Source organism: Cryptomeria japonica, chromosome 3, assembly GCF_030272615.1.
Source record: "Cryptomeria japonica chromosome 3, Sugi_1.0, whole genome shotgun sequence".
Taxonomy (NCBI): domain Eukaryota; kingdom Viridiplantae; phylum Streptophyta; class Pinopsida; order Cupressales; family Cupressaceae; genus Cryptomeria; species Cryptomeria japonica.
Window position 1 is genome coordinate 662,634,881 of NC_081407.1, and position 144,179 is coordinate 662,779,059.

At 36.0% G+C, this 144,179-nt stretch overlaps 2 protein-coding genes and 1 non-coding gene across 3 annotated transcripts; 1 reads left to right on the forward strand and 2 right to left on the reverse strand.

Annotated features, from left to right (window-relative positions):
- Window positions 1–21,170: 21,170 nt before the first annotated feature.
- Window positions 21,171–76,440, forward strand: LOC131068409 (probable ethanolamine kinase). Its single transcript, XM_058003596.2, has 11 exons — window positions 21,171–21,841; window positions 21,952–22,043; window positions 44,228–44,334; window positions 45,816–45,921; window positions 46,009–46,131; window positions 46,384–46,475; window positions 62,312–62,396; window positions 72,720–72,825; window positions 73,010–73,076; window positions 75,833–75,925; window positions 76,036–76,440. The coding sequence occupies exons 1-11, from the start codon at window positions 21,711–21,713 to the stop codon at window positions 76,156–76,158; spliced, it is 1,125 nt and encodes a 374-aa protein (XP_057859579.1). The 5' UTR covers window positions 21,171–21,710; the 3' UTR covers window positions 76,159–76,440.
- Window positions 71,335–71,406, reverse strand: TRNAT-AGU (transfer RNA threonine (anticodon AGU)). The gene has a single exon. It is a non-coding gene; the product is annotated as a tRNA-Thr (tRNA).
- A 55,887-nt stretch (window positions 76,441–132,327) lies between the features above and the next one.
- Window positions 132,328–132,861, reverse strand: LOC131874312 (uncharacterized). The gene has a single exon (XM_059217624.1). It carries the CDS (start codon window positions 132,859–132,861, stop codon window positions 132,328–132,330), a length of 534 nt encoding a protein of 177 aa, XP_059073607.1.
- Window positions 132,862–144,179: the final 11,318 nt, after the last annotated feature.

The window sequence follows — 144,179 nt, forward strand, 5'->3', positions numbered from 1 at the left end:
AATTGGAGGACTATGGAGTAAAGGATATGGATGGGGAGTAGAGGTAATGAATGCATTGTAGAAGGATGGGGATTGGGATGTAGATGGGGGGGAGATGGAGGTATACATATTGGGTTAGAGGAGTATGTGGATGAGGGATAATATGGAGATATGGATGGGGAATAAGATGGATTTCCCTTGTTGAAGGTAGAGGAAGGATAGGAGATATGGTATAGATTGGGATTGGGTGTAATGTGTTGAGATGGGATGGATGAAGGTATGATAGGCGAGTGGGAGATTATGGGATTAACTTGGTAGGCAGGTTCGTGAATTTTCGTGAGCATCTTCTCATACCAAGCTTTGAAATTATGGGTAGTCATGTTGAGAGTGAAGGATTAGATTGAAATTGGATGGATATGTTTTGGAGGGGAAAGATTATGAAGATGATGTTAAATGAAGATGAGGATTAAGACTTGGCTTGGAATGATGATGGATTAGGACTTGGCTTGGAATGACGATGGATTAGATTTGAATAGATTTTGATTGGATTTTGATTTGGATTGGAATTGATTTGATTGGATTGATCCTTGGATTAGGACTTGATTGGATTGGTCATTGGGTTAGTACTTGATTTGATTGGATTGGTTGATTGATTGAATGGATTGGATTGAATTGGATTAGATTGGATTGAATTGGATTGGTTGATTAGATTGGATTGAATTGGATTGAATTGGATTAGATTGGATTGAATTGGATTAGATTAGGTTGGATTTGATTGGATTGGATTGGATTGGATTGAATTGGATTGGATTAGGTTGGATTTGATTTGATTTGATTTGATTGGATTGGATTGGATTGAATTGGATTGGATTAGGTTGGATTAGGTTGGATTAGGTTGGATTTGATTTAATTTGATTGGATTGGATTGGATAACCGGATTAGGAAGATGGATGGATTTGATTGATTGGAATTTTGGAGATTTGATTGGATTAGAGAAATAATGAACATTAGTTGAGGAAGGATGATTATTTGAATGAATGAAAGTGGATTGGGGATTGGAGAATTTCTTGGATAGATAAAAATGGATTAAAGATTTGATGATAAGGAGATGGAATTTGGAAAGAGGGAGGATTGATTGGTTGTGGGGGATGGACTTGGCAAGAGATGTCAAGTAAAGACAACACAATGGTCAAAAGAAGTTAGACTCAAAAGACATTCATGCTCCTTCACAACATATCCTATGGCGAGAAAAGACAATAGTCAATGGATCCCAATTGGTTTCCCAACTACACTTACTCAGAGCAGACACTTAGATGCTTGACCCCACTGGCTCCCCTCCACGACACTCACTTCTCTGGGGCAGCCAAGCATCAATTCCCATGAAAACTCCTCATCGTGAACTTTGTGTCTCTACTAAGGGTCGTAAAAATATGGGCGGCTTTGGAGGTCCGACCTCCTGCACCAATGACTAGAAGGTTTTTTGGCCACCATGCACAAGGTGTTTAGTATGGCTTCCCATTAGGAGCTACCCTTCGAAGTTGCGCAAGCGCAATTGAGGCCTATAGCCCAACAAAGCACCAAGAACTTAGTAGTCACGCAAGCGTGATTGAGATCTATAGGATCCTACTAAGCACCCAATGTGAGAGTGAACTCTCATATAGCCCCAACCATTGACCCTTTCATAGTCAATGGCCTATTTATTATAGTAAGTTGGGAACCCCAGGTCCGGGTGTACTCAATTGGGTCGTTCCCCTCTTACCTTCTCAAAGAGGAAGTTGGGAGGGTAGGCCCACTAAGGGTAAGCATGCAATTAAACAAGAAAAGGTTCGAGGGTCGGGATTTCTGATTGTCTATATAGACAAGAGCATACTCTCCTACCTCTACACTTTCCTCAAAACAAAAAGCAAGAGTTATTTTACCCCTAATTAAGATCTAGGTGCCTAGAATAAAATGATTAAGAAAAACACACCGTTTGGTCGGATTTCCTTAGACAACCTACAAAAAAGTGGATTAGTAGTTTGAAAATGAAGTCTTCAACAAGCGTCCTTGCGAAAGACAACAAAAATGATAAAAATATTATTTTATTTTTATTTTGTGGGAATGAGTAGAAAAACAAGAATAAAAACTTTTCTACTAATGACAAATGTGGATTTGGAGGAAACTTTAATGGGTAAATGGGGTTTGACTAGCTTTTTGCCACTTTCCAAGGGATAGTCAAGCATAAAATGGAGATTTTGGAGGAGAGGTGAAGGAATGGAAAAATTTGTCCAAGAGGGACAAAGAAGCAAAAGTTGGAGATAGAAAATATGGGAAAATTTAGAGGTGATTGGATAAAACTGGAAGGAGTTATGGCAAACCCTAAAAATAGAGGAATGTGGGGATTTTGGGCTTCAAAAAGTGGAATTTGAGATAAGGTCCTCAAGGAAGGAAATGTGCAAAATGGAATTGTGGGGGATCTAGTGGAGTTTGGAGGAAGACAAAATTAAGATAAAGAAGATATAACTAAAATCCGACCTCAATATATTGTGGGAGAATGAACATAAGAGAAATCCAACCTCCAAAGCACTGAAACAGATGTATAATGATTAATCAGATACAATATCAAGAGTAAAGCTTCACAAGAGATCACAACTTTGAAGCTGGAGGAATTCCTTCAGCATAATCCTGTATAAAAATGAGCATAATATCTCCATCCTATGCCCTCAATATAGCGGCCAAGGACATGCAAGAAACCATGAATGATTGGTCTACATTTAAATCATATTCTTTCTTCTCCACAAAGATAATGTAACTCCCAATTGAGTGGCTTGACTTTTGAGACTAAGTGGGGTCAAAGTAACTCCCAAGTGCTACAGCTCCATGCAGATGTAGTTATTAACACTCACACTCTAACACATTATAAATAACTAGTTGAAGATGCTAGGTATAATCTACCTAGTAATTCCCTACTCAATGACTTCTTACAATTGTCATAAAAGTTTAAAACCAATAAAGTATGAGAGAGTTTCAACTATGGAATCTCAAGAATCCATCCAAGTTTGATGCCCTTTTTCATTTGGGCACATTATTTGCATTATTATACAAATATTAAATAGTTAGGATAAACCTAAAACTTGCAAGCTATACAATAACATATAGTCCCCTGGTCCTAACAAATTTCTATGATCTCTTATAGTCCCCTGGTCCTAACAAATTTCTATGATCTCTTGTGCTTTGTAAGAAGATGGTCATTTCCATCTTATTAGTTGACTTAGACAAAATTTCTATGATCTTGTGTTCTAGCAAGGAATACCCACTACAACTTAGACACCTTATTCTATTAATTAATTTACTCTTAATTGAGGTAATTACAACCTATCTATCAGCTATTGCTAAGCTACCAACCACACACACAATGCTATGCATTAGAGCAGTAGACTGCTTGTTTCTTTTTTGTCAAAAGGGGACATTGCAAGTCCTCCTTCACCAAATTTGCTTGTGCATAAGTCTGGGTGGTCTAAGAGGTCGGTCAACTCCCAAGGGGCATGCGCTCAAGGCAAACCTTTCCGTTGCACCAAGAGTTTAGTCCATACATAGTTCCTCAACTTTTTTTCTTGAGTGTCAATAATGAAAGGCAACTAAGATTAATATAAGTTTTCTTTTCTTGTCAACAACTCAACAACATGTTCCTTTGTCATTAAAAACCCAATTGCTTGCATTGAAGTCTCCTTAAATTTGTCCAAAGGCCACTGTAGGATTAAGGCTTCTCCCACACTCGTAAATGATATTTGTTTGAAGTATTGTAGTTGTTATTGAAACATCAGCCTCAACCTTGTTGCCACACCATAATTGAGATACTCTGTAACATTTGAATAAGGAACCCAATCTGTCTAGGAGAAACTGTTTGGACTTCTTGTCTTCAAATAAGTCTCAAATGGGTGAAGCCCCTCAACTAACATGTTACAAGCATTTCTAACTACTTCATAAATTTCCTAAGATGGGGTGCGTTCTAGCTATAATTTCTCCATGTTTCTAAGTTGATATTGTTTGTCTAGACAAATATCAATCCTCTCATGTAGGTATATGCAGACAAGTTAGTCTTGATTATTTTTTCTTCGATTTTCTCGCTAGCAATGTGGTGTACCCCATCAATAAATAGTCAGATTGAACTTGAACCTAGATGCTCAAAATCAAGGTGGGCATCTTGGATTTAACCATTCCTTAAGCAACAATTTTGTACTTGCACGAGTATGGACTTCGTCAATCAACAAGTTGCATATTTGTATATAGATCAAGCAAGAGATTAATCTTGCGGTCACGCTGATTTGCAAACAGTCGCGCTAATGCGCAAGCGGTCGCGCTAATAGACATATTATTAAAACTAAATAGAGCAGATAATAGAAAATGAAAAATTGCAGTCGTGCTGACTATCAGGCGCTTGCATCAAAACAACTATAGCTAGCGCCTAGAAATTCAAATTTTAAATTTTCACAAAAATGCTCGCGTTAATCACAGAGCGGTCACGCTAAAGCAGAAATAGAAGGGAAATAGAAATGAGAAGATAGAAGAAGATAGAAGATGAAGAATGAATGAGGAGATACAAAAAATTTCTGGGCGGACGCGTTGAAGTCAAGGCGGTCGCGCTAAAGCACAGTGGCGCCCAAAAAAAATTGAAATTTCTTGCAGTCGCGCGGAAGCTGAGGTAGTAGCGCTGATTAACAGGCAGTCATGCTGATTCATAGGCGCTTGCGCTCGCGCTGATACGTGAACCTGCGAAAAACCTTCACAAACAAAACTAAATTTTTTTGTTAAATTCGGGACTTTGAAATTAATCCACTGATGAGTGCAGTAATGTTTTCAAAGGAAGATTTGATGGGGATATCAGATTAAGTGGTCCGTTTTTTCAACATTTTAGTTTTCCATTGCCCCCCTAACTTTTATTGCCGAAGAATTTGTTGGTTTGGTGTGAGGAGTGTCTTATTAGATGATTGGCCTCTAATCCCTTAATGATGCTTATATAAAGTGGGGACATTATTTGTCTTTGAGCTTGCCACAATAGCATGTGATTCAACTTCCAACTTTCAACTTTCAATTAAAGGTCTCAGAAGTCCTTAGAGGCTGTAGCAAAAAAGAAGTAGCCTTTGTCTTCCTCCATGGAAACTGATAGTGAATGTCTAATTTTATGTGGACAATCTTCCTACTTTCGAGCTTTAGACAAACAAGGTGGAAGATGAAATCAAGAAATTGTCAAAGCTTGTGTTACTATATGGCTTTGAAGTTCAATACCTTTGGTTGCTAGGAATTGGAAAGTCTAAGTAAATTTGAGCCAAGGCTACATCTAAGAGGTTATTATGTACCCATTTGTGATAGTGAAAAAGATTGTAACAAAATTTCCCACGGAAGCTCATGGTTCTACTTTGGATGTCCCTTTTGCAGGAATTTTGGTGAAAGTGTTGAGAAATCTAGATTCTTGTTAGGAGAGTCTCGAAAGAAAAAATATGCAACAATTGCCTACTTAATCCTACAAAGAGACTGTTGGAAGTTTTCAGATCTAGCCAAATTTCAATAGTATTGTGTTTAACAAATGCAAAAAGTATAGAAGATAGGGAGGAGGGGAATAGAAGCAACCATAAAAGACAACGACCTCAATATATTATGGGAGAACCTTCATAAGAGAAAAATACAACCTCCAAAGCATTGAAACAAATTTATAAGGATTAATCAGATACAATATCAAGAGTAAAGCTTCACAAGAGATCACCACTCTGAACTTGGAGGAATTCCTTCAGCATAATCTTGTATAAAAATGAGCATAATATTTCAATCCTATGCCCTCAATATAGAGGCCAAGGAGACGCAAGAAACCATGAATGATTGGTCCACATTTAACTCATATTCTTTCTTCTCCACAAAGATAATGTAACTCCCAATTGAGTGGCTTGACATTTGAGACTAAGTGGGGTCAAAGTAACTCCCAAGTGCTCCATATAGATGTAGTTATTAACGCTCACACTCTAACACACATTATAAATAACTAGTTGAAGATGCTAGTTATAATCTACCTAGTAATTCCCTACTCAATGACTTCTTACAATTGTCATAAAAGTTTAAAACCAATAAAGTATGAGAGAGTTTCAACTATGGAATCTCAAGAATCCATCCAAGTTTGATGCCCTTTTTCATTTTTGCACATTCTTTGCATTATTATACAAATATTAAATAGTTGGGATAAACCTAAAACTTGCAAGCTATACAATAACATATAGTCCCCTGGTCCTAAAAAAATTCTATGATCTCTCGTGCTTTGTAAGAAGATGGCCATTTCCATCTTTTTAGTTAACTTAGATAAAATTTCTATGATATCGTGTTCTAGCAAGGAATGCCAACTCCGACTCAGACACCTTATTCTATTAATTAATTTACTCTTAATTCAAGTAATTACAACCTATCTATCAGCTATTGCTAAGCCACCAGCCACACAGACAATGCTATGGATTAGAGCAGTAGACTACTTGTTTCTTTTTTGTCAAAAGGGGATTTACAAGTCATCCTTCACCAAATTTGCTTGTGCATAAGTTTGGGTGGTCTAAGAGGACGATCAACTCCCAATGGGCATGCACTCAAGGAAAACCTTTCCGTTACACCAAGAGTTCAGTCCATACATAGTTACTCAACTTTTTTTCTTGTGTGTCAATAATGAATGGCAACTAAGATTAATATAAGTTTTCTTTTCTTGTGAACAACTCAACAACATGTTCCTTTGGCATTAAAAACCCAACTGCTTGCACTAAAGTCTCCTTAAATCTACCCAAAGGCCACTATAGGATTTAGGCTTTTCCCACACTCGTAAATGATATTTGTTTGAACTATTGTAGTTGCTCTTGAAATGTCAACCTCAACCTTGCTATTGCACCATAATTGAGACACTCTGTAACATTTGAATAAGGAACCCAATAAATTTGTGCATAAAGACCCACTAATTGGACTTGAGCTTGAAAAATCAAGTCTGTCTAGGAGAAACCATTTGGACTTCTTGTCTTCAAATAAGTCTCAAATGGGTGAAGCCCTTCAACTAACATGTTACAAGAATTTCTAACTACTTCATAACTTTCCTAAGATGGGGTGTGTTGCAGCTGTAATTTCTCCATGTTTCTAAGTTGATACTGTTTGTCTAGACAAATATCAATCCTCTTATGTAGGTATATGTAGACAAGTTAGTCTTGATTATTTTTTCTTCGATTTTCTCACTAGCAATGTGATGTACCCGATCAATAAATAGTCAGATTGAACTTGAACCTAGATGCTCAAAATCAAGGTGGGCATCTTGGATTTAACCATTTCTTAAGCAGCAATTTTGTACTTGCATGAGTATGGACTTCGTCAATCAACAAGCTACATATTTGTATGTAGATCAAGCAAGAGATTAATCCTACGGTCGCGCTGATTTGTAGACAGTCGCGCTAATGCACGAGCGGTCGCGCTAAGAGACAGATTATTAAAACTAAACAGAGCAGATAATAGAAAATGAAAAATTGTAGTTGTGTTGATTATCAGGCGCTCGTGTCAAAGCAACTACTCTTAGTGCCTAAAAATTCAAATTTAAAATTTTCACAAAAACGCTCATGGTAATCGCAAAGCGGTCGCGCTGAAGTAGAAACAAAAGAGAAATAGAAATGAGAAGATAGAAGAAGATAGAAGATGAAGAATGAATGAGAAGATAGAAGAATTTTATGGGCAGACGCGCTAAAGCACAGTGGCGCCCAAAAAAATTTGAAATTTCCTGTGGTTGCGGCGAAGCCGAGGTAGTCGCGCTGATTAATAGGCGATTGCGTTGATTCAGAGGCGCTAATGCTGAAGCGCGTGTGCTCGCGTTGATACGTGAACCTGCAAAAAAACTTCACAAAAAAAACTCAATTTTTTTGTTAAATTTGGGACTTTGAAATTAATCCATTGATGAGTGCAATAATATTTTCAAAGGAAGATTTGATGGGGATATCAGATTAAGTGCTCCGTTTCTTGAACATTTTTGTTTTCCATTGCCCCCTAGTTTTTATTGCCAAAGAATTTGTTAGTTTGGTGTGAGGAGTGTCTTATTAGATGATTGGCCTCTAATCCCTTAATGATGCTTATATAAAGTGGGGACATTATTTGTCTTTGAGCTCGCCGCAATAGCATGTGATTCAACTTTCAATTAAAGGTCTTAGAAGTCCTTAGAGGCTGCAGCAAAAAAGAAGCAACCTTTGTCTTCCTCCATGGAAACTGATAGTGAATGTCTAGTTTTATGTGGACAATCTTTCTACTTTGGAGTTTTAGACAGACAAGGTGGAAGATGAAATCAAGAAATTGTCAAAGCTTGTGCTATTATATGGCTTTGAAGTTGAATGCCTTTGGTTGCTAGGAATTGGAAAGTCTAAGTAAATTTGAGCCAAGGCTACATCTAAGAGGTTATTATGTACCCATTTGTGTTAGTGAAGAGGATTGTAACAGAATTTCCCACGGAAGCTCATGTTTCTACTTTGAATGTCCCTTTTGCAGGAATTTTGGTGAAAGTGCTAAGAAATCTAGATTCTTGTTAGGAGAGTCTTGAAAGAAAAAATATGCAACAATTGCCTACTTAATCCTACAAAGAGACTATTGGAAGTTTTCAGATCTAGCTAAATTTCAACAGTATTCTGTTTAAGAAATGCAATAAGTATGAAAGATAGGGAGGAGGGGAATAGAAGCAACCATAAAAGACAACTACCTCAATATATTATTGGAGAACCTTCATAAGAGAAAAATCCAACCTCCAAAGCATTGAAACAAATGTATCATGATTAATCAGATACAATATCAAGAGTAAAGCTTCACAAGAGATCACCACTCTGAACCCAGAGGAATTCCTTAAGCATAATCCTGTATAAAAATGAGCATAATATCTCCATCCTATGCCCTCAATATATGGGCCAAGGAGACGTAAGAACCCATGAATGATTGGTCCACATTTAACTCATATTCTTTCTTCTCCACAAAGATAATGTAACTCCCAATCGAGTGGCTTGACTTTTGAGACTAAGTGGGGTCAAAGTAACTCCCAAGTGCTCCATGTAGATGTAGTTATTAACGCTCACACTCTAACACACATTATAAATAACTAGTTGAAGATGCTAGTTATAATCTACCTAGTAATTCCCTACTCAATGACTTCTTACAATTGTCATAAAAGTTTAAAACCAATAAAGTATGAGAGAGTTTCAACTATGGAATCTCAAGAATCCATCCAAGTTTCATGCCCTTTTTTATTTGGGCACATTATTTTCATTATTATACAAATATTAAATAGTTAGGATAAACCTAAAACTTGCAAGCTATACAATAACATATAGTCCCCTGGTCCTAACAAATTTCTATGATCTCTTGTGCTTTGTAAGAAGATGGCCATTTCCATCTTATTAATTAACTTAGACAAAATTTCTATGATCTCGTGTTGTAGCAAGGAATGCCCACTCTAACTCAGACACCTTATTCTATTAATTAATTTACTCTTAATTGAGGTAATTACAGCCTATCTATCAGTTATTGCTAAGGTACCAGCCACACACACAATACTATGGATTAGAGGAGTAGACTACTTGTTTCTTTTTTGTCAAAAGGGGACATTACAAGTCCTTCTTCACCAAATTTGCTTGTGCATAAGTTTGGGTGGTCTAAGAGGTCGGTCAACTCCCAAGGGGCATGAACTCAAGGCAAACCTTTCCATTACACCAAGAGTTCAGTCCATACATAGTTCCTCAACTTTTTTTCTTGTGTATCAATAGTGAATGGCAACTAAGATTAATATTTTTCTTTTCTTGTGAACAACTCAACAACATGTTCCTTTGGCATTAAAAACCCAACTGCTTGCACTGAAGTCTCCTTAAATCTGTCCAAAGGCCACTGTAGGATTTAGGCTTCTCCCACACTCGTAAATGATATTTGTTTGAAGTATTGTAGTTGCTCTTGAAACGTTAGCCTCAACCTTGATGCTGCATCATAATTGAGATACTTTGTAACATTTGAATAAGAAACCTAATAAATTTGTGCATAAAGACCCACTAATTGGACTTGAGCTTGAAAAATCAAGTTTGTCTAGGAGAAACCGTTTGGACTTCTTGTCTTCAAATAAGTCTCAAATGGGTGAAGCCCCTCAACTAACATGTTACAAGCATTTCCGACTACTTCATTACTTTGCTAAGATGGGGTGCATTACAGCTGTAATTTCTCCATGTTTCTAAGTTGATAATGTTTGTCTAGACAAATATCAATCCTCTCATGTAGGTAAATGCAGACAAGTTAGTCTTGATTATTTTTTCTTCGATTTTCTCACTAGCAATGTGGTGTACCCCATCAATAAATAGTCAGATTGAACTTGAACCTAGATGCTCAAAATCAAGGTGGGCATCTTGGATTTAACCATTCCTTAAGCAACAATTTTGTACTTGCACGAGTATGGACTTCATCAATCAACAAGCTGCATATTTGCATGTAGATCAAGTAAGAGGTTAATCATGTGGTCGCACTGATTTGTAGATAGTCACGCTAATGCGCGAGTGGTCGCGCTAACAGATAGATTACTAAAACTAAACAAAACAGATAATGGAAAATGAAAAATTGTAGTCACGCTGATTATCAGGCGCTCGCGTTGATGTGCGGGCGCTCGCATCAAAATAACTACAGTTAGCGTCTAAAAATTCAAATTTAAATTTTTCACAAAAAATGCTCACGTTAATCGCATAGCGGTCGCGTTGAAGTAGGTATAAAAGAGATAGAAATGAGAAGATAGAAGAAGATTGAATGTGGAGATAGACGAATTTTCTGGGCGGACGTGCTGAAGCACAGTGGCGCCCATTTTTTTAAAAATTTCCTGTGGTCGTGTAGAAGTCGAGGTGGTCGCGCTGATTAATAGGAAATCGCACTTATTCAGAGGCGCTCGCGTTGATACGTGAACCTGCAAAAAACCTCCACCCAAAAAACTCAATTTTTTTGTCCCATCGGGCATGCCAAAATGAAGAGGGGAAAATGTAGCATGGTGGATTCAAGTGGTTAATGCACAAACAAAACACTAAAAGATATTTAAACATGAAACATGCATAAAACCACATAAAAACTTGAATATAATGCTTATACCTTGCTATTTTTACCTCTCCCTCAGATTGAGCTTGATGAAGTGAAGACGCCCCTTGATGATGCTCCACTTGATGTGCTCCTTTGATTGCTTGATGTGGAATGCTCTCCAAATGCTCAACAAGATAGATTGATGGATTATTGGATTGGATTTGATTGATGGATTATAAATTTGATAGGTTTGAGGGAGGATTAGAAGAAGATGAGAGAAGAAATAGGCAGCATGACAATGCATGAGAAGTGGATGTCATTTGTGAGGAGAATAAGCTCCAATTTATAGATTGGAGGAGGCCAATGGAGGGCCAAGATTGATTTGATCATGAAGGGTTGAGATTGATTTGAGATAGAAGACATGGATCAAAGGTGCCTTGGGAAAATAAACAGGAATATAAAATTCCTTTGGAAAAAGGGGGGAGAAATTTGAATTTCAAACTTGAGGAATTAAAAATTCTAAAATAAGGATGCATTGAGGGATTCAAAGAAATTTGAATTTCTTTGAGAGACTCAATGTTGATGTGACACGAGTGGAAATTAAAAATTGAGGGATAATGATAAGCATGATTATGAAAGATTCTAGAAGAATTAATTAGGCTAAGTGGGATTAGGAAAAGTGATTTGTAGGAATCACATGACTAGGTTAATTAATTAGAATTAATTAACTGAGTGGGTTTAGAGGAAATAATTATTGGAGGGGACTTTAAAGGAATAGGGGAATAAATAATTTATTTTATAAATTAATTATTGGACAATAGTGACATGATTAATTAAATTAGATTTAATTGATTCTGAGAGGAATAAGGATAACACAAGTAAATTAATTAATTATGTTGATAGCCTTAAATTAATTAAATATTAATTTTAGGTGTCTATAATACCTTTAATATTTTATTGTTTCTCCTAACTAATCATCATGTTATAAAGGGACCCACTATTGCTAATTGAGTAAAGGGCCGATAAAAAAATTGTGTAATTGCCTTCTATCAATCAAACAATGAGTCTTATTGCCTTCAACTTGTAGAAGTCCAACTGGTGTTAATAAACGATTGTTTCTATTTTCCATGACATTATGAAGTCTTACTTTGTAAGATAATTTCATCATAGGAAATGGATGTTAGATTGAGGGCATGACAATAGCCTAGCATAGTGCATGCACAATCAAGAGACTTAAATTACATTTTGGTGAAGTGCTTCAATATTTTTTTTTTTTTACTTTTTTAATATTTTTACATTTTTATTATTTCTTTGTTTTTGGATTCCAATGTGTATGATGTTTTATTGCATCAATGTTTCAAATCACACTCCATGATCCACCATCAATATGAAAGAGCTATTTCTACATTTGACTCAACATTTTCTACTAGTGTATTCACATCCAATTTAGTGTGCATGTGCAATTTGAGTGGTGTTTTTGCATTTAGAATAAAATTTGGACTCTATCAAATGGCATATGTACACTTCTAGTGGTACATACACTCCGTATAATAGCATACCTCCATTATATTTATCATTTTCTTATGTTTTATGTTTTCCCATAAAACACATCACTTATAAGGATCATTTTGGTCTTTTAATGTCATTTTTACTAACCCTAAATTATTATACATTCATTAGTAGAAGACAATTCATTATAAGACAAATAACATTTGTTGTAGGTTATTTTGGTCAAGGCGTAATATTGAGACACATTTTGGTTGCCTTCATTGACTTTGTCTAAAGGAAAATTAACTTTTTTTTGTGATTGAGAGCTTAAAGAGTGTGTATGCTGTTGAAACCCCAAAATTTCAATTCTTAGTATCCCTGACATGTCAATCATCACCAAGCTTTTGTATTTAGGATGATAAAAGGTTGAAGCTACATAAGTTTTCTTTTACCTTGTGCCTCGGTCTTACATGAGAATTCTTGATAGACCTAAGAGAAATCAACAAAATAACCTTCACTAGTCAATATTTCATGTGTGCATCGGAATAGCTATATCGATTTTATAAATCGGTGTTAAAACTAATGTCGAGATAGTATTACCAAACATGAGGTCTTGATTACCCATTAGGATAATTAATAAAGGCGGAACAATGATTCTTAGTGATCCTGATGGAACAAAACTATCTCGATATCACTATTTTGGCATTATAACTATACCGAACAAGGTGTATGGAGGTCTATCAGAGTGACCACCAAGAGTGGATTAGCAATATTTCATAATAACGATAGAGTAAGTTATCCCGATAAAAGAAAATATAAAAATATATTGTGCAAGGCTCATCGGAATAACTTATGAAGTCAAAATAGCACATCAACAGGGTTCCAATCAACAAAACTATCTCAATGATAAATAGATAGAATAATGTAGGGAGAACTATCCCGATTGTGAACTTATGATTGAAGAAGTCAATGTCAAAAAAACCTACGGCGATAAGAGGAAAATGGAAGGAATCCTTATCGATATAACCAATGAGATCGGGATAACGAATCACCTATGATTTGATAGCATAACTTATTCCAAAAATAGGCATATGGATGGTCATCGGAACAGTTACTCTGATGGTGTGCCTTTGGCTAGAATACTTTTATCGGGATAACTCATAGTAAATTCAAAGACAGAGCTTTCATCGGGATGACTTGAGAAGTCAGAAGAACAATTTTTTGATATGTCGATAATGAAAGTGACACCGAGAGGCATCATCCAAGATGTGTTCAGTATAGGTAACCTGAAGATCAAAATCAAATTGATGGTTACCTATCGGTATAACCCATGCTGAAATGGCATGAAAATGAGATAGTTATAGAAAGTGCCATATTTATCTGCAGTGGCTAAAACTGTCAGAGAGACACCAAACTTAGAAACATCAAGAGAAGGTGTTAAGTCAATGTCATGCGTCAGAGCAATTCAAATTTCAAAAAGATTGCCCCATTGATTTACATACTGAAACATTTATTGTTGCACAAACGACATTCTCTAAGAAACACAATCCATGAAGATTTCGCACCAGAATTGCAAACATAGAGAAACAACATTAGAGTGGGCATAAAGGGATACTAAGGGCAACAAATAAGTATCCTAAGAAATTCCCTTGTAATTTCCTCAAGAAATTCATTGAATTGCATGTGAAATGGAGAGTTCTAGCGGTTCTAGGAAGAGGCAAAAAGGAGAAATAAGCAAGGAAAAAGGGAAAAAATAGAAAATTGAGGAGACTAGTGTAGAAACCCAGATAGAAGAGAGAAGATTGAATCATGATCTATTAGACCAATTGCCTGGTTCCACCCCTAAACCCAAGAGGTCTGCAGAATGGAAGTTGGAAGACAAATATGGTGATGTAGGAGATTTATACACAACCATCAGAGGCTATGAATTATTCATGTTCCACTACCGTAGGCGTGAAGAACCTGAGATAATTTGCAACCCGTGGAAATTGAACCTGGGAAAACTAGTTGTCCCAAATGTTTATGTTAATGTGGACCTCCTAAAATTGTTAGCACAAAATTATGATTCCAAGAAGAGGGCAATCTACGACCGAGATGGAAAGCCTTGTTTCTTTATATCTAGAGAGGCAATCTCTGAAGTTTTTGACTTGCCTGGGATTTATGACTATCCCATTGTCCTTGAGAATCTGTCTGAAGAATATCAAAGGTTAGATACCACATATGTAGGATGGAGATTTCCCTTTCACTTGCTTAATCCTGATGCACCATTAGAAATAGGGGAAGGTCTTGCATTTCATGTAAATTTGTTCAAAAAATATTTCAAGTATACACACTACTCGCTTGGTCAGGTTTTTAGGGTTAAACACTCCAGATTTCATGAGGATAGAATCCATGATCATTACATCAGACATTCAGTCCTTAAAAGCCAGAGAATTTGATTAGACTACATTTTTGGAGAATTCATTATTAATGGGAAAGAAGGGCAAGAGCTCACATGGAGCAAATTGGTCCAATATGATATGAAGTTGGGTGCTCCAAGGAAGAACTTTGATCCTGAAGGATATATCCATTCGGCTAGAAAGAAACATAAACTTGGTGATTATGAGCATATCCCATATATGAGGGATGATTTGATCAGAAACATGGATGAAAAGGAGGCCGAATTAGCCATTGATAACCATAACAAGGAGATGGAACAAAAGGCAAGGGAGAGGTAGACTATCGATGTATCATCCTCAGATGATGAAGAGTCATCAGAAGGGGATGAGGTTTCATTTGAGCAATTCTTCAAAATGCTAATTGAAGAGCAAGTGTCACTTGTTAGGGATTCTGATGAAGAAGTCCCAATAGAAGAAGATCCAAGACAATTGGCTTGAAAGGATTTCATATCTGATGATAATTTTATAAAGTCTCCCGAATTCATGTCCTTTTTGTATATAGTAAAAGGAAAATCAATTAGAGAAAGTGTTGGAGAGGTGGATACCTCTAATGAAAAACAATTATCAGCTACACTGGAAAATGAAATAGAATGGGAAATGGGCCAAATGACTCCTGAAAGAGGGATAAAGGGTAAAAGCACAAAATTGTGTCATGTTTCAGGCTAACTTATCAGCACAAGTGAATTTAAGTAATTCTAACTAAAAAATAATTTTAGTCAAACATATGGTCTATATAGATTCATTATAGCTAAGTTATATATGGGCCACAACTTTTCCAATTGGAAGTGTCTACTAAATGTATATTTTATACTACTTTTGGTCTAATTACCCAAAAAAAAAAAAATTAGATGTTTCAACAACTCCTACTCTTATAAATAATATTTTTTTTGAAATGTAAAATACCCTTTTATAGATCTATAAGTGAATTTTCCAAAATATAAATCTTTTAATATTTTAATTAGTTTTTATGTTTTATATTTTATTTTTATTGAAAGTAGGTCATGAACACTAAAATATAAGGTTGATTATCTTGTCAAGGAAAAATACTAAAATTTATTAAAAAAATTTGAAAAAAATATGATGCAGTACAAAAAAGAATCTATGTCGAGATGATATAATTCTTTTATGATTTGGATAAATAATTAAGAAAAAATATGGTGGGAATTGGAAACAGTTATATTTCGTCACACAACTTTTCAAATTTAATGAAAAATATATATTTATAAAAAATAGTAAACAATATATCCATGCACTAAAGTTTCAAGTTATCAATATACAAAAAAAAATTCAAGAAAAAAAGTAAATTTTACTAAATAAAGTGTGGTGGCTTGTATAACTTCAATTTCAACATTTTTTCAGCAACTAAATTATAGTGTTTACTTTATAAAAATCTATATTCAAATAATTTTTTAAATTTTTGTCAAAATTACAAACTTAAAATAGACATAAGAATATAAATTTGATTAGTCTACATCATTTCAAAATTCAAAACATATATTTCACTTTCTATTGATTTAATTTAAAAAGTTGAATCAACATTGGCCATTTCCTTTATAAAAGTGTGACACAATTTTGTACTTTTACCCTAAACCTACTTGAAGATGCAGGTATCCTGATCTTTCTAGAATGGGATATGAGTTCAACTTTAGTATTTGATAGTTTCCTTCATGATATTGATGCAAAACATAAGTTATCTCCAGAAGGTGTGACCCAAGTATACATGGGATCATTGTACAAGCCTGAGAAGCAATCTATGTTAATTGGTCATTGTATCCTCTAAACAAGAAACCCATAGTAATTGATACACAAAAGGCCTTTGGACATATCATGACTTTGAATGTTGGTGAAACAGACCCCATAGTTACAACTGATTTGGGAGTGAACATTGCTAAATTAAATAAAGCTCAGATTCAATTATTGTTGAGAGAGAACAAGTCTGGTAAACTTGAAAATATCAGGCTAAATAAAGAAATTGATCATCTAAAGGAAATGTTGAAACAAAAGGAGCCACATAGACTGTTAATGCAATGAGAGAGTTCATAGCCTCAAACCAAGGTTGGTAAGTCAAGGGAAATCAAAAGTGAAACCATGTCAGTGATTATCCAAAAAAGGTTTACCAACTTGATGACATGGATGGACAAATATTGGGATGTAGACATTAAGAATCAAACTATTATTGAGGAACATGAAAGACTGAATGAATGATTGCATGAGAGATTCAAAGAGATATAGGGCAGAGATGAAGCAGATCCTGAAGCCATGCATAATTGTGAAGGACTGATGAAAGTCCATAAAGAGTATTTGGAAACACTGAGATCTGAGGGTGTTGATTTCCGTAGTGATGGATCAAATGGCATCCCACCCCTACTTGATCAAGATGGAGATCAAAAGGAGAAGGTGGATTGGATATGAGAATGCCAACAGGTACTCAAGGATGCACTACAGGCTGCCAATAATGAAGATGCTGATGGGGTGGCAAAACACATTGAAAGCATGGTGCTAATGGAGGTGGAGGCTCAAGACATCATCCATGATTGTGACACTCGATATAATGAGAAATACTTGGCACATTTAACTAGTGTCCATTTATGTTTAACTAGATGATTAGTTTTCTTTAAGTATTTAGTTTATTTTCAAAAGACTTCTTTCAAGGGGTGTAACCCTTTGATATGTTATAATTTACTCAATGTAATCATTTGCAAAGCATTCAAAAGTTTAGGAAGTTTTTCAAAAAGTTTAAGTTTCAAGCAATTTGATGTTTGAAGAACAAGATTTTATTTCAAAGTAATACAAAGAAATCAATTTCCTTATTTGCAAATTGTGATGTGGAATCTTTCATTTTTGAATAAGTTCTCTGTTATAATTATCTATGGTTGATAATTACTACTCTAAGTCACCATGTAAAGAAATCGTGTGTTGTTACATAGTTGGAGCATCAAGATACATTTGAGAATCATTTTGCCTGTTGTATCTTGTTTAATTGGTCTTTCATAAGGAAAGTTAAACTCAATTAAACTAATTGTGAAGAACACCATACAGTTATATAGCATTGGAGGTTGGGTAGTCGACAGATCCATCCAAAGGAGGATTTAAAAATTGTCTTTCAGATTTATACATAGGATTTACAAGTGAACGATTCTATTGCCCAAAAGAAATAAGGCACTGGTTAAGTTGCACAAAAAATTCAATTCAAGATCAATCAAATCATTTTCAATTTTATTCTTATGCTAGTAGGAGATATAAGTAGGACTCAGAATAGAAACAGTTAAAGGAACTATAGTAGGAATTGGATTAAAAAAGAAGAATTAATCATTTAAAGAAGATAATTAATAAAGTAGAATAAAACTGAATAATCAGAATAATAAAATAATCTATCCCAGAGGTATATGCCATTTTGGGATAACACTAGAAGTAGAAGATACAGTGTGAAATCTGCTATAAAAAGCACCAAGTAAGAAAGTAAATTGGTGAGTAGGTACACCCACCTAGGTTCTACAAAGCCTAAAGTGAGGGAGTTAGCAACCTTGAAAGGTTCACTCTATTAGTTGGCCAAATCAATTGGAAGATTTGATCATTGAGAAAGACATACTCATAAAATTTTCCAATTTGTTGATTTGAGCACTAACATATGCTCTCCCTTAACACTACAAGGTGACACCAAGAACCAAAAAATCTCCTTGTACTCATTTTCCTTCACAACTCATATTTCATTTTCTAAAGGTAATTGAACTTACTTTCTTTGCTTGCATGAATTAGAAATGCACATGCTACATAGTAATATTGAGAATTAAAAACATTCCTTTATCACTTACATGTTTTCTCAAAAGGTAAACTTGTGTATGCTCTTTTCTTGTGCAAAAAAACTAAAAAATGGATGATCCTTTTGCTTTAGGTTTTTAAAGTAATCTTAGCTTGTAAATAATCACCAAGTGGTGAGTTGAACCTTGATGTTTTAATGCCATATAAATTAAGGAGATAATCAAAAGGCCCTCCTTAAGGGCATAATTATCATTTTGGGTTAACCTTGCAAGAAAGTTTATAGATTGCAAGTGACAAGGGAGAGTGGGTTACCCTCTCATACTAGGTTATTAGACATACACCTCACTTTTTGGAATCATACATTACACACCTTTGAGTAAATTAAGGATATCCTTAGAATGCCTTGTACAAGTTGTTGGGACTCAAATCTATAATGCCATTTTTGCTTGAGTCCCTTTTATTTTGTATGTCTTAGTCATATTTTTCTCATTATTTATAATTAATATAAGAAATCCTTAATAGGTTACTAAGTGTCAAAGAGGCAAACAAACAAAAAAATCTAAATTTGGATTCTTTTAGATAATGTTTTCCTTTGTTTTCAATGTCCTTGTCAAATTTCAGTTTTTCAAGTTGTTCATACCTATATACCTTCCCTTTTGATCTCGATAACCCAAAATCTCTCTCATCATTAGTTAAACAAACAAATCAAGTTTAGTCAACTAATTAATCATTTGCAAATTCCCCACCAAATTTTAAATAAAATAATCAGAGGTCAACTTTGCACAAGGCTCCATAATCTTACATATGGCCCAAAATAATTATATTCAACCTCCACCCTTCATCAAGATTTGATCGAATCCCCTCCCTTCATGCCTCCTCAATCTTTGCCCTAATCAAGCACCCAATCACATAATGTCGCTTGTCATCTTCTCATTCTTTTTTACATGAGAATCAACCATAGCCCTCCTCCTCTATCTTTGTCCCAATCACATACAACAATCACTCAATGTCACTTGTCATCTTCTCATTCTATCCTACATTAGAATCAACCCGCTCCTCCATCTCATAAAATCTAATATAGTCCATCCATCCAACCTATCTAAAACCTATAAATTAAACCGTCCCTAAGTCATTTTCAAGAAAGAAGATTGGATGCAAAAAGTTTATGTTGAAAAATCAAGCACCCATGCTCTAGTTCAACAATCAACCATAAGTTGTAGCACATCATGAAGGTCATTAAAGGTTCGTATGGTAAGGGGTTTATTTCTTTTTTTAATTATTTACATTCCTTTTTCTCTAGTACGAGGTGCATACATGATTTAGGGCAGGATTTATATTTTATGCTTATTTCTTGTTGTTTTACCCTATATTTTATTTTTCATAACTAAAACAAAATTGTGCAAGAAAAATAGCTTCCTTATTCTCTTCCTTGATATTGTGCCTCCTTTGAAGCATATTTGGTTGACAAAATTGGAATGAAATAATGCATTACAAATTAATTAGTTATAAAAATGGTATTGAAAAATACATAAAAGGTAATGAAAAACTTAGAGTTGAAGTTAGTCTCTATGTTATGAATGTTGTTTTTGTCTTTGCTTTGTGAAAGTATTACCAACAAAGTAGTATATTTTCACCACTCACTAGTAATCGATTTGACTTCTCAATGAATCAAATTTTTATATTACACAATAAAAATAAATTTATACATCAATTAAAAATAGAAAAAAAAAAAAATAAAAAAATTAAAGAATAATTTTCCAAATTTACAAACAATATTAATAAAAAATTAAACAAATAATTATTTATTTATAAATGATTAAAAAATATTTTAATCTTGTGCTATAATAAATACTAATATAATTATAAATTAAACTCTTTAATTCAACAAATTACACACAATTTCAATACATTTATATAAATAATAATAAAAATTCAAATCAATTTTTTGACTAAAAAATTTACAATTTGATAAAAATAATATTAATATCAATTGACTATGTCTAAAGCCAAAAGTCCAACCAAATATCTAAATCAAAATTTTCACATTTATAAATATTCAAATAAAAATTTTAATTAAAAAATTCACAATTTAATAAAAATAATAATATCAATTGAATATGTCTAAAGCTAAAAGTCCAACCAAATATCTAAATCAAAATTTTCACATTTATATAAATGATAATAAAAATTCAAATAAAAATTTAATTAAAAATTCACAATTTAATAAAAATAATAATAATATCAATTAAATATGTCTAAAGCCAAAGGTCCAACCAAATATCTAAATCAAAATTTCCTACAATGATAATATCCTACAATGAGTCAAACTTTCTAATTTTGAATAAAATGCACACAGTGACGTCAAAACTATCTAATTTTACACGAAATAATTCACAATTTCGTGTAAAACAACATCAATCAGCTAAAGTCCAACCAAAATCTCCATCGAAGTTTCCCAGAGATATGGCCTACACGAAAACGCTAGTTAGCGTGGACGGAGTAATTTTGAAGTTAGGTTTTTAAATTTTAAATGATTTTTAAATAATTGAAGGCCACGTACCAGTGAAGAACAATCAAGATTCTTCCCGTACTAAAAAAACAGTGGAGATTGGGAGGCTTGGTCTGCGCTTGTGTGGAAGTTATTCATATATTTGTTGTGCTCCCCTCCTAGAAGTGGGTATCTGGATTTCAGGGGATTAGTACTTCAGTGTTAATCATTTTCTTTGCTGGGTTATTGAGAGAAGTGAGAAGAAAGGGCGCCGTGGATTGGTTGGTCACCGGCCTTTGGTCAATGCCCTGCAAATTTGGGTCACTTACAATTATAAGATCTGGCAAAATCTCCGCACATCCAGAGGCTCTTCTAGTTGTTGGGCATGTTTGATCTTGAACATTTAGTCTGCATTTTCTTTGTCATTGCCAGTGGGCGAGCACACTTTCTGCATTAAGTGCGTGCCCGTTGTAAGATAGTTAGAGAAACTTCAAAGCAATTTGAGAATGGGTGCCTGTAAGCTGGGAGCGGAGAAGAAGATTGTAGAACAGGAGAGCAATGGAGATTTAGGGGTGCCCTCCTGCTCAATGTCCATTGACATAAACCTGCCTACCTCGGAAAAGGAAGCCCAAGTCAGGTTTGTAGCAATTGTCTTGTCTCCGCTTAAATACACTAACCATTAAGGCAACTCGAAAAGCGCGTCTGTAATTACCCCTGCTGATTATTTGCCATTTTTAATGGATGCAGAGATGTGTGTAGAACTCTGATCAAGAGATGGAATTGCTTGCCTGATAGCCACTTCAAGGTTGAGACAGTGTCTGGTGGGATTACAAATCTTTGTAAGTGAAACTTCATTGTTTGGAATTGGACTATTATCATCGTTTTGCATACGGTCTTCTTGGCCAATCAGTGGTGCATACTTAATTTATTTTTTTCCTCGGTAAATTAGTAAGAGTCGCAAGAAAAAAATGTTATCAAGCTTAGAGTAGCATTCAGCTTATAAGCCGTGATTTGGCAGCACCTACTCTGTCAAGATTCACACACAGCTTTGTTGCCTCTATTATGATGGCCAGCGTGTAGTTTGGGGTTAGAGATATTTACATAGTACTTATATAGAAGACACTTTATTCCTGATATCTTATTCCATGTTTGATGGATGTCATATTCCTATTTTTCTTTATCCCAGGCCATCATCATAACAAATAATTATTAAGAAATGAGAGGCAGTCTCAAAAAAAACTGTTTTATCTGTCTTCCTTGTACTTGCATACATAAATGTTGAAGAAACGCAAACCCAAGTGTGTTAAAAGATATATATCTTCATGAATTTTATTATTAGCTTGATGACATACACTATATCTAAGTGCATAGGATGTATGGAGATCTTTGTAATATCTTTATGTCAAGGTGTAGAATATGGTTGTCACCGAGGTCATCGTAGACAAGTGCATCCGATGTTTATTAAATATTTCTTTCGTGTTATGGATCCACTAACTCATGGCTCCAACCCCCATTAAATAAGGTGGAGACCAATTTTTTTGATGTCATATATTACCTTCAGGAATTGACTTTGAAATTAATCCACTGATAAGTGCAGTAATGTTTTCAAAGGAAGATTTGATGGGGATATCAGATTAAGTGCTCCGTTTCTTGAACATTTTAGTTTTCCGTTGCCCCCTAGTTTTTATATCCGAAGAATTTTGTTGGTTTGGTGTGAGGAGTGTCTTATTAGATGATTGGCCTCTAATCCCTTAATGATGCTTATATAAAGTGGGGACATTATTTGACTTTGAGCTCGCCACAATAGCATGTGATTCAACTTTCAACTTTCAACTTTCAATTAAAGGTCTCAGAAGTCCTTAGAGGCTGCAGCAAAAAAGAAGCAGCCTTTGTCTTCCTCCATGGAAACTGATAGTGAATGTCTAGTTTTATGTGGACAATCTTCCTACTTTGGAGTTTTAGACAGACAAGGTGGAAGATGAAATCAAGAAATTGTCAAAGCTTGTGCTACCATATGGCTTTGAAGTTGAATGCCTTTGGTTGCTAGGAATTGGAAAGTCTAAGTAAATTTGAGCCAAGGCTACATCTAAGAGGTTATTATGTACCCATTTGTGTTAGTGAAGAGGATTGTAACAGAATTTCCCACGGAAGCTCATGTTTCTACTTTGAATGTCCCTTTTGCAGGAATTTTGGTGAAAGTGCTAAGAAATCTAGATTCTTGTTAGGAGAGTCTTGAAAGAAAAAATATGCAACAATTGCCTACTTAATCCTACAAAGAGACTGTTAGAAGTTTTCAGATCTAGCTAAATTTCAACAGTATTCTGTTTAACGAATGCAACAAGTATAGAAGACAGGGAGGAGGGGAATAGAAGCAACCATAAAAGAGAGCGACATCAATATATTGTGGGAGAACCTTCATAAGAGAAAAATCCAACCTCCAAAGCACTGAAACAAATGTATAATGATTAATCAGATACAATATCGAGAGTAAAGCTTCACAAGAGATCACCACTCTGAACCTGGAGGAATTCCTTCAGCATAATCCTGTATAAAAATGAGCATAATATCTCCATCCTATGCCCTCGATATAGAGGCCAAGGAGACGCATGAAACCATGAATGATTGGTCCACATTTAACTCATATTCTTTCTTCTCCACAAAGATAGTGTAACTCCCCATTGAGTGGCCTGACTTTTGAGACTGAGTGGGGTCAAAGTAACTCCCAAGTGCTCCATGTAGATGTAGTTATTAACGCTCACACTCTAACACACATTATAAATAACTAGTTGAAGATGCTAGTTATAATCTACCTAGTAATTCCCTACTCAATGACTTCTTACAATTGTCATAAAAGTTTAAAACCAATAAAGTATGAGAGAGTTTCAACTATGGAATCTCAAGAATCCATCCAAGTTTGATGCCCTTTTTCATTTGGGCACATTATTTTCATTATTATACAAATATTAAATAGTTAGGATAAACCTAAAACTTGCAAGCTATACAATAACATCTAGTCCCCTGGTCCTAACAAATTTCTATGATCTCTTGTGCTTTGTAAGAAGATGGCCATTTCCATCTTTTTAGTTAACTTAGACAAAATTTCTATGATCTCGTGTTCTAGCAAGGAATGCCCACTCCAACTCAGACACCTTATTCTATTAATTAATTTACTCTTAATTGAGGTAATTACAACCTATCTATCAGCTATTGCTAAGCTACCAGCCACACACACAATGCTATGGATTAGAGGAGTAGACTTCTTGTTCCTTTTTTGTCAAAAGGGGACATTACAAGTCCTCCTTCACCAAATTTGCTTGTGCATAAGTCTGGGTGGTCTAAGAGGTCGGTCAACTCCCAAGGGGCATGCACTCAAGGCAAACCTTTCCGTTACACCAAGAGTTCAGTCCATACATAGTTCCTCAACTTTTTTTCTTGTGTGTCAATAATGAATGGCAACTAAGATTAATATAAGTTTTCTTTTCTTGTCAACAACTCAACAACATGTTCCTTTGTCATTAAAAACCCAACTGCTTGCACTGAAGTCTCCTTAAATCTGTCCAAAGGTTACTGCAGGATTTAGGCTTCTCCCACTCGTAAATTATATTTGTTTGAAGTATTGTAGTTGCTCTTGAAACGCCAGCCTCAACCTTGCTGCTGCACCGTAATTGAGATACTCTGTAACATTTGAATAAGGAAACCAATAAATTTGTGCATAAAGACCCACTAATTGGACTTGAGCTTGAAAAATCAAGTCTGTCTAGGAGAAACCGTTTGGACTTCTTGTCTTCAAATAAGTCTCAAATGGGTGAAGCCCCTCAACTAACATGTTACAAGCATTTCTAACTACTTCATAACTTTCCTAAGATGGGGTGCGTTGCAGCTGTAATTTCTCCATGTTTCTAAGTTGATACTGTTTGTCTAGACAAATATCAATCCTCTCATGTAGGTATATGCAGACAAGTTAGTCTTGATTATTTTTTCTTCGATTTTCTCTATAGCAATGTGGTGTACCCCATCAATAAATAGTCAGATTGAACTTGAACCTAGATGCTCAAAATCAAGGTGGGCATCTTGGATTTAACCATTCCTTAAGCAGCAATTTTGTACTTGCACAAGTATGGACTTCGTCATTCAACAAGCTGCATATTTGTATGTAGACCAAGCAAGAGATAAATAGGGTTTTGGAGTTTATTGGTAGCTATTGCACATGCCGTTGCAATCAATTGTGTTATATTTTTTTTGTAATGACCCTTATTATTTATAGCTTATTTATGATCACCTACATTATTTAGATTTTTTAATTAATAGTGGAAGCTCTTGTGTTTTAATCATAGATATTATCATATTCAACATTTATATGTTACCATTATTAATCCACAAATTCTAAATTTACAGTTATATAAATTCACAATTTATAATTATATTTTAATTTTCCAAAGTATATGTTTATAATTATACTATTTACTGATTATATGTTTTATCCACAACTATATTATTATTTGATAAACAATTATCATATTATTCTATATTCTATATTAATATTAATATTGATATTGATATTATATTATTATAATAATTGTTATTATATGATTACATAATTATATGCTCATTTTTAATTAGTCATATTATATTATTTATTGTGGCTGACCCGAGTGGGCAGCCACACCCCTTTCCCATGACTCTTTGGGAAGACGTAACCCCCAGCCTTCCTTCAATAGGATGGGGCTCTTTAAAAGGGGGAAATAATAAAGGAAAAGGGAGACGGAAAGAAAGGAGGAGAAAAAAAAGAGTATCGGGTGTGGAAGACAGAGAATCGTGGGAAGGAAATAATGTGTGTCGGGGAGATATTTGGTGGATAAAATAAAAAATAAGTGTGCTGAATGTAAAATTATTCAGTCAGCAACATAGCAGTATAAGATAAAGGAAGTGTAGAGTGGATTGAAAATCATGTAAGAGTGTTGTGTAAAATAAGAAATATTATCAATTATCGATTTCTAGATTTGAATTGCTCTAGTAGAAAAGAACTTTCCAATATGGAAACACATATTTCAATTATACAAATCAGAGAAGGTTTCATGGATGTTGCATATTCATAAGGATTCTAATCAGAGAAAGCAACCAGATTGAGGACATTTGCCTCTACTACATAAAAGCGGATATATACTTAATTATTTTGCATGAATTTTAGAGTCATAACAGCAGGAACAGCAAACCACCATATAGTTAGATGTGTAAGAAATTAATGACATTATTCAGGAGAAGCAAGCAGATCTTCTTTTAGATCAATATCATTTTCTTAGGCCTACAAACTAGACCTCTTATCAGAAATTCATGAAGATGTATTAATCCTTAGTTCTCTAATAATTTATTATTCATTTGATTGTTCATTTGTTGAATACATTGCAGTTTAGTTGATATATTTGAGTGTTCCTAAAAGGGGACATTACATTAACTTGGTGCCATAAGCACCTCCAACATGTGCTAGATTTATGTTCATCTTATGTTGTGGTTTGTTCAAGACTCATACAACACATTGCACCTGTAAAGGGTTCTAAGTTGATGAATAAATAGTCACACAACCCTCCTCACCAAGTATATATAAGGATCTTTATGTTTCTAGGTGAAGATGGTATTGGTGACTTACACTAAACCTCTCCTTCAACAGTAACTTCATCATATTTGAATGAATTATATACATTTCAATTCTAGAATTCAAATGCTTTGTTGTCAAAAAATGAGTTGGATTTTATAGCATCTTCAATTGTGATTAAAGACTTCACTACATTTGTATAAATAATATACACAAGCTTTGCAGTTGCATTTGCAATGGGCTTTGGTTGTGTTACAACCACCCCAACTTGTCCATAGAACTAAATCCATTATGATGCAAAAACTAGCTCATAATCACTAACAAGATTATTGAGCAATTTGTAATAATTGTATCGGCAGAGAGAAAAGTGACGACTCCTTTCATGGAAAGAGTATCTCCTTGATAGTTCTATTGGGACTTGTTGACGTGTTTTTTATGACAGCGCCTAACACAGAATAAAGTTTTCCAACGGTCACTTCACTCTCTCTTGATCAAAGTACGATTGTTTGCTAAGATTGCAGTGAGTTTAGACGATCGACTCCAAGGTTCCTATCCGCAATGGATGTGACTTAGTTAGCTTGATGTGATAGGCTGGTAATCCAAGGGGACTTACGTTTGGATCGTTCTTTCACTTCTTTGCTGTGGCTGGAATTTCATCATCGGATATAGCAATTCTGTGACGCTTCCGCTTCAGATGAACTAAACTGAAAATAAAGGGGAAAGGGTTAGAAGGATCTAAATCTACTCCTAAGGGCAATGATACCAATAGATAATGCTTTAGTGGACAAATTCCAAATACGCCAAGCTCTACTTTGCTAAGTTTAACTACAACTCCGCAAGAACCGGTACAATCTTCTAAGGATGTTGAAGGATTTTCACATTGAGAAAGTGCATTTGAATACCCAACATTGCACAATCCAAACGACTATTTACAATCGAACTTAGCACAAATCTGGTGGCTTAGGCTAACTTTACACTGCAACTTATAATCAACAGATGCAAAAAGTATGAACCATGGAAATTCATTAAACACCATTACATTCTCTATTGAAATCAAAGCACTATACTACTTCTACTCTAAGTGAGGAAGGTGAAACCATGCAAGTTTTGAAAAATAACTAAGTGGACACCATTAGAGAACAATGTTTCACTGTTATTATCTCAAAACCTGTTGCAACAATTTCATACAAATCTCCCCCTCTTTGTAAATGAGGGGGGTTCACCCCTTTATATAGGCTTCATGCAAAACCCTAATTAGGGTTTTCCCTTAAAGATTCCCCACACATGATGCAACAAGTTGGGAACCAACAATAAATGCCCATTGTGCCAATATACAATTAATTACATTCCTGCCAAAAATGGCACCCATAAAGCATTAATTAACCATTACATTCAAAAAGTGCCCACTATGCAATGAATGCACCTTCATGCAAAAGATTGCCCCATTGTGCAATAAAGATTCCTCCATGCAAAATTGCTCACGCTGCCATAAATGTCCATCATCCCCCCATGTGATGACTACATGAATTAGCCATAATGCCTTAAATGTGACGACTGCATGCAAAAAAAAATGCTCCATTAATTCATCATGCGCTGACCTGACTTTCCCTTGGTGAGAAACCCCAGGAGAGAGAAAACCCCTGGAGAGAGAAAACTTTATCCGGGAAGCATTTTCTTGAAGTTCCGAATTTTCCTTGTTCTAGAGGAGATTTTTCTTCAATTTTCAACATTGCCTATTTTTTAGGAATTTTTCCAATTTGAGCTTCGGGGTCTAGGAGAGAAAATTCTCTCACGAATCCAAATCTGAATTTTTTTGAAATTTGTATGAATTTTGATGCCTGAAAATAGATTTTTCAAAAAATTTTCTAGGGGGAATTTTTTTTTCTTAGTTCATCCTTGACCTTCAATTTCTATGCCTTTGAATTTTTTCATCTTCAATTGACCTTGAGCGTGGAATTCATCATGTGGAGGAAATTTCACTTTTTCTTTTATTTTCCTTGACTTCCCTTATCAAGCACTCCATGCCAGACTTGGGTGCTATTTGACCATCATGGAGGAATTTTTCATTTTCACACTTTTCCATGGCACCTTGGAATTGGCGCCCTTTCTTGACCTTGGGTGCTATTTGCACTAGGTGGAGGAAATTCAACTTTTTTGGATTTCCCATGGCATCTTCAATTTGGTGCCACTCTACACACTTGGGCGCTAAATAAGCATAGTGAAGGAAAGAATGGTGTGGAGGAATTTTTGTCCACACCCCCTTTCTAGCGCCCTTCTTCCTCCTTGGGCACCAAAACACCTTAGTGATGGAATTTTCACTTTTTTTAACTTTCCTTGGCATCCACATCCTAGCACCCACACTTGCATTTGGGCACCAAAAACACATGAGCAAGGAATTTGGGGGGTGGAGGAAATTCCTCCATCACCCCACTTTAGTGCCCTTCTTTTGGATTGAGCGCCATTTCCTCATTTCTAGGGAATTATGGATTTTTCCCTTTGGTTGCCTCTCAAGCTTAATCAAAATGTTGCTCAATTGCCAGATTGGGATGTCATGTGTGAAATTGAAGTGCTTTGTCATGCTAGACTTAGAAGATTTTTCAAGTTTTCCACTTCTGGGATGGGCTTCCATACCTAGCCATTTTTCTGATCAGTGGCTTGCCTTTTCAAACTTTCCAGATTTAGACAACTCTTTAGGAATGTTCAATCTTCAGTGTCTGCCTATGAAGAGCCTGCTAAAATAGACTTTCCCAAAATAGTAAGTGTTTCAAAGTGTTAGGATTAGGGCAAAACAGGCCAGGAAAGCACTTACTAAAAATAGAAACTGCTATAAATAGTAAGTTTGATTTTTGGCAAAATTAGACCAATCCGGGAGGCAGTGAAATCCCTAAAAAATAGGAACTTTCTAAAAAATAGAAAGTTGCTTAGAATTCGCTCAAATTTCATGTGTAGGTTCCATAAAGGGTCTTGATTCCAGTACAACGTTCGGTTTTTCCAAAACCCTAAAGGAAAGGCCTCAAATCCAAGTTTGAAGGATTAAACCCTGAAACGGACAAAATAAGCTCCAGACCTAGCCAAATTTGCTCAAATGAGCTATAGACTTGATCAAATTGTCTCCTAAACACTTGCAAACTGGGCGGACTGACGAGACTGCTGTGAAAAGACCCAACAAACAAAAGCCAAAAGACCGAGAGGGCCTAAAAAGTAGGGTGGTCCCCATTTGCAATTGGGCATTGTGTGAAAACGTCACAACAGGACTTACTTTGTTGGTGCTGATTTGTGCTCAAGTCCCAACTCCTTTGTGCGTTTAGGCTTCATTTTGCCCATCACATATAACTGATCTAAGAATTGTTTTTATGGGTCTCCATTTGTCATATTTACCTAACTATTGTTCTTCATCACCCCCATGTGTCTATCATGTTTTAGGAGTTGCAAAGGTCCCAACAAATTTTAAGTGTGGAGGTTTTATGTTTAAATTACTAAGGAGAGTGCTTTGTGTTAGAGTTTCCCATCTTGGCATATCTTTTTTCCAACTACTTTGCCTTGTTCCCTTTTCCTATTGGGATTATAGAGTTTTTTAGTTGTTCCCTTTTCCTATCGGGATTATATAGTTTTCCTTCCAAACATCCCTTCTCTCCAACCCTCACTCTTTTCCTTACCTTTGTTGAGTTGTTGGACTTTATTTTATCGGCATTCTTTTCATCCAACCCCTAATTCCCCGATCCTTTATACTAAGTTACCTTTTGGAATCGAGTTCTCAAGTATCCCTTCACCTGAATACTTTTCCCTTGGTTTTCCCAATCACTGACTTTTGACATTTCCTTCAATATACTTTATTGGAATGAGTGTCACAAGAATACATCTTAAGTGGTATAAGGTATGAAGTTCCCAATCCTTGATCCTTGGCATTTTCCACTATTTTATCTTATTGGTATCAGGTTCAGACATATCATTATTTGGTTGTCTAGGAAGGGATACTCCTGACTCTCGATCCTTGGTGTTTCATGCTATTCATCTTATTAGATTCCTAAGTTAGAACTAATTCTTATTTGCATGTCTTGTTGGGTGAATTCCTTGGTAACCTTGATCCTCGACTCTTGATAATTTCCTTCCATTATCTTTTTAGAGTTAGAGATGTGGGGGTATCCTGAACTATTTGCTTTGAGGATGTATGCCATACTCCCAATCCTCAAACTTTGTCAAGTGGTATGTTTTTGAGGTATTCTTGAACGTTGAAACCCAAAACTTTGAAACTCTCACATTTTGCATTATTCACGCCCACCTACCTCCTTGCACGTCCCAAGTCATAATTAATGACTAGATTTGATGTCGTAACTACTTAAAGGGAATTTTCTCACTTATAAGCAATTGGTCATCTCAATGAAGTAAATTCACTTGCAACTGAAACAACAAAGATAGGAATGCAATAATGCATTGGTTGTGTTTTTGATGTGAATGATTTGCATGCAAGCTCTAGGCTGCCATTTCAATGGACTTCAAGGGATCTTGGCTTGTTTTACGCACAACATTGATGACATCCGATCCTTAGTCGATTTCTAGAAGGATTCATCAACCAAACATAGTGCTATATATTTAATGTTGGTCATTTCTTCATTTCCATGCAACTGCAATGTTGAGCAAGTTCTAGGGTTTCAATCCTTGCTTGTGCAGTCACCATTAAAGAATCTCATCTTGCAAATCACGAAGAGGTAGCAATCTTGTAGCAAATATTTGTAACTAAATGTTTCCCTTGCTAGTTGTGGATCTTTAGAAAGATTTGCAAGCGATGAAATGTGACAGGCTCTTATTAGCTTAAGGTTTTCTATCACTACATTTGCTGGTGTGAAGTAATAAGAATTTGATGAGTGTTGTAACACTTTAATGCATTGCAGATAGTGGTCTTTTCTTTGTTGTGTTTGGGTTTTTGGAAGTTTGGAATGGGATTGTTAAATATGTTTAGTTGCTAATATTATATATCTTTTGTCATTTCTCTGTGTTGTGTTTTTTGGTTGGTTGTGACTTTGTAACCCAATATAAGGCACCGGTCCTAAAGTGTTGACCCTTCATGCACCAATAAAATGAACAAAATCATTAACAAATATAGGAAGTAGTTTTATGCATTGCATGATCCGGTATTATATCCAAGGAAGACTTTGAAGCAACCCATAGCAGTTTTATCCTTAGAGGATCATGTCTTACACATCTGTATGAGCTTAATAGAGGTTGTAGCAGTAGGTTAGTCTCTGATCTAGTGACTAAATTTGTGCTCAAAGCATACATTTGGATATTGCTATGATTTATTTATGTTGTATATTTTTAGTTGTGATTAAATCTTGTTAAATATTACCTTTATGAACACCTCCTAGGTCTATTTGGGCCCAAAGTGAAGGAGATATTATCCACTCTTAGCAATTGGCTTGTCATTGCTTGCACTTTGTTGATGAACTGGTCTATCCACCTTCAAGAATGACATCCCTGGCCTTGAAGTGGACTGATCTCTCTAGAAGTGTGAGCAGCGACTTTGGGACCCAACAAATTCCACTTACTATTGTGGAAAGAACAAAAACTGCATGCAATCTATCCCCAAGTTTCAAATCATCATGTACTCTACTTCCTTTGTGAGGTTTGCTTGATTTGTTAAATTTTGGCATGGCTGTGACACTGGATACTTTGATGGGTCTCTCAGATCAAAATTGGCAAACCTTGATGAAATTGGTCAGATTTCCTTCTTAATTGCTGAACAAAGTCGGGCAGGAAGGGAAATTAAAGGCCATAAAGAGAGGATAGCTTTGTAGAAAAATGCATTCACTAATAAGGAGTAAGGACTGAGATTTTGAATGGCCGAAAGAAGGATCAGATAGTAGTTCTGTCTGCAGAAGCATTAAACATTCTTCCAAAACCTTAAGATCTTGATAGGATTTTTCTGTAAGCTTCTTTTCTACTTGTTCTGTGCATTGTGGGAATGTCTTGATGCCTTCTTAATGATGATCATCCGAATAGCATCCGAATAGCATGAGCATTCACTCTTTTCAAAGCAACCTTCTGCCTGAAAAATGAGAATTAATAGGTATTGCTGGAATATGTATCCTTGCTATCACCTTCCCATGCATGTCCATGGCAAAGAAATGCTAAAAGATTAATAAATTTAGGGAATCCATTGTGGTAAGCAGAACATAGTTGCATTCTTGTGTCAGCAGCTATCAGAATGGTTGCAATGTCTGAAACAAAATCTGAATATTCATGTGCCATTATCAAGTTTTCATCAACACTTGCACTATTGCATACTTGAGGAGAAGCAACAAATGCAAGGTGCTGCCACATGGGCCCATAGCTAGAGAAAAAGTCTCCATGTGCCTTCAACCAGCCCTGTTTTGTGCTTGAATTTTTTTGTTTTGGAATGTATTTTGATTTGTTTTTGCAATGTTTTCAAATGACAAATATATTGCAGATAAATAGGAAATATTGCAACACTTCCAATTCAGGAAAAATAGATAATACTCGGAAATTACACAGCTGAATATTCTAGATTTTATTTCTGATCTGGAAATTCAATTTTTTTAAAAAATAACAGCAACCTTGTTCATAAAAATGCACTACATCTCTAACTCCCACATACCCAGAAAATACAACACTGGTTCTGCTTGAGCTGCTCACAGAAATCACCGAAATATCACTCCAAAGTGAAAGCTAACCCTCACAATCTGCTCCAAAGGGTATGCTAAAGGTATGCAAGGAAGTGTAGGTTCAAAACGCCCCAAAATAGCAATTATAAACTCCTTAAAGACACCCAAGTGGAAGGTTTATGGTCAACTCTAGAAATGTATGATCAGCTTGGATGAAGAAAAACCAAACAATAAACAATTAAATCTTCTCTCAATCTCCTCCTACTTCGGCCTTCACAAAACTGGTTGTCAATACCTCTGCAAACTGAAATGAAATTCTCCACAAATAAGCACAACTATGTCTCCTCTATGAAAACACCAAGAAATTCTCCAGATAGTGTCTTTCAACATCTAAAATAATGTAATGTTTCTTTAATGGTCATCTTAGTTGCTTTAGGAAGTTTCCTTTTTTGTCTTCAGTTCATGATTGTTTCATTTAGAAACATCGTCTTTGTAAATCTATTTAAGGAGCCTTCATCTTCTTTGTTTAATACATCGATTTACCATAACATGGTATTGGAGTGGGCCGATGGGGTTTTTCAAAATTTGGCGAATTTTTTAATAAAAAATTTGTAGCCTCTTCTTATTTGAAATTTTTCTAGAAATTGTTTTTCGATTTTTTTATAAAAATAAAAATCGTTGGAGGTTTGTTTGAAATCGTTGGATCTTTTATTTTGTTCGTGGGTTTTTCGTGCTTGTGAATGCTGTCGATTTCATGGGTGTTTGTGCATCTGTGTTTGAGAGCAAAATCCCTGTGAACCCGTGTGTTTTCGTGGATTTTTTGTAGGTTTAGGCTTGGTTGAAGACGCGCAGTTGCATTTTTTCTCTCTGCAATGATCTTTTTTCTTTTTTGTTTTCGTGGGCCTTTTTTGCTTATTCATGGGCCTTTTTTGCTTATTCATGAGCCCTTTTAGTTTGTGCGGGGGTCGTTTTGCCCATGGACGAAGGGTTGAGCCCGCATTTTCGTTTCCTGCCATGACAAGAGGTTTTCTGCATCTGTATACTTGCGGCTTGGGTTAAACGCAATTTTGTTTTGTGTTTCTGGTCTTTCTATGAAGGGTTTCACGTTTTTTCTCCCGCATGCGACTGCATTTTTCTGCGTGCGATTTCTGAGGCATTTTCCTTCCGCGAGACCTTCTGGTTTGTACGTGTTTGATTGCCTTGGGGACTTTTTTTCTTTTTCGAGAGGGTTTTTATAATTTTTTTCCTCGAAAATCATTGTATGGGTCTTATAATTTTTTCTCCTCAAAAAAATTATTGAATGTGTTTTCTAATTTTTGTCCATAAAAATATAGTGTTGATTTTTCTAATTTTTTCTCCATAAAAAATTAGTTGTGTTTTTTTTGTAATTTTTTTCCTAAAAAAGAAAATTATTCTGGGTTTTTTATAATTTTTTCCGTAAAAATTATCTGTTGGGTTTTCATAATTTTTCCTCAAAAATTATTTGATGTATGGGTTTTTATAATTTTTCCTCAAAAATTATCTGTATAGGTTTTCTAATTTTTTCCTCAAAAAATTACTGATGGGTTTTTTCAATTTTCTCCTAAATAATAGTGTCTGGTTTTGATCGAATTTTCTTCTCACAAATCGTGTTTGGTTTTGATTGATTTTTCACCTTAAAAATCATGTCTGTTTTTTTCGATTTTCTCCTAAAAAATTGTGTCTAGGTTTTGTGTGATTTTCTCCCAAAAATAATATTTTTTCTTGTAAAGAGGGTTTTGCTTCATTTTTTCCACAAAAAATCATGGTTTCTTGCAGTTGTTTTGGATCGCACCTAGAGTTGCTAGGGCAACGGTCTGCACAAGGGTTTGTGGATTTTTTCCACAAAATTGTGGCTGTTTTTTCGAAGCAATTCGGGTTTGGCAATTTTCTCCTCTAAATTGTGGTTTCAGTTTGAGAAGCTATTCTCGGTATCTCTAGCTACAGGGAGGGACAATTTTGTTTCTCAACATCAGGTTGGACGAATCTCAGTTTGTTTTGGTTATATTGGTCATTTCCAGAAGTTTTGTAGAATCGGGGAGGGTCTCAGCATATGGCTCATTTTGCAAAGCGTTCTGAAGAGAAGGGGGCAGCTTTCTCTAAGCATTCGGGACCAAAAGGGGGCAACCTTCTATGCATTTGTGATCAAAAGACCTGCAGATTATGTCTTCTGTACGGTAGTTAGAATGATGACCATTAAGGGAGGGTATTAAAATAATGTAATGTTTCTTTAATGGTCATCTTAGTTGCTTTAGGAAGTTTCCTTTTCTGTCTTTAGTTCACGATTGTTTCATTTAGAAACATCATCTTTGTAAATCTATTTAAGCAGCCTTCGTCTCCTTTGTTTAATACATCGATTTACCATAACATCAACTACGTAGAGAATGTTGCCTGCAAGGGTTTCCGTTCTTACAAACCAAGATAACAATCTATCTAGAAGAAATAACAGTATCCAATATCAAGACTCAACATTTTTGGATGAATTCCCAAAATGCCTTTCAATACTTTACCCAAGAGGTTTGAACCTCTTCTCCAAGCACAATTTATTAAATAAAAGTCTTCTTTTAATTCTCCAATGTCCCATTAAAAATAGAGGGCCCATATATGTAAAATAAGTCATTTTTACTTTATAATCGGTCCCCTTTGTTGAACACACCACAAGACTGAGAGGGGGGGGGTGAATAGTCTTGAGCAAATCCTTAAACTTTCTTTAATTAAAAACACATATCTATTTTTTTTAACCAACTAAGCACCAATGAAAGATGAAACACCAAATACCAAACACATGAACACTAGATATTTATGTGGAATACCCAATATGGGAAAACCCACGTGGGAATCAAACTCACTATATGAATAATTGAATACAATGTTTGAGGCACAAGGCCAAGGAAGCTTATTACTCCTGATTTAGACTTGTAGGCTAGGGTAAGATACAAAGGACTTGCAAGTCGAGATGCACGATTTTAGGGCAAGATACATATCTACACAAGCTGCCAAAAGGACTCACTATCTTCTGACAAGTACAAAGGAATGATGAATTGAAATGAACAGATCTCCTGATCATGAAATAGTCCTTGAACTTCTGATTCAAGTGACCAATATCATAGCAAACACAACTCACACATTCATTGCCTCAAAACTCTGTTACACTGAAGAATATGATCATCATGGCTCATCACAAACTAATATCTGCACTTCTTTCCACATAGGCTTCCAGAATACTCTCTATCAATCCACACTCCAATTCACACATCTGCACATCTATTTTTATCACTTTATTCACAAACCTCTCAACTAGGTTGGCCACAAATAGAATAAACATAATTTCTACACAGTCGGTCACCATGAGCAATTGCGCTAAATGTGGTCCACTCCAGGAGATAAAGAGGACCCAAATACATCACAACATGTCTTCCTAAGTCGATTCCAACGAACCACACACAACAACACATCCTCCAAAGTTGGCATCAAATGAAATGTGTAGATAAACAATAAAGCGCGTTAACCAGTCAACCCAAAAACATTATCCAATGCAAATTACTTAATGTGGGTCTTCACACGCCATGGTAAAACCCATAACAATACCATAACTCAACTTCCAAAGCATATATCGGAACCAAAAGAGTATGATCCAAATGGATGAACCGAGTCAGCCATAAACCAACACAAATGATAATGCTAAATAGAAGAACAATGTAACTTCACTTACAAAGCAAACCAATACATGGATATTGAATTGGAACACTGCATGGACAATATGAACATGTCCTCCAAGCTGCAACACTTTAAGCAACACAACGGAGCATTCTCTAGACCAGTCTTGACAAACAACCTCGTTGTTAGCAAACTGCAACAACTAACTTCAACAATTGAACTACTGAGGACTTGAAAACATAATAGCGCAACATCCACAAAACATAGTCAAAAACTCCAGAATCACAAACCATCATCTTCAAAAGCAGAGGAATGTGGAGCATTCTCCCATAACGACTTTAAATACTCTTTCCTACATATTTTAGCTTCCACTACTATCACCTTTCGGAAACACCACATACTCACTCAATATCATCACTAGACATCATAACAACGTCTTAGCACCCATTTCTGGACCTTTACACTTACATGTCAGGCAACAATCCACACATATTAGGTTGACATCAATGACAACACTGACCCATTGTTAACACCCTTATAGTCCTTTATTAAATAAATTAAAATAATGATAAAGTAAATAATAACTCATTGTTGTTTTATTTAAAACCACATGACTATAAAAAATTGAGATAGTCATCAAAATTGAACCCACCGACTTAAAATAGTAATACTACCAATTGGCCTAGTTGGTGCTCGAAATTGACTTACTAAAAATAGTAAGTATTGAAAGAGTAACCCAAAATCACTTTAGAATAAGGCATATACTATTCATAATTTCGCTGGGAGCTCAACTAACTGTCAAATACTATTAAACTGTTCCCAAGGTTCTCAAACCCTAACTCAATAGCCTATGGGAACCAATTGCATAAGCTAAAGGTCTACCAACTCAACTGGTTAGGAAGGGGACATTATAGTTTGCTCTTCACAAAATTGCTCATCCTTAATCAATTTTCAGCTTTGGATGTTGCAAAATCTATTCATTCTCCCACGTGGCATCCTCTACTGGCAAGTTCTTTCATTGGACCAAAAATTCTCTAATAACCCTTTTCTGAAGAGTTTGCTCTCTGGTATCAATGATGGCCTTTGGAATCAATATTAACTTCCCCTCCTCATCCACCATTGGCAACTTAGATGAGGGAATCACATTATGCTCAAGTGTCGTCTTGAGTCTAGATACATGAAACACATTGTGAACTCTATTGCTAGTTGGCAACTCAAGCCCATAGACAACCTCTCCTATCCATTGAGACACTTTGAATGGACCATAAAATCTGGGTTTGAGCTTCTTTGCTCCACTATTCTTAAGAGTAGATTGTCTGTATGGCTTCATTCTCAGATAAACCATGTCCCCTACCTCAAAACTGCGCTTTATCTGAGTGATCATCACACAATTTCTGCTAATCCTATGCCTGTTGCAAGTTTTCTTTCAGTGGCTTCATGATGTCCTAACTCTCTTGCAGTAAGTCCTTTGCCTTGGGCACTCTTCTATCCCAAACAATAGATCCATGAAGTTGGGGGCCTCATATCCATATAAAACCATGAATGGTGACATCTTGATAGACATGTGATGAGTAGTATTATAGTAATACTCATCAAGGTGTAGACATTTGATCCAAGCTCTCTGCTGCCCAGAAACAGTTCCTGAGATACCTCTCCACCCATTTGTTCACTATCTGTGTTTGTTCATTTGTCTATGGGTGGTAGTTAGTGCTAGGATTGAGCTTAGTTCCACTCAATTTGAAGAGCTCTTGCCAAAAGATACTTATGAACTTGCTGTCCCTATCACTAGCAATATTTTGGGGCATCCCTCGCAACTTGAAAATCTCTTTGAAAAATAAGTCAGCTACCTATGCCGTTGTATAAGTCGCTGAAATGGCAAAGAAATGTGGAAATTTGGTCAACTTGTCAACCACCACATCTATACAATCTTTACCCTACACCTTAAGTAGTCCTGTGATGAAATCCATAGAGATAGATTCCCATTTCTCATTAGGATTGGGTAGGGGCTGAAGTAAACCAGCTGGATAAGAATGCTCATTCTTGTTTTGCTGGCAATTGGGAGACTCTCTGACATACTTAAGGACTTCATTTTTAAGTCCTTTCCAAGTAAACCTCTCCTAGAGCTGCATATAGGTCTTAAAGAAACCTGGGTGACCAGCCATAGGTGCATCATGGAAAGTCCTCATTATCTTCAACTTACACTGTGAAAAAGGCACCAAATAGATTCTATCCTTGTATATGATCGACTCATTAATCACTACATACTTGTCATCATAAATTGTGCCTTCTATAACTCTTTTTGCGCACGAATCTTTGGTGTACTCTGCTGAAATTAATTCCCTCCAATCAACATAAATATTTGTTGAAGAACATATGTGAGGCCTCCTAGAAAGTGCATCAACAATTATATTTTTCTTTTCCTTGACATAAACAATGTCAAAATCATGTGCTTGCAATCTACTTACCCACTAGATCCTTTTGGTTCATGAAGTATTTGATGTTGTGGTTTGTTTTGATGATAACCTACCACCAACTAGGTATGGTCTGAATTTGGCCAATGCATGCATAATGGCAAACATTTCCCAATCATAAATAGAGTATCTCCTCTCCACACCTCTTTAACTTTTTGCTCTCAAATGCAATGGGGTGCTTCTATTGCATCAAAACTGCTCCTATTCCCTCTCCTGATGCATCACACTCCAACTCAAAAGGTTTGGTAAAATCAAGTATTGCCAATTCTAGACATGTAGATATTAACTGTTTGAAGTGTTTTGTTTTGAACACTTCTGTGCTGAATTTGTAAGTGGGGCTGTAGTTTATGAAAAACTTCAAACAAACCTATTGTAGAACCCACAAAGACCAAAGAATCCTTTAAGCTATGTGAGATTCATTGGAGTAGGCCACTCAACAATGGCCTTGAATCTTGATCTTCTCAGGGTATAGGAGCTCTGTCATCTCAAAGTCACATTTAGACTCCTTAGCATATAGAGATTCACTCTATAAGATACTCAATGCCTCCTCAAGATGGTGCATATGCTCCTCCCAAGTCTTGCTAAATTTTAGGATGTCATTGAAAAATATCAAAACAAATTTCCTCAACTATTCCTTGAACACCTGATTCATACAACTCTATAAAGTGGCTGGACCATTTGTCAATACAAAGGGCATTACCAAGAACTAAAAATGCCCAAAGTGACACTTGAAAGTAGTCTTCTTAATATCCTCTTTTCTCATTCGAATCTAGTGATACCCTGACCTCAAATCTATCTTAGAAAAATACTAAGTCCCATGCAACTCATCAATCAATTCATCTATTTTAGGAATTGTATACTTGTTCTTGATTGTCTTTTTATTTAGGGCCCTTTAATCAATACACATCCACATTGTTCCATCTTTTTTCTTTACCAAAACTACTACTGATGCGAATGAGCTCTTGCTGGGTCTTATGTGCCCCATCTCCAGTAACTCCTTAATTGCCTTTTCTATTTCATCCTTATGCCTCTTAGGATGTCGATAAGGAGTGGTTATTATTGGTTTGGCTCACTCCTCCAGCTCAATGACATGCTCTATTATCCTCTTAGGAGGAATTCCATGAAGGTTACTCTCGAACACCTTGCTATGCTTAGATAGCAACCTCTGAACATCTGAATCATAATTGCTTTTTTGCTGATGTGAAGTTTCAGGAACTATTGGCATGATGAGACACTCCGCTGCCCATTCTATCTGATCATGCCTAATCAGCTGCTCCATCCTCTTGAGTGACAGCACTCTAGGTCCTCCATATTAAAGTCCTTCGACTACCGCTTTTCTACCTTGATGTTCAAACCTCATTTACAACTTCTGCAAGTTGAAAGAGAACTGTACAAGTGACAACATCCATGTCATGCCAAGAATACCATCATTGCCCCTCATGTCCACCACATAGAATTCATCTTTCAGCTCATAATCACCCAATCGCATACTCAGATTGGAAATCTTACGATTACAAGGAAGCTTTTGCCTGCTAGCTACCATCACCTTGAATCCATCATGTTCTTCTGTTGGCAATTCCCTCTGAGCTACAAACCTTTCATCAATGAAATTATTTATTCTTGCCATTCTTTTTCATCCTCACAACTCCTCAAGGCCCTCCTCAAGGCCTTTGTTATGCTTTTTATTTTTTATTTTGTTTTCTTATTTTAGCATGTGTCATACTGCTCCGACATCCACCATAATTCCTCCAACAGAAACTCTATATTTTGTATCTTCTTTTGCTAATGTTTGTTTGCTTTTGCCTCTGCCTCTCTCTTATTTTTTCTCTTATCTTGGTTATCTTTCTTTTCACATCACGATAAAACTCTATGTTTGCACTCACAGCCATAGTCATAGTGGCTTTCTAAACTATTTAGAACTTTTGTAAGGAGCTCTCTACACCCAGCATCTTAGGATGCTTTGCTACCAAATTGATGCAGACACGTCTCTTGAACCTGCAAGTTAAATTCCGAAAAATACCCTGTTCTTGGTACTTATTATTCTAAGCTATTATTAGTATGCAAAGTAGATACAACCAAACTTTAACTAATTAACAAACAAATAAAACAAAAGAATGCAGCCTATGGGAAGATGTACAACAACAAATTATCCACATGCAGCACCATTAAAATTTTGTTTTTAGATCAAAAAGTCAGAATAGTTACAAACTGACAAACTCTCTCCCATTTTGACAAATTATGCACTACCATTTACAGGTATCAAAGTCCTTCCTAATTATCTCTCAAGATTCTGACACAACAGCCAATTCCTAACTGACCTTTTCCAGATTTGAAGACAATAATCAAACTTTTAATTGACATTTGTATACCTTTCCCTGGAATATCAGGGCATTTTCAACTTTCAACCACTACTATTATTAGAATGTCAATTTTCTTGATTTGGTTATGAACATATAACTGCTATTATTAGTAAAAAACATTCCCCCATTTCTAATATTAAACCTAAACTATGCAAGGAACTAAAGTCAACGCTTGATTAGTGGCATGAAATGGTTTACATCAATTTGCAATGACAATTCTTGTCCTTTTAGGGTTTTTTCTTTTTAGCAGTTTATAAGAATTTAATGCACCAAATGGAGCAGGCTCTCCAGACGTGTAAAAAGGGGACGTCCTCTCCAAGTCCTTAAGTCCCCAGGATATCTAGGATTTTACCTAAATCCCTGGGGACATGTCCTTGTGAAAAATTAGAAAATGTTGGGTTTGTTCCCGCTGTTTAATCGTTAAGTATGTTTCTAAAATTCAATGCCTATTTTATATAAATAAAAATGTTGTGGTTGTGCAATATGCTTAATCATCAGGAGAGGTGATCACTCATCCCTTATGGGATCAATGGGGAACCCAGCATTTTAAAATTGAATCCTTCAAGGCAATAAGTTAGTTGGATTGGAGTTATCAAACTGTTTTAAATTTTCATAGGAAATTATGTTTTATAGGGATCAACCTTAGAATTAAAAATTAATTATTTAGTTCCCAGCTAGACATTACCTATATTTCCCCTCCTACTCATGGAAAATTTCTTGCTCAGTCTGCTTGATCTGATAAGAGCCTCAATTTGATTAGGTACACATATAGTAGCTTCTTTGGCAGTCATAATAGCTCCACGTTGTTGGGCTGTCACCGCCTTAGCTAGAATCACCCACACAATTATGCTGTCTAGGAATATGCACTATGTTTGTTTCCTTGAATTTATCGAGTTGTCAAATTTCTCTTACTGGTTGCCTCAGGTACAAGTTATTTGGAGTGATAATGTTTCCATCTTTAAGATGAGTTACAAAACTTTGTAAGTTGGTTTTCAAGCAAAATGACTCAATCCTTTTCCTCTTAGCCATCCATGGATCATTTTGGATACTGGTAGCTTTTATTGTATTGCTAGAAAGGATCTCCAGTACTTAAAAGTAAAAACTAAATCTTTAATTTAATTACAACAAGCACTTGTAGCTTGGCCAGTCCCTTTCAATCATGAGCCTATTAGCAGCATTGTCACTGGGGAATTGAGATAACATTTTTGAACCTTCTTTGACAAAATTAAGAGTCAAGTCCATCATTTGGGTCCAACTCAATGATCCTTAGAGTAGTTTTCAATTTTTCCCCACTCTTGTTTGTGCATTTCAATCCTTTTGAAAGTTAAGCAGAGCCTGTCTTGTACCATCTCTCAATAAATTACCTGCTGCAGCATAATTTCAATTGCCCTTTAAGGCTCCTTTAAAATTGAAATTAATGATTGTTTCTTTGATCTTCAACCATCAAGCTTTTTGTTCCAAGGGGGTAGTCTCTTAAACTTTCAAAAAATGGAATTCATAATTAATCACAGCCATTGATATTTTCAATTTTAGCATTTCATCTGAATGTATTCTAACATGCAAAATAATATATATTGACCAGATCCCCTTTCATGGCTATTCACTTGATCTTCTTGATCTTCTTTAAGGGATTCTTCATTTGCAGGGATATCTAAATCATTACCTTGTCTTATGGCGTGGGATTTGACCACTTTAGGTTTACTCCCTTTGCTATGCAGTCTTCATCATCGTAATCTGTGTTAAGTTACTTTTCATATCCTAGGGCCTTTCTACTTAATATTTTCTTTATTGATTGGTGTACTTTCCGAGTTTCAGAAAACATATTCTCGTTATTTGTAGATATTAATTTAATTTCTTTCTTTCTTTCTATGCTTTCAAATTTCTCCACCTATTGACCATTCTTCTAGAAGGAATTGACACCATGCAAATACAAAACAAATGCAAAAGAGACTTGCAGTACTCATCTGGCCAAATAAATAGTGCATGCCATGTTCATTTTTTTGTGGTGTTTTATTAGGATTCAACTGCATAGTTTTAAAATCAATCTTCGTCGAGCGATATATCATGAGTAGTGGCTTACAAGAATCCATTTCTCATGAGCATGAATGGTCCACATTGCACTCATTGCATCTAGGTGATGCTCACAGGGGTGACGAATCAGAATCCTGGGAGGTCACATCCCAGAATGTTCGTCATCTTTTTTTTTCTGTCTAATTTGCTTTGGCAAGCATGAAATTATAAATTCTAAGTTTTAATTAGGATGGTTTTTTTTGGGAATTGGATGCTAATACTGATTTCTACAATCAGTGGTGAAGGTATCAGTGAATAATGAAGATGGAGATGATCTTCCTGTAACAGTTCGTGTATTTGGCCCTCATACAGAAATTGTGATTGATCGTGAGCGGGAATTGCAGGTTTGGCTTTTCAGCTTTATATTTCACTCATAATTGCAATGGCCTCATGGATGCCCTTTTGTACAAATCAGCTCTTTTGCAAGCCTCCCATTGAGTGCTTTTGTTTTGTCCCCATTGAAATAAATATGTAAATGCATTTGATGATTTACAGGCATCTCATATTCCTCTCTTGCATTTATAGTTGAGACAAATGTATTGCTTATCATTAAAAACAAATTAGTACATTTAATATGACCTGTCTTTTTTGTCCTCAAAATCTTGCTTTATAAATCGGTATGGTATTTACCAGATAATATTTACACAATTAAAATTTAGCTTGAGTGATGACTTTCTCACTACAAAAGGCCTAGTCTTATGGCTATCTCCAGACAAAGGTTATTATATAGACCGACCAAGAAAATTTTCCTGACACAAGATCCCATACCTAAGATCATTGATGGGCTGAGGGAATCATATAACTCACTGAAGAGTTTCCTCACAGAACAGACATAGACTCAGGTTATCTCGAGGCTGGGGTAATAATATTAGACAAGTTTCGTTCCAGTAGAAGATGATCTGGATTAAACATATTTTTTTAATAAATGTCTAAATGGATGCAACGATTTTTGAAAAGAAAATTGGGGCCCAATACATGAGGGAAAGGTACTTAAATAGCTGATTAAGTTTCAGCTAATAAGTTTTTCTATTTGGCATGCAATGTAGGTATTCTTTTCAATTGAGGGCATTTCTTCAGTTTCCCTTAAATTGTGATAACTATATTGGGTTACAGGGTGATATCTCCTAGCACACCATCATCTCTAATAGTGGAGTTCATTTGGGTAGGACAGCTTAAAGTCTTGTTGCTGCCTTTTCCAATACTTCTTTGTGTTGATCTTATACTCGTGAATCTGTGAAGTGTGTGTGTTCCTTGAAATGGCAAAAGATTTAAGACATTGGAAGATTGTTTTTTGGACATACTTTCTGGGAAAATACCCAAAATTAAAAATTGTGATAATTTTGTTGAAAACTTGAAATTTGTTCTCATCTTTTCATTCAAAGCTAAAAATGGAAATCATTTTTCACGTGTGTAGGGTGTGACTTTTTCCTCTTCCTCTTGAAGTTAAATCAATCTATTTGGCTGTACAACCATTCGTAGAATCTAAAGATATTAAAATGATTATTCCTCAAATAAAAGGATATTACCATGATCTTTGTGTTTAGTCAAACTTATTATCTTTTGATGTTACGGCAAATTGAATTTGTCTGCTCTCCAAATTGAATATCATCTGCTCCCTCTCTGCAAAGAGTCCTTAAATCCAAGTCTTTTCTTTTTATCATGTTTGTTGCAATTTATCTTCAACAGCGATAATGGTAACACTATCAGTGTTGAAAATTGCTTAGGGATCATGCATTGGCAAACAAGCATATTTTTTTATTCTTTTTCTGCTGTTTCTTCATTTCTAGGTTTAGTTCTAAATTTAACTAATTTGTCAGCTGTGTAGGCAATATTCTATCTTTCTGCTGCTGGATTTGGTGCAAAGCTCCTTGGCATCTTTGCAAATGGCATGGTGCAATCTTTTATTGATGCTTCTACAATGACTCCAACAGGTGAGTATATGGTATAAATAGATGGTACTTAAGCTTTTGGAATGATGTTTCTAGAGTTGATGTTGATTATCTTACCTAAATTGCCAGACATGAATAAGCCAAAGCATGCAGCAGAGATTGCAAGGCAACTGTGTAAGTTTCATCAGACAGAAGTTCCTGGTCCTAAGGATCCACAGCTATGGCCAGATATCTTCAAATTCCTCAGTAAAGGTTTTAATACTTTCCACTGTGTACTTATTTTGAATAAAAAGCCTCCTCTTGACTGAATGCCTAAGGCAGGTTTTCAGATTTGGTGGGTAAAGTTTTTGTTTCTTCTTAGGCATTTCTACTATTTAATATTCTTTTCTTTTTAAGACAATCCTATGCCTCAAAGAGTCAAAAGTTTTATATTTAATATATTTGGTAGGTTCTACTTCTGAATTCTAAATCCTTTTTTGGTGGCTAACTGTTGTATTTTGGCAGCTTCCAATCTTCAATTTGAAGATAGTGCAAAGCAGGCAAAGTATGCATCAGTAGCATTCAGTGAACTCAGAGAAGAAGCAAATGCTTTGAAGGTATTCATTTTGGCTTGGACCCCATATTGCTTTTTGTTGTTGCAATTTGACACTTTCTAATGAAGATCTACAGTTTTCTGCTACTTATTTTTGAGTTCACTATCCTGCTACTATGGCTTATGCATTGTCTACATATTTTCTAGATTAAATCATGAGACAAGCATTCTAATCAAAACTCTGGACTTGATTGAGTTTCTATTTTCCAAGTTTGGACATGCTTTCAGAAACAAACAATATAAAATGTCATAAAATGGGTTGCTGGATTCCTTTACAAGTTATTTGAAGGGTTAAATGTGCCACAACAATTTAATTTTGAAGCAACTTTTCATTAGCTATAAGAGAGTTTTGTATGACTTACAATACTTTTTTCCAAAACCTTATTGAGGGTAAAAGTAACTTTCATCAAATTGGAGAGTGCACACTTCTCAGTTGAAAAATTGTTCAGTTTAGCGCATCATAGGTTACTGTTACACATTAAACCACATCAATGGTATTTTCTGATATCAAAAACTTCAAAATATATTCCTGTTATAGAAACTGTACCAAACATATGTCTAAGGGAAAGCCAAAATGACTTTGGTGCCATTAATTCCACCAAGAGGAGCATCTTTGTCTCCTTCCATTCTCTGTCCAAACCATGCAGGGAGGGGTTCCATCCAAACGTCACCATTATTTCTGTTATTATTTTAACTTTTTATGTAACAATGTTTAACAGTACAAACGAGTTTTTATCTCACTATATGATTCATTGCTGTATAGTGCAAGGTGTAATCTATATACTTTCCAACTTACATAAAAAATCTTTTCACTATAAATCTATATTTGAATGTGATCTTAATTGAATCATTAGTTCTTTAAGCCTTTAAAGTTTAAGGTATTCACATCTTGTGTTTGGATAAAAATTTAATTAAATGTTTGTTTTGGTGTCTAAGTTTCATTCAGTTTAAGTTTCTCATGTAGTCTATTAAGGAGTAGGGATTGATTTTCTTACAACAGGATTTTGAATGTTTATTAATATTAGTAAAATTTGCAAATTAATTTACTATTTTGAGTACATGCATGTTTTCTCAATTTCACCTTTTTATTTATTTTATTTTTAACGGACTGTTTGTGCAAGTTAATATCAACATGCTATAACCCAAACACATCTCCTTGAGGCATAGGTAAACATTAACAAAGGGAAGGTTGGATTGACACATGCTTGTCAGGTCTCGTGCTTAGCTATTTGGCTCAAAATGGTTGCCATCAGCCATTTTTGTTTGCTCTGGTTGAACCTATAACCAGATTTTGTTTATAAGAACTGAAGGTCTAGTTCTATTTCACTCTTTTTCAACAATTATAGTTGGTACTCCAACTATAGGTACCAAATTTGTATGAATGTAGGTACGCCAATACAGTGAATTTTTTTATTATAGGGTTGGTACATCTATGAAAAATCTGTATAAAAATCATTTATCCATATATATACAATGATTATGATGCTCTTTGTGAAGAGCAACATGATAATTACTGATTTTATTATTTTAATATTGAATGATAAATATTCATCATGATATTGAAGTATATTATGTTTATTTTGTCTATTCTTATATATATGTGTAAAAATAGGAATTAAGTCTAGTTATGTGGTTATCTAAACTTAATCCATATATATATAATAATTTTATGGCTATTTAGTTATTTTGTTTACACATATTTATAAACAAAATAACTATAAAATATTTATATAGTTTATGATTATTTTGTTTATATATATAAATAAAAAAACAAAATAATGATTAATATTGTTTTTATATATCTAAACAAAGCAATCATAAAATAATAGATAAAATAATTAATTATTATATGGTTGTTTTGTTAATATGTATATAAGGATAAACAAAACAACCATAAAATTGTATATATTATAATGAACAGTACAACCATAAATAAATAAATAATTAACACATATTTATAAACAAAATAACTATAAAATATTTATATAGTTTATGATTATTTTGTTTATATATATAAATAAAAAAACAAAATAATGATTAATATTGTTTTTATATATCTAAACAAAGCAATCATAAAATAATAGATAAAATAATTAATTATTATATGGTTGTTTTGTTAATATGTATATAAGGATAAACAAAACAACCATAAAATTGTATATATTATAATGAACAGTACAACCATAAATAAATAAATAACTAATAATAGAAGATTTCCACAATCCATAAAATATTGTAATTGCAGCTTCTGGATGAATAAATAATATATACACAATCTAATCCAGAAGCTGCAATTACAATAAATAAATAATGTCAAGTGGCATTCTATAGTGGTATTAAGAAGCCTTATGTTGTGACCATTTAAATAAAACCTCTTAAACTTAAATTTGACAACCATTTTCTTAGTCAAATAATTAATATATATTTTTTACAATTTTTTTGAAGTAAATTAAAATACTCATAAATAAATACATTTATCTATACATTGCTTCTATATATATGAGGAGGTTTTCAGGCACCTTTGGAAGTTATGTAAGTCAGTATGGGAACTTTTCTCTCCCCTGAAAATTGAGAAATCTTTGAATTCGCCAATGGCATCATGCATAACATTTTGTAATTTCTGTTTTGATTAATGAAGGGAGCATATGAGTTCCGGAGAATATCAAGGTTGGTGGTGGTTGAAGGGGGGTTGTTGCACCGTTTGAAAGGAGCTGACAATGAAATTCACTTGCAAATAATTATCGTTGTATTTGCCCAACTAGCCATTCACGCTTGGAAGGATTTAAATTTGCCCAAGTGGTGTTGACTAAGTTTGCCCAAGTGGTGTTGACTAAGTTGTGGCGATCAAGAATAGCATTAGGGTTTCACTTTGATCCTCAAATCTGCTTTAGTCTTGCTTGTTGTCTTTTCTAGAGGTAGGAAAGATCCCTGATCTGGTTGTTTGATTGTAGGTTAGGTAATATCTTCAGATCTGGTACACATGTGCTTTTCCAGGTTACTTTACAACAATGATTCACTCGGGAAAACTCCAATGTCCTCTTGACAACACACCAATTTAACCAATACTAAAATAGAGGTTGGGGTTTTCATCCTACCTCTAAACTGCAAGTTAAGAGGGCTTTCATACTCCTAGGTGCTATTTGCCAACAAGGAACTTCATCCTTGATGCAGATATGAGATCACAAAATGTGAATTGACAAAATCCAAAAACGTTAACAAAGATGTGCTTCAAAGCTCTAGTTTATACCTACTCTTTTAGGTCCCATAGAACTCAAATTTGGGTAGCATGTTTGAAATTTCAAAATTAAATATATATTTTATATTACATATTTATTTTTTGATTGGTGAATGCGGAATTTTCAGCTTGGCGCACACCAAGTGAGGCCACAAACAAGGGACCTCATCCCCAACATGAACGCACAACATTAATGCAAATGGTCCATACCCACGAACACAATCACCCAACAAGGGCACAAAGACTGAAAGCACACCAACCCAACCAGGGTATGGAGCACAGAGACACACATGAACGTTTGTAGTACCAACACTTGGCATGAACACCAACATCAATGCAAAGGTTCAAACCCGCTAACACATTGGATTAACGAGGGCCCATAAATCACAATCACAATAGCCCAGTGGGGGTTTGAACCTTGGTGGCAACAACGACAATGCCACACCTTAACCATCACACTATGGAAAGAACCCAATTCATATTTAAAATTTAATATTTATTAATTGGTAAATTTGATATATATAGTGTTGAGAAATCTCAACACTATATACATTAATTAATGGGAATAGAGGGGTACATTATAGTTTTGATTAAGAAACTTGTGATAATAAAATTTGGAGAGTTTTGGTTAGAAAACTTGTGATAGTAAAATTTTGTTCACAAGATATTGTCGGTGTTTGAGGATGGAGGTACCACCAATCGTGAGCAATCTTCTTATACTTGTTAGGAATAGCAGAAACATGTTGACCTTTGGAGTGTACAAAATCAACAAATTTGTTTGTAATTACATTCTACAAACCATGATTTGGGAAGAGTCTAGCAAATACTACCTTGTACCTGTAGACACATAAAATTGTCCTACTAAGTCTTCTATTAATTAAATAAATCTTTATTTATTTAATTAATTCATTAATCCTCTTCTAGCCTTTTTCCTCATTTAAATAAATACTTTTTTTAATTTAAATTATCCTTTTCCTAAATTAAATAAATACTTTTATTTATTTAATTGATCCCACTTCCTCTATTAATAAAATAAATCTTTATTTATTTAATTAATTCATTAGCCTTTTCTACCCATGACACATGTCATTTATCTCTTAATTCCTACACTACCTACCCTCTCATTATTTTATTATTTCTTCTACCTACCCTTTAATCTTAGCCAACCATTTATCTTTACACCTCTTAATCTTATCCCTCCATTTCTTACAGTGTCTTCTATATAAGAGGACACTCTCCTTCATTATCAACCCTAAGCATTCTATTCAGCTAATGAGCATTCTAATCAATCTTACGCAACCAAGCTATCAACCACTTTTCCGTTCTTTGTTGGGCTCTTGTGCACACATAAAATCTGAGAACAAACATATCAAGCAAGATCAATGGAAATAGGAAGAATGGAGATTCAAACCCTAGTGGACATGTGATGGTATAATCTTTTTTATTTTGTTGATTTGCATTGTCTTAGGTAATCTTCATATGTTATGGTGGATCTATGTTGTTGTTAGGCTAGGGTTTTGTGGTTGAATCTATTTTAGTCTTTCAATATTATTGTTTCCATTATCACTTTTCACCATATACAGTACCCTTTGCTGATTTTACATGCTTGTATGGTGCAACCCTTGACAAATAAGGGATCTTGGTGATGTAATATTTTGAAGTCAATGTAAATGCAAGAAATCTACAAGGGTAGTTATTTTGTTCCATCACTAAACAAGAATTGTTTGTACTTGTTTGTAGTAAGTTTCTTCATGATCTTGCTTTTTCTCATTTATGATGGTCGTCATCTTCTCAATCATTGAGTTGATGCCATCATTTATATCTCCCAATTATGGCATATCACTGCTAGTAAAATAGATCATGCTCAAGATGGGCTTAGTGAAGCTAAGACGTTATTTCATATGATCCTAAGTGTCATATAGGATTACCTACTTAACATTCATTGTCCTCTCAATGTTGAATTGCTTTCATATGCATTGAAGCTGGTTGACGACTATGGCAGAAAGTGTTTCTTGCACCTTCCCAAGTCACTTTAAGATGATTGTGTTGGATGCAAATTGGATCTTAGCAACAAAAAAAAAGTTTAAAGAAAAAATTAATTAAAAAAATAAATTATTAAATGAAACGTTTTTTAATTATTTTACTTACCTTTAGCAGCTTCAATTATGAGATTGATCTAAATATGATTTGCAACATGTGGTGGTTGGTGATGAACATTTGGATCTTTTTGGCCTTGACATATACCTATTTGATCCAATCAATTTGTTGCTCAACTTTTGTAGCATAAGTTTGAGCGAGTGGACAACACAAGGTGTTTGTTCAAAAGTTGTGTGAATAACATACTTCAACCAACAAATTAGCTGCATTACAATTATTTGTGTTTCCGTTATAATTTGGACGATAGTTTTGGCCCCACTTCCTCAATAGCTCATATGAGGATGTCAATAATAAATTGTGCATCCTTCACTTGCCCTTCATAATCCATGGCTTTTGAAAACATATTCTTTAGGGGACTTTGCAATCATTGATAAAGGGCCAATGTTTGACATCCTTATGTCCATTGGAAACGATGAATGTCCTTGTCTTTTTCCATTATTTCCTAATGGGCTGTGGTGAATCTTCTTCAAGTTTGTAGTGTCCCCTTCTTGTGAATGCCCTAGTTTCTACCCTAAATCACAATTTCCAAGTAGAACAAGAAATGAAATAGGCTTGGTGATATCATTCACCTGATTGAGACCTTGCAAACAGGTTAGAAACCATTTGTAATATAATTCATGAAATAGACTTTCTTAATTAGGAACATTAAAAGCAGAGATCTTTCCTACTCTGTTAGAAACATTAATTTAATCATAAGATATCTCTAATCTATTTGGGGAAATTCAACCATAGGGCAGCTAGAATAAGGTGACTTGATAGGGTGCCCTAGAGATCCTCTACCCTAGGCCCACAAGTGGATATACTATCCCACTTGGTCTCATGTGGCCCTTGCCATCCATATGAGGTGTCCTATAACCGTTCCCCTTCATGACATCCTTTTCCACTTCCTGATCCACCATGATAGAGGGTTGGGGTCCATTAAAGCATTTACAATAGGGTGTCCCAGAAATCCTTCCCTTCTAAGCCCAAGGGCAGCATTACCCCTTGGCCTCATGGGACCCCCGGCCACCACCATGAGGTGGCGTACTTAGAAGAGGATCCCAACACAGTTTCCCCTCCTTGTGCCCTTAAACCCCCTATCAAAACAAAACATACAAAGGGTCCTACATTATGGCAGATTCATTATGCTATGTATATTGTATTTCTAAACTGTATGCACATTAATCAACAGTCAGCAGTCATAAACAAGATTCATTATTCTATGTATATCACAAGAAACTCATACCAAAATCACAGTATATGATCAATCTGTTGTATGCCTTAATTTATGATAAATATCAAATCCGATCTCTTAGGTTGAATGAATTACTTTGATTGTATGACTTGAAGTATTGGTGAGTCATGATTAAGTGATGGTTGATTAGGTGATTGAAGAGTGATGATGTAATGAATGCTGATTGTATATATTGGTGAATGATGATTGACTGAATGCTGACTTGATAGTATGAGTTGCTGATTGATTGTTTGCTTGATTTGATAATTGATGATTGCTTGTCTAGATCCATGAGTGATGATCGAGTTAGTGATCCTTGAATGCTTGGATTGATCTCTCCTTTATACTTTATTGGTGGAAGAGTCACCACCTTTCATAGGAATTAATGCACCAGTTTTCATAACAATTTAGTCACCACTTTTCATTGCTGCTTTTGAGAATAAAATAGTATTCCCCAAATTGATATCCCTTCTATCTCTTCCTCAAATGAACCTTCTTCCCTTTATATCTTCCCATGAGAGGGAGAGGTCACATCTCTTCATCATGCCTGCCCTTTGGCAAGAGTGTAATGTCCCCTACTAGGATGCTGCCAATTCCTGTAACTTAATAATAGTTCTGATCTGATCTGATCGATGCTCATGTCACTGGATGCTTTTGACTCCTTTCCTTTATATCTCTCAATGTGAGGGAGAGGTCGCACCTCCTCATTATGGATGCTATTTGGCAAGAGACACACCCTTTCACCATTAGCACCCTTTGAAAGATTGCAACTCTTCATTACTTCTGCCCTTTGAAAGGGACACAACCTTTCATAATCAGATCTGCACTTCTTATTTAAATCAGGTTTGCATATCTGATTCCCAAATTAGCTTCTTCTCAAAACGAGGTTCTCTTCTCCCTTTTATATCCCATGTTTGAGGGAGTCACAACTTTTCCTTCCATGTCTTATTTTTATTCTTTTCTATTTTAATATTATTATTAAATTCTATTCCAAAGTGGGGACATTACAAGAGACACAACCTTTTACAATTTCCACCCCTTTGAAATGGTACAACCTGTTGATGTGTTTTTATGCACTTCATACACATAATAAAATACTAAGGTATCTTATCCTCTCTTGAACAAAATCTCTTCAAATGCTGGACTAAGTGATCACTTGAGGTGACTCCAAGGTTCCAAATGTCAAGTCTTGATGTGTGGATAAGCTCAATGGTTTGATGTGATATTGCTGGAATCACAAGGGGACTTACGTTGTACATGAATTCTTGCTTGAATGTGACTGGAATGTGGAAATTTACTTGATTTGAAAAAAAAAAAGACAAAAGAGATTGAGGGTTTAGAGAATTCTAATCAACTCCTAAGATCAATGATAGCATTGGATCATGCTTAGATGGACACATTCCTTAAACTGAGCTTTGCTTCGCCATGTTGCCAACAAGTACACAAAACCAATGCAATCTTCAAGGGTACATGAAAGTTCATCCAAATACCCAATACATTGGTGCAACTTGAATAAACATATCCACAATTGAATTTAGCACATCTTGATGTTCAGTCTAACTATGCACTGTAATTGAAAATCATCCAACCACAAATAGTATGAACCAAGGAATTATCAATATCCACACATTATTCCATCACCATCAATGAACTTCATCTAACATGAGGATATAACGAGAAACCATGCAATATTTAGAAAAAAACAACACCATCCACCATGAATTCAATGAAAAGGATGTTTATTTACAAGCTTGGCAAAATTTTTTGCCTTCTCCTCCTACTCTACTTCCGCTTCTAATTATTTCAGCTATTAACTATTCTCTGTTGTCTATTAACCTTTACAAATGAGGAGAGTAAACCTTTTATAGAGCTCCCTTAACAAATGAATGGCTTGGATGAAATCCAAATCAATGGCCAAGATTACAAGATAAAACCCTAATTAGGGTTAGTTATAACTAACTTTGCATTACATTTAATGCTTGACCAATGATAAAATTACATTGAATTGGGCACATCCATCGTTGAATTCCGACCAATGAATGATGAGGTTAGGTACATGGAACAAACTTCGAAGCACTGCCATGTGTCACTTGTTCCACCTTTGAATGAGCTAGGTTCATTGAACTTAGACATGTTGATCTTGATTGATGAATGAAGGTAAGTTGTCACTACCTCAGCTTACACCTTGTACATCATCGCAAAGAAGAGTTTGTGATTCGGGCAATATCTCTTGATACTCAACATTTCCAAGCCCATGATGAATGAGATGATGGTGGGAGATATTCCCAAATTGCATCATCTTATTTAATTTGATCACCTTCACCTATCGTTGATCCTAAATCCCTTCACTTGAAGCCTTCGTCTTGGATTACTCTCTTGTTGTACTGGCAACAATTCTTGGATTTCTGGAGGAAATTCAAGATTGTCAAACTTCCTCCTCATTGTGAATGCCTGATCTTCTTTGTATGACTTGATTCTTGCAACCACCTCTTGTATTCTTGAATGCCTTGATGATGGGCAGATCTTTCTTCTTTGAAGGATAAATGTAATCCACCTCCGCCTTGTTGTCTTCTTCATATCCACTTTCAGGTTGGTGTTGAGTCTTCGTGTGGCCTGATTTTGAGATGCATTCTCTCTTTCTGAAGTGCTGTAGAGAGAGCTTTGGTGCAGTCTTTCCCTCGAAGTGTATCCCCGCTTTGATGTTGCTCGCAGCCGGCTCCTTCACTCTCTTCCTTAGTCACCTGCAAAAACAAATAGGATACCATCAAATATACCGATTTCACACATTTTTCAAACTTTCTAATCCGATATGCATTCCTAATGGGGGCGAAATGGTGTTCTAATTTCTGTTCTTATGTCTGATTTCACTCACTTCAGGTCTGATTGGGGCTTTAAGTCTGAGATTTTTAACATTTTGAAGTCTGATCGTGGATTCTACCAAGTGATAGACAAACTCTACCCTCCATCTCAAGGTCATGGATCTTTGCAAGTGAAGGACAAGTTTGTCTTCTACCCTCAAGCCATGGATTTGAGCAACCCAAGGAAAATTGTCACCTAGGTCGGGGTTTTGGGCAAGTGAAGGGAAAATATCACCTAGGCCATGGATTTGAGCCAGTGAGGGAAAAATGTGAGGAAGGCCGTGAATTTTGTCCAGCCAAGGATGAACTTGCTTACCTCTGCAAGTTGTTGATTGCATTAATCACCTTCATTCCTCATTAAATGTAGCCATTTGCTTGATCAAGTATCATGATGTTGCACTTACCATTGCCAAGTCGTGGATTTGAGCAACCCAAGGATGAATCACCTCACTATCGGGGATTTGAGCAAGAGAAGGAAAAATCATCTCACTGCTGTGGATTTGAGGAAGTCAAGGAAAAATCTCATCCAGGCCATGGATTTTAGGAAGTAAAGGAAAAATCTCATCTAGGCTGTGGATTTGAGGAAGTCAAGGAAAAATCTTGATGACTTGCACTTTGAGTTGATCACTTCGTTGCTTTCACCAAGTGTAAAGTGACTTCTTCATAAGGTTGACTTGGTGTTTTCTTTCCTTTCATCAGCACTTAGACCTTGAACCATCTTCATCAAACACTTCACCTCAATCGATCATCACCTCTTGATCATCCCTCACTTCTATGCTCTAACCTAAGGATGTCCTTTTGCTCACTTGGCTGTCCATCACACCTAAGACTCACTCTGAGCTGACTTTGAGGTTGCATTGTGAAGCATAACCCAAGGACTACCTTAACTCTCATCTATCATCTGACTCTCACTTATCACTTGAGCACTTAGAGCTACAGAGACTCCAAACTAGTCTAGAAGGGGACTTGACTTGCTGCTAGACTCCCTGACTTGATTACATCTTGACAACAAAGGCATTGCAACCCCTCACAAGCAAGAGGTTGATAGCTAAAGAAACTACTGCCAAGTGAAGCAAACCAAGCAAAAGAACTAACCTATGAGTAAAAAGTGGGGGTCCCCATTTGCAATGGGGCGATGTGTGATCTTTTTCCCTCTTATAGCTCATGTTTCAGAGTCGCAACTCTTCCTTCCATGCCTTTTGACCATTTATTAACTTAATTGCATTTTAATTATATTATATTATATTTTAATTATTTTATGTTTTAATTTGTTATTATTATTATTTATTATCAAATCCTATTTCAAAATGGGGACATTACAAGGTTCCATCTTTCTTGCTTTTGAGGTATTGTACACCTTCTCAAAATTTTCTCCATCATCTCTTGCAATATAAAATGTGAGTAAACAACATTGAAAGACAACCCATTTGAATAGATGTGTCTTGAAATGTGTTGATTGACAATATCTCAAAATTCATTTTGGAAATGACTTTTCCAATCACCCCTATGCCCTTTTATGTGTAGTTGGCTTTTCTTCATGCATTTACCATGGCTTCAAGAGTGTTAAGACATGGGAAAATAGGGTCTTAGTTGATCAAGATCCTCTCTTTGCCAAATTGTGACTTGATATATGGGCAACTGCATCATCTACTTGCTCATACTTTAAAAAAATATTCCAATACTCTGGATGTTGGCATTGGTGCATCCTTCTTGCTCGGGCAAGCTTTGACAACTTTACTAGGAATACCTTGTAAATGGGCTTTCATCTGATTACATGAGCTTGCATATTTAACAACACACTCATCGCAAATCCAAACATACATCACCACCTAGAACATGCTCAATCATGTCAACAAACTTCTACTTGCTTGTACTTTAAAACAATATTCCAATACTCTGGATGTTGGCATTGGTGCATCCTTCTTGCTCGGACAAGCTTTGACTACTTTACTAGGAATACCTTGTAAATGGGTTTTCATCTGATTACACGAGCTTGCATATTTCACAACTCACTCATTGCAAATCCAAACATACATCATCACCTAGAACATGCTCAATCATGTCAACAAACTTGTGAATTTGGGTCTGTTTTGAAGTTTGGATGGTCCATGGAGTTGAACTAGCTGCCATTGTAATCCGAATGGCAACAAGTTTGGAAACAATGAATTCCAATCAAACAAAGACAAAAAAAAAGATCTTAACTTATTTAAATGTAGACAAATAAAAAGCAAAACAAGAGAGATTGTTCATAGATGGAAAAAACCAAAAACAATTCTATAGTTCCATGGAGTTTTGGAATGGGGACATGGGTTTCAGGGATGGAGGACCAAGGACCTCAGTTTGAGGTTGGTGAGGGGATGACAAGCACATGATATATATATATATTTGATTTGGCATATACAAGATTTGCAGGGCAAAATTGAAATATCTGTCATCTACAAACAATCTGATACTACATACCAGTCCCTATCAACATAGTGAGAATATAAACCACACTACGGACATAATCCTCAAACACCCTATAATAGTACTATAGTTAAAAGGCCTATATGCCTAGAGGCCAAACTGACGACACAACTAATGCTTCACCATTCACAAAAAGATTTAGAGAAGCAAATGAACAAAACTACAACCCTTCCATGCAAACAAAAATCTCCACCCAAACCAGATTACTTTTCTTTTTTAACCCGCTTCACGAGACCATTTACCCAGAAACCTTCCTTTGTGAATTTTGGGCCCATGTTCTTCTTTCTAGCGGTTGCCGCTACCCGTTTTGCAACCTCCGGTTCCTTGATGAAGTCTTTGAGCGATTCCCACTCAATGGCCCCCTCCATGCGCCTCTCCTCTTGGTTCTTCATTTCACCCCAGAGGATGAATGGTCGAATCAGGGAATCTTTGTCAACGGCCTACTCCTCACTCTGGCACACCTCGAAACCTTTGCTCGCGATCGCCATTGCCAAAAATGACTGCATCCCATACATCCATTGCTTCTTGACCCACTCCTGCATCACCCATTGTGCCTTTGCCTTTGTCCCCAACTCCAAACACCATGCGAAGAACATTGATACAATGTCGGCATTAACCCTGTAGCACTGCTCTGCTTGCATGAAATCCTCACCCAATAAAATATCCACAATTTGGAAGAAAATTGGTTCATCCATTTTAAAGATGCTCCATGGTTGTTTCTTCGTGATCTTACCCATAAATGCCAACTGCTGTTTATCAGTGAGCAAAGTAAACCTAGCCTCCATTATGGAATTTTTGCCACGCCCGCCACCAACCTCTTCACCCAAAACTGACCTCACACAGAAAAGGGCGGAGCACGCTCTTTACTGCCTTTAAAGACTGCTGATAAAGACAAGTCCTCAGCAAGTACATGGATCAACAATGATTTCCCTGCATGCCACCTCACCCCTCCGTACTGGCCTTGGTGGCAAAAATTCATTATTGTTTGCAACTCTCACATCCCTCAAATCTTCCCATATATCCCTCACCTCCCTCACTTTGAGATCTCTCTCCATATAGAGTTACTTACACATTATTTGTTACCCTCGACCAAATAGAGCACACAAATCATGTTTGTCTCAGCAATTAAATTGACCACCATGATTTGCCTCTTTTTTTCTCAATTGAAGACAAGGAAATTCTTGACAAAGAATCACTCTTGATGTGTAGTGATAAACCCAAGAGCTTCACAACCTTGTCAAGAAATTTCTATGGAAAGAGTAGATGTGTTGATAAAGCCAATCCACGACATAGGGCTGCAAGATAATGGTGGTTGGCTTGGACAACATGGGTATGGCCATTGTGCAAATGATTGTAATGTAGGACCTCACAATCAACCTCATCTTGTTGGACATCTAGCTTGACAAGTTGCATGACAAAATGCACATAAATTGTTTTTTTTCTTTTTTTTTGCAATTGAATAATTTTTTAAATCTTTGGCTATTTTGAGGATGTTGGGATGTCCATTAGCTATCCCCAATATGGGGGACCTCTCAAAGGTGTCCCCTGTTTCAATATGGCAGTTGGTAAGGGGTAGTGAGGGAACATCTCCTATGTGTTTTTGAGGATGCATTTTGGGGGGGAGGCATCCCCTTGGAACACTAAAAGAACTTATCTCCAATCCAAGAATGTTCTTTCAGGATCTCCTTGGCATCAACTAGGCTCTTGCACGTGAATAGGAATAGCAATCCAACCTCTTTAAAAAGTTAAATGATCAATCTTCAGACTTATATGTGCAATGACAAGGAAGAATGAAAGTGAGGCAAGTGTTTTTGGTTTGTGTGTTTTGTTTCCAAAATGAGGTAAATGTATTTGTTTTAACACAAAAAGAAATTATCTCCAATCCAAGAATGTTCTTTTCAGATCTCCTTGGTAAAACCTAGGCTCTTGCACATGCATAGGAATATGAATCCGACCCTTTAAAAACCTCAATGATCAATCTTCAGACTTATATGTGCAATGACAAGCAAGAATGAAAGCGAGGCAAGTGTTTTTGATTTGTGTGTTTTGTTTCCAAAATGAGGTAAATCTATTTGTTTTTGTGTTTGAACTTGTTTTGAGATCCAATTTAGCGAGGACTAGGTTTTCAGTTGGACTGATCAAATGAGGACCAAAAAAACCTAAAAAAAGGAAGCAAAAACCCTGCAAAATCATTTGGACTCACCCACAGCACTGCAATTTCAGCCCAGGATCACCTGAATAGAATTTGGGCATGTCCATGGATATACTGGGATAATTTAGGACAAAATTCAGTACCCTGGCCGAACCCATAAGGTTTTGTACTAGTGTCCAGTTCAGAAACTATTAGGTTCCAATTCCAGGGCTTCAGGTAAGCAATCTGGTAACATAACTTGGCCATTGAACCTGCTACATCAATTCAATCTACCATATTTGAGACAATTTGGACAATTTAACCCTTCTTATTGGCATGTGAGCTCATGCTGGCTGCTGCCACATGAGAATTGTGACTTAATGCTATTCAAGTATATCATGTTTACTTTTTATACATTGGACAGCCTCTTCAAGGACAGGCTTCACATTTATGTTGGAAAAGTGAAAATGGTGTATTCATGTCATGCCTCCAATCTGACAGTGACCCAGTCACATACCACTAATCAGAAAATCGTCTCATTTATGAGACTTAACGATTTTCTACTAAGGTTGAAGGTTGACAGGTAAGGACGTAAGCGTTCATAATATTAGTCTTTTGACAATCTTCAGGGAACAAAGCAACTGTCATAGACTGCTATATACACAACAATCATTAACCAAGGCATATGCAATTATTATTAAGGAGTGATCTTATTATCAAAGGCGGCGATTTTATTACTGCGGTCTCAACCTTAGTGAAGCAGCGATTTCTATGGTGACTAAGACAGCAACCCCATTAGTTACAGCCACAGGTCATTAGTAAAGAGACACGAATGTTGGGAAATGTTTTTGTTAAGTTAATTGCATCCAACGATTTAGTTAAAGGCAGATACATTATACTAAGGGTTGCCATCCTTGGAAGGAAGATATATATATATACAACACATCATCATCGAAGGGGAATATATATTAATTTACTGGCAGGTCTTATTATCAAAGGCGGCGATTTTATTACTGCGGTCTCAACCTTAGTGAAGCAGCGATTTCTATGGTGACTAAGACAGCAACCCCATTAGTTACAGCCACAGGTCATTAGTAAAGAGACACGAATGTAGCCTAATTCCTAATCATTCTCTATTGCCCCTCATGAGGATAGGTTGGTTTTGTTAGGGAAAGGCAGTTGTAATATCTCCCAAAATAGGTGAGCCCCAAGAGGTGGTATGGACAGGTGTTCCTGAAACACTTAGAGAGTCCAATAGGTGGTATGTATGGTTGTTCCTGAAACCCTTGGGCCTATTTGTGGAAAATGGTTTTCGTAGCGCCCTAACAAGTAATTCCCCATCCTAGTTTAGGGTTGATGATTAGGAAAGAAGTAAGGATTGGGGCTTTGGTATAGTAACTATCAATTGTATAATGAATACTAATTGTTCTCTAGTTTAGTGTTCTGATTTAAGGCATAATGATGTATGTTAATTATACAGGCAGCCTCCTAGTACGGGACATTACAATTCACAACTCATGATGAATTAATTAATTAATTTATTAATGGAATGTCTGGTACAAGATCAACATTGTTATATTTGGTGATATATTTGTTTATTTTTATGGTCTTTGTAACCATTTTAATCTGCATTTTCCCAATGTCTCTATAATGACTAACATAAGTACTGTTTATTGTAAAAAACAGTTTCCTTTTTTATATAAAAATTGTCTTTGCTAGGAATTATTAATTTTAAACTGCGACTGCAGTGACTAATGTTTTAATGACTTTCAATTTCCAGGCTGTCACAGATCGTTTAAATGCTCCTGTGGTGTTTGCACACAATGATTTACTGTCAGGAAATCTGATGCTAAATGAGAAGGAAGGTGAGTTATAATATCAAGCATCGGAATATGCATACAGGATTTTTCAGGAAAATAAGATCTGGAAACAATATCTTGCTTCATAGATAGAAAAGACAGCATTTGAATCCCTACATGTGCAAAATCACTCAAACTTCAAAAGACAAACCACTTACAAACTTCAACATTTATGGAATTCAAGATTCATATGCATGAAGTTTAGGCAGCATGAGTAGTCTTTACTTAGGGATAGATTGCATGTGAAGGTAAATTAATTTCATGCGAGGTGCAGATTTGAACCCTGAAGGAAGTATCACCATTCTTGGTAGGTTGAGAACTATGATCAACACACTTTTATTGAAGCATAGCAGTCTTCTACTTCTCGAAGGCATCTTACTCTCTAAGTCATGCCTTTGTTTGTTTCAAGTATCTATTCGACAAAAAACTGCCAAAACAGTTGACTGCATGTAGTATCGCCTTCACTTTCTAACTAATCATGTAACCTAATGATGACTGCTGTATTTTTAAACTTTAATTTTAAATACGGAGATGGATGGGTTATGTGTTAATTTCTATATTCTACAGCATTTCTAGAACAGGGACAACGGGAACACATTTTGGAGTTGACATTTCAGGATATGTATGTACAGTTGTATTTTAAAAATTTTTTATATCTATAATCTTACTGCTAGACCTATTTTTGGACACTTTGTTAGTTTGTAGCCTAAGGGCCTTTTGTTTTAATGAAAATAATAATTTTTTCTTTCTTTTTTTGCTGCTATAGTTGAATGAATAAACATTGAGCATCAAATCTTGAACTTATCCGGGATATGAATGTTTGAACTTGAATATTGATGTCCTGTACGGCTAAACTTTACGGATTTCTTTTTTAAATTTTATTGTTTCATTACAACAAAAGGCCCTTACGCTACAAACTGACAAAGTATCTGACAACAGCTATAGCAGTAAGATATATATATATATATATATACAACTGTCAACACCAAGACTTCCCACAGTTCTGCCTCACTTGGGATAGCAATATCAAAACTGGCATCTAACTCTGAGTCATAACTGTAAGTGTAATTGCAAATTGACTGTAGTAATCATGAGTTGTAAATGGGTTAGTTATAGTGGGGATGTAGGGTTTGATAAGTTGTGGAGGTGGTGGCAAGAGGATGGATTTGTAGGCCCTCATGTCCCTTTTTATTGAAATTGGAATGTTTTAAACTAAAAAGATAAGGATGTTTGGAAGTCCATGGGATGCAGGGCCTCCTAACGAGGTATTTTTGGGATGCATACTTGAAAAGCTCAGGGTCAAGGCATGGCATAGGGGGACAAAGATGCCTACCCCACATCCTTGTGTAACCTTGGAGAACTAGTTTTGGTTTAGGACTCTTACAGTTGATCAGAGATCTCTCATTTGAGAAATATTTTAATTGTTTATGTGTAAAATGAGATGAATCATTCCCAAAATAATAGATTGTTACTACATATATGCCCATTGCCAAAACATATTCTAATGCAGCTTTGGAAATCATTTGTAGGCCAGCTGATTATTTTCCCTCTCCTTTCAAAGTTTGGTGCATTGATCTGTTTAGGTGGCTAATTATTCTACTCATAATGGTTAAATAAGAATAATGAATTTTCTCCGTTCACCCTATGGAACACCCATCTACTACACATTAGTGAAGTCTTATTTGTATTTATTGTGCTACTATCATACTATTCATTAGGTAATCTATAAGACCTGCAGAGAGCAAGTGAGGTGTGGTGGTTGCAAATGAACATTTGAATTTCTCTAGCTTTTGCCCTCCACCTCTTGCTTCACCCAATCGATTTTTCCCTGTCTTTCAATACATGAACACATGGGGTCCAAAAGATGTGCTTGTAAGCAGCCTCCACCATCAAACCTGCTGATTTGCACACGGGTGTTGAATGTTAATGATAGAACCAAAAAGGTAAGACACAAAAATCTGAAACTTAGAAAATCTCACAAGAACAAGATACACATAATTTTATCCTGGGAAAACCCTCCACCCGAGGGTGAAAAACCCAGCCACACCAAAAATCAAACTTTATTATTGGCACAAATCTGATACAATGCTTTCACTTTGACAATCAACAATATAAGCCAAAAAACCTTCTGAAAAATGATGACTTCTACCATATATACGACATATAACCTTTCTATATTATGAAAGGATCACACATTAATTGAACACACAAAGATAATACAGAAAGACTGATGAAGATGCAACAATTCTAAAGAAGATATCGTTCCCCCCCCCAAAAAAAAAACTGCTTTACGAATAATCACCAACACATATAAATTGTCCTTCTTAAGAATTTCACCGTTCACATCGACAACCTGCAAAACGCTCCTCTTAAAGAAGAACAAGTTCACGAAATAGATAACTCGAGATGGAGAAAGGCGGAAAGCTAAGATGCCATAAACTCGGCGATAGTTACAAAGTAAACCGTAACTCCTCCCGCATTGACATGAGCCACACAGACGAAGACACAAATGAACACCGACAAAAGACACAAGGATGTAGACACGAAAGAATCTCTTCCCAGAAGGAATACAAAGAGAATTGGAGAAGAACTGTCGGAGACACGAAGCATCCAAAGGTGTGCAATCAAGAAGTGTGGAGACAGATTTGATACACGAACAACTACATAGAAGAAACCGGTAGATCACAAGGAAGTCGAACAACTGAAGACAATAGCACAACCATCGTAAGTAAATGAAATCTCCCGTGGCTACAAACATTAACACTCCTTCTTAGCAAAGGAGATATCATTTACATATATTCAAGTCATGGAGTATCTCAACATGACAAACGCAATGGCTACACCCATGTGTAAAAAGAAAAAATTTATCACGGATTCTCTCAACGTGATAGCATCATGAATTCACTCAACATGATGTTCACCATGGCTACTCCCATGAGTGAAATAAACACAAGCTCTCATCACAGAGTCACTCAACGTGATGTTGTCATGGAGTCTCAACATGACATCCAACATGGCTACTCCCAGAGGGTGGAACAAGGGCTTTCACCTCAAACTTCTCTTGCAGAGAAGAATGCATTAACAAGGGTTTGCACCTCAAGAGAAGAATGCATTACAAGGGCTTTCACCTCAAATTTCTCCATCACAGAGAAAATGCATTAACTAAACCTTCATGATGGCGTGGCTCCCTTTGAACCTGATATCAACCTTCTAACCTTCTCGTCCAAGGTTGCCTCTAATGAAATGATAGGCTCCTTCTGACGCTGGATGTTAGGCTCTCTTTGAAGTTGAAATGTCAGGCTTGTAAATAATGTTCAATTCTCAATTCAATGTGCAAGATATATTCTAGTTATATTTTCTTGATCTATGTATTATCTATTTATATGATGAATCTAATTATCTTCTTAGTATGGCAGGTGAGAGGAGCATTTATTAATCTCTATATCCTATCTCACGAATGCCACTCAATATAAGTATATAACAAATGGGGCACGGTCAAGCAATGCCTTGATCGGTCATGAATGATCAAGACATTACTTGATCGTGCCTTTTTGTTTATACTAACAAATGCATGTTCAACGTAAATGCCAATCGGTGTGGGAGTATTATTATAACCGAAGTCTATCGGTGTTTGCTCAATGCTAACAGCCGATAGTTATCGGTGTGTTAGCCTTGACAACCGATAACTATCGGTGTAGACTAACACATCGATAACTATCGGCGACCTTTATATTGCCACCCGATATATTATATGCAACCCGATATAATATATGCAACCCGATATATATTAATCGGTGTTTTTCATTAATCATTTAGTTATCATTATTTATGTTTAATCGATATACATTTAAATACAAGATTTATTAGATCGATGAACATGAGCAAAATACATAGTATGATTATCAATAGGTTGTTTATATGCAAATGTAGAATGGCTATCAAAGATGAATTAATTGCTTGAAGGTTTTTTTTATCATAGTTAATCGATATGATAAATGATTGAATGAGAGACTTCATTTATCTCTCATTCAATCATTTATCTTACCGAAGCTATCATGCATTAACAAGGCTCCCTCTGAAGCAGAAATATCAGTCTCCCTTTGAAGTTGAAAAGACCACGATCCAGGAATATGACTATCCTGAGATTAGAACAAAAAACTCCTTGCAGTCTGCTCCCTCTCACTGGGAGAGCCATCTTGTCTCAAAATTAATATCTTCAGTGTTGTAGCGATCAAAACATAGCCCATATAACACCAAACAATGAACAAGCAACCCTCCCAGAATCCTGAGGCCTCCTATGAGGGAGACGGCCTCAAACTTGGCTCTGATACCATGTTAATGATAGAACCAAAAAGGTAAGACACAAAAATCTGAAACTTAGAAAATCTCACAAGAACAAGATACAGAGAATTTTATCCTGGGGAAACCCTCCACCTGAGGGTGAAAAACCCAGCCACACCAAAAATCAAACTTTATTATTGGCACAAATCTGATACAATGCTTTCACTTTGACAATCAACAGTATAAGCTAAAAACCTTTTGAAAAATGATGGCTTCTACCATATATACGACATATAACCTTTCTATATTATGAAAGGATCACACGTTAATTGAACACAGAGATAATACAAAAAGACCAATGAAGATGCAACGATTTTGAAGAAGATATCGTTTCCCCAAAAAAAAAACTGCTCTACGAATAATCACCAACACATATATATAAATTGTCCTTAAGAATTTCACCACTCACCGACAACCTACAAAACGCTCCTCTTAAAGAAGAACAAGTTCATGAAATAGATAACTCGAGACGGAGAAAGGCGGAAAGCTAAGACGCCATAAACTCGGCGACAGTTACAAAGTAAATTGTAACTCCTGCACCGACATGAGCCACATAGACGAAGACACAAATGAACACTGACGAAAGCCACAAGGATGTAGACACGAAAGAATCTCTTCCCGGAAGGAATTCAAAGAGAATAGGAGAAGAACTGTCAGAGACATGAAGCATCCAAAGGTGTGCAATCAAGAAGTGCGGAGACAGATATGAAAAGAACCGCTGCTAGCAAGGGTGCATGTCGGTGATGGTGACAAGGAATTCGATACACAAACAACTACATAGAAGAAACTGGTAGATCACAAGGAAGTCGAACAACTGAAGACAATAGCACAACCATCGCAGGTAAATGAAATCTCTTGCGGCTACAAATATTAACATTGAATCGGTGATCACCTGTACAACATTTGAGGGCCCAACCTCCTCTATGGCATTTCTCAAAATGATAAATTGGAAGTCTGCATCCTTACACTTCCTTGAACAATCCATGACTTCGAGAAAATAAGAACCAGCGGGGTATGTGAGTATGATATCAATGAATGACCAATATCTAACATCTGTCCACCCATCCATCACAATAGAGCAATTTGTTCTCATCCAAGTTTTCCTCATATCCTCCATTAGCACATTAAACTCGGAATACTCTTTGTCTAGGAGGGTAGTGCGTAGCTTATGATCTCCGGGGGGATATGAATGAGGGACCAATAGTGGCTACATCTCTTATCTTTTGTTTGAAGTAAGAGGAATGGGCCATATGAAATGGGATGACATGAGCAAAAAAGAATTTGGCAACTGAACTAGCTGTCTAATTGAACCCTGATGATTTTGAGTGAAGAGTAACAATAAACTCTAGGAATCTAAGGCATTTTAATGAATGAACTCATAAATCTTGATTGATCCAAGTTTGAGTTGGCTTATTGAAGTGCCATTAGTGCATAGCAAAACCATGAAATATAAATAAGGACAGGTTTTAAGACTTTGCAAAATCTATTTTTTGATTAGATCTATGATCCTGATGAAGGATAGCACAGTCCTCTGTGGTGGGGCTTGAATTCAAGAGAGGCATGAGGCCTTGGTACTTATAAAGATTCATTCCACTGAAATTATGTTTTGAATTGATTCAGGAAGATAAATCATGAAGGCCTAAAGATGCAAGATGGGCAAGCACCTTAATTGAAAGAAGACCCAAGTAACAAGACCCTACTCAGTTATATTAAGACTGATCTAAGCCCCGAATTCTGTTTTGTTAAGTAAGGGAATGTCATCATAATGAGTCAAGCTACTCATGGAAGGTGTAAACCTAATTGCTATCTAACTGAGCATGATGGCTAGAGTTATATTGAAAAAATGCAGAGTATGGGCATGTAGTAGCCTCCTAATCTGACATTGGAAAAAAAAATTGGTTGGGAAATTTTTGGGTTGTCACTTCTCAAAATTGCAGGCCAAAGAATGTTAAAGTTAAAGCATCCAACTCCAGCATTGATTAAAAGATACATTCAAACAAATAAATTTTGACAGTTTTGAAAGAAGGTAGTTTATATCTGAAAAAAGTTTAATTCATGTTGTGAAGTGTTGATATCTTTATGTTTTTTATTTGGTTTAGGCAGCCTCCGCTTCAGTCATTACATGGTCCCCAGGTTGCTGGTATAGAAAACCATGATGCTACAGTAAATACAATGTGTACACAAAAGTATAATATTCACAGTAGAACTCAGTAATGCACACATGCAACTGAAGCATAAGATTATATTATTGATACATTAATGTGTGCATAAGTTTTTACCGAACTACTATTATCACACTTAACTTCTTAAGGCAATGATGACATTGATTATTAGGCATAATATGCATGGATATATAGGAGGAATAAAAGTAATGTAGTGACATGTTGGGAAGATAGTTCTGCACCTTACAGTCTAGCCTAAAGCTCTTACATCACCTGCTGGAGCATTCAACTTATTGTAATTCCTTTTGAATGGTTCTCTTCTCAATTAAGAAAAGGGATTAGTCCTTAAAAAACTAGGATGACACAGTTGTGTTTTGGCATTATGACACCTATATGACATTATATACACATTGTAAGTGTAACCGTTTATTCTTTTGATTTCTCTATACACAAAAGATGCTTGCAGCCATCCTTGTGGTTTATGGTGTTTAGTTTTGCATTATAGGAATTACTTTTCACCATTACCAAATTTATTATTTTTGCTCATTCCGGAATGACTGATCAAACCCTCTGCTGTGCGATGCAGCTAAGAACAAGGTCCAACCATTTTTTCTCCAAGTTCATATATTTTTCTTGGCATTTGTAAAATAGTTTTAAAATCATTTTTTTAAAGTCAAAATGGCTACCTTCTGCATAGTTCAATATGGCCAAGAACCAGGTCCAGCCACTTGTTGCCTTTTGCTTACTGTAATATGGTCAAGAACCAGGCACAATCATTGATGAAAGTTTTTTTTTTTTTCGTGGCACTTGTAATATATCTTAAGAGTTAAGAATCACTTTTTGAAATTGATTTGGTTGCATTTTTCTTTTTCATATGCAAAAGATTTGGCATCATTCTTCTGATGTGTATGTCAAAAAAATATTTCACCTTTTTCAACTCTTGATTCCTCCCTTATCCTGCCCCAAACCCAAGTCTGTAATATCTCCTGCTCATATATGACTGAAAGTGTGCAAGGAATATCAACAAACAATTGTCTCTTAACCTTCGATCTGCTGTTCAAAGGTATTAGTCTGTATAACCTGCGTGTTATGCGGTTTTCTGGACTACTGTATAATCTTGCGTGTTATGCAGTTTTGACTGATATAATACTTCAGACTTATTATGATAGCATTAACTTCGACTTACAATCAAATGATGACTTGAAAAAGCTACTAAGCAACATGATAACCCTCTAGGATGGATGTGCCATTGTTCTGATGCAAAATATATGAACAAAATGTACACCTACAGCTGACTGATATTTTGACAAACAGTTGGCATACGATCATATAACAACATGAGAATGAGATGCAACCTTATCTCTCTTTTATTTAGAAACAATAGGCTGATTACAATGTCCAAACAAGGGCCAAGACTCTTGGCTATTCAACAATAACTTTCAGAATGTCTGAAGACAAATAGCAGCCATGAATTCATGCATACAATCTGAAATACAATGAAATCTTAATGCCAAATGAACCTGGATAATATTGCCTAGGTCTGAGATTGAAGAAGCAAGCAATATCTTGTCTTTTGACCCTCTCCTTGGCCAAGTCAAATTATTTTCCCAAATCACCCCTGCTGCAGATGAAGATGATAGTGATTAATTATTTGCAGCTCCTTGGACTCCTTTCAAGCCATAAATATCATTGTTGAACTCCACATAGGTTGGCGCTTCAATCATATGTTGACTTCGATGCCAAAGCAAGAAGATATAAGCCAAATCGTGGGAAATGGAGGTCTGAGTCGAACTTGCTTCAGATCTGAAATGTCACCTGTAACCACCTTGTTTCACCTTCAAAAAGCCCCTAGATGAATCGCCTAGTCTTCTCCTGATATGTAGATGCAAGTGGGGATCACAATGAGCCCTTGTGATTCAAAATCATGGTATCCCACAGGCTGATGGTAATCTGAAGTTATCTGAGAATAAACTCAGAAATGAGCAGGTGCTAACAACTCCTTGAAACAATTAGAATCATTAAGCATTCACAAATGTTGAGACATGGACCAGCTAGGACTCGAACCTAGGACCTTCCATACGCTGCTGGAGTGCTCTACCACTGAGCTACTGGCCCCTCTTGGACCAGTCCATCGTCGGTCCGGGTGTGGCTTATTTCCAACACCAACACCCCCCCTTAAGCCACACCTCTCGTGTGCTTGGGGCTCCTAGCCTGGACCTGGCTTTGATACCATGTTGAGACATGGACCAGCTAGGACTCGAACCTAGGACCTTCCATATGCTGCTGGAGTGCTCTACCACTGAGCTACTGGCCCCTCTTGGACCAGTCCATCGTCGGTCCGGGTGTGGCTTATTTCCAACACCAACAAACCCCCCTAAGCCACACCTCTCGTGTGCTTGGGGCTCCTAGCCTGGACCTTGCTCTGATACCATGTTGAGACATGGACCAGCTAGGACTCGAACCTAGGACCTTCCATACACTACTGGAGTGCTCTACCACTGAGCTACTGGCCCCTCTTGGACCAGTTCATCGTCGGCCCGGGTGTGGCTTGTTTCCAACACCAACAACAAAGTCATCAACCCCTTCTCAAAATCGAACTTAAGCAAGGTTGGCCCTTGGCCACAATTCAAACACAAATGAGATGATTGAAGTATCACCTCCTCAAATGCAACCCTTCAGGAGATCTTTCACTCCCTCAGTTATGCTATCAATGGGAGTTTTTGTTCCCAAAGACAAAGATCTGCAGAAACCCCTTGGCTCCACAAACTCAATCAATACCAAAATCAATTCCCGGCTGCCTTGAAGCTCAACTAGATGTCCCTTTATACTTTTTCAGTCCATCTCTAGAAGCTTCTAGAAATGATATTAAAATAATATTATTTCACTTAAGTGATGTTATGATATAATATTTAATTAAGTCATTTTATTAAATTAATTAAATATAAAGTCATCTTTTAATTTTAATTTATTTGATAACTTTATAAATAATTAATTTAATACTATTAATTAAAATAATTAATTAAGCTATCCTTTAAGAAATATCAATAATTTGGACAACTTAACTAATTAAATTAATTAATTATTTTTCCTCCGAAAATGGGGACATTACAAAGTCGCACACTAAAATTCCCTTCAAGTAATAATATTTTGAAATTCATTATTAAATACAAGAAAATACAAAAAGAAAAAGCTATAAATTATAAACTAGCAGACGTGGCATTTTCTTGCACATTAATGAAGTGCACAAAGTCAAAATATAGATCAGAAAATTTGAATTCATTCATTTAGATTTTTTCTTGGGACACATTTTTGTGGCAATTAAGATCTGGAAAAGGTATGATTAAAGTAGGATTGTAGAAGCATGGTGTCACTGGCTCACTAATATAATCACGGGATTTTTTATTCTGGTTCCCGATAGATAATAAGTAATTGCATATAAGATATTTATATTATCAAACATTGGATGGAAATCTTTTTAGTTTTACCATGCTCCTTCCCACTTTTATGTCTACTATGCTTGTGAGCTTTTTCCTCTACCTTGTTCTCAACTGGTATCACTGCAGGACTGTGGCACATCAGTTCAAACCTAATTTATGTTTCTAGCATATCACGTGGGATATTTCTTTCTCCTTTTGGCATTGCATCAATTTACTCATTTTATTTTGTACAGTACACACGGAAAATACTGAATTTTATAAAACAAGGGAAGGGGCATATATGGGCTTAGTAGGAGATATACTCATGAATGGGCACATCTATGCTTGTTGCTGTGACAGACAATCTTTTAAAATACTGTTTAACTTATTCTATTCCTTTTTTTATCCAGACAAGCTTTACTTGATTGATTTTGAGTATGGATCTTACAACTTTCGAGGATACGACATCGGAAATCATTTTAATGAATATGCTGGATTTGAATGTGACTATAATTTGTAAGTCGTACTTTTGGTTCCCAAATGCAAAAATGGTGCCCGGTAATTTATAGTAGGAAAATTAGCCAGTGTTGTCAGTCTCTGAAGAACAAAAAAGAGATTTATTAATGAGAAGATTGATGGGGTTTGGTTCTAGCACATCCATGAATATACCTAATAGCACATTTTTTTTTTTTTTTTGCAGATATCCTGATAAGGATTCCCAGTATCATTTCTTTCGACATTATTTATCACCGGATGATCCTGAATCGGTATGATCAAACTAAATTTGCTTGTGGATATTTCTGATGTTCTCTGCAATGTAGATTTCTTGAAACACAAATTGTCTCTGAACAGTTGGAAATGATCAGATCATACTTTTAGTCTTATGCAGAAGTGAATGCCAATTAGTAGATGGGTACCTGTTATGAATTATAAGACCAATTAATCATTATTGTTGATTTTATGATTGGACTGATAACAAAGAACATAAAACAATAAACACAATACACATAACACAGTAGTACCCTGGGAAAACCTCCCTCTTGGAGGTGAAAAACCCAGCAACAATTATCTCAGTTTATATTAGATCAAACACAGTAGCACAATTACAACATTCCCATGCTTGGGCAGACTTATCTGAAATGCTATGACCTTGACAATCCTTCAAATGCAGATCGCTGTCACTGTAACTTCATTCAGCAGCACTGAAGGATGTTTGCTCAGCTTGGAATACAAGTTCGCCAGCCTTTAGACAGATTCAGGAACCCTCGGTGATTTGCTGATTGCAGAGATAGGAAATTCGCTGATTGTATTGATTGTGATTCGCTGCCACTGAGATAGTTCGCTGGTTCCTAGGAATGAATCGCTGCCTCAAGTAGATAGTTTGCTGGTCTTGGAAGGATGATTCGCATAAGGCTAGCAGTGCTTAAAATGAAGATGATACATTGTGTAGAATGAATCTTGTTTATATACAAGATTCATGTTCAAGTCTTCCAAGTTGGCCTTAACCAATTCCCTTTATTTTACATATTGCAATTTGCACTTTTGGCGCCCAAATTGGGGCCTACATAACTTGCAAGTTGTGACACGTTTCCTTTTGGGCCCAGCCCTATTAGACATGAAATGCTTAACCACACGTTACATTTGGGCCCAGCCCTATAGACATAAATTGCTTAACCACACGTTACATTTGGGCCCAGCCCTATAGACATAAATCGCTTAACCTTATTACAATAAGATAATATTTTAATTACCACAAGGCAACATTAAAATGTGATCCGAACTAGCTAACCATTTCAACAATTATGACCTTCAGCAATCATTAATAAGAGATATGTGTTCAAATGGCCATAGATTTGTGAAATAAATATGAAATCATTATTAAGAGATTTTCTGTAATTATGAAATCATTATAAAGAGGTTGGGGTTTAAATGCCCATAGACCTGTGAAATAAATATGACATGCCTCTCTCTTTCTCGAAAGCAAATCATGTAAGTGGAAATGACTTAGAATTATAGACCATGCAATCAGATAGCAAAAGACACATACCAGAAAGACAAATAAAAAACTTAGCCTTGAAGATACAGAGAAATCTACATCACTGCTTGGCATCAGAGATTACTGTGGTTTTCCAATTCAAGATGGTCCTTTGATTTATATATTTGTTTGTTTTTCCTTCTATGGAAAAATATTCAACTCCGCTTTATATTTGTGATAAGGAGCTTGTATTTTATATTATGAATTACAACCTTATACCAAACAGGTCAGGTCATGGATCGGATCAGTGGTTTTTATCAGGTATACAACTGAAAGCTAAATTTGACTGCAAACTATAAGCCACATTTTCAACAAAGACAGCTAGCATCATCTGTTGCCTTTTGCTTTCAATTTTTGAATTCTTGTTTTCTTCTTCTGGAGCACCCGTTTTTTCTGTCAGAATTTTGAGCCAAAATCAGCTTCTGTTAAAAAAACAATTGGTATGTATCTCTCCCTTGTAGTTGCTAAATCTTCTTCTTTTGCCCGCAGTTCTGCCTCTTTGCTTGAAGTTGTCTTTATGGAGGGTTTTTTACGTGATTTGTTTTTCAGAATTGCCTTTGCATCTCCAACCTATTGTTTTCTACAATCAAGGAAAAGGTTTTGTTGCCTTTCATGGTTCTTTGGGTCAGATTCCTTTTTCAAATTCTCAAACATTGTTGTTTGAATACCATTATTCTCTAAGTTTCCGGTACAGGAGTACAGATTGCAGGGGGACAGCTATCATACAAGAAAAACATAAATGAAGATATTTTAAAGTTATTATTGTTAAACATTAAAAATAAAAGAAGAATAACAGTAATAACAAATCGAATTTTATAGGAGAAACTGCTAAACATCTTTGAACATCGTAAAGAGTGAAACTCAAAAAACAATGATATCTATGACATTGAACATTGAGGAATGAATATTCATCATTGATCAATGAACAATAAACATTAAAAAATTAAACCCAAAATTAAATATGACTGAAATTCTAAATAGGGATGGCTGTTTGTTTTAAAATATCAATGATCGTGAAAATAAATGGTTGAAATATGACTGATTTTTTAGTTTATTTTATAAATTTCTGCTTTTTTTGAAATTTTCTTTTTAAAGAAACATTTAAGATTTGTGATATACCCTTTACATTTCTAGCTGATTCCCAAACACCCCTTAAGACAGGAAACATCCTGGGATATGAAAATATTTTCCTAAAACACCCCTTACATGTAAGAAAATAAATCAGACTAAAAGGGCACGTGGGAGGATGCTCCTCTCCACATGCCTGGAATGTCCAGGATATTCTGGACAGTTACAGAGAGCAGGGACACAATGTTAGTTAAAAGACACAGAATGATGATGCTAACTCACAACACTTTGGAAGCATTTATTTATTAGCTGTTACGTAGTTTGGAATGTTCAATAATGATAATCCACAGAATATTGCTCTGTAGGTGGAACAAAACAGTCATTCAACTAAAGATGAATGTGATTGAAATTTTTTTCCAGGTGTCGGAATCTGAGTTGGAAGCAATTTATATTGAGACAAATTGTTATGCTCTTGCCTCACATTTATACTGGGCATTCTGGGCAATAGTTCAGGTAAAATTTTCAATATATTGATCTCATGTTTAAGGGAAGTGATTTTTTTATTTATTTTCAAAATTTTACGATTGTATGCTACGAGTAACATCTTCAATCTTGATGTACAGGCTAAGTATTCTCCAATAGACTTTGATTACTTAGGTTACTACTTTCTGCGCTACAATGAATACAAAAAGCAAAAGGATTTGTGCATATCTATTGCACAGCCATTTCTTTTAAACCTCCATTGAGGGTCTATCTTCACGTCAGTGTTCATCTTTCCTCTTCATTCCTCTTCATTTTGATTCCATATGTATGTTGGAATTAAGTATGAGTTAATACCTCCTTTTGAGGTTATTCCTTTACATGCGATGGACACAACTTTGACTACAGGTCTTTGATGGCCTTGTATCATATGCTATTGTAATTCTTTTTACAAGTGTGAAAAGTTCAAAGTTGTAGAATTCTTCAGAATGATGGTGCAAAAGGCCATCTTAAATATTCAAGTCTTATAAATATTATGTTTGCTTCAATATATCTCTTTATTTAAATTTTGTCAGTTTTGTGGACGAGCAGGCTGAAATAGGAATCATTCCTTCACCATGAAATGTTTATATTTTCTTAATCTTGTACATGACAGATTTGCAATGGTTTAACTTGGGCTTTAACATGCCTTATGAACAAGAGCATAGATGATCAAAGATTGAAACTGTGGAAACTCCATTTACACGATGACATGGGAAAATATCTCATTTCATTTCCAACATAACATTCACATATTGTTCATCTGATTTTTTCAAGATTGGTCTCCCCTAGTGCCTAATTTTAACATTTGAGCCTTGAGGAGCAGACAACCTTGAGGACAACTACAAGTGAAAAATTCTTCTCGGGCTACTTCTGTTGCTTCGAGACAAGTGGTAACATAGTGCGGACTTAATTTTTTTATGGCAGCATATTTTTTAAATTTTTTTGTAGTTAGGAGCTTCACATTTTTTACCTTTTTGTAGTTAGGAGTCTCAATTATTATTATTATTATTATTCTTTTTTTAGCCTCAAATTATTTATATTTTTACAACATTTTGGAAACTGTTTTTGTTTGTTTGTTTGTTAGGAGCTTCAAAATCCAGTCTGCTTTTGTGTTTCAGATAGTGTTGAGCAAGTTTATTGGAATTCAATGTATGTTGTCTATTTGTTTCATCTTGTTGGACAGGAGTTATTGTACATTTTTGGAAATTGTTCTCTTACAACAGAAGTAAGCATCATTTTTATTTCAGAGGAACATCCTTGGGAAAGGAACCAATACACCAGATCTGCTGTACCTTAAATCCATTTTGTCTTTTATGTTCATGAACTTTAATTCTACATCTTTTTAACAAACCCCACACTACAATGTATAGACGGAATGAATTACCCTGAGAACTCGTTATTAAGTATTTGTCAAGAACTAGTCCAATGTGCAGAATATGATAATCTTAACCAGATAATTTTAAAAGGAAAGAACTCAAGGCCGAAATAGAGTCTGTATGGTAATAAGAAAAGGCCCAAAGAAACTCCAATCCCATCTAGGGAATTATTTTGGGATATAAAGAATTTGAGAATAAATTTCTATTGCTATACGTAAACTGTAAAAGATGAAATTGATTTAAGGGTAACCATCTAATCCTACAAGCAAGAATGGGGCATTATATTTTGGGTTATAGATTTCTCATAGCTTTTGATATTCTAAGCATTTATTGAACATGAATTGAAAAATATGTTGTGTCGTAATGACATTGAGTTAGGGGGAAAAATGGTATGATAAATGAGCTCAAATCTTACAATGTCTCGTATCACATGCTAAGTAGAAAAAGAGACTGAGAGTCAGTAAACTACAAGCCAGGATTTAACAAACGTACCCATAAATGAAAGAGAAATGAATTTCAACCTGGCCCAATTGTTTACATCTGTTATATTTGGCATTCAGCATTTAGTTAAAAAATAGGCCAGACGTACTGATCAAAAAGAAAAATAAAACGTAGGCCAGATGTAGAATATTAGATTTTTTATTACATTAATGTGCAAATAAATGTATGCAAATGCATTAGATAAAACAGATTATCTATAGGCTTAAAAATGTGCAAAGATAAAAGAAACCTGAATGTCAAACCTACATTCCAGTTCACGTTGTGTGCTGATTACCACTTATTAAAGCCAACTGCCCTTTTAGCGTCTTTGGATTCCTCATGTAGATTTAGGCTGTCTTGTTCCAATAATTTCCACCATAGTGACTTATCTCCATTAAGTGCAATATGTTGACGTAGACAACTCAATGCATACGTTTAATGGACCAACAAATTCTATATCAAGTAACCTTTTGTTCTAGTGCGGCTCATTATCGACTAGGCACACGTTTTCTTGGATGATGTTGGCACTGTATTTGTACTAGAGAAGTATTTTAGGTGGTTCTATTGATGTGTATAGTAAATAAACTAAAAATAATGAATTGAATTGAAAACTTTTAACTACACAATAGTTGTTGCGGACTGACTTGTTAATTGACACAACAGTGGCTACAGGTGGTGCAAAACTGCTAGAATTAACTATGTTGCATTACAATCTATTCTTTTTTAAACAATTGATTATTAACACTTAAGCATCTTAAACATCAATTTGAATTACTATAGACTTAGAGTACCTTAAGTGGCTCTTGTTCGAGTAGCTTCAATCTTAGTTAATTATATTTAATCTTCAATCTAAAAGCTTCATTGTTTCTATCATCTCCTAATTGCAATTCAAAGAGATTACATAGGCTGATATTAGACTTCTTGATATAACAAATACACTATTAACAAAATCTCTCTCAATTCAAATAGGATCCAATATTTGTACATAGAATCTTGGAGTTGGATCAATTATAGACTTTAAACAAATTATAACACATGTCCATTCTTCCATGACAATGTGGAGATGACTTGATGACTTATTATTATTTGTACATAGAATCTTGGAGTTGAATTAATTACAAACCTTAAATTATAATACGTCCATTCTTCCATGACAATGAGGATATGACTTATTCTACCCACAACTAATAATAAAGACCTAATTGCATAGAGTAAAGAGGGTTCTAATCCTCTTTAAACTCTTACATTATTAAGAAACATTAATAATTGAAAATGTGTAGAAACATGTCATAATGATTTATGAGTCATGATATATTGTTCTATAAGTTTCTCTATTGTTTTCCGACTTTAATTATTCTCAATCCACGACTTTAGTAAGAGGTGGAAGATACAAAACCAAATAGCAACCAAATTCCTTAGCAGCCTTCAATCTCAACACTTTTGACTCAATCAACTTCTGGTGAAAACTCCTTAATTATCATGAGTCTCTTCAAATGACTTTTGAGTCTCATTGTCTTCCTTTTCAACTCTCTGGATCGTTTTGAAGATTTGTTGACACATTCATTCTTCTTAAAGCAATTTCTTTGTTTTTTTTCATTTTATTTCTATTCTTTTTCTTCCTTTCATTTTTATGTCTTTTAAACTTATGTGGATTACGACTTTTATTCACATGAAGGGCAACCAACTAAATCCCATTTAAATATTTAAATCCTGAACCGGTTTGACTGCAAACAGTGAACTTAACTAGCAATCACTAACACCAGTCAGAACCAGATTACTACCAGTTAAGCACAATGAGACTGTGAAAGATATAAACCGGAAACACTTATCTTTCCACACAACCTATTCCCTCATTTCCACATTATCCTTGTGCATAAATAGGTAATCTATCATCAGAGATATAATAACTTGCTAAATCAACATGATTCACCACTTAAACGGGAAATAACAAAACACAGGAAAGAGGCATCACACATGACACATATTTTTCACGTGGAAACCCAACTGGGAAAAACCACGGTGGGGATGAATACCCACAAGCTGTTTTTGAACTCTTTAGAAGTATGCTCTGTTAGGAGCTTAGTCTGGTTAAAGACTATTACAACAGGTTCTATTAGGAACTAATCCTGTTAGGGATCATCCGATTAAGGGATGGCTAGAATACCCGGTTAAGGGTTAAACCTTGTTAGAGGTTACCTTGTTAGAGGATTTTATGAACTCAATTGCTTTGAGTCACCCTGTTAAAGGATTTACAACAAGCTGGTTAAAACTACCCTGTTAAGGGATTTTCTAATTGAAGTGGTTAGAGATCAACAGGTATTACAATGATTTGGTAACAACACACAATGCCAATGCAGATCCATTTTAGTTCCTTCCTTTTGCATACACACTGTGCAGGTATCACTCCTCTTATCTGGTCTGGCAAGGATCACATATCTTTGCACTTAGATACACACACAACATTTGCCAACAACTTCAACATGAAACACAACATCAACCTTAAAGGAAACAGATAGGTCGGTAACATAAACCCTAAACTCTAAACCTTTAGGTTGAGCGATTCAGTCGGTTCAATCCTGACCATTGAACACTTTGCCTTTGAGTACAACGGTCTTGAACAGATCTCAAGACATTCTCCATCGTTCGTTCTTCACCGCTTCCTGGAGGTGATAACCTATCACGCGTTTTCCACCATTTGCAGGGACTTCACACATTCCTGAGGTAGATAGGATCAATCCCCTTCATGCAAGATCCTTCACGTGCACGAGGCTGACGTGGCAACACGATCTGATCTCCATTACAATGCTAACTCATCACACAATGCCATCAGTTGAATCACTCAGGCTTGAAACACTTCAACTGGAAACCTTGAGGCTGGAACTACCAACCGATAGTCATACCATATTATACCTTGATAGAGAACATTCCATATACCGGTTCACTTGGACAAACGTACCGCTTCACCTATTGCACATATACCGGTTCACTTTGCCACTTGCTTAACTTCAATAAACCTGTTCACTCTTCAACATATTACCGGTTCACTCTTCATCATATTACCGGTTCACTCTTTAGCATATTGACATCAATGACAACATAATATCATCATGTCAACATACTCTGCACATATGCCAACAATCTCCCCCTTTGACATTGATGGCAATATACAAAGATATCTGTTTTTCTGCATCACATCTTCTCCTTAATACTGTAGATATCTTCTCCGCTTCACATCTTCTACCCCTTTGACAACAATGCCAAAGTGGAGGCACAAGCTTCCCTATTCCACTATGCTGCTCCCCCTGAGGAGTAGCATCCTTCAACACATCAATCCTGAAAGGATATAGCAAAGTAAGATCTGACTGATGTGGAGCACAAAAAATTTAGTTTACCTCTTGAAGGGGAAGCACTCCTAATTCACCTCTTAAATAGGTAAATGTAGCCTTCAGTAGAGGCTTGGTGAATATGTCTGCTAACTACTCCTTGCTGGAAACATGTTCCAATACCACCTCTCTGTTTTGAACCTTTTCCCTCAAGAAATGATACTTGAGTTCAAAGTGCTTGGTTCTAGCATGTAAAACTGGATTCTTGGAAATGTTAATTGCACTTGTATTGTCACAAAATATACTTACCGGTTCAGATATAGGAACTTTGAAGCCATTCAACACATGCTTCATCCAAATAGTCTGGGTGCAGTTCATAAAAGCTACAACATACTCCGCTTCTGCTGTAGACTGAGAGATACAACTCTGCTTCTTACTCATCCATGAGACCAGTCTACCGCCGAGAAAGAATGCACCACCGGTTGTGCTCTTCCGGTCATCCACATTACCAACCCAATCAACATCTGTGAACACTTTCAGATTGAAATTATCATTGTATGGATACCATAATCCATAGTCAATAGTTCCCTTCAGATATCTAAGAATCCGCTTGAGTGCTACCAAGTGGGAATCTCTTGGGCTTTTCTGAAACTGAGCGGTAATACCCACTGCATGTGCAATGTCCGCACTGCTATGCACTACATAATGCAACTTACCAATCATTGATCGGTATTCCTTCTCATTTACCAATGCCGAGTCATCCTCTTTTGATAGTTTACAATCGGTCACCATTGGTGTACCAACCAGTTTGTTGTCTTCCATGCCAAAAGTCTTCAACACCTCTTTGACATACTTGGAGTGAGTAATGAAGATTCCATCTTTCATTTGCTGAATTTGCAGTCCAATGAAGAACTTAATTTCCCCTATGAGTGACATCTCAAACTCCTTTTTCATCTCATCTGCAAAGTCATGACTCATCTTGTCATCTCCACCAAAGATTATGTCATCAACAAATACTTCACAAATCAGAATCTGATCTCCTTCAGATTTCAAGTAGACATTGATGTCTTCACTTGTTCTTTCAAATCCAATCTTCACAAGATGGGAGTGCAAGCATTCATACCATGCTCTAGGTGCCTGGTTAAGTCCATACAAGGCTTTATGTAACCTACACACCATGTCACTGTCTTCTGATAGGGCAAACCCATCTGGTTGTTCTATATATACCTCCTCTTCAAGTATTCCATTTAGAAATGCAGATTTTACATCCATTTGGTATACCTTGAATCCTTTAAAAGCTGCATATGCAAGAAGCATATGAACTCCTTCCAATCTTGCTACTGGAGCAAAGGTTTCTCCATAGTCTTCTCCTTCTTCTTGGGCATATCCTTTACACACTAGTCTGGCTTTGTTCCTTACCACTGTGCCATCCTCATTCAACTTGTTTCTAAAAACCCATTTGGTTCCAATGACATTTTTATGCTCTGGTCTGGGTACCAAAGACCATGTACCATTCTTCTCTATCTGGTCAAGTTCCTCTTCCATTGTCTTGATCCAGTCTTCATCTTTATGTGCCTCTTTGAATGATTTAGGCTCAAATTCAGAGAACATACATGATCTTTCTCTGACCTTTCTTCTTGTAAGAATTCCCGCATCTTTGTCTCCTATGATTTGCTTTGGATCATGATTGAGTTTAACATACTTAGGTATATTCTTAACAGATTCCTCTTGCTTTTCTTCTTCATCCTCATCTTCATCTTCATCAACATCTATCGGTGTAGGAGCACAATTACTGATACTAGGCTGATTTGCAACCAGTTCCCAGAAGGTTACTACCGGTTCATCTCCTACATGCTCACTGTCGGTTCCCTCAGGTTTCATAGAGTTTTCATCAACCCTAACATTGATGCTTTCAACGATTCTCTGAGTCCTATTATTGAAACATTTGAGAGCTTTACTCTTGGTGGAATATAGGAATATTCCCTCATCACATTTTGCATCAAACTTGCTCTGATGTTCACTTCTCTTGATATAACATTTGCTACCAAATACTCTAAAATAGCTTACCACTGGCGTCTTACTGGTCCAGTACTCATAAGGAGTCTTATCCTTTCCTTTCTTGAGAGTACCCGGTTCATTGTGTAGACTGCAATGCTCACCGTTTCTCTCCAAAAGGTGCGAGCAACCTTTTCTTGGATCAACATAGTTCTAGCTGCTTCAACCACAGTCCGGTTGTTTCTTTCTGCTAAGCCATTCTGCTGTGGAGTCTGGGGGGCAGACAGTTGCCTCTTGATGCCATTCTCTTCACAATATTTGTTGAATTCACTGGAAGTGAATTCCCTTCCTTGATCAGTTCTAAGGCATTTGATTCTTCTACCACTTTCCTTTTTTCTGCAAGTGCTCTGAAAGCTTTGAACTTTCCAAAGGCTTTAGACTTATCCTTCAAGAATGTGACCCACATCATTCTTGAGCAATCATCTGTAAGAATCATAAAATATCTATCTCCCTGTACACTCCTAGTTTTCATAGGACCACACAAATCAGTATATACAAGATCAAGTAAGTTGTTTGCAGTGAAAGATTTACCTTTAATGGTTGAGGAAGACATTTTCCCTAGTTGACACTCTCTGCATAGAGGATTTTCCGGTTTTCTCAGCACCGGTAGTCCTCTAACTGCCTTAATCTTACTGGCCTTCACAATGTTATCAAAGTTTACATGGCAGAGTCTCCTATGCCATATCTAGCTATCATCAAATTTAGCCATAAGACATGTACTTATACTAGCATTCAACTAAAATAGATTACCTTTGGTCTACATACCGGTGGCCATCAGTTCACCATTCTTTCCTTTGATTTTGCATACTCCATTTTTGAATTCCAGAGTGAATCCACTATCATTTAGTTAAGCAACACTCAAAAGGTTGTGCCTTAGACCTTCTACCCAGTACACATTGTCAGCACTGCTTCTTCCATTCAGAGAGATGGAACCTCTGCCTTTTACCATACATGGTGCATCATTACCAAAACAAACCACACCACCATCATACTCTTCCAGAGAAAGAAACTTACTCCGGTCACCAGTCATATGGTGAGAACAACCACTATCAATAATCCACTCATTGGAATTATCAAAGTGGGAGACAAGAGCTTTCTTGTCTGACACATCTTCCTTGACTGCTACAAACACAATATCCTCATTTTCTTCATCTTCCGATTCCTCATCAGTAACACCTTCATCAACTGCTACAAAACAGTTTCTCCGGTTTCCTCCTTTGAATTTCTTGAACTTTTCTGGTTTGTCCTTGTTATCACCATTAGGACAGCTTACAACAATGTGTCCTATCCAATTACAAGAAAAACATTTCAAAGGGAGCTTAGCTCTGTATTTACCGGTTCCCTTAGGAAATCTCTTAGCAAGAAGAGCTTCAAATTCCATCGGGATCTCCTCATCATCCATTTCTCTGCTCTGTCTTGGTTCACCACTAGTACTAGCTTCTTTGCCTTTTCTAGATGGAGCAGCAGATGCTCTAAAGGCTGATTAAGTCTTCTGAATACTGCCATCAAAACTATTTAGCTCATAGGCTGTCAACTTTGCAATGATGGAGTCTAGGGATACTTTAGTTTTGTCTATTGACCTCAACTCCTGAATAGAAGCAACCCTTTTTGCATAGACCGGTAATAAGGATCTTAGGACTTTGCTAACAACAATAAAATCATCAATTTTGCCTCCTACACTCTTGATATCTCCGACAACAGTTTTGATTCTTATTCCATATTGTTGAATGGTCTCTCCTTCAACCATCCGCATGTCTTCAAACTTTCCCCTAAGGCTCTCTTCCTTAGCTTGTTTTACATGCTCATCACTGCCATAGATATTCTCAAGAGTATCCCATACTTCTTTGGGATTTTCTTTATCCTGGACATCAATAAACTCAATGTCAGATAAGCTGCTAATTAGGGCTTCCATGACTTGCCCATTCTCCCCGATCTCTCTCTTTTGATCATCGGTGAGAATACCAGTAGGAATAACATAAGAATTCTCAACATAGCTCTAGTGTTGAGCACCCATGCTTCTGATGTATATCTTCATTCCGTCCTTCCATATTTTGAAATTATCTCTGTTGAACTTTGGACCTTCCCTCTTCATCATTACAATAGGATCTTTCCCTCCAACGGTTAAGCTTAACACAGAGGACCTGGAGGATGCTCTGATGCCAATTGATAACTCAATGATGAACAATGAGTACCAAACCGATACTGAGAGGAGTGGGGGGGGGGGGGGGGTGAATCAGTACAGACACAAAAACTTTTCCTGAACCGGTTTTACTGCAAACAGTGAACTTAATTGACAATCACTAACACCGGTCAGAACCAGATTACTACCGGTTAAGCACAATGAGACTGTGAAAGATAAACCGGAAACACTTATCTTTCCACACAACCTATTCCCTCATTTCCACATTATCCTTGTGCATAAACGGGTAATCTATCATCAGAGATATAATAACTTGCTAAATCAACATGATTCACCACTTAAACAGGAAATAACAAAACAACATAGGAAAGAGGCATCACACATGACACACATATTTTTCACGTGGAAACCCACCTGGGAAAAACCACGGTGGGGATGAATACCCACAAGCTGTTTTTGAACTCTTTAGAAGTTCGCTTTGTTAGGAGCTTAGTTCGGTTAAAGACTGTTACAATAGGTTCTGTTAGGAACCAATCCTATTAGGGATTACCCGGTTAAGGGATGGCTAGAATACCCGGTTAAGGGTTAAACCCTGTTAGAGGTTACCTTGTTAGAGGATTTTATGAACTCAATGGCTTTGAGTCACCTTGTTAAAGGATTTACAACAAGCTGGTTAAAGCTACCCTGTTAAGGGAAATAACAAAACAACATAGGAGAGAGGCATCGCACATGACACACATATTTTTCACATGGAAACCCAACTGGGAAAAACCACGATGGGGATGAATACCCACAAGCTGTTTTTGAACTCTTTAGAAGTTCACTTTGTTAGGAGCTTAGTCTAGTTAAAGACTGTTACAACAGGTTCTGTTAGGGATCACCCGGTTAAGGGATGGCTAGAATACCCGGTTAAGGGTTAAACCTTGTTAGAGGTTACCTTGTCAGAGGATTTTATGAACTCAATGGCTTTGAGTCACCCTGTTAAAGGATTTACAACAAGCTGGTTAAAGCTACCCTGTTAAGGGATTTTCCAACTGTTGAAGTGGTTAGAGATCAACAAGTATTACAACGATCTAGTAACAGCACACAATGCCAATGCAGATCCGTTTTAGTTCCTTCCTTCTACATACACACTCTACAGGTATCACTCCTCCTATCTAGTCTGGAAAGAATCACGTATCTTTGCACTTAGATACACACACAACATTTGCCAACAACTTCAACATGAAACACAACATCGACCTTATAGGAAACAGATAGGTCGTTAACATAAACCCTAAACCCTAAACCTTTAGGTTGAGCGATTCAGTCGGTTCAATCCCGACCATTGAACACTTTGCCTTTGAGTACAACGGTCTTGAACAGATCTCAAGACATTCTCCATCGTTCCTTCTTCACCGCTTCCTAGAGGTGATAACCCATCACACGTTCTCCACCGTTTGTAGGGACTTCTCACATTTTCGAGGTAGATGGAATCAATCCCCTTCATGCAAGATCCTTCACGCGCATGAGGCTGACGCGGCAACACGATCTGATCTCCATTACAATGCTAACTCATCACACAATGCCATCAGTTGAATCACTCAGGCTCGAAACACTTCAACCGGAAACCCTGAGGCTGAAACTAACAACTGGTAGTCATACCATATTAAACCTTGATAGAGAACATTCCATATACCGGTTCACTTGGACAAATGTATCGCTTCACCTATTGCACATATATCGGTTCACAACATTATACCGGTTCACTTTGCCAGTTGCTTAACTTCAATAAACCAGTTCACTCTTCAACATATTACCGGTTCACTCTTCATCGTATTACCGGTTCACTCTTCAGCATATTGACATCAATGACAACATAATATCATCATGTCAAAATACTCTGCACATATGCCAACAAAGACAAACTTTGAAGGAGAAAATATTTTGAAATAGGATTTGTCAAGTCATATATTACAAATAACGAGATGTGAAACAAAAGGACAATAATGAATAATAGTGCACAAAAGCATTCAGTAGAAAAGGCACAAATATTACATGAAGAAAGAATGCAAAGATATTACAAACAGAAACGATGTATGCATCTTTACTTTTCTATTTAATATTGTTCCAAAAATATAATTTTTTAGTGGAAACAAAATCGTCATTTAGTCTAGGTCAAGATTTATGGTTAAATATATACTTGTGCATTGATTTCATGTAGTCTGGGATGTCATTTAGATGAAGCTATTCCTCATTTTTGGTTATAATCCCCACCCCTCTACCTAGAGATCACTACCTACCTCTCCATCTTTCTCCACCTCTCTTTCTCTCTCTCTCTCTCTCCCACCTCCCACCTCCCACCTCTCTCACCTCTATCTTTATTTCTCTTTGGACCTAAGAATCTCTCTATCTCTTACTAAACCCTCTCTATCCCTCTCTACCAAGCTCTAGATCCCTCCCGAGCTCCCTCTCTAACTAGATCGAGCTACCTTTGTTGAACACACAACAAGACTAAATAGGGTAGGGGGGGTGGGTGAATCAGTCCAGACCTTAAACTATTTTATCCTTAAGCTCTTAAACTTCAAACCACAATAATCTTATTTCTGGAATAATGAAACATGAAACCACAAAACACAAAACACAAGATAACACTAGATTTACATGAAAACCCTAAGCAAGGAAAACCCACGGTGAGCATCACACTCACAATATGAATAATTGATTACAATGTTTTAGGTTTAAGGCCAAGGGAAAATTCTCAAGATCTTTGTCTCGTAAAGCTTTCAAGACTAGTTGATACGTCTTATAAAATGTAGGGATATAGTAAAGCCTGAATGCATTACATCAAAATGGAATCCCATGATGGCCCCATTTAGTCAAACTCTCATGTCCTTTGGGTTGCATTTGTCCTTCAACCTCATAGCATATAGTGGCACTTCATTGTATTTAGAGATAATTGTAAATAACTCCATGACCATGCTCAGGTGGTAATTGAAGTGGTAGACTTTTGTAGTTAAGAAGCTGAAGAAACCCATCTGGGTATTTAGTAATCTCTTGCAAAGTTCTTCATGGGTCACTCTTAGAATGATGAAAAATGCATCAACACTAATTACCAATCACTGCAATGCATAGTGAAAATAAAACCCAAATAACAAACCAAATAGAGTCATGCTAATTTCATGTTTCTATTAAAAATTGAGAACAAACTAATTACAAATACTTGCAGTAACTGGAGCTGCACCAGCAAACTGCTTGGAGCCTCATCGAGCTCTCTTACACACTACCCACTTGGATCTTTATACATTGACCCTTCTATCTAGAGCTATTTGTTGCTCCCTACAAACACTTTACAAATAGTTGTTGTTGCAACAAAACATTCCTCTTCACACTTCTCAAAATTGTTGCTTAGTGAGTGTTTTTCAAACTAATTGACTTGGAGAATATTCTCCCTTTTGTTTGTAGTTGTTCTTTCCTAAAATCCCCACACAATTTTAAATTCAAAATGGCCAACCCGCACATGTAGCGAAGTTGGCTTGGGCTATGGGTTTGCTCTCCATTGATTCCGGGTTCAACTTCGAGGCTTGGGCTTACCCGATGCATGTGGTTTGCGGGTGATTGCGTGCATCCCCAAGGGATTACTTTCTCCCCTTCCTAAACCCCATTTTAGCTATAAGTAAGACCAAGGTAAGGCAGGTTGGGCGTTGGGATGAGTTGCGGGGATACCCTTGGGGCAACAGAGAAAAAATAAAAATTCAAAATGGCCTACCAAAATTAATATCACTAAAAACTGAAGTAACTCCTTTGCTACACATTAGGAACAAATGGAAAGGATTAGATCCCAATGCAAATCTTCAACAAGATGTACTTGTTGGCTTCTCCTAACAGGTAGGTGGCAACAACATAGAGGCTTAGACAGTTAAAAAATTCAATACCCCCCTTTGTACTAAGCCATAATTCAAACTCATTCTTGATTTGAATTGACAATGCCTAGATTTCCTCTTAAGAATTTGAAGTTGTCCATACTCAAATTAAGACCTATGGTTGTTGGTGTTGGTGCAAGTTTTCTATCTTGCATTCTAAATTTTGTTTAAAATCTTTGTTGCATGCTTTTATTGAGAGATAAAAATGCCATTATGCATTCTTTATAATTCTCAAGAGACCTAAGTCTATCATCTCAAACTCTCTTTTCATGGCCTCTTTAGAATCAATAATGAGAAAAACCACCATCTCAAGTAAAAACTAAATCATCTACATACAAGACAACATTTAATATCTTACCATCAACTATCCTAATGTAAAGAGTGGGCTCACCATTTCTTTTGTGAAAGATATTGCTTAGAAAATACGAGTCAATCCTATTGTACCATGCTCATGGTGCTTGATTTATCCCATAAAGAGCCTTATTTAGCCTATACACCTTGTTTTCTTGATCTAGAATCTCATAATCATGTGGCTACTCCACATATGCTTCCTCTTTTAACACCCCATTCAAGCTCCACATCCATTTGAAAAGCCTTCTATTTGTGTTGGATTGTGATTATATGAATGCTCACACAATTTCCATCCTTGCAACTAGAGCATACATCTTATCATAATCTCTCCCAAAGTTTTTTTTGTACCCCTTGACAACCAATCTTGCCTTATGCCTCTGCATCCTTTCTTCGACATTTCTCTTGATCTTATAGACCCATTTAACCCTAATAACTTGCTTACTAGGAGGTAAATTTGTTAGCTCCTATGTTCTATTTCTCTCTATTGAATATATTTCCTCATCCATGGCCTCACACCATTTCTCCTCTTTCACAAAATCCTCAAAATAAATCATATCACTAAGATAAAATAATGCAAAAGTCACATTTTCATCAAAATCTTCATCATACCTTTCATTTTGGTAGATTTTCCTAAGATTCTTGGTCTTCCTTGGTATTAGGGAGATGAGAGTGGGATCTTAAATTTAACTATTGTTGCTACTCTACGGCACAAACCGTGTCTGGAGTTGTCCAGAGCCTTCTGGAACTCTCAACTTGATTGATATCTAAGACAATGTTTAATGTCTGTTTGTGCCAGGAGTTGTCTAGAGTTAATTGTTTCTCTCCATATCTGTTGTATCTTCATCTCGTTGATCTTCATAATCATCATCTTCATCATCAATATGTACTCTATGTGATGTGCCCAAAGAGGTGCCCACTGAGCCATCCTATGTGAGTCATTTTTAATGAACTCAACATCTTTGTTGATCACTATTTTCTTGGTGGCTGAGTTATACAACCTATATGCTTTGGACTCTACAATATAGCCCGCGAAGATGCACTTCTCACCCTTATCATCCAACTTTTGCTTCTTCTCCTTTGACACTAATACATATGCCACACAACCGAACACTATCAAGTACTCAACTATCCACTTGTGTTTTGTCCATACCTCTTTGGAATCTTGTCATGGATTGCCTTTGTGGGACTTCAAATTATCAAATAAAATATTGGTGCTATAGCCTCACGCCAATATTCATTTGGGATTCCCTTTTCTTTTAGCATGCTCCTTGTCATCTCCACGATGGTCCTATTTTTCCTCTCAGCCACTCCATTTTTTTGTGGAGTATAGCTTGTTGTTAGCTCCTTCTTGATGCCATGCTGCTTGCAAAAATTTATGAATTAATTGGAGGCATACTCTCCCCCTCTATCTAACCTTAGGACCTTGATGAAGTATACATTCTTCTTGTCAGCCTGGGACTTAAACACCTTAAACTTATCAAATGCTTTAGATTTATGTCGCAAAAAGTAGACCTATGTCTTATAGTTGTTATCATCAAAGAAGGTCATAAAATATTGGCTCTTACAAATATAAATGTTTTGTATAGGGTCACACAAATAAATGTGCACTATCTCCAATGGCTCTCTTTCCCTTCTAGTGTTGTCCGATTGAAATGATTTTCTATGTTTCTTTCTTAAAATATAAGCTTACCATCTACCACTAGGCTCTAATATGGTTGACAAACCATCAACTATTCTCTTCTTGGACAAAAGAATTAAACCAACATAGCCTAGATGTCCATACCTTAGATTCGATAGCTTGGAGGGGTCTTGAATGAGAGTCTTGAAGATATATTGTTGTTACTATAGTACATTTTCTATGTTTAGGAGGTGCACATCTGGTTGCTCAATATACACTTCTTCTTCTTCTAGATCTCCATTCAGAAATACTGATTTAACATCCATTAGATAAACCTTGAAATTCTTGTAGGCAGAAAAAGAAAGAAACATTCTAATAGCTTCCATCCTAGCAACTGGAGCAAAAGTTTCCTCAAAGTCAATACCTTCTACCTAAGAGTAGGCTTTACATACCAATGTTGCCTTATTCCTTGCGACTTAGAATTGTTCATTCGATTTATTCCGAAACACCCACTTAGTTCCTATCACATTCTTGTCCACTAGTTTGGGTACCAGTTCTCTAGTCCAATCCTTCGGTATTTGATTCAATTCATCTTCAGTTGCTTTTACCCAACTTTCCTCTTTGCTTGCCTCTTCATATGATTTAGGTTTAATAAGTGAAAGAAATAGTAATTTGCTTGCTCATTTACCCCTGTAATAATTCTTCTTGTTTGAACTCCTTCGTTTTTGTCTCTAATTATTTGATCTTTTGAATGATTTCTCTGCACATACTTTGGAGCCTTGATCGCTTTTTCTAGTTCTTCTTTATCTTCTTCAGTTTCATCTGTCTCTTCCACAATGTTTTCTTTCGGATTTGTCTTTTCTTCTACAACAACTAGAATGATCTCAAATTCAGTCTCTTGAACGGGTTGAGGGGCAGTGTAATCCCATGTCTCACATACTTTCATATTTGCACTCTCTACTATCTTGTTTAGTCTCTTATTGTAACACTGGTAGGATTTGCTATTCGTAGCATATCCCAAAAATATTCCTTCATCTGCTCTGGTATCAAACTTTCCAAGGTCATTTACATCTATTTGGATATAACACTTGCTTCCAGATATTGTAAAATATTTCATAGTAGGAGGTCTTCCATTTCATAGCTCAAGGTGTCTTAATATGGTTTTCTCTTATTTGTACCTTGTTAAGAATGTAAACAATAGTATGCACAACCTCTTTTCAATACACATTAACTAGGTTAGTATCCTTCATCACAGTTCTAGCCATCTCAATAACAGTCTCATTCTTTCTATCTACTACACCATTCTATTGAGGAGTTCTTGGAGAAGAAAAATGTCTTCTAATACCATATTTCTCACAAAAATTGTCAAATTCATTTGAAGTAAACTCTCCACCTCTATCAAATCTTAAACACTTGATTTTAACATCACCCTGATTTTCTATCATTGATTTGAAAACTTCAAATATTTCAAAAGCTTTAGATTTTTCTCTAAAAAATGTAACCCATGTCATCCTAGAATAATCATCAATACCTTTCTCCATAAAGTCCACTTGTCCTTGTAGGTCCACACAAATCTGTATGAATCATCTCCAGGACATATGAAGTAGAATATTCCTTGTTTTTGAAACTTCTCTTTGTTTGCTTCACTAACTAGCATTCCCTGCACAAAGTATCATTAAGCTTGATAATCTTTGATAAATCTCTCACTGCTTTAGTATTGTTGATTTTTATCATGTCGTCAAAATTAACATGTCTCATCCTTTTATGCCATAACCAATATTCATTTTTTTGAGTTAGAAAACATCTATTTCCACCTATGTCCTTTATGTAATAAACATTTCCATTTGTTCTAATGCCTTCTACTACCATCTTTCCAGTCTTTCCTTTTTTGATTATGCATCTAGTATTTGTGAACGTGCAACTTCATAACCTCTATTGCAATCTGACTAACGCTTAACAATTTGTGTTTCAAACCTTCTACATAATAAATATCATCAGTTTTATGCTTACTGTAGACGTATAAAAATGACCATATTCCTAAATGAATATTTTATGTTCATTTCTCTATTTGATTAAATCCAATTTAATTAAATTATCCACATTCCTCTATTTAATTAAATAAATTACTCAATTTATTTAAATTAAATTCACTATACCATTTAATGAATAAATCATTTTATTCAATTAAAACCCCCCTATCCACTTTTAATTAAATTCAAATTTAATTAAATAAGTTATCCTAAATTGAATAAATCTAATTTATTTAATTTCTCCAAATACAACCAAATTGAATGAAAATCATTCAATTCAATTAAATCCTATTATCCCCCCATCCACTTGCAAAATCCCAAACCCCTTCCTAATCCCTTCTAGAATCTTCTAATCGCTTCTAATTAACCTAACCCTCCTCTAAACTTTGTCAGAAAAACCTTAAAGTCTTTGATAACCATTAAAGGTTTTCAACCTTCAACCACTAAATCCTCAAAGTCTTTGAAAACAATTGAAGGCTTCCAACCTTCAACCACTTAATCACCAAAGTCTCCAATAACCATTAATGGTTAACTCAAACCCTCCCACATGGTTAAAACATTTGTTTTGACTCAACCTCTACCCAACCCAAAGGTCTCATCAGGCCATTAATGCTTTGACCATGATTATCTCTTAATCATTTGCACAAAGGTTTATCCTTGGATTAACTCCTAATCCAGTGGGTAAGCCTAACTTAGACTTGACCCTTAGCCTTTAGATAACCATGAGGTCTTCTCAGGCCTTTAATGCCTCCAACCCCTTCTCTCAACCCAACCCTATGTTGACACTTGTCACCATTTCATTGGTGCCAATTGTGCACATGGATCCCCAACTTTCAAACTTGGCCCTTGATTAAACCTTTCAATCTTGACCATCCATTGCCCTGTTTATGCTATAAATAGAGCTCTCATTCCTCCATTTTAACAATCATCTTTCAAATTTGAAGCATCACACTTATGCTCAAATTCTTTCAAGCTTTCATTTCATATATGCTCATCATTTAGCCTCTTTTAGATCAGAAATTAGACTAAATATGCATGTTTAGAATAGTTTCTTTATCATTTTAGCTCAATCATAGACTAAATATATCATGCTAGGATAGTATTCATACTAATCTCGTCATCTTATCATCTAGTTTATTGCATTTCTAGAATCATACATAGCTTACAACACATCTCATACTAAAATCAATCAAAACATCCCTCGTTCTTGCATTTGCCATCCCTGAACCATTTTGCTCAGTGATCTGAGAGCAAAACATTGGTTTGAGGGACATTGTGAGATAGAGAACCATGGGACCCTCCTTGGGAAGCTGAGTAATACTACGTTACTCCATAGCTTGCACTAAGAAGTCCTGTGTGTGTGTGGACTAGTATTTAACTAAATTTTCACATATTAAGTTTTATTCGCCACTTTTCCCGCATACACTTACCATCAATCTAGATACTTCCTATTCCACAAATCAGTGCAACTTCCTCTCCTGCAAACTTCACTGATCCACCATCATCATGTGATTTGAACATCTGGAGTCTATGATCCATGATCTTGGTTGTACTTTAGCATGCAATGCAGTCTTCTCTTCCAGTCTTCTGGACCTATTTTGGTTCTTCTCTTTTATAGCCAATAATAAAGATTCTTCGTTTGAGTTCTCACCATCTTTTTTTTCAGATGAATGTGTCTCCATAAAACAAAAATTCTTTCTCCCTTTATCTCTATCATCTATCCTCTTCTTAAAATCATATCTTCTACATCTACTTTTCTTTTAATCATCAAATTTTCTAGTCTTCTTTATATATACATTTAAAAGCGTAATGACCAATTCTTCGACAATTTGACCTAACAAGTGGCTCAATAGACTCTTTGATTCGTTGTCCATACTTAACCAATTCTTTAACTTTATAACCCATGTTTCTCAGGATATTAAAATCAACACTCTTTTTAAAACAACTAACAACATTTTCAAATTCGAATATATTCTCATTTTCATTTTTACATTCATTATCACAAATAGCTTTGGTTAATTCATGCAAACCAACGAATTGATCAAAAGAACTACACGAATCATGTGTATCACACGAGGCATCACATACTAAGGTTTTGACTTCAATTTTTGTTTTAGTTTTTCACTTTTCTTTTCAGACCATTTTATTTTGTGTTTCAATTCTGTGTTTTTCTTCAAATAGTTTGACATGGGTGGTGACTTGTTACGAGTTACTTCTCCCTTCAGGAATAACTTCAGAGTAATGGCCCCTTTCCTTGCGCTTTTGGTAGCCAACTTGCAGGCTGCAATTTTTTTGTTATCTCTTTCTGACGGCTACAAGAAAGTTTTAATACTTTACCATATCTTTATATTTGTCTAGCTCTGTCCTTTGGATTACTTCTTTGCAAGCTGATTACAAATACCATGGCCTTTTCAAAGATTTCTTCTAATACACTTCCAACTCGCGTGACAGAAATCTTTGCTGCCCACTTCACCCTTTTGCAACTTCCTTAAAAAATTCTTTGATTTTCTCTCTTCTTTGTTGCCAGGCTTCAAATTCTTCAACAAGATTGGATCGATCTCCTCAATGAACAGCGGCTTCAAAATATCATTAATTTGTCTTGTAGGAGGGTCGATGTATGGATCACTAAAAACCTATAGCATGCAGAGAACTGAAACAATTAATGAATTGAAACAGAACACAAGTTTGCTACAGCAAAATTATCTTTATTGATCTCAATACAGAATACATGAACTATGTATGAACTATGTTGGATTTGAGATAATTTCAAGAGTTGTATAAAGACATATTTATAAAAACCAATTTATTCACGGTGTCAATATAGTAACATTAATCCCTAAATCGACAAGCTTGGTGATTTGCAAGATAAGGATAAACATCTGCTACAGATGGTGAAGATGAAGATCCTTCAACGATCATATTAAATTTGAGGCGGTGATGAAGAGGCACTTTGAATCAAGAGGTGCAGTAAGTTGGTGTGAGTCCATCATCATCTATGTTATCAGAAACGAGAAATGAGAAACGCAATCGCAATGACAATGTGACGAGAAACGGAAATTTAAAAGGTTGCATATAAGAAACGGATTTTATATATATATATATATATAATGTAGTAAAACCACGGCTGAAATGGCATAGAAGCACTATGATGCCTTAAAAGGAGACATTACATGTTTTGCCCCTATGTCAGAGGCTTCAAGAAGAAATTGGGGTGATGAGAATACGTCAATGGTGACCATAATGACCATACAGGATAGTGGTAAGCCATTTACACCATGGCATATGCGTTCAGGTTCATCCTCTTTGTGAAGCATGTCACAAGCTGGGACATAATTAGTAATCCTGGAGTTTGAACCAAAAGAAACTGGGGACATGTACAATATAGTTTTTGAAGAAGCAATCAATTCAAAATACAAGGCTAGGGAAATAGACATACAAGAGACGGACAAACTAGAGGTAGCAAAGGCAAGAGAAGAAGCTGCGACTGCTATTGTGAATCCCTTCAGATAGGAGAGAGATCATATGGTTTTGTCTAGAAATGGACATTGGATCATACCCCAGTGGTTATCAAGGTTCTTTACCCAGATATAGCCCAAGGGTGGAAACTATTCAGCAGAAGATCTCAATGAAGTTTTTGTTGCTTTGGCACGTAAAATTACAACTGTGAAAGTACAAAAGGCATAGAAGTAGAGATAAAGATGGATAATCTGTTACTAAACTTTTTCCTGATCAAACTGGAAAATCTTATCAGGGACGATCATAAATTTGTTTATTGTCTGCACTCAACACTCCTATGGATAGTTGCAGATTCCCTTAAGAAGCTTGGACAAGTATCTTGAAGGATTCTTGTACAACTGGCGTGGTCATGCTGAATGAAGAAATGTTGCTCATGTAAGATGAATTCAGTGAACAAAAAGAAGAAGATGAATTCAATGAACGAAAACCACGGCTGAAATGGCCATCCACAATGGGAAACCCGTTTCTGCGGTCGAAATGCGAAACGGAAGTCTCCCGTCACGTTTCTGGTAACTAGGATCACCATTCATTATATGTAGTATACTCTAAAAATGAGCCTGACACTTCCTGTTTATACATTTTCAATTAGAGAGATGCATTCCCCAATACCAGCTTTGAAAATGTATAAACAGGAAGTGCCAGTTCAGTTTTTGAGTATACTCTTGCACAAGATTCTTGTATAGCTCTCTTAAAGGCTACAATGGTAGAAATCAAATCAGGTTCTCATTTCACAGTATTGAATCAAATGAGATCAAAATTACAATTGCATATAATGAATGCAACATGAATTAGACTACATCTGGGACAAATAGAATCAAAGTTACAATTACAATGGATTGAACATCTATCAATTTCTAAAGATCAGTTCAGTTGACACCATGTAAAACTACCTTTACCAATCTTTACGCTTAAAACAAACCGCACTCTTCCCGTGCTGATCTGTAATTAGACTTATAATAAAAATGAATGCCCTTTTACGCTTAAAGCAAACCAACTTGAACTGACCGCCATTGCCCAAACTCCTTTTTCCATATTTAAGAAATGGTGCAGTGTACTTGACTTCACACAATTTGAGAGACGTTTTAAGAATGTTGATCTGCACTGGTAGTTGCCATCACTCTGTTTTTTTAAAGCTGTAAAAATGAAAAAAAATTCAAAAAAACAATTGTGTTAAGCAAATTTGTGTTTTTGATCAGACGATATTTTGTATGAAGAATAGCCATTGCCCTACTCTAATATACATTTGTCTTCCATTTCCATCAACATAAAACTATTTAGAAATACAACTTGTACTCAAGTCTATCTATTATACAATATTAATTACTATAAAGATATTTCACATTTTATATAAACCGACATTCTTGTGACGTTCTTGGAAAAATCATAGCAGGGCAGTTTTGTTCTTTTGAAGTCAATGAATATTGACATTAGTTGTAGTTTTGTTATTTTTATAGATAATGATGAGGACAGATGAATGAATTGTTTTTTTCAAATATGTGAATATTTTGTTTATATATGTACAAATGGTCTTTTTCCCTTGTATAATTGATTAGTTATGTAATAATATTTGCTCACATTCTTTCTTTTTGGTATGCATATGTGTATTATGTCTCTTCAACACAATAACAATTGCACATGTTTCATTTGGTGATCATGGCAACACTATTTTTATAATGCTCATGTTTGTTGCGACATTGATAATGGTTCCATTTAGTCTAATTATAAATCTCTTGCCAAATTAGTGTTATGGATATGATAATAAATGTTTAGCTTCTCACAACTCACAATCTTCTTTACTAGCTATAAATCACATGTACCAAAATTTGGACAAACATTTGAGAGATAGAAAATAACAATAGAAAGACACTAAGTAATATCTTATTTTAATACAATGAGATTTGATGTTAAATCTTGGGCGAGGTCACGAATTGTCTTAGGTGTCTTAGGTTTCAAATATGGATCAGAATTGAATGTACCCCATAACTATAATGTTGCAACCCTATCACATCTTCATATGAGTTAGGGCTACCTAATCATATTGAAATAACTATCTTATTTTGCTTCAAGGAGGAGGATCTGAGTATTAGTACAGAGAAAACAATCATCAAAGCATATGCCCATTTAAAGAGGTGGAAATGTGGTCATGTGATAGGAGAAACTAACCACAATCTCTATATGGATAGGGCCTTGTGAGTCAGATCTAAAAATATGATTATGACTATGGTGACAATGTCACCTCCCAAAGAATTGTACTTTCTTAAATTTAGCAAAAGACCTAAAGTTCCAATTTAATTTGGACTAAGGAAAAGACTCTAACTTTAAAATTAATATCATGCTTGATATTTTGAATGTTGCATAGTTTTAATAATTGATGACTTAGATTTAAAACCTTAATTAGTATTTCTATTATAATTATTATGTGATTGAAAGTTGTGACTTGATCAATAAAAAAATCAATTTACAACATAGAATACACTATGTTTCAGACTAACCAGGAATTGACATTTTTTGGTGTTGTGTGTGTATGAAATTTGGAATGTTTTTGCAAGTGTTAGGGGTGCAACAAAAGTATTCCTAGCAACTTATCCTAAGAAAAATCCTCAATCCATTTAGCCCTACCTTAAAACTAGGAGATTGAGACACTTTAGATAGATCACTCAACTATGAATTATCTCGTCAGCTATAGTTAATGTCTTTGATGTGTACTTGATAACTTCACCTTCAAAGGATTTTAATAAAAAAATCATCTCCCCTTAAATGTTCTATAGGAGAATAAATAGCAAGTTGATAAATTTATAAGCTTTTTCAATAGAGTTCCTATGAATATTTTAATGATGGACACCTTTGAACTATCAGTTTTTAAGGTACAAAAAATAAAGAAGAGCATATTACAAGAATTATCAACCAACATAACTTAGTCACATACCTATGCATTCAAACTAGAAACAATATTATAAGTAAATAAAAATAAAAGAAACAAAATAAAAATTAAATTTAGAAAATTGAAATAATTAAAAAAATAATAAAGAAAAGATTGAGAAAGGAGTTGGATCATGGCATTTACACCAATGCACCAACAAGGGAGTTAACCCTTTTTAAATGACATGATGTATGGCAAGGAAGTGGGTGACTATGTCATTAAGAAAGCATGATGACCCTATAATTCTTCAAAGATATAGATGCAAATTTTGGATGATGTGCAAGGGGAGAACAAACACAAAAGCATAATTTTGGGTAGTTTGAGTGTCATAAAAATCACAAAATATGATAAAAATGGGTTTAGTTGCATACCTAAAGAGACTATGAGGGAAAATAAGAGCTGGTTGTGATAGTTTGGAGGTATGATTTGAAGTTTTGCATGATTGTAGGGATGATTTAAAGGATGTTTATTGAATGAGAAAGGTAGTAACTACACTTGGTTGTGTGCCCTTGCTATAACCTATATAATTTTACTTTGAAATGTTTGGTGACATTTTTTTTTTCTTATTGGTAGCTTAATTACTTGAGGTAAAATAGTTTTGTTTATGTTACTAAAGTGGGTTGGAAGGGCTATAACACTTTGCATTCATTTGGTCTCCTTAAATAATTCTTTGCATCAAAATATAGTGAAATTAAGAAAATCATGTACCAATAATTTTAACAAAACCTAAATTTTAGATATATTCTCATTCATAATTGTATGGTGCAAGCGAAATTTTATGGCTACTACAAGTTCTAGAAAGTGTTAAGCCCAATAGCTAAATTAGTTGATGTTGCAAAGCATATAAGATTTAAATAATAAAATAAGACTCCACAAACAATTAAGGAAATAATAGAATGACTTAAATCTTATCTTTAAAGGTAACATTAAATACATTGCTTTGTAAATAGATATTGATTCTATTATATAAGGACAACCTTGCTAACAATTTTCCACTACTACAATTGCATAAATGAAATATTTGGTTCTTAAATTATGAAAGCAAATTAACCAATTAAAGGATACTCTTTCTTGAGCTTATAATCCTTGGTCATAAAGTAGCCTTTCATGCATTACTTTTCCATTCTTGGAAGCATCTTAATAGCTAGATATTTTTTGTTAAAAAAAATTAATTTTTCTAATTATATGTCTATAACAAATTATGTAACCTTCATGGTGGACAATAGGCATATTAGAGTTATTTACATTTAAATATGTAATCCTTATAAAGAAGGAATCACTTTCTATTATGTTTATGAGTAGCTACCAAGAGCTTGTGCAAACTAAGTGTGTTCGTAGCACACCTATAGTTTCAAATTTGTATTTTTGGAACTTTGATAATTAATAGTTGTGTCATAAGGCAAGGTTTAATCTTCAAAACATATACCCATCTCTATTAGTCTAGTTAAATTACTTCCTACCAGCTAGATATTTGGTAGCAACAATTAGTCCCTTAGTTTAGGCTTGAAAATGATTTCCACAAGTAAACTATAATATCTTCCACATTTCTTCTATTTGGCCATAGATCTATCATTGCACCAACTTAGGTGCCTTGAAACTAGGAGGAGATAGTGCTTAGACCCATAAATTGAGTGTGGTCAATGTAAAATCCTTGATCCTAATGACATATTTATCTAAGGTAGTACTATTGTATAGTAGACTTATAATTGTTGATCTTTCTAGTAACTTATGGTCAATTTTGACCTTGCTATTAAGATATAAGAAAATTCCTTGTAGCTTCCTCCACATTGAAAATATTTTTTATTAATGACTTTGAGGTTGTTGTGGTTCAAAAGTATAAGGATATTGATCTTAATTTATCTTAAATTCACCATGGAATTCCCTTAATCTTAAGCCTACTATGGCTAGAAAACCTATGAATTATAGGTTGTAGACATCTTCAAATTTGAACCTCTAATGTCAAAGCAACTGATAGGGTGTTGTTGGACTATACTAATGATTTATTTCTAGAGATACTACTATATATATATATATATTTGTGACTAGCCAACATTCACCTATATCACAACGATGAAAATTTGTTAGGGGCTATCCTAGATGTGATACTATAGTAGTTGAGCTAGTTGTTAGCCCTACCATGTAGGTAAGGGAAATTGAAGTTGATTGGTATATCAAGAGGGTTAGCAAGTAGTGACCTATACAATGAAGGTGATCGATGCTAATCGATATCCATATTGTTAATGAGTGAGTGGATATTATCACTAATGCCACAAGGTGTTATAGGTTGAATCTTACGTTTTCCTATATGACCATTAGGGATTGAGAATGAGAACTCAGTGTAGTTTGGTAATAAATGTAATCATCTTCCCAATTATTTTATGAAATGCTTCACCTCATCAAGATGAGGTTGGACCCTTGGTGTAGTATTGGATACACTAAAGTGGACTCTCTCCAATTCTTTTCTTGGAAAACCTAGTCTTCACCCCTCACTTAAGTCATGACTTTGACCCCATCACTACAAGACTATTTTCTAAGATAGCTTGCTAGGTCAAGGGTACCAATGACCATTATAGCGCACTCTAAGTTTCTAAACTGTACATTGGATTTTGATGATTTTTTTATATCTTTGTATGTGACTTAACTACTTATAGCTATTATTTTGGCTTTTGGACCTTTGCCAAGATGAATGTTGTGGGATTCGTTATGTACACAAGGATAAAAAAGTGGTCATTTATAAGTGTCACCCAATGCTTGCTTGAAGTTGCCTCAATAACTATGCACTACAACCACCTTGTATAAAAATGGCTCATCCATACCTACAACCTTTTTCCCCATTGAATGTTATCCTCGAAGCAAGTGGTGAGCAGGCTAAAGTTGAACTTATCCACACTAGTTAGAGTAATGGTTCACTTTCATATTCATCATATGTGCTTTCACATATGTATAGTAATGAATTCAAATTCATGTTCCAATGTGGATGTCAAATAGTGTTGATTCTTTGAATCACTATCTTGTCTAGTAATGTTTGGTAACATAAAATAGTTGAATATATAGCTATTTATGAGCTCCTTCTCTTTAGCATTACTTTTATTTTAAAGACTTATAATGAGCTATACATACTTTATGATGTAGCTCAGGTAATTTTTATTTTATCGTTCCAGTGTGTTGTATTGTGTTTATGACTTTGAATCCAATTCTAATTTCATTGTTATATTGTGGATGAATGCATATGTTCCTTTGTAAAGTTTGGAATCATTTTGTATTGTTCTAGAGATGTTTTGAGTTCAATAGCGACGTTTGTTCTATACAATTATAATTCAAATGAGTTAGTTAGTGGAAGCATAATGACATTAAACTCAAGATCGACATTAACTCAACAAATCAAAATATAAAATTGTAAGGTGTTGTATTTAGAGCTTCAACACTTTAATGGATAATAAAGCCACTAACATTACTTGGGACCAACCTTACATTAAGGGAAGGGAATTTGATTGATCCAATCTTAAAAGGATTGAATTCAAATTAGATTAATCCTTCCCTTGAATAACAATAATAGAATGTTTTGGATATCATGTGGAGTTGTAAAACTATATTTGAGGATGGAAAATAGATTAGACCCTATGACATAAAGTTTAGGAAAAATTATTGGGACCAGGGGAGAAGGTCGCTCTGGTCCTCAAAATATCAAGGCAGATAGATTGGATGTTTTTCAAATCAGGATTATGCACAAGATCCACTATCAAAAGGTCATCATAAATTCTCAGGACCGAGAAGATTCAGTTGTCCTAGTCCTCCACTTTTTGCACCTTCAAAAGTTGAGTCTGATTGTCATCATCTACACTGTTGGATTCCTCTCTTATAGTTCCTGAGACAATTCCGTACACATAGAAAGAAGGAAATAACATTGTTGATGCGGGTTTGGCTTAAAGGTCAAACCTAGATTTAGGAATTAAACTTGAATTCAATTCAAATTTTAATTGAAATAATGAAGTAAATGTTGTATCATAATATCTTAGATCTGTAATGGTTGATTAAAGATTGATCAAGCAATACTCTTTAGATGTGATCATAAGTATTGATGCAATAACATGACAACAAATAGAAGACTCAAACAAAAACATATTCTTACATGAAAGTTGATGTTATTTTCTCTATTATGTTTGAAGCATATGCTGGGATGAAATGTTGTCTTGATTTCTTGAGAATGCTTGATGATGAATGTTTGATGAATGATGGAATATGGAAGTGATAGAGTGTGGATTCCCATATTAATTGTTAGGATGTATTTGTATAGGGTTCCCTAAGTAAATTACCGATTATGCCAATCTCCAATGGTCACATTAATGCACTAGAACCAAAAATCATCGGGGAGGGAAAGTGACCTAACCTATTTAAATTGGGGCCTATTTAAGGGGGACCATGGTGTCAAGGGTTCCCTAGTTTGGAGAGAGGCACCCCAAGTGCTCTTTTCCTCCCAAAAGAAGGCAAACAAGGTGGCTAACATGAGGGTTGTTGGTAAGAGATAGTGTATAGTGTAGATAAGTGTATGGGAGTTGTCATTGATGGAAACCCAGCTCAAAGATTGCATCCATTTTGTATAGATTCATCCTACCGAAAGTATGAAATACAATTTTGCTTAAGTCTAGAAGGTGGAACACAATATTTGACAGTATGAGAGTACTTTGAGTAGAACTTCACTTTGGTTGCATATTTTTCTTTGTGGTGGTTTAGGTAATTGGCTGGATGTTTGGAGTAGCTTATTCCAAAATAATAGCCTTCGGTGTTGTCTGTCATGCAAGATTGAAGATCCGGTATTCAACATTTCAAGAAGAACAATGCTATTTGGCCAACTAGTGATGTAATATGTTATGCAAAATTATTGGAATGATTTTGGTGATTGATTTTATGTTCAAGGTTGTTTGGCTGATATGTGGGAAGCGTGTAGTCATATTGTTTTGGTCCACATATGCATTGGGGAACGGATTCAACAGACACATCTTACACGTTTCATATTTTGCAAGTGTTTTTGAAGCCAACTTGTTGGTGAAATAAATTCATGTTGTGGATATATATAAGAGATTGGAAAGTTCATTTTAGGTATCAAAAAGTATGCAAGTGTTGTGTATGTATTATTGTGCATAGTTACACATGCACAATTGAAACATTCTTGCTCTAGATTAAAGTAGATTAGCACAATAGAGCAGTGAGCCTCAGAGAAATGAGACAGTTTTAACTTGTGCTTAAACTAGAACTATCCTAGACATTTGTAAATGCTAATTCATAGTTCAATCTTGTTGTTACCCTTTTGTAATTCCTTTGTAAGGCAATGATCCTTCCAAGGTTGTAGCCCTTATTTTAATTAAGCAGTGAGCTCTAGGTAGTGTGCCTGAATGCATGTGCATTCCTATGTAAAATTTTCACATACTTCTAATAGAGTATCATCTTACTGTGGGTAGGATTCCCACAGTAGTTTTTCCCTTGACTGGACTTTCCATGTACAAAATCTTGGTATTATGGTGGTATTTTTATGTGTGTTTTGCTCATGCTTATCTCTCTTGTTCATTTGCATTAACTGGATTAAAGGACATATTAAAAAGATTAAAAATTATAGAACACTGATTCACCCCCCTACCAGTGTTCCTTGATTCCAACAACTGGTATCGGATCCTAGCTCCTTAGAGGAAGCCTAACAGCTTGAGGAAGATCTGGGAAAGAAAATCCATGGATTTCGGTAGTCTCATATAACAACTGGTTGTTGCTCTTGAATATCTTGATCATGCACAAGTTGAGATCAGGCAAGTAAAAGCAAATCTCAAAGATGCTAAAGAATACATTGAAACATTGAAAGATCAATTGAACAAGTCAAGGGATAAGAGAAAGGAACTTGTTGAAAAGATGAAGGAGAAAGAAAGTCAAAGAATTGATGAAGAAGCCTTGAAAGAAAATATAGAAGAATGTGAGAAACTTGCTAGAGATAATATAGTCCAAAAGAATGAGATGGAAGCCATTGTGATGAGATTGACAAAGGAGATTGAAGAAAGGAAGAAGAATGAGGAAAAGCTTGCTCAGTCACTGAAAGATAAATTTGAAGAATGTTGCAGACTTGAGAATGAGAATGGATAGCTGATAAGTGATCTACAAGATGTTAGATATTATGAGGAAGATGTTGGAAAGAAGATCCTATTTCTTAAGGTTGATCTTGAAGTTGCAGATGAATACAAAGTGAAGTTTTGGGTCAGCTCAACCAAGCTTGATGAGATGCTTGCCAGTCAGAAGAATCCTAACCATACTCAAGGTCTCGGATATGAGAGAGGTGAAAGTTCCAAATCAACACAACAGAAGAACAATTCTAGAAAGCCTTTGGTAAGGTAGCCTAATGCTAAAAAATTCAATGGTAACTATTTTGTTTGCAATAGAGTTGGTCATATGAATAGTCAATGCAAAAATATGATGAACAATAATAGTCCATCTTTTACCGATCAATGTATCAAATGCAATAAGTATGGTCATAAGGAAAATGTATGCAGAAGTGTGATGAGCAACTTTCTGAATAAAAGAAATGTCAGATGTTATGCATGTGGTATGTTTGGACATATTGCTAATCAATGCAGATCAAGGACAAATCAAGGAAATTTTAGACCTAATCAGAGGAACAATGTTGTTTTCTATGTCTACAACAAATCTGATCACATTGCTAAGTATTACAGAAGCAAAAATGTGAATAGGAAAAGTCCATAAGACAAAAACAAGAATGTGAAGCTAGATGAGAAGGGAAAAACAAAAATTAAAGAGATCAAAGAGTAGATGAAGAAGAAGACTTGGGTGAAGAAGAGCGATAATGATGCATGAAGTGGGTCCACACGTAATTCCGATGTTGGAACCTCATCTGGTAACTAAGTTAAGGTATCCGGCCTTAGGGGGAGGTTTTTCATGAAATTATTACAAACCCCCTGTTGCAGAGATGTGTGTGATGGTCACTAATGCATTTTCAAAAGATTTGAGTCGAACTAAAGGTCTGTAGAAGAGAAATCTATGTATGCAAGGTGCCTGGAAGAGTTAGGGTTAAAAAGCATTTATATGCAGTAGATAAAAAGTGACCTAATCTCCCATTTCTCACTTTTCATTCGAAGCGACAAAGCAACAAAACATGGTGAAGGTGATTTTGTTGAGATAGAGAAAATTGTCGAAGAGATATTGCATCCAGTTAAAGATTGAAAAGGTATTTCTCCGAGTTAGAACTTTTTCAGTTTAAAACCTAAATTTTTGATATGGCAACAACTGGTGTTGTGACTCCATTAGTAGTTGAAGTAACTGAACAGGCTAGACCAAACTTCAAGAAACATCCCTACAAGTCAATGGAAGATGATCCGAACGAGGTATTTTCATCGGTCCGATATGGAGGTTTGCATGTGGATGATATTAGGATTTATTGTCACTATAATATTGAACAACTTCGAAATATTGAAATGTTGAAAATTTACATAGATCATATGATTAACGAGATGGGAAACCTAAAACTATAATTCAAAATGCTTGAGGAAAAAGGTTTCGCACAATTTGTGAATTTTCCAATTTTTGATGAATTTTAGTGGGTCTAGTATATCTTGAGTAGAATGCATGATGAGTTCATGTGGCTTGACAAACCACACAAGATCACCAAGACAACAATCAAGGCTGTGACCTATCCGAATTCAACTGGTGAGGTACCTGGTCTAAGAAATCTGAAAAAACCAGACCATAACGAAAGCAACCGGTTTACAATTTGACAAGAGGGCAATGCCAATTAGTGATATAGTTGAAAATGATGTCAGATTTGCATCGATGGTAATAGGATAAAAAGTCTCAATCTAGTCATGATAATTCGATATCCGATACGACCATCTATGCTGTCTATCAAATCTTGAAGGAAGGTAAGATGTATGACCTATGTGAGGTGCTTCAGAGTGAGCTCTTGAGAAATATGAAAAAAATCAAGCAAGACAAGAAGCATGTGTTCAAATTTGGCACTCTGATTATCTGTCTATATTTCTACTTTATGAATGAGATTCTGGGAGTAGGAAAGGTTCAGTGGGCCTATGATAGGTTGGTGGCTATTCAAATCAAAGTGACATTTCAGAGTCTAGGATATTTTAAAGCACAAAAACACATACTTTGTGGATACTTCAAGACATTTAAAACCATGATGCAAAGCAGAGAAAGGATTAATAGAGAGATAGTTGAGAAATATCAAGATACTATCTGCTTTATGGTTGACATTGACCAATGCCTTATGGAAGTCATTGAGCCAAGGAATTCATGGATCATGATCATGGAATATGAGGTCGAAGGACATGTACTAGAGGCATATGCTCAACACCTATTAAGAAAACTGGTGGAAAAGTCTGAGGAGAGATTCAACACATATAAGGTAAAAAGCTTGAGCCTGCACTCTCAATTCAAGAAACCTGAGATTCAGAAGATGGTAAGGAAGGAGGTGGAGAAGCTAGAAGGAAATATGGGGATCACCAAGGAGGCAGTCCAAAGAGTCCAAGAGAAGAAAATTTTGAAGGACAAAGATATGGTGAAGCCTAAGGAAGCCAAATCGAAAACCCCTCCACCTAAGCCAAGGAAAACAAGGAACTCTACACCCTCCTTCGATGCTCAGAAACCATCAAATTCTCCTAAGCCTCAAGTCCAACCATTTGGTGGAGTAGTGAAGAGAAAGAATGAGCAACCTCATAGAGTTTATGTGTCAACACCTGTAGAAGAAGAGGAAATTGAATTTGATGAAGTTGTAAAAGAAGTGAAGAAAAGTACTACAGTTGCCAGGGTTGTCAAGAAGCGACCATCCGGTGAGGATCAACCTAGAAAGAAGTCAAAAGATGAAGCAAAACAATTTGGATTAACACTCAAGCAAGTAAAGGAAGCAATAACTGAACAAGGTAATCTCAAACTACTCTCTATTTTATGATCTATTGGATGATAAAGGGAAGATATCATTGGAAGAGGCCATAGTTGTATACTTAAATAAGTATAATAGAGTTCTTATTGAGATTGTATTAGAAGTTCCTAAGAGCTTATATGATGTCTTAGAAATAATGAAAGAGTCAGCTAGATTAGAGGAAGAAAGGATAAGGGAGAATGTGTTAGTGCAAATTTGTCCGATAATTTCTAAAGTGAAAATAGATAAAATTCTTAATGAAAACAAAGAAAAGTTTAGGAGTAAATCAAGGGTGAATAGACTAATGATTGGCAAAAATAAAGAAGTCCACAAGGAGGCTGAACAAATTTTGAGGGAAATTCTTTCGAAGTATAAGTATGAGGTGATTCCTGAGAGATCTCAGGAAGATGTTCAAAAGTCTGTTTCGGAAGTCCTAGGAATGCCATTCTTAGGAGATGAGCCAAAAACTATTGATCTGGGTGAACAAACAGCTCAACAGGTTGACATACATGCTCTGGGAGATGTAGGAGTTGAGGATATTGTATCCGTGGAAGTAGATGTAAGTTATAAGTAAGTTGATGCAGGCGAGGGAACTCAGAACCCTCTAGTAGTAACTATTGAACCTAAGATGGAAGCATAGAAGGCAGTAGAAGCATAGGAAATAGAAAGCCCCAAGGTTGAACAAATTTTGGTGGTAAGAGACACTGTGGAATCTAAGAAGGGGAAGCAAATCATGAGTTACACAGACTTTGTCCAAGGCCCCATCAAACTTGACTCTCTATCCCTTATCCAGGTGCTTAAATTGGTTGCACTTGCTCAAGCCCAAGCTAGTGAAGACTTACTGAAATCTCACATGGAGGACAGTGAGGTGATATAATTGGCAACAAGAGTTCTTGAGAAAAGTTTGTCATCTTTCAAGAAGGACTCATCCGACACACCCTTTGGTAAGCTAAAGAGTTTTCTTGAGTTAGTTGATTCTCATTTTGAATCATTAGAGAAAGCTGTTGAGGCAAAGATTCTAAGAAATTTTAATGCTATGAGGATGAAGACAATTCTGAAAATGATTGAAGGAGACAAAAAAAGTTTGGCCACCTGTGTTAAAAGAATTTAAGATGCATTGGCTAAAGGAGGAAGAGTCTAAAATTCATTCCTAGTATTGCCTAAGTTCACTGTTGAGATTGATAAGAAGATAAAAGAGTGTGAAGGGTAGTTGGCCAGCCTCTCTCAATCTTATGATCCTCAATCTATTTTTGCGAGGAGTAGAGAAAATTAGGTTATATTTCTACTTGATAAAATCAAGAGTTTGAATTAGGAGAAGGATAAAACTGTAGGTAGAGTGGGAGAGTTAAGTAATCTAATCACTCCTTGGTCTAATCACTCCTTGGTTAGACAGTCTACTTAGCAGTTTGAAGGATACCTAGAATGCATTGAATAAAAGTGCTCCTACAAAATTTAGGGCAACAACGATGCATGCATATCTATTTAGCACCCTCATATCTATTTTGTAGAATTTGAAGAAGGGATGGGATGGCCATTTGCAATCACTGAAGAACATTTTTGCAGAAATCCAAAATTTTGACTTTGTCATTGATGTCAAAGGGGGAGATAGGGAAGTGAAAAATGGTGTATAGTCTCAGGGGGAGTTTGGAGTTTGTAGAAGTTTTTATTTTTGCAAGTTTGCACTGTATGACATTTTTTATTTGACGCTTAGTCATTTTTCACTAAGTGTTGCCATCAATGCCAAAGGGGGAGATTGTTGGAAAGAGAGATTGCATAATGTAGATAATTTTATGGGAGTTGTTATTGATGGCAACCCAACTCAGAGATTTCATCCGGTTTGTATAGATTCATCCTACCGGAACTATTAAATTCAATTTTGCTTAAGTCTAGAAGGTGGAACACAGTATTTGACAGTATGGGAGTACTTTGAGTAAAACTTCACTTTGGTTGCATATTTTTCTTTGCGGTGGTTCAGGTATTTGGTTGTATGTCTAGAGTCTTATTCCATAATCTTAGTCTCTGGTGTTGTCTGTCGTGCAAGATTGAAGATCCGATATTTGACATTTTAGGAAGAACAATGCTATTTAGCTGACTAGTGACGTAACATGTTATGTGTAATTATTGGAATGATTTTGGTGATTGATTTTATGTTCGAGGTTGTTTGGCCGACATGTGCGAAGCGTGTAGTCAATTTGTTTTGGTCTGCATATGCATTAGGGAATGGATTCAATTGACATATCTTATACATTTCATAGTTACAAGTGTTCTTGAAGTCGACTTGTTGGTGAGGTAAATTCATGTTGCAGATATATATAAGAGATTGGAAAGTTAATTTTAGATATTAGAAAGTATGCAAGTGTTTTATATGTGAGATTGTGCATAGTTACACGTGTGCAATTTGGAGGATTTTTGCTCCGGATTAAAGAAGATCAGCAAAACAGAGCAACGAGTCTCAAAGCAATGAGACAATTGTACTTTGTGCTTAAACCAAAACTATCTTAGGAATTTGGAGATGCTAATTCATAGTTCAATCATGTTGTTACCCTTTTTTAATTCCTTTGTAAGGTAGTGAGCCTTCCTAGGTTGTAGCCCTTATTGTAATTGAGCAGTGAGATCTAGGTAGTGTGTCTGAATGCATGTGTTTTCCTATGTAAACTTTTCTCATACTTCTAACAGAGAATCATCTTACTGTGGGTAGGATTCCCATCGTGGTTTTTCCCTTGACCGAGTTTTCCATGTACAAAATCTTGGTGTTATGGTGGTATTTTTATGTGTTTTCCTCATGCTTATCTCTCTTGTTCATTTGCATTTACTAGATTAAAGGACAGATTAAGAAGATTAAAAATTGCAGAACATTGATTTACCCCCCCTCTCAGTGTTTCTTGATTTCAACAAGGACATGGTCCCAATGTGGGTTCCACTCACCCATGCAACAAGGTGACATCAGATATGGAGTAAAATGGGTGAAAATGAGCCTTGAGGAGAACTAGAATGGGACACAAGAATAAGTTATGAATTATATTGGTTATAATTTATGATACGACATTTAGCCACCAATTTAACCAGAGTACAACCCTATGAAAACACTCGTAGTAAAGTAGAAAGATGATGACGACAGAGAGAGGAACAATTAAGAGCGAGATCAAAAAGAGATAAGACATCACTAGTTTTGAGGAAACACGACCCCAATATTTGTTGGCATATGATGAACCAACATGTTGATATGATGATAATGTATGTCGTCATTGATGTCAATAAGTGCAAGTGAACCGGTATGCAGATTGCAATAATTTGGTGAACAAGTATGAAGAGATGCAGTGAACTGGTGTCTGGGTTTCACTAAGTGTGACTATCGGTTGGTAGTCTCAACTCTAGGGTTTTCGGTTCGACAATCTCTATTGCATGATGCAACCAATGAAATTCTGTGATGAGCTAGCTAAAGATGAAGATGAGATTGTGATGCCACGTTAGCCTTGTGTACATGAAGGATTTCCTTGAGGATCTTGCATGTGAAGATCGACTTTATTAAATGTCTACCTTGGGAATGAACATTCTTATTAGTGGTATGAGAAGAAAGCATGATGAGTTACTGATTTCTATGTGCGGTGAAGAATGGACGATGCAGATTGTCTGGTGATCTATTTGAAATTTTATCGCTCTATGCAAAGTGTTTGGATGGTCAGGATTGGACCGCTTGTATTGTAAACCTAAAATGCTTAGGGTTTAGGGTTTATGCTATCGACCTAATTGTTGTCTATAAGGTAGATGATGTTTGTTATTGTAAGTTGTTGGGAAATGTTGTGTGTGTATCCAAGTGATGAGATACTTGCCATACCAGTGAGAGAAAAATGCAGAGTGTGATTGCAGAGTAGAGGAACTGAAAAGGATCTACCTTAGCATATAGTGTTGTTATTAGATCAAAGCTTTACTTGTTGTCTTCTAACCATTTCAACAGAAGGAAAATCCCTTTGTTGGGTATCTTTAATAGGCTTACTATAAATCCTCTAACTAGGTGACTCAAGTTCATTGAGTTCTTTAAATCCTCTAGCAAGGTAACCTTTAACAGGGTATATAGCCATCCCTTAACTGAGCAATCTTTAACATGATCGGTTCCTAGCAGAACCTTATTGTAAAGTCTTTAACCAGACTAGGCTCCTAACAGAGCAAGCTTCAAAAGAGTTCAAAAAAAAGCTTGTGGGTATTCATCCCCACCGTGGTTTTTCCCATTTGGGTTTCCACATGAAAAATCTATGTGTCATGAGTTGTGCATTTTTTATGTGATGATCAAGTATTCTTTGTTTAAGTGATTATGCATGCAAAGCTAATGGTTATGGTATTGTTGATACACCATGTGCATATGTTTATGGGTGAAGTAGTTATCAAGTATTAAATGTATCTGAAGGGTTCAGTTTTATCGGTTTATGTTGTCTGAAGTCTTACTATGTTTAACCAGTATTGTCATGGTTAAGTTCAGTAATAAAGACAACTGGTTAGCATTGTTTTAACTTGATAAGTTGTGAAGAAGTTTTTGTATGTTTTGATTCACCCCCCCCTTCTTAGTACGAGTTAGGGTATCTGCTATTCATCATTATTCATCAATTGGCATCAGAGCAACTCTAGGACCTCGGTGATATAAGCTTAACCGCTTGAGGTAAAAGATGTTGCCTTAATGATGAAGATGGAAGGTTCTAAGTTTAATATAGATATCTTCAAAATATGGAAGGACAAAATGAAGATCTATATCAAGAGTTTGGGTGCTCAAGACTAGATCTATGTTGAGAATGTCTATGTAATTCCCACTGGCACTTTAACCGATGATCAAAAAAGAGAGATTCAAGAAAGTGGGCAAGTCATGGAAGCCCTTATTAGCAGTTTGTCTGATATTGAGTTCATTGATGTACAAGATAAGGACACTCCTAAAGATGTATGAGACACATTGGAAACTATTTGTGGTGGTGATGAGCATGTAAAGAAAGCTAAGGAAGAGAGCCCTAGAGGAAAATTTGAGGACATGAGGATGGTTGAAGGTGAGACCATTCAGCAATATGGCATAAGAATCAAGACTGTTGTTGGAGATATCAAGAGCATTGGTGGAACAATTGATGATGCCACCATTGTCAGTAAAGTCTTGAGATCATTGTTACCGGTCTATGCTATCAGAGTTGCTTCTATTCAGGAACTAAGGTCTATTGACAAAACCAAGGTATCCTTAGACTCTATCATTGCAAAGTTAACTGCATATGAGTTGAATAGCTATGATGGCAGTGTTTAGAAGACCGAGTCAGCTTGTAGAGCATCTGTTGCACCAACTAGAAATGGAAAAGAAACAAGTACCAATTATGAATCCATGCAAAGCAGAGGTATGGATTATGAAGAGATTCTGAGGGAGTTTGAAGCTCTTCTTGCCAAGAGACTTCCAAAAGGTAATGAAAAATACAGAGGTAAGCTTCCTTTAAAATGTTTTTCCTGCAATAAGATAGGACATATAGCTGTTAACTGTCCTAACAATGAGAATAAGGATAAACTGGAGAGGTTTAGAAAGTATAAAGGAGGAAATAGAAGAAATTGTCTTGGTGCAGTGGATGAAGGTGTTACTGATGAAGAATTTGAGGATGAAGAGAATGAGGACATAGTGTTTGTAGCTATAAAGGAAGAAGTGTCTAACAAGAAAGCACTTGTCTCTCACATTGACAACTCTAATGAGTGGATAATTGATAGTGGTTGTTCTCACCACATTACTGGTGATTGGAAAAAGTTTTTGTCTCTAGAAGAATATGATGGAGGTGTTGTCAGATTCGGCAATGATGCACCATGCTTGGTAAAAGGAAAAGGATCCATCTCACTGAATGGAAGGAGTAGTGTGGATGATGTCTACTGGGTAGAAGGTCTTAAGCATAACTTGTTGAGTGTTGCTCAGCTAAATGATAAAGGAATCATTCTGGAGTTCAAAGGTGGAGTCTGCAGTATAATTGGAAAAAGTGGTGAACTTATTGCCACTGGTAAGCAGACTAGAGGTAACTTGTTTCAGTTGAATGCCAAGATAAGTCGGTGTCTGATGGCGAAGTTTGATGATAGTTGGATATGGCATAGGAGACTTTGTCATATGAACTTTGATAATATTGTAAAGGCTAGTAAGATCAAGGTAGTAAGAGGATTGCCTTTGCTGAACATACCGGAGAATTATTTGTGCAAAGAATGTCAACTTGGGAAGATGTCTTCCTCAAATATCAAAGGTAACTCTTTTTCAGTAGAAAACTTAATTGATCTTGTGCATACTGATTTGTGTGGTCCTATGAAAACTAGAAGTATTCAGGGAGATAGGTATTTCATGATTCTTACTGATGACTGCTTAAGAATGACGTGGGTCACATTCTTGAAAGACAAGTCTGAGGCATTTGGAAAGTTCAAAGCCTTTAGAGCATTAGTAGAGAAGGAAAGTGGTCAAAAGATAAAATGCCTAAGAACTGATCAAGGAGGTGAATTCACTTCTGATGAATTCAACAAGTACTGTGAGGATAGCGGTATCAAGAGGCAATTGTTTGCCCCAAGGACTCCACAATAGAATGACATAGCAGAAAGGAATAAGAGGACTTTAGTTGAAGTGGCTAGAACAATGCTGATCCAAGGAAAGGTTGCTCACACTTTTTGGAGAGAAGCGGTGAGCATTGCAGTCTATACTATGAACCGAGTACTCATCAAGAAAGGTAGATTTAAAAGCCCTTATGAGTATTGGACCAAGAAAACTCCCACTATGAGTTATTTTAAAGTGTTTGGTAGTAAGTGTTACATCAAGAGAGGTGAGCATCTGAGTAAGTTTGATGCTAAATGTGATGAAGGAATATTTCTAGGTTATTCCACTAAGAGCAAAGCTCTCAAGTGCTACAATAATAGAACACAAAATTATTGACAGTATCAATGTCAGGGTTGATGAATACCCCGAGGAACCTGAGGAAACTTGCAATGAGGATGTGGAAGATGAACTAGGTATAGCCTTCTGAAAACCGGTTAAGAAAGAAAAAAGTAAATATCTCAATGTTCCTGTACTAGTAGAAGCTATAGTAGGTGAAGAAGAAGAAGTAGGTGAAAAAGAAGAGGAAAAGATAGCAGAACTAGCAAGATTCATTCCTAGGTATGTGAAACTACATCATGATCTGAAGCAAATCATAGGAGATAAGGATGCAAGGATACTCACAAGAAGAAAGATGAAAGAAAACTCTTGCATGATCTCTAAATTAGAGCCCAAGACTTCCAGAGAAGCACTTACAAATGAAGTTTGGATTAAGGCAATGGAAGAGGAGCTATACCAGATAGAAAAGAATGCAACATGGTCCTTGGTACCCAGACTAGAACACAAGAATGTCATAGGTACCAAATGGGTCTTCAGGAATAAGCTAAGTGAAGAAGGCACAATTGTGAGGAACAAGGCAAGACTTGTATGCAAAGGATATTCTCAGGAAGAGGGAGAAGACTATGGAGAAATATTTGCTCTTGTGGCTAGACTGGAAGGTGTTTGAATGCTACTTTCATTTGCAACATTCAAGGGATTTAAGGTTTATCAGATGGATGTGAAGTCTGCGTTCTTGAATGGAATCTTGGAAGAGGAAGTGTATATTGAGAAACCAGATGCGTTTGCCTTATTAGAAGATAGTAACATGGTGTGTACATTACACAAAGCCCTGTATGGATTGAAACAAGCACCTAGGGCATGCTATGAACAATTACACTCTCATCTTGTGAAGATAGGATTTCAGAGAACAAGTGAGGATAGCAACATCTACCTAAAATATGAAGGTGATCAGATTCTGATCTGTGAAGTATTTGTAGATGACATGAGGAGATGATAAAATGAGTCATGCTTTTGCAGATGAAATGAAGAAAGAGTTTGAGATGTCTCTGATTGGAGAGATAAATTTCTTCATTGGTTTACAGATTCAACAAATGAAAGAGGGTATCTTTATTACCCAGTCCAAGTATGTCAAAGAGGTATTAAAGACCTTTGGCATGGAGGAGAGCAAACAGGTTGGTACACCGATGGTGACTTGTTGTAAATTGACTAAGGAAGATGATTCAACATTGGTGAATGAGGAGTACCAGTCAATGATCGGTAAGCTGCACTGTGGTGCACAATAGACCAGATATTGCTCATGCAGTGGAGATAGTAGCTCGTTTTCAGAAAAGTCCAAGAGAATCCCACTTGGTAGCTATCAAGAGGATTCTTAGATATCTGAAAGGAACAGTTGACTATGGATTGTGGTATCCATTTAATGGTGACTTGAATCTCAAAGTATATACCGATGGCGATTGGGCAGGTAATGTAGACGACTAGAAGAGCACAACCGGTGGAGCATTTTTTCTTGGTGGAAGACTAGTCTCCTGGACAAGCAAGAAGCGGAGCTCTACTTCTCAGTCTACAGCTGAAGTAGAATATGTGACAACATTTATGAACTACACTCAAGCAATCTGGATGAAACATGTATTGGAAGGTTTCAAAGTACCTATATCTAAACTGATAAGTATATTTTGTGACAATACTAGTGCAATAAATATTTCCAAGAATCCGATATTGCATGCTAGAACTAAGTACATTGAGCTCAAGTATCATTTCTTGAGAGATAGGGTTCATAATAAGGAGGTTGTATTAGAACATGTTTCCAGTAAGGAGCAACTAGCAGATATATTCACTAAACCCTTACTGAAGACTACATTTACCTATTTGAGAGGTGAATTAGGGATTCTGCCCCTTCATGAAGTCAACTCAAGTTGTGTGCTCCACATCAGTCAGGTACTATGATGTTAAATCTTTTAGGATTGATGTGTTGAAGGATGCTACTCCATAGGGGGAGCAACATAGTATAGAATGGAAGCTTGTGCCTCCACTTTGGCAATGTTGTCAAAGGGGGAGAAGATATCTGATGTATGGTGATGATGCAGAATACACTAGTCTATGATGTTTATAGTTGCAATGCTACACTAAGTATTTCCATCAATGCCAAAAAGGAAGATTGTTGGCATATGATGAACCGACATGTTGATATGATGATAATGTATGTTGTCATTGATGTCAATAAGTGCAAGTGAACCAATATGCAGATTGGAAGAAGTTGGTGAACTGGTATGAAGAGATGCAGTGAACCGGTGTCTGGGTTTCACTAAGTGTGACTACCGGTTGGTAGTCTCAGCTCTAGGGTTTCTGGTTTGGCAATCTCCCTTGTGCGATGCAACCAATGACATTCTATGATGAGTTAGCTAAGAGATGAAGATGTGATTGTGATGCCACATCAACCTTGTGCATGTGAAGGATTTCCTTGAGGATCTTTCATGTGAAGATCGACTGCATTAAATGTCTACCTCGGGAATGAACATTCTTCTTAGCGGTATGAGAAGAAAGCGTGATGAGTTACTGATTTCTATGTGTGGTGAAGAATGGACGATGCAGATCGTTTGGTGATCTGTTTGAAATTGTATCACTGTATGCAAAGTGTTTGGACGGTCAGGATTGGACCACTTGTATTGTAAACCTAAAATGCTTAGGGTTGAGGGTTTATGCTATCAACCTAATTTTGGTCTATAAGGTCGATGATGTTTGTTATTGTAAGTTGTTGACAAATGTTGTGTGTGTATCTGAGTGATGAGATACTTGCCAGACCAGTGAGAGAAAACTGCAGAATGTGATTGTAGAGTAGAGGAACTAAAAAGGATCTGCCTTAGCATATAGTGTTGTTATCAGATCAAAGCTTTACCTATTGTCTTCTAACCATTTCAATAGAAGGAAAATCCCTTTGTCGGGTAGCTTTAACAAGCTTACTGTAAATCCTCTAACTAGGTGACTCAAGTTCATTGAGTTCTTTAAATCCTCTAGCAAGGTAACCTTTAACATGGTTTCAACCTTTAACAGGGTATATAGCCATCCCTTAACCGGTTGATCTTTAACAGGATCTGTTCATAGCAGAACCTTATTGTAAAGTCTTTAACTGGACTAGGCTCCTAACAAAGCGAGCTTCGAAAGAGTTCAAAAACAAGCTCGTGGGTATTCATCCCCACCGTGGTTTTTCCCATTTGGGTTTCCACATGAAAAATCTATGTCATGAGTTGTGCATTTTTTATGTGATGATTAAGTATTCTTTGTTTAAGTGATTATGCATGCAAAGCTAATGGTTATGGTATTGTTGACACACCACATGCATATGTTTATGGGTGAAGTAGTTTTCAAGTATTGAATGTATCTGAAGGGTTCAATTTTATCGGTTTATGTTGTCTGAATTCTTACTGTGTTTAACTGGTATTGCCATGGTTAAGTTCAGTAATAAAGACAACCGATTAGCATTGTTTTAACTTGATAAGTTGCGAAGAAGTTTTTGTATGTACTAATTCACCCCCCCCTCTCAGTACCAATTAGGTTATCTGTTGTTCATCATTATTCATCAATATTATGATCTTGACTCATACAACCAGATAAAAGGGTATGAAAAAAAATACAAAGACAAAAAATCCAAACAAACACAATCAAAGACAAAAGAGACACAACAAAAAGTGGGGTTCAAACTAAAACAAAAATCTCCAAGACAACTAGTTAAAGAGAAGTCAATAGTCAAAATGTCTCAGGCACTAATCTCATTCTCACAATTCTATTAAAAGAATACAAGTGGTCACATGGAAAGAGAAACAACATGCATCGAATGATGCACCATGATCCAAAAATTAGAAAAGTGATGAGCTCATGGGGAGAAGAAAGGAGAAAGGATGAAGGTCACAAACTACTGAATTATGTTATGCTATGTGATCAATGAGAAGAAAGAAAGAGAGAATGTGGATTCCATAGGCTAGAAAGATGTATTATGCTAGGTGATCCACAAAAAACATGAATTCTCACAAGACAAGTGGTGTTATGTTGTGTGATCCAGGTAGGGAGGAAGACTCGAAATAGTCTAGCAAGATGTGTCATGCTATTTCCAATCATTTGAAAATGAAACACAAGGAGGGTTGAAAGGTATAACAAGTTGTATCATGATAGTAAGCCTACCTTAAAGAATTTTAAAAAGAGGATGAGTTGACATCTTGCTACATATGTCATTGTTTGGTTTCAAGAGTTAAGCATCTCATTTAAGACTTTTGGTCTAGTTTAGAGCATACAACAAACTCTATAACATGTGCAATAAGGATAACCCAACAAGGAATTATGTAAGGATAACCAAGAAAGGCATTACACAAGGAAATTTACAAAAAATTAAAAAAGGATAACCAAGAAAGGAAATCCACAACTTAAATTGAAAAATGATAACCAAGTAAGATATTATGCAAGGAAATCTACAACTTGAATTGAACATATGTTACAAGGAGGCCATGGTGTATGCCTCCCCTTAAAATGTCAACATAGTCCTATGTTGATGTCTTAAAGAATATAGAAACAAGGATACACACCTTCATCACCAAGGAGATATCTTTAATGAAACAATACACGTAACTCCAAGCTAAATTGGCATAACTCTTATAAGCAAGGAAAAGATAGTTGTAAAAGAGATATCTTGCAACAAGTGTAAAGATATCCTTTTGAGAGATGCACAAAGGAAGAGATATTTATCCAAAGATATTTACCTCCAAAAATAGAAGGGATATTTGATAAATATAACATCTTTGAAAGAAGGAGACTAAAAATACACACCTTCCCCACTACTAGGAAAAAGTGGATTCTTAGTAAAAGATTGCACACATTCTCTACGGGGAGATTGTTCATAAGAAGACGTAGGTCAATGCAAACAAAGAACATGTCTAATCAAGGGACATATATGTACTCACATGGAGGATGACTCTATGTAAGAAAGGACATCAAATTATGAAAAATATAACTCAAAGGAAAATTCAATCTTTGATAAAGAGAGAATTGAAATATCATTCTTGCCTCCCAAGCATGGATACAAAGGAGAATGCCTAATATGTTGCTATCCAAATATGATTGGAAATTAATTTGCATCAACACACATGACAAAGATCCCCCAATAAAGGTAAACTAGCAATGTCATAGGGTAAGGAGCAACATAATAGGGTGAATGGAGTGTTAAGACACTATTAAACTTTTATTGATAAAAAAACACGAGAGAAGTTGTAAGAGCAATACGAGCTCTATCACATTGATCTTGAACAAATTCCTTAAAATATTTACAACTTCAAAGAGAATGAAAATAATTATGATGAAAGAGGCAATACACATCACCATATTTGTGCTTATAATTATTGACACATCTTATGAAAGAAAAAGTAACATTCTTATCATATTTCAACCTGCAAAAGATTCTTGTAGCTATTTTTTCTTGATTGCCGATATGGATAGGTCTTGTCTCTTGAGATGTAAGGCAAGGTATACTAGCAGAGGAAGGAGGATTATTTTCTTGTGGTAAAAGGATGGGTAAGGAAGGAGGATGATTGTTTGATGAAGAAGCATGTTTAGATGGACAGTAGTTTCATTGTTTTGCAAAGTACTCCTTAAGCATTTGAACCTTAAGAAGATCATCCATAGATGTTGATGATTTGAGATATCTTAAACCTTGTATAGTAGATTATGAGGGAGGATCTATAGGGACCTTGATTCATTGTTCTTGTTTTTCAGGTCCTTGTCCTCTATAGACTTGTTTTGAAATTATATCATAGACAACCTCATATAAATTTCTTACTTTTGAAGGACTTCGATCATAAATTTCCTTAAAATTTTTTGTGTAAGGCCGTATTGAAGAACCAAAAAGATGAGTAGATGAAGAAGAGACATCCTTTATAGGAAGATTCTTCTTTCTATCATCATTATTCATGTCCTCTTTGATAGGTTGTTGGGGAGGATCCTCATCATCTAAGGCTTCATCTTTGCTCAATGTTGATGAAGGGTACTCCCCTTATAAACCCAAACACACAACAAAAGTAGAGAAATAAATAGAAAATGTGAGGGAGGAAACAATTTCTTTCTATTATCTCAGTAAAATAAAATTACAACAATAAGAAAATAACATGCAATAGCCACATGGGCATTCCCATTACAATAATCTGCAAGACGGAGCCACAATCTGCACTACAAGAATTACCCTCATTCACCCCTTTATATAGCATTTATATGTTGGCATTTTTTATGTTTATGTTGTGATTGTCATTGATGGACACACACTTGCATTGAGATCCCCTTTATATGTATGAGTTAGAGCACAACCGGTATTTGTTCCAACCGGTATCTTGTATTATAGTCTTTAGACTATTGGTGTTTTGCAGAATGTGTTTCCCGGTCTGAAGCGACATGTTGACCCCAAGCAGTTCGTGGATCCCAAGCAGTACGAGGGATTAAAGCGACATAACACATTTTTACCAGTCTTCATTTTTGTCAAACCGGCAACCGACATTTTGTATGAACCGGTAATACTTTGTGATGAGTTACCAACCGATATTTTGTGATGAGTTACCATCCACCGATTGTTTGACGGTGCCGACACTTTAACGATGCTTTTTGTGCCGTGTTACCAATTATGTCCAGGTTCATTGAACCTAGGAAATTGTAATGTAATCCTATTGGACCAACATGAAACCAGATTCCTTTATAAGGACATCATGTCTAGGGTTTTAGGTTGTTGATGTGGCTGTAGCAAAAGTTTATGTTGTTGCTAGGGTTTAAGGTGGTTGAGGAGTTGGAGAGAATATGAATGTGTAGATGACTGAAGTGATGCTGGAGTGCATTAGGAATGAGCTATCAAGGATCTAACCAAGCAGTCTATGCTATTAGCTAGATCAAACACTTGTTGATTACTCACATCTTTGACAAGTCTGTAGCCCTTAATTGGGTAGGCCCAAAAGCCTTTTGTAAATCCTCTAACAAGGTGGTTCACATCTGTGGATCTAAAATCCTCTAGCAAGGTAGTCTTTAATCAGACTTATCTCCTAACAGAGATTGAGATTCCTAACAGGATCTGTTCTGGTAAAGAACACTGTAAGACCTTAACCGGTCTGACCTTAACCAGTCTGACCTTAACCAGTCTAGTTCCTATTCTGCAGATAGTTATTTGTGAGTTCCATCTCACCGTGGTTTTTCCCATTTGGGTTTCCACATCAAAATCTCTTGTGTTATGGTGTTTTTTCTTCTGTGGGTGAATGCATTATTAGCTATTTGGTTTGCATGTGTGTTAACTAGTTTGTCTGCTAAACTGTTTTACCGGTTTACTGTTAGTCTTGGAAAGTGCTTAAGTGCAGAGATTTTTGGCATACTAATTCACCCCCCCCTCTTAGTATTCATCAATTGGTATCTTACCCAACCTTTCTATAAGTTTAACCACTTGGAAAGAGATATGGGGGAATACTCTATAAGGGAACTTACTCATCGGTTCACTCAGTCTGAGCAAGCCTATGATGATCTTATGGTCAAATACAAGGCATCTCAAGCAAAAAGGAGAGAAAATGCTGAAAAGCTGATAGAGCTATCTGAAAATAGTTCTTCAGATGAAGCAGACATGGAAGCCCTAATTGTAGAAGTAAATAAGTTGAATGAATCAAACTCCAACCTAATAAAGGAGTTGGAAGGACTGACTATCCGAATGTGTCAAGAGCTTGAGAATCAGAGGAAAGCTAAAGATCTGGTGAAAGAAAGAGATCATGAGATCTCCAAGCTGAAACAAGAGATCAGTGCCCTAACTGCTCAACTCCATGCAAGAAAAGTGGAAAAGGAAGACATGCAAGGAGAACTGAACATTGCCATCTCTGAGAATGAAAACCTGTTGGAAACAAATCTTGCTATTTCCAAAGAACTCTTTGAGTCAAAGGAAATACTTGCTAAGTTCAACAAGAGTACTATCAAGCTAGAGCAATTAAAAGCTTGAATCTGCCAAACCGGTCAAGAGTACCAATGGACTTGGTTATTCCGGTCATGAGGAAGGTGAGACCTCTGGTACAAATGCTGGAACATCAAAGAAACAACCGACATCAAAGGATAAAGGTAAGCAAAATTTTAAACCTGTCTGCTTCAACTGTCTTAAAGAAGGACATACTGCAAATGTGTGTAGGAGTAAGGCTTACAACAATTTTCCTTATTTCCTAAATGATAAGCCCAGATCCTATAGATTCAATGGTAACTGTTATGCATGCAACAAGTATGGGCATAGAGCATCTGAATGCATGTCAGTTATGAACTACATTGGTAGATATCCTCAGAGGACCCAAGGAGCTGGTCCTGAACCTTTTGTGAACCGAAATCACAACCGGTTTAATGCCTTCAATCATCAGCAAAGAAGCAGTGGCTATCAAGCGACAACCAGATGGAGAGAAAACTGTATGGTCTATCATGGTCATGGTCACAATGCTACAACATGCAAAAGGAAGAATGGAAACATGAACAATGGACCTTGGAGAGCACCAGGATTGTTCTGCTATCACTGCAACAAACCAGGTCACATTACCAAATTCTATAGATCAAGAAAGAACATATATGATGACATACTGGTCACTCCGGAAGGAAACATTGATGTTGACACTGTTCAAGCAGACATGAACAAAACCTGGAAGAAGAAACCAGCAGTGTTACAAGAGGAACCAGTTTCTGCACCTAGTGTGGAAATCATAGAACCGACAAACTAAGATTCAGAAAAGCTTAGGGGGAGCAAACAACGAAATGTTTCAAACCCCCGGTTTACACCAGTAAAAGACCTTAGCTGACATGTGATACTTGTCAGTTGGCGGAAGACTGAAAATAGTGAAAGGCAAATTAGGGTTTACGCCCTAAGGGAGGAGCATTAATTGCAGTAGGTGAGGAATATGCTTAAAAGGATTTTTCAAGTCATTTCTCACTATCAGTTTTCGAATGAAGAAAAGTTTTGCAAAGAGCAGAGCAAAGAAAAGGTGATTTGTGCTGAGATTTTGAGAAATTGAGAAACCACGAAGGAGATTCAAATTCAAATTGCAAACGGTCAAGTGAAGAATGTAAAGCGATGATTCTGCAACCGACAGAGTGTGAAATGAAGGAGAATCTGAAAGCCCTAAATTCACATGTTACAAAAGGTATTTATCAAGTTTTTAAGTTTCTATCATGGCTTCTGCATCTCATACCAGTTCTAGTGCATCTGTCGAGTCTGCAAGTTTTATTCAACGCAAGTCTAAGTATAATGCCCTATCACAAGTTCCGACTGGTGTTATAGTAGAAGAAGGGATTTTTGATTACATAGATTGCAAGATTGAAGACCTAGGGTCTCTAGCTATCCACTTCCAACTAGGTTTGTCCTGTGGACAAGATAAAAAGATCAAACCAGAGTATAGTATCTTGGAGAAGAAGAAGCTCCACAATCCTGTTTATTTCCTGGAGGATTTCACAGATGATCACATTAGGATAATTCTAAGCAGAGTTCATGGTGGCAAGATGTACCTAGAAAGAACGCATGATATAACACCACAAGCAATTCATACCATCACCGGTTTCTACAATACAGGGGATGTGCCAACCCTAAGGACAGTAAGCAAAACTGAAATGTCCAAGCTCACCGGTTCAGTGAGCGACTCATGAGGTATGACCGTCAATTCTATGAAGGATGATCTGGTGAAGTATGTATGTATGGTGATTGGATACCGGACATTCTTAGCCAGTGAAATTAACTCTGTATCTGCTGCATCGGTAAATGCCGCTTATTGGATAATCAAGGGGGATGCATCATTTGATCTATGCACCGGTATGCAAAGGCAACTCTTGTTGAATCTGAAGTCGATCAAATAGGATAATGCACTGAGGTTCAAGTTTGGGCAACTATTGGTTGGGTTGTTCTTTTACTTTCAAGGATGCTTCCCAGGAGTGGGAGACATTCAGTGGTCAGCGGACCAATCGGTTACCAAACAAATAAAGGAAAGTTTGCAAGCAGTGGGAACCGGTTACCCTGAAGTTTTGAACAAGTATTTTGATGAGTTCAGATGGAAAATGAGCCAAAGAATGAGAATATCAGGTGACATCATCAAGAAATATGAAGACGATATCTGTTTCACCATCAAGGTGGATCAATGCATAATGGAGGCTGTTGAGCCTAGAGTGGAAGAAGTGGAGCCAATGGGCTATGAGGTGATGTATGATATGTTGGAAGGGTATGCCTCTACCCTTATTGCCTCACCTCTTGATCCTAAGGCAAAAAGAACCAACACCTACCTAGAGAGGATAACACCGATTGAGGAACCACCAGCAAAGAAAGGAAAAGAGCCTTCAGTGAAGGGAAAAGAAGTGCCATCCACATCTGGACCGGTTACAACAACAAGTCCAAAAGTGACCAAACGATCACTGGCCAAGAAGAAACTGGAAGCAGCACCAGCTAAAGTCTTCCAGAGGAAAAGGAAGACAAAAAGCAATACATCGGACTCAGAGGAAACTGTGTCTAAGGAGTAGCCCAAGAAGGCAAGACAGACAAGAAAGAAGACAAAGAATGAACCGACATCATTTGCACCAGTAAATATAGATATCTCTTCCTATAAACCTTTGACACATTGTCAAATAACAATAAAGAATATTAGGAGAAAATTGCTACATGATTTAATTGAGTATTTTGATGACTTTAATGATGATGAAAAGGAAGCGGTTGAAAAGGAAATAATTCAGTATTTATGTGTTAATGACCGATCGCCTTCAGAAATTAGATCTGAAACACTAGATTCTTTGTATAAGTCCTTAGATAATAAATGGCGCATTGCCATAGAGCAGGAACAGGAAATGAGAGAAAAAGTTTTTGCTGAACATTTTCCTGATGTATCAAATTCGGAACTGTTTGATGTAATGAACAAATACAAAGGTCTTTTCTTCATGAGAAGAAGAAGCCTCCTGTTACTGGAAGGGAAGGGTAAATAAGTGCTCAAGGATACACACACACATGCTCTAGAAGCTCTGAAGATGCATCAAGTGGATGAAGCCAACCGGCAAGCTGAGAAAGAACCGGTTATATCCAAACTAGACGTAGTACTTGATGATGAAGGAAATCCGGTTGATGAACCAGTCGACACTATTGATGTCCATGTCCTAGATGTAGAAGATGTTACTCAGGAAACACCATCTGAGGCAACAGGACAGGAGCAACAAGCTGAACAGGTTGATAAGCAAGCCGAGGACAAACATGAAGCAACAAAGGAACAGGCAGAGTAGAGGAAAAAGGATGAAGAAGAGAAGAGGAAAAAGGATGAAGAAGAGAAGAAGAAAAATGATGAAGAAGAGAAGAAGAAGAAAGATGAAGAGGAGAAGAAGAAGAAGGATGTAGAAGGGAAAAAGAAGCAAGAAGATGAAAAGAAAAAGAAAGAAGAGGAAGATAAGGAACAGGGGAAGAAGAAGGAAGCAGAGAGGAAGAAGAAGGAAGAGGAAGATAAGGAACATGAGAAGAAGAAGGAAGCAGAAAAGAAAAAGGCTGGGGAAGACAAAGCAGAGGAGAAGAGGAGAGAAGTGGAGAAGAAAAAGCAGAAGAGGATAAGGAAAGAGAAGCGGCAAAGAGAACTGAGATGGAGACTCCGAAGGCAACCAGTAGTCAAGCCAAACTGGCTGACCTCACTAGTCCTATCGACCTCCAGTCTGCAAGTGAAATGGAGCTGATGCAGAGCATCAAAGTTGCCCAAGAACAACTTGAAAACATACGGAGGAAGAAGGAGCAAGATGTAATTCAAGCGGCTGTGGACACTCTTACCAGTTTGATACCCAGTACTAACCTTCCCAACACTGAATCATCACTGGCCAAACTAAAGCTCCTATGCACAGTAGTGGATGATCAGGTGTAGAGCCTAGAAGAGGCAGCAGAGGCAAATTTCAAGAAGGAGCATCAAAAAGCTCTTAATATAGCTCTGGTGAAGAAGTTGAATGAGCTCTAGTCTGAACTGAAAAAAGAACAAAAGGATATAAGGGATGCTCTGGATGAGGGGAATCTGCTACTCAACAAGATCTGCCAACCCCATCTGTTCTATGATGATGTGCTAGCTCAGAAACAAAAGCTTCAAACAGACTTGCAGTCCTACATGAGCACATTCAAGCCACCTTATGATTCCTTTACAACTTATGGGAAAACCATTCACCGGTTTCACATCCAGTCAGTAAAAATGGAGCAAGAGATCAACACCTAGTCTAGAGATTTGCAGGAGCTACAACTGGTTCTACTCCCACGATTGCAAATTCTTCAGAATTGCTATCTAAACCTAGATGCCTTAACAGTTACACAGGAGACGATCACAATTAATGCCATGGAAGAACAGGTCTCCCAGATGCAGACAGAGAAAGAAGTAGCCACCTCCCTACTTGAGTCCTGGTCTTTATCAATGAAACAATTCTTGCAGGACTTTAAATCTATTTTTGACAAGTATTATTCCTTATTGTCATAAACTTTTATTATTTTAATATCAAATGAAAACAAGGTTGTTTAGCTATACTTTGTCATTGTTGGCAAAGGGGGAGAAGAATTCTATTTGGGAGAAGTATCTGGTAATCAAAATTTTGATATATGCTCTGAATATCTCAATGTTTGTTCTCTAGATACAAAAGTGTTATACATTGTATTGTTAAAGGGATAGTGTATATGCTTAGGGGGAGCAATTTTTCTAATGACATGATTTTGTTGTAAAACACTTAGATGTCAACATTTTATTTTCCTAAGTGTTGCCATCAATGCCAAAGGGGGAGATTGTTGGCATTTTTGATGTTTGTGATTGTCATTGATGGACACACACTTGCATTGAGATCCTCTTTATATGTATGAGTTAGAGCACAACCGGTATTTGTTCCAATCGGTATGTTGTATTATAGTCTTTAGACTATTGGTGTTTTGCAGAATGTGTTTCCCGGTCTGAAGCGGCATGTTGACCCCAAGCAGTTCGTGGATCCCAAGTGGTACGAGGGATTAAAGCAACATAACACATTTTTACCAGTCTTCATTTTTGTCAAACCGACAACCGACATTTTGTATGAACCGGTAATACTTTGTGATGAGTTACCAACCGACATTTTGTGATGAGTTACCATCCACCGATTGTTTGATGGTGCCGACACTTTAACGATGCTTTTTGTGTCGTGTTACCAAGTATGTCCAGGTTCATTGAACCTAGGAAATTGTAATGTAATCCTATTGGACCAACATGAAACCAGATTCCTTTATAAGGACATCATGTCTAGGGTTTTAGGCTGTTGATGTGGCTATAGCAAAAGTTTGTTGTTGCTAGGGTTTAAGGTGGTTGAGGAGTTGGAGAGAATATGAATATGTAGAAGACTGAAGTAATGTTGGAGTGCATTAGGAATGAGTTATCAAGGATCTAACCGAGCAGTCTGTGCTATTAGCTAGATCAACACTTGTTGATTACTCACATCTTTGACAAGTCTGTAGCCCTTAATTGAGTAGGCCCAAAAGCCTTTTGTAAATCCTCTAACAAGGTGGTTCACATCCGTGGATCTAAAATCCTCTAGCAAGGTAGTCTTTAATTAGACTTATCTCCTAACAGAGATTGAGATTCCTAACAGGATCTGTTCTGGTAAAGAACATTGTAAGACCTTAACCGGCCTGACCTTAACCGGTTTGACCTTAACTGGTCTGGTTCCTATTCTGCAGATAGTTACTTGTGAGTTCCATCTCACTGTGGTTTTCCCCATTTGGGTTTCCATGTCAAAATCTCTTGTGTTATGGTGTTTTTGCTTCTATGGGTGAATGTATTATTATTTATTTGGTTTGCATGTGTGTTAACCGGTTTGTTTGCTAAACTGTTTTACCAGTTTACTGTTAGTCTTGCAAAGTGCTTAAGTGCAGAGATTTTTGGCATACTAATTCACCCCCCCTCTTAGTATTCATCATTATAACCACATTAGAATGTTTTGGAAGTGTAAATCTTCCCCTTTTGGTGCCTAGTAGTCCATCGGTTCATTTTTCTAGACCAGGTGGAATTTCATTGAAACTTGAGTTTTGGTGGCACAAATTTCAAGAGCCATAAATTTTGACTTGAGCATCCAATTTGCTATTATAATATATCGCTGAAAATCTCATGAAGAAACCTACAATAAAAAATAAACAAAAATCCCATCCCTTGGGCTTATCTCCTACTAAGCACCTCAATAGGTTACCCAAACTCCTATTCACCACTTTAGTCTACCCATCAGTCTATGGATGGTGTGTTGAACTAAAATTCAAATCTATCTTCAACTTTTTCCACAATGTCCTCCAAAAGTACCCAATAAACTTGGTGTCTCGATCCAAAACTATACTCTTTGATAGACCATGTAGTCTCACCACCTCTCTGAACAATAACTCTTCCACATGAACAACATCATTAGTATTCTTACAAGAAATAAAATGTGTCATCTTCGAAATCTATCCACGACCACAAAAATGGAATCATATCCTCTCTAAGTCCTCAGTAAACCAAGAACAAAATCCATACTAATATCCTCCCATGGCCTCTCTGGTATAGGTAATGGTTGGTACAACCCTGTATTTAGCCTAGTGCCCTTTTCCATCTAACATAATTGACAATTTTGCATAAACTTATTAACATCTTTCCACAATTGTGGCCAATAATAATGCTCATTGACAAGAGCAATGGTCTTATCTCGACCAAAATGTCCAGCCAATCCTCCACTATGCTTTTCTTTGATTAGGTTCTCCCTCATGTAACTCTTTGGAATGCACAATTGCCTTCCTTTGAATAGCATCCCATCTTGGATTATAGAATCCAACCACTTGGTCCTATCTAATGTAACAGGCTCCATGCAAGCTCTCCAAGCCTCTCCAAAATCAGGATCTTTTGGATACAAACTATTGAGTTCGTGGAACCTAATAAATTTGATCTGCATCTCTATCAACAGATTTTGCCTTCTACTTAAGGCATCTGCAACCCTATTAGACTTTCAACTCCTATTCTTTGAAACAAAAGTGTAACTCTACAAAAACTTGACCCATTTCAAATGTCTTTGATTCAACTTTCCTTGACTATTCAAATATTGTAAAGCTTGATGATCAATAAATAAGACAAACTCTTTAGGCGAAAGATAGTGTCTCCACTTTCTCAATGCTTGAACTATAGGATAAAACTCCTGATCATAAACATAATATTTTCTTTTGGCTTCATTCAAATTTTCACTAAAATAAGCAATGGGTTTTCCTTCTTGGCTCATAACAGCTTCAATGGCATTTCCATTAGCATCACAATATACCTAAAATACCTTGTTAAAATCTAGAAGTGTTACAATAGGTTGCTCTGTAACTTTTCTTTTCAATAGATAAAAACTCTTTGTTTCTCCTCCAGTTTACTTAAATTTTTTTATATCCCCTCTCATTGTTTTAGTTAGGGGTCCATATATACTAGACTAAATTTTTTGATAAACTTTCAATAAAAAATAGCCAAACCATGAAAATATCTCACCCCAGTAGCACTCCTTAGAGTAGGCCATTCAAGGATAGCATTCACTTTCTTGAGGTCCATTTTAAGACCCTGTGTTGAGTGTAAGGAAGTTAAGTAGTGAAACAACTTCCTACACTAATCTTGAGGGGAAGGTAATGCAAAAAAATTTATAGATCATCACAACAGTTATAAAAAATAGAAATAGACATAATAACATTCAAACCATAACACAATGATTTATATGGAGAAAACACTTTCGGGAGAAAAACCCCACACTCCAAAAGCCACTCAATATATTATTTAGCAATAAAAACAAATTACAATATACTTGTAGAGAAATCTCTTCGCAGGAATAACACTAATAAAAAATTTAGAGGCAACTCAATAGCCATAAGACTCTTACATCCAACCTCTATCTCACGCACGTCATATAAAGGAGATACAATACAATAAACCGTCAAACAATATTACAAAACCATGGGCTAAAACCACCCAATAAAGTGTAGCCGACCTTATCTCCCTTCTAGATTCCCTATGACGTGTCCCTCCCTTTTTACAACTCATTTATGTGTTCGATGTATTTTAAATTTCCTATTTCAGGAGTACAAACTTCTGGAGGCCATAACTTGAGAACCGTGTGTCCTATTGATGAACCGTTTGAAGTGCCAAAAATCTCATGAAGTTCTCTAATGCCTCATAATATTCCATTTCACTTACACCCACTTTTGAAGGTGTTTTGGGGGCCTCTAAAGTTCTCAAAATCAAATCTAAACCTTTCATTGGACCCCTCCAAAATGAAAAATTTAATATCTTCAAAACTAGATGTGATCTTGTGATGTAAATTTACCAGAATGCTTATCTAGCCAACCAAAATCTTTAGGGATAATTTTGCACCATTTCATCCTCAAATAAAAAATTACTATAAATAGTAACCTCATGTAAATGCAAGGTTCAGACACCATTATCCTAACACTGAGACAACGAATACTAGGTATACTAACTCCAAACAATTGCACTTCTTCAAATTAATCAATTAATTTTCTTCTCTTAATTTCTCAAAGGCCCTACGAATATGCATTATATGCTCCTCCAATATTTTTACTCAAAATTAGAATATAATCCAAGTAAACAATAGCAAAGTTACCCAAAAATTCTTTTAATACCTCGTTCATGAGCTTCATGAATGCACTTGGTGCATTGGTTAGCCCAAAAGGAATGACTAACCACTCATACAAGTCCTCCTTTTTTTTGAAGGTTGTATTCCATTCATCTCCTTCTCAAATACAAATTTGGTGATTTCCACTCTTCGGATCTATTTTTGTAAAGTACTCAATCCCACTCAAATAATCCATAATGGCATCCATCCTCGACAAGGGAAATCTACACTTGATAGTGATCTTATTGATAGCTCAGGAATCTATACACATCCTCTATTCTGCATTTTTCTTTGGTGCTAATACTACATGTACTGCATATGGACTCAAACTCTCTTGAATCAACCCTTTTTGTAACAACTCTTGCACTTGCATGTTCAACTCTTCATTCTCTACTAGAGTCATTATATGGGCTACCTTATTTAGAAAATTGGCTCTAGGAATTAGGTCCATCTGATAAATAATCTTTCTCATTGGTGGTAATCCATCAGATACATTATCAGATACAATATCCTGAAACTCATCCAACATATCTACAACTTCTATAGATACATCTTCTACTTCCTCTTTATCAACTTTTGGAATAGAAGAAAAACGTATATGGTCATGCTTCATGCCTTCTAAAAACTTTCTTCCATCAAATAAATATATTCTTGCATTACTGCATACCTTTTCCTCTGTCTCCTTCAATGGCTTCAACTTGTGTTGAAATCCATCATTTCTCAAAGAATAGGTATTTTCATACCCATCATGTACTACATGATGATCAAACTGCCATAGTCTCTCTAACAACATACAACAAACATCCATAGGCATAATGTCACATAATATCTCATCATGACAGTTTCCAATCTTGAACTTTACTAGATATTGTTCACTAACCAAAGCCTTATGGTCCTTCTATAACCAAGTAATCCAATAGGGATTCAAGTGCCTTCTTCTTTGTAAGTTAAATTTACTAACCATTTCCTCAAAAAAAAGGTTATTAGTACTACCACTATCTATAATGTCATTGCAAAATTTACCATTACACTTACATCTTATGCAAAACAAATTCCTTCTTTAGGCTGGCTTGTTCTCGTCATTAAGCAAGGCTCTTTTAGTAACAAGAACCTCTCCTCTATTTGCATCTTCAAAATGTGAAGACTCAACATCTTCATCTACACGTGCAACTCATGCATTACCCTCAGGTTTTCTATTTGTCCTCCCTTGATGTTGGAAACACTCATACACTCTATGTCCTTCTTCCCCACATTGCAAACATGTTCCATGAAATCCTCCTCTTCTTGGTTGTCATTTTCTTCCTCTTCCTCTTTGATCTCCATTACTTTGAACGTGAGGAGTGTAGGAATTATTTCCCCTATGATTCTGACTGTTACTAGATTCATCATTCTTCTTTTGGTCTTCATTTTGGCCTCCATAAGGCCATTCACCATTATTTCCACCACGACCTCTTCCATTTTGCTTTCTCTCAAATCTCTTCTCTTCTACCTTCAAACAAAATTAATATGCATCTTCAATAGTATAAATTCTTACCAAACTCAACTCTTCTTGGATACATGGCTTCAACCCATTTATGTAAGAGGAAACTTTCTCCTTGTTGGCCTCATAATGGCTTGTTCTAATTAGGACTGAATAGAACTATTCTATATACTCCTTGATAGATTTTCCTTATTGCTTCGACCCTTGCATCATTTTTAGAAAATCAAGCTCATAGTCAACATGAATGAATTATCTCTTTAGTTTGTCCACCATCCAATCCAATCTTGCCAGTTTCCCTTTTTCTCTTTTATTTCTCTCTAACTAAACTTCTTTCCACCAAATACTTGCATGACCCTTCAGTTTGGTGTTTGCAAACTTGACCCTTTCAGGATCACCCACTTGTTCATACTCGAAATATTCCTCCATATCATTGATCCAATTGATCAACTCTTCTAGATTAAAATTTTCTCAATACGTGGAAACTTCAATCTTTGGCCTTTGGCCAATCTTAGAAATAACTATAAAAAACCTATCCTCATCAGGATCTCTAGCTACTTCCTATTCTTATTCTAATTGGTCTTCTTCTTCATCCTCTCTTTCATCTCTTTCCCTGATATCAAATCCTCTACATAACTCCTCTTGTAGTGCTTGAACTTGTCTCTCAACGGCTCTAAAACCGTCTTGCATCACACCGACATTTCTTCCACCACGGGTTCTTCATGGAGGCATTTTCTCACTTTCCTCACAAATGCACAACCACACTCTTGGTACAAATTGCCTCATGTTCGACGATCTATTTACACACTTAGGAACTTCTTCTCTGATACCAACTGATGAAGGGTACTCCGCTTGTAAACCCAAACACACAACAATAGAGAAATAAATAGAAAATGTGAGAGAGGAAACACTTGTTTTCTATTATCTTAATGAAATGAAATTACAACATTCAAAAAATATCATGCAACAATCACATGGGCATTCATATTACAATAATCGGCAAACCTATAATCTACAAGCTAGAGCCACAATCTACACTATAGAAACTATCCTCGGTAACCCTTATTCACCCTTTTATATAGCATTTATAGCTATCATAGAATGTTAAAACCTTCTACTTGTTGACTCAGGCATTGTGATACGTGCATGCTAAAGAAATCCCTCATGCAACCTTTGACTTGAGATAGAAAATTTCTCAAGATCTTCGGGCCTTTAGAAATTTGAAGCTTGGTATGCCTGAGAAGTGTGTGTTGTGGAGTGGAACCAATGCTACCAAGCTTCTATCTATCCAACTGAATGTGGTATTTTGGACAAGGGGATTCAACAAGTATCATCTCTACCTAACCTAGGATTGTAGTTGAATGTATTCATTTTTTATAGTCAAAATCAAACAATTATTGTTAGGTCCCGGGAAGGACAACTGAGAGGGGGGGTGAATTAGTTGTGAACCAGTTGTCAATAAATTGTAATCCAAATGCAAGTCATTCCAATTTAAACTTAAATGCCAGTAAAACAGATTAACAGATATAGCAGTACCGGTTTAACTTAATGCATAAAACACAAAGAGAAACAATATCCACAACACATAACACAAAGATATTGACGTGGAAACCAGGTAAGGGAAAAACCGCGGTGGGAAACCTTACGCACAATCAGATGATACTACTGCAGATAGTATGTGTATACAAATGGGGTCTGCACATGCAGAAAGGCCAACTGCCTAGAGCTCACTGCTCAATCACAAAATAGGAGTCACACTGACTACACAATTGGATGGTTAAATCCAATGATAATATATTTCTCAAAATAACATCTCCAATGCTAGATTCAGTACCGGTTAAGCTCTGAACATGAGTATCATAACACCTTCATAACCTTCCTTCAACCTTCAAATAATGTCTGCGTGATTCTCACAAGGATCTGCTTATTTTCTCTCTTTAATATTAAAACACACTCATACCATATCCTATATCCTGATCTTCAATAAGATCCTACAATCATTTATACAAAACCTAAGACCAAATGAATAGGTCGACTCACTAAAGATATTACATTTAAATCAATTACAAATGAGTCTTGATGCGATACAACATGTCGGCTCAATACATTTTACCAATCAATAAATCATCTCCATAACATGTCGTGCTGATCTGGAATAGATAGCATGTACTGGTCCATAACCTAGACTTATCTGCCGGTAAATGAAAATCTGTAAACCCGATTAGACCAATAAGAAAAACACCAAAACCAAACTACCAATCCATGTCTTCGACATAACCAAATGATCTCCAAGTTATCATCACTGTCGGTGAACAATATAACCTGCTGGTGAACACATACCGGTGAACATAATGTAAACCTCCAAGAAGACAAGTGTTAACATCAATGAAAAAACCAATGCAACACATGACAAAGTCATCCATAATACCAATATTTATTATGTAAGTGGTGTTTGTTGATTTCTTCAAAACAAAGACAAAAATGTTTCCAACAATCAAACACTTTTCCAAAAGATCCTAAACATTGTCACTCAAATAATTATTTCTACATCAGTTGTCCCAAAACATTTCATAATTCTTGTTTCAACCAACATATAAGTCTTATTTTAAGATTGCATAGTTATGCACCCATCATTCTAAGGTTCTAGATCTTATATAAGTCATAGGTCCTCACTTTACTCACACTTTCATTGTAGATTTCATTATCATTTCAATAGATCTTAAGTTTGTATCTTGCTCATTCCACTTCATATCAAGTCATTAGTTTCTATTGGAGTTGAGGAAAAGTCAAATCTATGTTGGCATTTGCATGAAGATTGCATTAATGATATGATATGTTGTCATTGATGTCAATTGTATCGGTAATGGTATTTATTATATTGTTGATATTGTTGTTATTATTGATATTGTCTTGTAACTGGTAGGAAGAGATTTGTGGAAGATGTTGTAAACTAGTATATAAGTATGTGAGTTGAATCGGTAACCGGTGTGTAAGGTTAAACCCTTTCTATGCAATGTAACCGGTAAACCTTACCAATTGTTTTTGTTAAACACTAACCGATTAAGTTTGCTGAAATGCTTATGTTGGTTTATTATCTGATGATGGGAGGTAATGATGGTGACATGTGTGGTCATTGTATGAAGATAAGTTCAGATTATTTTGGCGCGTTTGTTTGATTATCTAGGGAATGAGAAAAGTGGATTGCATCTAATGCAAAGCGCGTGATGAGTTACAAGTCCGATGAAGTGGTGATCATAGAGCGGTTGGAATTTTATTGAAGAATGTATACAAATTGCTATGTAAATCTAACGATCACACTTGAACCAATTTGTTTGTAATCTCTATGAGAGAATTAGGTTTTTGTTGGGTTATTGACCTAATTGATTTGTATTTAAGGTCGATGAAGTTGTTTTGTAAAAGGTGTTGGCAAGGTGTTAGTAGAAATCAGTTGAGTGTGTGGTTGCCTAACTGGAGAATGAATCTACAGTTTGAGTAAAGGCAGATTGAAGCTTAAAAGGATTTGATCAAGCAAATGTTGTGCTATTCAGACAGATCAAGAAAAACCCATTGTCTTCTAACAATTATAGCAGAATTGAAATCCCCCAACTGGGTAAGCTCTAACAAGCTTGGTTACTTCTTAAATCCTCTAACAAGGTGGTCCATTAGCTTGGATTCTCAAATCCTCTACCGAGGTTACTCCTAATAGGGTATTTGATTTTAATCAAGGCATTTGTAAATCCCTTAACCGGGTGATTCCTAACAGGATTAGTTCTTAATAGGACTTATTATAAAAGTTTTAACAGGCTTGGCTCCTAACAGGGTGAACTTTAGAAGAGTTCATATAGCTATCTTGTGAGTCTCATCTCACCATGGTTTTTACCTATTTGGGTTTTCCACGTATAAACATTTGTGTCATGTGGTGAATGTTTTTGTGGTTATGATATTATTTGTTGATTTGATTAACTTCTGATAAGGCATGATAACTAGAAGAATTGAGAGATGGAGTGTGTTGATATATGATTAAGCATTTGGATGTGCCAGTTCATTTTATTCATTTCAACTATTGGTTCTACAGATCTTGAATCTCCTCTAAAGTGTTCATCTATCTTCACATTAGTATTCTCAATGATTTTCTGTAACCTTTTAAAATAACATCTATATGCCTTGATTTTAGATGAGTAACCAAGAAATATTCCTTCATCACTTTTAGGATAAATTTGCCAATATACTCATCTCTTCTAATATAACATTTGCTTCCAAATATTTTGAAGTACTTAAGAGTAGGAATATGACCAAACCATAGTTCATAAGGGGTCTTACCGATTTCACTTTTGATGTGAACTCTATTGAAAGTATAAACTATTGTATTCACTACTTCTCTCCAGTACACATGAGGTAGATTTGCTTCCATTAACATTGTTCTTGCTGCATCTAGAATAGTTCTGTTCTTCCTTTCCACAACTCCATTCTGCTGGGGTGTCTGGGGCGCTGATAGTTGTCTTTTGATTCCATTCACTTCACATAATGCATTAAATTCCCTTGATGTAAATTCTCCTCCTTGATCTAATCTCAAACATTTGATTTTCTTGTCGGTTTCATTCTCTACCATTGCCTTGAATATCTTGAATCTTCCAAAAGCTTCTAATTTCTCCTTGAGAAAATTAACCCAACACATTCTAGAATAATCATCAATTATTAGCATAAAGTATTTATCTCCTTATAGACTTCTTGTTCTTGCTGGACCACACAAATCAGTATGAATTAAATCAAGAATATTATTTGATTTCTCAATAATGCTCTTAAATGTTGTCCTAACTTGCTTTTCCATTTGACATTCCTTACATACCGGATTATGAGGTTTCACAATATTAGGTAAATCCCTTACTACCTTAGTTGAACTAATATTTACAATGCAATCAAAATTCACATGACAAAGTCTTTTATACCATAACCAACTTTCATCAATGTGTGAAATCAAACATGTTTTATCACTGGTATTCAAGTGAAAGATATTACCTTTAGTCTGATTACCGGTTGCAATATCCAATCTAGTTTTGTTTATGATTTTGCATTTCTCATTCTTGAACTGTAACTGAAATCCTTTTTCCACTAACTGACCAACACTCAAAAGATTATGCTTTAAACCTTCTACATAATAAACATTGTTAGTATTATGCTTACCATCCAAAGATATATTGCCTTTTCCTTTGATTAAACAAGCTTTATAATCTCCAAACCTTACTAGACCTCCATGAATTTCTTGAAATGATAAGAATTTTCTTTTATCACCGATCATATGATATGAGTGTCCACTATCTATAATCCATTCATCTTTTTCTTCATTTTTTGCTGCCAGTGCTTGGTCTACCGGTTTGACAATAGGTGCTAGTGGATCTTCCTTTATTGCAAAAAAATCCCATCCATTATCTGTTGGATCTTCATTTGAATCATCTATAACACCTTCATCTGCATAGTAACATGACTTATCTCTATTTTTCTTGAATCTATATCTCTGATATTCAGGGTTAGGCTTATATGATCTTTTTTCTTCCTCCCTTAATCTTGCATGTCTATCAGGACATCTAGATGCCATATGACCAACTTTATTGCAATTAAAACATTTGAAAGGTGATTTACCTTCATACTTACCTCCTGCTGGACCTTTAGGCATTTTCCCTACAAATAGTGCTTCAAGTTCTTCATTTTCTCTCCTCACATCTTCAAGTTCTTTTGCATAAAGTGCTTTCCAATCAGTTTTGTCAGATGATGATGATGATGCTTTGAAAGCTAAATCAATCTTTACAATAGCAACAAGACCAAACTCTTCAAGTTCAAATGCTGAAAGTTTTCCAACCAAATTATCTCTAGAAACTGAGGTATTAGGCATTGTTCTCATTTCATTAATAGCAGTTACTTTCATTTTGTAAGCCGGTGGCAATGCTCTTAAAACTTTAGACACAATTTCATCTTCACTTAAGGATCCTCCACAACATTGTATTCCTAAAACAATTCTATTAACTCTTTTCATAAATGCAAAAATTCTTTCATCTTCTTCCATTTTCAAATTTTCATACCTGACCCGATAACATTCCAATTTTGCAATCTTGACAGTGGTATCTCCTTCATTCAATGTTTCTAGTTTATCCCAAATAGCTTTAGCAGTAGATCGGTCTGATAATCCCATGATTTTTTGATTTGATAATGCACTCAAAAGTGCTTCTCTTGCTTTTCAATCATTGTCCATGTCCTTAGCCAATGTTAGTGGATGAGGTTGATTCAGAATAGGAGCAACATAGCCATTCTTTGTAACATCCCATATATCTCTTCCAATGCAATTCATATGTGTTTCCATTCTGATCTTCCATATGCCATAGTTCATTCCATCAAGCTTCAGACTATCCTTCCTGAAAATATTTGTTGCCATAGGATCTCCTCAAGCTGTTAGGCTTCTGCAAAAAAAGGACTTAGCTCCGATACCAATTGTTAGGTCCCAAGAAGGACAACTGAGAGGGGGGGGGGGTGAATCAGTTGTGAACTAGTTGTCAATAAATTGCAATCCAAATGCAAGTTATTCCAATTTAAACTTAAATGTCGGTAAAACAGATTAACAAATATAGCAGTACCATTTTAACTTAATGCATAAAACACAAAGAGAAACAATATCCACAGCACATAACATAGATATTTTGACGTGGAAACCCGGTAAGGGAAAAAACATGGTGGGAGACCTTACCCACAATGAGATGATACTACTGCAGATAGCATGTGTATACAAATGGGGTCTGCACATGCAGAAAGGCCAACTGCCTAGAGCTCACTGCTCAATCATAAAATAGGAGTCACATTGACTACACAATTGGATGGTTAAATCCAATGATAATATACTACTCAAAATAACATCTCCAATGTTGGATTCAGTACCGATTAAGCTTTTAACATGAGTGTCACAACACCTTCATAAGCTTCCTTCAACCTTCAAATAATGTCTGCGTGATTTGCACAAGGATCTGCTTATTTTTGCTCTTTAATCTTCGAACACACTCACACCATATCCTATATCCCGATCTTCAATAAGATCTTATAATCATTTATACAAAACTTAAGACCAAATGAATAGGTTGGCTCACTAAAGATATTACATTTAAATCAATTACAAATGAGTCTTGATGTGATACAATATGTCAGCTCAATATATTTTACCAATCAATAAATCATCTCCATAACGTGTCATGCTGATCTGGAATAGATAATATGTATCGGTCCATAACCTAGACTTATCTGCTGGTAAAGGAAAATCTGTCAACCCGATTAGACCAATAAGAAAAACACCAAAACCAAACTACCAATCCATGTCTTCGACATAACCAAATGATCTCCAAGTTATCATCGTTGTCGCTGTTTGTTGATTTGATCAAGCAAATGTTGTGCTATTCAAACAGATCAAGAAAAACCTATTGTCTTCTAACAATTACAACAGAATTGAAATCCCCTAACTGGGTAAGCTCTAACAAGCTTGGTTGCTTCTTAAATCCTCTAACAAGGTGGTCCATTAGCTTGGATTCTCAAATCCTCTACCGAGGTTACTCCTAATAGGGTATTTGATTTTAATCAAGGCATTTGTAAATCCCTTAACTGGGTGATTCCTAACAGGATTAGTTCTTAATAGGACTTATTATAAAAGTTTTAACAGGCTTGGCTCCTAACAGGGTGAACTTTAGAAGAGTTCATATAGCTATCTTGTGAGTCTCATCTCACCATGGTTTTTACCTATTTGGGTTTTCCACGTATAAACATTTGTGTCATGTGGTGAATGTTTTTGTGGTTATGATATTATTTGTTGATTTGATTAACTTCTGATAAGGCATGATAACTAGAAGAATTGAGAGATGGAGTGTGTTGATATATGATTAAGCATTTGGATGTTTACAAGATTAAAGTTGTTTACTGTTAAGTTGCTTTAACATTTAATCGGTTGATGTTGAGTATTCTTATGAGTATTGATCTCGACAGTGATATTTTATTGATAAGTTTACTTTGTGAGTTTGAGTTTGAGATTGGGAAGTTTGTATCAGTTTTTTAGTTTACTGATTCACCCCCTTGTTCAGTAATCTACTAGATACTTATTCTTTCATCATACCATCAATTAGTATCAGAGCATCTCAGGTCCTCTATAATCTAAAGCCTAACAACTTGAGTAAAAGATTATATAGATCATGATGAAGAAGGAAGGTCCGATGTTAAACAAAGATAACTACAAGATATGGAGAGACATAATGAAGATTTACATCAAGAGTCTAGGAAGTCAGTATTGGGATCATGTAGAAACTCAGTATGTTACACCTACTAGAACTCTGATTGATGATCAGAAGAAAGAACAACAAGAAAATCACCAAGCATTGGAAGCTATTATCAGTTCCCTGTCTGATGCTAAATATGTAGATGTTCATGGTCTTGAAACTACATATGAAGTATGGAAAAAACTTGAAGAGATTTATAGCGGTGATGAACATGTTACAATTGCTAAATAGGAGAGCCTAAGAGGAAAGTTTGATGAAATGAGAATGTCTGAAAGTGAGAATATCCAACAATATGGTCAAATGATAAAATAGATAGTTGGTGAAATAAAGAGTGCAGGAGGGAAAGTGGAAGATGCCACAGTGATCAGTAAGGTACTGAGAACCCTGCTACCGGTCTATGCTATCTAAGTTGTAGCTATTCAGGAGCTGAAGTCCATTGACAAAACTAAGGTAAATCTTGACTCTATCATTGGCAAACTTACGACTTTTGAATTAAACAACTATGATGGTAGTGTACAAAAATCAGAATCTACATTTAAAGCTTCTGTCTCTAACCCATCTGTGAGAAAAAGTAGAGATACTAGTCATGGTTATGAATCTAGATCCAACAAAGATGCTAATGATGAAGATAGCCTAGTGGAACTTCAAGCATTGTTGGCAAAATGACTACCTAGTGGCACTAGGAAATACAGAGGTAAACTACCTTTAAAATGTTTTACATGCAACAAGATCGGTCATATAGCAGCTAATTGTCCTAATGGTGAAAATGAACACAAGAGAGACAAATTCAAGAAGTATAAGGGTAAAGGCAAGAGAGATTGTCTTATTGCTATTGATAGTGGTATCAGTGATGAAGAATCTGATGATGATGCTAGTGAAGATATTGTGTTTGTAGTTATTAAGGAAGAGATATCATATCATAAGGCACTAGTGTCCAGGATGGATAACTCTAATGATTGGATCATTAATAGTGGCTGTTCAAATTATATGACCAGTGATCAGAGCAAATTTCTTTCCTTAAAGGAACTCGATGGCGGTGTCAAATTTGGCAATGACTCACCCTGTATGGTTAAAGGTAAGGGAGTTATTTCTCTTAATGGGAAGAGCGGTGTTGACAATGTCTATTGGGTTGAAGGTCTAAAACACAATCTTCTGAGTGTGGCACAACTTAGTGATAAAGGATACCCACTGGAGTTTAGGAATGGTATGTGCAAAATCTTTGACAACAAACCTTAATAATATTGTTAAAATGAGCAAGTCCAAGATAGTAAGAGGTTTTCCTCAACTAGACAAATTAGTTAATGCTCTTTGCAAAGAATGTCAATTAGGAAACATAACTTCTTCAACTTTCAAGAGAAAGTCTTTTCAGCAAAGCACTTGTTGGATTTGGTTCATACATATCTATGTGGACCAATAAGAACAAGAAGCATTTCAAGGTGACAAATATTTCATGATCTTCACTGATGATTGTTCAAGGATGGTGTGGGTCACATTCTTGAAGGATAAGAATGAAGCTTTTGGTAAGTTCAAGGCATTCAGGGCCTTAGGTGAGAAAGAGAGTGGCAAAAAGTTAAAATTTTTGAGAACAGATCAAGGTGGTGAATTTACTTCTGAGTAACTCACTAAGTACTATGATGAGAAAGGTATCAAATGACAACTTTCTGCACCAAGGACACCACAACAGAATGGTATCACAGAGAGGAACAACCGGTCAGTGGTTGAAGCTGCTAGGACAATGTTGATACAAGGAGGGGTAGCAAAAACATTTTGGAGAGAAGCTGTAAGTACAACTGTCTACACAATGAACCGAGTTCTGGTGAAAAGAGGTAAGGACAAGACCCCTTATGAATATTGGTATGGAAGATCACCTGATGTTATCTATTTTAAGATATTTGGTAGCAAATGTTTTATTAAAAGAGGTGATTGCATTAGCAAGCTTGAAGCTAAGAGTGATGAAGGCATATTTCTTGGCTATTCCACCAAGATTAAGGCCTATAAATGCTTCAACAACCGGACACAAAGAATTGTTGAGAGTGTTGATGTTCAAGTAGATGAATGTCTCGAAGTCTCAGAAAGAACTAGTTCAAAGAAAAAGGATGAAGATCCTTGCATTTTTCTTTTGGAACTTGAAACTGTTAAATCAGAAACCAGTAAAGCAAATTCTAATGCACTTGTTCAACCAGAACAAATAAATTCAGAAGAAGATGATAATGAAGAAATTGAACCTAAAGAGAATGATCATGTTATTCCTAGGTATGCGAGACTGAATCACAGTCCTGAACAAATTATTGGGGATAAGGATGCTGGAGTACTAACTAGAAGGAGAATAAGAGAGAACTCTTGCATGATCTC

Coding starts and splice junctions, on each gene's coding strand:
- LOC131068409 (XM_058003596.2), top strand. CDS start 21,711: ATGGGTGCCTGTAAGCTGGGAGCGGAGAAGAAGATTGTAGAACAGGAG. Junction 21,842..21,951: donor GAAAAGGAAGCCCAAGTCAG/GTTTGTAGCAAT, acceptor TAATGGATGCAG/AGATGTGTGTAGAACTCTGA. Junction 73,077..75,832: donor CACCGGATGATCCTGAATCG/GTATGATCAAAC, acceptor ATTTTTTTCCAG/GTGTCGGAATCTGAGTTGGA.
- LOC131874312 (XM_059217624.1), bottom strand. CDS start 132,861: ATGGATGTTTGTTGTATGTTGTTAGAGAGACTATGGCAGTTTGATCAT.